Source organism: Pleurodeles waltl, chromosome 2_1 (assembly GCF_031143425.1).
Source record: "Pleurodeles waltl isolate 20211129_DDA chromosome 2_1, aPleWal1.hap1.20221129, whole genome shotgun sequence".
Taxonomy (NCBI): domain Eukaryota; kingdom Metazoa; phylum Chordata; class Amphibia; order Caudata; family Salamandridae; genus Pleurodeles; species Pleurodeles waltl.
Window position 1 is genome coordinate 199,644,980 of NC_090438.1, and position 144,179 is coordinate 199,789,158.

The 144,179-nt window shown below is 45.9% G+C and overlaps 1 protein-coding gene and 1 long non-coding RNA gene across 2 annotated transcripts; one reads left to right on the forward strand and one right to left on the reverse strand.

Annotated features, from left to right (window-relative positions):
• Window positions 1–14,466: 14,466 nt before the first annotated feature.
• VMA21 (vacuolar ATPase assembly factor VMA21) lies at window positions 14,467–77,461 on the reverse strand. Its single transcript, XM_069212397.1, has 3 exons — window positions 77,306–77,461; window positions 40,942–41,051; window positions 14,467–16,871 (listed from the first exon to the last, which is right to left on the reverse strand). Exons 1-3 carry the CDS (start codon window positions 77,362–77,364, stop codon window positions 16,729–16,731), a joined length of 312 nt encoding a protein of 103 aa, XP_069068498.1. The 5' UTR covers window positions 77,365–77,461; the 3' UTR covers window positions 14,467–16,728.
• Window positions 77,462–77,476: 15 nt separating this feature from the next.
• On the forward strand, window positions 77,477–120,958 carry LOC138262690 (uncharacterized). Its single transcript, XR_011199274.1, has 4 exons — window positions 77,477–77,556; window positions 81,849–81,898; window positions 120,038–120,112; window positions 120,838–120,958. It is a non-coding gene; the product is annotated as an uncharacterized lncRNA (long non-coding RNA).
• Window positions 120,959–144,179: the final 23,221 nt, after the last annotated feature.

The following is a 144,179-nucleotide window of genomic DNA, read 5'->3' on the forward strand; positions in this document are numbered from 1 at the left end:
TTGATCATCGGAATCCGAGGCTTTGGAAAACAACAAAGGGCTGGATAAAATCTTGTAGAGAGCCAGATGTGGCCCACGGGCCATAGGTTGGAGACCCCCAGGAAGATGCCAACTTCATAAAAGTGGCATTTTCAGAACTGAAATTTAAAATCTGACGTTACCATATGTTCGGATTTTAATTTGTGATCTCAGAGACTCCAAGGTTGAGGAAATAGCTCTTCCCATTTGGCAGTTACACTTGTAAAATGTAATATGGCAAGTTTAATGGTATCCTATGAGGAAACAGGCCTTGCAGTAGTAAAAATTAAGTTAAGAGTATTTCACTGCCAGATAAAACTAAAAAGGTACAAGTCCTACATTTAAATACATTGCATGCTGCCCTCTGTGCTGTCTGGGGCCTACCCTAGGGGTGACACATGTATTAAAAGGAAGTTTTGGGCCTGCAAAGGTTTTATTTTGCCAGGTCAAGATGGCAGGTTAAAACTGCACACACAGGCTCTGCAATGGCAGGCCTGAGACATATTTGAAGGCATACTTAAATGGGCAGCACAATAAGTGAATTGGGATGTGGTCCCAATGATTGCTAGTGGCTGAGATTAATTCAAGCATTCCATCATCACCTTGTTCTTTTGCATTTGTCACCCTAAGCCCCCGAGAATGCCCAGACATGGGTCCCATGCTCTCTAACACTGGATTCGAGCTAGCCTGGCTGATGAGGGGAGATACCCCGAAACGGGTCCCAGGATGTTGGTTTCAAGTCCAGAGGAGACCTGGCAGTTCGGGCTAGAGTGTTCCCATGGGGCACAGGGTCAAGACTGAGTTGCATGCGATTGTGAGCCCCATACCCAGGATGTCCTGTCAGTCAGCACGCGTCACGCTAGCGAGGAAGGACCTGCCCCGCAGACTGGCGCCAATACGTCGGAAAAGCACAGTGGAAGTGGAAAGAGGCACGCAAAATAATAGCTCTTGATTGGGACCGTGAGGGAACGTGAACTAAACACGAAGATACAACTTGATTTCAGAACTCCTTTTCAAATCGCATTGTTGCACTCCACACAGCGACGCTCTGGTGCATTATGGGAAGGCCTACAGAAAGAAAACTTTGGAAAACACGCTCACTGATAGTGCAGTGACTACCACAGGTGGCAAAGCTTGAAGACACGGCTGGCGGATGTGTACTGGAGCTGTATAGGACTGCAGTGGACATATGGATTGGGGAAGGTGCCTGGGTTCTGAAGGGCACCCCTCACTGCTCCTACTTAGGGTCCTTTGTTAAGGGGGCCTACTGATCAGCGTGTGCCACGCCAGGGGTTCGGATCCCCTTACAGGGGCTGGCTCCTGAGAACCGGGCCCAGGAGGGGAGCTTGAGAAGACGTCAACACAGTAATAGCTTCCTGATTGCACCAGTAAGACAAAGCGGGCCATCCGAAGGGGTGCGGTCTGATCCGGGTGCTTCTCCCCTCACCGCGAGCCTGTCTTCCACACAGCGTCGCATCAGGACAGCATGAAAAGTAATGCCAAGAAGGGAAAAATAGGAGTCATACTTACCACAGAAACAGAGATCCAGGAGGCTGACCGTAACCACAGGTGAGGCTGGAGGACTTCAAGAAAACACAGAACCCGATGTGGACAGTTGAGTGGTGAGAGGAACCATTCCCACAACATAGTTGCTGCGAAGGCTGGCTGTACAAATGCTGGGAGTGGGAACCATGCGAAAGAAATTATGGGTAAAACCAAAACCACCAGATTATCAGTGTGAGCAAGAAGACCCTCCTGAAATGTCGCTGAGAACATTGGCTCCAGTGACCTTGCAGAACTTGGACGCCACCCTACAAACACATTCGGGACAATTCGAGAAGATATTACAGGCTATCAAGGACACCAAGATGTCTCTGGAGAACAGGATAGATGCAGTTTCCTAGGATGTTAACCTGCTCAGGGCTGACCATCGTAACCTGGCGGTCATGGTAACAGCGATGGAATCAAGCTTGCAATCCATGGATCCTACTGTTTCGGAACTGTGGAATCAAGTGAAGCGGCTAGATTTGGAAGTGAAAACTTTACAACAATGAGCAGAAGACGCTGTAGGGAGATCACTTCATAACTATGTAAGATTCATAGGATTTCCGCAAAAAGTGGAAGGGAAAAATACAGAATTATTTCTACAGCAATGGATCACGAACACGGTGCTGAAAGGGACAATACTAACATTTTCTCTATAGAACGGGCTTATAGGATCCCAGGAAGACCACCAGCCCTAGGATTGCCTCCCCACCCACATATAGCACACTTTCTTAATTATAGAGATCGAGACATGATACTGCAACATTTTCAGAACAATGGTCCTGAACGATGCGAAGGGGCCTCCATAACGGCTTATCCAGACTTCACAGCAGAGGTGCAACACCAACGTTATTCCTACATGAAAATCAAACAATGTCTTCGGGAGCACAACATCAAATATGCTTTGATGTTTCCTGCCAAACTCAGAGTAACTATGGATGACTGCATTCATATCTTCCCTACACCAGCAGATGCCTGGACATGGATGCAGGCTAAAGGCATCGCCCAACCTTCAACTGAGGGCGAGGATCGAGAGGAATGGCTAACTATAGTTGACCGTAAAACCCACAAAAATGCAAGCAGCTGCAGAACATGTGAAAGCATTGCAGGACATGGCAATCCACACTGAAAGTTCTTTCACACAATTACAAAACAACTCACAGATCCACTCAGATACGGGAAGTTCTGGCTCGACGGTCACAGGTTTGACTACAGGCCCGGATGTCACTTCCTAAACAGCGGACAACTCATAGGAATAGGACATACATTTCTTAAACTCACCTGGGAAAGTGCACTTTTCACCCATGCAGACACGAGATGATGGCCTTTACCTGCTTGGGACAAAGGTGAATGTGGGGCTTCAGGAGACCGTGGGGCCCCCGGCTATGAACTGAAAGCAGGACAAAATGTATAGGCTGGTAACTAACAGTAAGCTATTCATACTGGATCGGCGTATGCTTTAGAACATGGAAGGAGCTGCGGATGGCTTTATCTTGGCTAACATTTCTCCTTTTCATAGAGCCATGGCACAGACTCCCAGTGGAAGCTGCCACATCTCCCCGGATGGTTTCCACATTGACAGCCCTTATTTGTAATTGTTGTATGCTTTTTCGTTTGTTAGTATTAGGGGTGATTAGAGGTGTGCCCATGTGCCATCAGTTCTGGGGTCTAAGGTTACTTTTGGGGAGGAGGGCGGCTACATATAGTATATGTCAACGGGTTGCACTATAATGATCACATATGTACGTTATAAAAAGCTGCAGATACATACCCCCAGCGATGGGAACATGCCAAAACACATTAGCAAAAACTATTATAAAAGCATGGGTACCTAAAAGCTGAACACTATATTGATCTATAACAATCTATCATGGAATGTGCAAGGGATGGCCACACCTGCCAAGAATGGAATTCTTGGAATGGAATTCACTCATTACTTAAGCATCTTGGTGTTCACTTCTCTATCCTACGGGAAACACACCTGCTGGACAGGGAACTGCAGAAATTAAGGAAGCGTTGGCAGGGTCAGCTATACGGCACCTCTTCCTCTGCATTCACGAGGGGTGTCCTAATATGGATTGCACAGGGGGTACTGTATGTGCAACAAGCCCAGAAAGCAGACAAAGGGGGACGTTATGTTGTATTGGAAGGGCAGTTGGATGGTAGACCATTAACGATCGTGGGGGTCTATGCCCCCAATTATGCACAGGGTGAATTCCTACAGACACTTACTTCTGCCCTGTTGGATGACCCTCTGGTTCCTAACATTTGGGGAGGGGACTTAAACTGTGTTCCTCATGTGATGCTGGACCGTTTATCCCCTCTGGTAGAAGGAGCAATAAGTATAAGAACTTCTAGTTCTTTGATATCTTGGGCCAAGGATAATGGATTGCATGATATGTGGCGTATGAGCCACCCGGCACACAGGGAGTACTCTTTTTATTTCCAGATACATGATCTCCATAACAGAATAGATCTGTTCTGGGGAACCTCCTCTATGTGCTCTACAATAATACATTCAAATTATCTTGCTAGAACGGTCTCCGACCATTCCCCGTTGCTGATCACCATACAATGGGGGAAATTGTGTTCCACCATCCCAAGCTGGCGACTGCAGAGTGAGGCACTAATGGATCCCCCGTTTAGAGAGGAATTAGCCAGTTGCATTATACAATATTTGAGACTAAATACTGGCTCCATTGCAATGATGGACACAGAATGGGATGCTCATAAGGTGGTGGTAAGGGGTCACTGTCTGTCGGCCACATGGGGTGTGCGTCGTTCACTACACAAGGAAGTTATCACACTAGAATGGGAAATGCGTGCACTGGAGATAGAAATCACATATCCCAAAGTGCCATACGAGCGCCTTTGTGATAAACACAAATTATATGATGAGGCGGACCAGCGCCTACATCGACATGATTACAATTATTATCTAACACGATTGCATGCAGAAGGCGACCGCCCTGGTTGGTTTAATTCACGAACAGCGACAACACACCCCAATTGGGGTGATAAAATTGACGGATGGGACAATGGTGTCCTCCCAGGACGGCATCAATGACGCATTCAGAGAATATTACAGTGTTATACCAAACGCAACGACATGCTATACACAACAATTGTAACTGTTCCTAAGCGAGACACCACTTGCAAAGCTCTCCTCACCTAATAAGGAGGCACTTGAGGAACCCCTGCGACTGGAGGAAATTAACTTGGCTATAGCGCAAATAGCCTGCAATAAAACACCTAGCACAGATGGTTTACCGATAGAATATTATGCCACATATTCAGTACACCTCTCACGACCCTTGCTATCTGTGTTCGAGGAGGCTTGGGCCCAAAGGATGCTCCCGACATCCAAAAGAGAGGCATCGATAGTAGTACTCCCATAACCTGGTTGTGAACCCACAGATGTAAGATCGTACAGACCGTTATCCCTCCTTAACCTCGACTGTAAGGTGCTGGGCAAGGTGCTAGCAGATAGACATGCCCCTATCATTCATACTTTGGTACATGAAGATCAAAATAGTTTCATACCAGGTCGTAATAAGTTTATGAATATACGTAGATTATTAAACATTCTCAGTGATACTCTATCTGAGGCATACAATAGTGTAGCTGTGTCTCTAAACATAGAGAATGCATTCAGATTTGTGAGATAGGTGCAGAGTTTATACGCCAATCCAACTGCTAGGGTAAAGACAGGCAGACTGATATCTGAGAGTTTTCCAATTGGCAGAGGGACTAGACAGGGTTGCCCATTATCACCTCTATTGTTCGCTCTCGCGATGGAGCCTCTTGCTGCCCAACTACGCATGAGAGCCGTACAATGGGGGGTCCGCAGGATGGGGACGTATCATATCATATCGCTTTACGCGGATGATGCACTGATTTACTTGGAAAAGGGAAGAGATACGCTACCTGAGGTGATGTCCTTATTGGACACTTTCGGAGCAGTGTCAGGCCTTCGGGTAAACTGGTCCAAATCTTCCTTATTTCCCCTGGTCAAACTACTAACCGCAGTCATAGAGGCAAGAGGCACTCCCTGTACACCGACTGGGATGGTGCTTAGATACTTTTAAATATCTGGGCATACAAGTCTATCATAAGGCAAATGCCTTGAGGGACAGCAACCTGGGACACGCGCTTTGTTCAATGAAAGGCTCGGTCCAATTCTGGAGCTCATTGCCTTTCTCCCTTTGGCAGAGTGGCAATAGCTAATATGTTGATTCTACCAAGGCTATTCTATTACTTCGCAGCATTGCCCATAATTGTTCCCAAGAGTTTCTTTTGTCAACTAAATAGCTTACTACTGGGGCTCATATGGGGACAAGATAGACACAGAGCTGCACTCACAACCCTGCAGCGTCCATTACAGGAGGGGGGTTTGGGGACCTCAAATTCTGAACTTTATTACGCTGCAGCACAATTACAGTGGCTGATACATTGGTTGAGAATGCCTGAGAATATGAGGCGTCATGGGTGGACACAATTGGGAGATATCCCCTTATATACATGGTTATCTGAATGTACACCAAAACGAATAGGGGACAACCTTTTACTGAAAGCAGCACACACCAGTTGGCGACGATATGTACAGGGTGGAAAATCTACCCCCCCCCCCCCCCTCTCCCCCCTCCCCATATTAACATATTCACATATTCATCCCCAATCCCGATCGGACAAATACTGGGTGGTACACATTCACTCATATCTCATTCCATTGTTACCTGGGTAAAAACGGGGATGGAGACAATAGGGGAATACTTTGAAGATGGTGTCTTGATGTCCTTTGAAGCTATCATGGACCTTACTTCGCTGGGACCTGAACACTTTATTACCTACCACGCTATCGGTCATTTAATTAAAACTGCCTGTGGATAAGGAACACATGAACTCTCCTGCCCTTCATACATTGTTGTCAGAGACTGGCTCGAAAAAAAGTAATAACCATCCTATATAGAGCACTATCGAGCAATGAAGGTCCGCATCCTGAGGCAGCACTCCACAGATGGAACTCAGACCTCCCTCAGCCTCTGACACCCAAAAAGTGGACTGAAGCTCTTCAGCAGGTACAGAAGGTATCCCGTAACCCTAGATTTTGATACACACAATTTAACTTTGTCCACCAGACGTATCTATCCTTCTATCGTATCCGACGCATGTACCCTACATCGTGCCCTGTATGTCCTCGATGTGGGCTTCATGCGGCCCAATTTTATCATATGGTATGGTAATGTAACCCGTTGCAAAGAGAATGGCAAATAATAGTGGCAGACGTTTTAGATATTACAGAACATATATTTTCCCCAACCCAGAGTCCTGTCTATTGGGAATACACCCTAGATCCAAACAGCACATACACATTCATAAGTTTGCTGATTTGGCATTCATTATGTACAAACTACTAACTGCTATGAGATGGAAAGCATCTCGACCACCATAGGTTTCCAGTTGGCGTACTAGGACATTAAAATGGGTGCGCACAGAAACATGCTGTAAGGAAATGCCTCCTTGGCATGGTTACCCCCTGACTTTTTGCCTTTGCTGATGCTATGTTTTGATTTGAAAGTGTGCTGAGGCCTGCTAACCAGGCCCCAGCACCAGTGTTCTTTCCCTAACCTGTACTTTTGTTTTCACAATTGGCACACCCTGGCATCCAGGTAAGTCCCTTGTAACTGGTACCCCTGGTACCAAGGGCCCTGATGCCAGGGAAGGTCTCTAAGGGCTGCAGCATATCTTATGCCACCCTGGGGACCCTTCACTCAGCACAGACACTGCTTGCCAGCTTGTGTGTGCTGTTGAGGACAAAACGAGTAAGTCGACATGGCACTCCCCTCAGGGTGCCATGCCAACCTCACACTGCCTGTGCAGTATAGATAAGTCACCCCTCTAGCAGGCCTTACAGCCCTAAGGCAGGGTGCACTATACCATAGGTGAGGGCACCAGTGCATGAGCACTGTGCCCCTACAGTGTCTAAGCAATACCTTAGATATTGTAAGTGCAGGGTAGCCATAAGAGTATGGGGTCTGGGAGTCTGTCAACCACAAACTCCACAGCACCATAATGGCTACACTGAAAACTGGGAAGTTTGGTATCAAACTTCTCAGCACAACAAATGCACACTGATGACAGTGTACATTTTATTGTAAACTACACCCCAGAGGGCACCTTAGAGGTGCCCCCTGAAACCTTAACCAACTACCCGTGTAGGCTGACTGGTTTTAGCAGCCTGCCACACTCAAGACATGTTGCTGGCCACATGGGAAGAGTGCCTTAGTCACTCTGTGGCTAGTAACAAAGCCTGCACTGGGTGGAGATGCTATCACCTCCCCCAGGCAGGAGCTGTAACACCTGGCGGTGAGCCTCAAAGGCTCACTCCCTTTGTTCCAGCACCACAGGGCACTCCAGCTAGTGGAGTTGCCCGCCCCCTCCGGCCACGGCCCCACTTTTGGCGGCAAGGCCGGAGGAAATAATGAGAATAACAAGGAGGAGTCACTGGCCAGTCAGGACAGCCCCTAAGGTGTCCTGAGCTGAGGTGACTAACTTTTAGAAATCCTCCAGATTCCCCCAATAGGGATAGGAATGTGACCCCCTCCCCTTGGGAGGAGGCACAAAGAGGGTGTACCCACCCTCAGGGCTAGTAGCCATTGGCTACTAATCCCCCAGACCTAAACACGCCCTTAAATTTAGTATTTAAGGGCTCCCCTGAACCTAGGAACTCAAATTCCTGCAACCTAAGAAGAAGAGGACTGCTGAGCTGAAAAACCCTGCAGAGAAGACGGACACACCAACTGCCTTGGCCCCAGCTCTACCGGCCTGTCTCCCCCCTTCGGAAGAAAACTGCTCCAGCGACGCTTTCCCCAGGACCAGCGACCCCTGAATCCTCAGAGGACTGCCCTGCTCTAAAAGGACCAAGAAACTCCCGAGAACAGCTGCCCTGTTCACCCAAGACTGCAACTTTGTTTCCAAAGGAGCAACTTAAAGACAACCGCGTTTCCCGCCAGAAGCGTGAGACTTGCAACCCTGCACCCGGCGACCCAGACTCGACTGGTGGAGAAAACACTTCAGGGAGGACCCCCCCCGGCGACTCGGAGACTGTGAATAACCAAAGTTGTCCCCCCTGAGCCCCCACAGCGACGCCTGCAGAGGGAATCCCGAGGCTCCCCCTGACCGCGACTGCCTGACTCTCAGATCCCAACGCCTGGAAAAGACCCTGCACCCGCAGCCCCCAGGACCTGAAGGATCGGAACTCCAGTGCAGGAATATGTACATACTAGTAGTAGTGGATCATGCTACTAGATACCCTGAAGCTATTCCCCTTAGGTCGACTACTGCCCCTGCAGTAGCCAAGGCCCTCATTGGTATCTTTATCAGAGTGGGCTTCCCTAAGGAGGTGGTGTCTGACAGAGGTACCAACTTCATGTCAGCATACCTGAAACACATGTGGAATGAGTGTGGAGTGACTTACAAATTCACTACACCCTATCATCCACAAACTAATGGCCTTGTTGAGAGATTCAACAAGACATTAAAAGGCATGATCATGGGGCTCCCTGAAAAACTCAAAAGGAGATGGGATGTCCTCTTGCCATGTCTGCTTTCCGCTTACAGAGAGGTGCCTCAGAAGGGAGTAGGGTTCTCACCCTTTGAACTTCTGTTTGGCCACCCTGTAAGGGGACCACTAGCTCTTGTGAAAGAAGGCTGGGAGAGACCTCTTCATGAGCCTAAACAAGACATAGTGGATTATGTACTTGGCATTCGTTCAAGGATGGCAGAGTACATGGAAAAGGCAAGTAAAAACCTTGAGGCCAACCAACAGCTCCAGAGGTTTTGGTATGACCAAAAGGCTGCAATGGTTGAATTTCAACCAGGGCAGAAAGTCTGGGTTTTGGAGCCTGTGGCTCCCAGGGCACTTCAGGACAGATGGAGTGGACCTTACCCAGTGCTAGAGAAGAAGAATCAGGTCACCTACCTGGTGGACCTAGGCACTAGCAGGAGCCCCAAGAGGGTGATCCATGTGAACCGCCTTAAGCTCTCCATGACAGGGCTGATGTGAATCTGTTGATGGTAACAGATGAGGACCAGGAAGCTGAGAGTGAACCTCTCCCTGATCTCCTCTCATCAAACCCTGAAGATGGTTCAGTAGATGGAGTGATCTATTCAGACACCCTCTCTGGCCAACAGCAATCTGACTGTAGGAAAGTCCTGCAGCAGTTTGCTGAGCTCTTTTCCCTAACCCCTGGTCAGACACACCTGTGTACCCATGATGTGGACACAGGAGACAGCATGCCTGTCAAAAACAAAATTTTCAGACAGTCTGACCAAGTTAAGGAAAGCATCAAGGTGGAAGTCCACAAGATGCTGGAATTGGGAGTAATTGAGCACTTTGACAGCCCCTGGGCTAGCCCAGTGGTCTTAGTCCCCAAACCTCACACCAAAGATGGAAAGAGAGAGATTAGGTTTTGTGTGGACTACAGGGGACTTAATTCTGTCACCAAGACAGATGCCCATCCCATTCCTAGGGCTGATGAACTGATTGACAAATTAGGTGCTGCCAAATTCTTAAGTACCTTTGACTTAACAGCAGGGTACTGGCAAATCAAAATGGCACCTGGAGCAAAAGAAAAGACAGCATTCTCCACACCTGATGGGCAGTATCAGTTTACTGTTATGCCCTTTGGTTTAAAGAATGCCCCTGCCACCTTCCAAAGGTTGGTGAATCAAGTCCTTGCTGGTTTGGAGTCCTTTAGTGCAGCTTATCTTGATGATATTGCCGTCTTAAGCTCCAGCTGGCAGGATCACCTGGTCCACCTGAAGAAGGTTTTGAAGGCTCTGCAATCAGCAGGCCTCTCTATCAAGGCATCCAAATGCCAGATAGGGCAGGGAACTGTGGTTTACTTGGGACACCTTGTAGGTGGAGGCCAAGTTCAGCCACTCCAGCCTAAGATCCAGACTATTCTGGACTGGGCAGCTCCAAAAACCCAGACTCAAGTCAGGGCATTCCTTGGCTTGACTGGGTATTACAGGAGGTTTGTGAAGGGATATGGATCCATAGTGACAGCCCTCACAGAACTCACCTCCAAGAAAATGCCCAAGAAGGTAAACTGGACTGTAGAATGCCAACAGGCCTTTGACACCCTGAAACAAGCAATGTGCATAGCACCAGTTCTAAAAGCTCCAGATTACTCCAAGCTGTTCACTGTGCAGACAGATGCCTCTGAACATGGGATAGGGGCAGTTTTGTCCCAAACAAATGATGATGGCCTTGACCAGCCTGTTGCTTTCATTAGCAGGAGGTTACTCCCCAGGGAGCAGCGTTGGAGTGCCATTGAGAGGGAGGCCTTTGCTGTGGTTTGGTCCCTGAAGAAGCTGAGACCATACCTCTTTGGTACTCACTTTGTAGTTCAAACTGACCACAGACCTCTCAGATGGCTGATGCAAATGAAAGGTGAAAATCCAAAACTGTTGAGGTGGTCCATCTCCCTACAGGGAATGGACTTTATAGTGGAAGACAGACCTGGGACTGCCCATGCCAATGCAGATGGCCTTTCCAGGTTCTTCCACTGAGAAAATGAAGACTCTCTTGGGAAAGGTTAGTCTCATCCTCTTTCATTTGGGGGGGGGGGTGGGGGTTGTGTAAGGAAATGCCTCATTGGCATGGTTACCCCCTGACTTTTTGCCTTTGCTGATGCTATGTTTTGATTTGAAAGTGTGCTGAGGCCTGCTAACCAGGCCCCAGCACCAGTGTTCTTTCCCTAACCTGTACTTTTGTTTTCACAATTGGCACACCCTGGCATCCAGGTAAGTCCCTTGTAACTGGTACCCCTGGTACCAAGGGCCCTGATGCCAGGGAAGGTCTCTAAGGGCTGCAGCATATCTTATGCCACCCTGGGGACCCCTCACTCAGCACAGATACACTGCTTGCCAGCTTGTGTGTGCTGGTGAGGACAAAACGAGTAAGTCAACATGGCACTCCCCTCAGGGTGCCATGCCAACCTCACACTGCCTGTGCAGTATAGATAAGTCACCCCTCTAGCAGGTCTTACAGCCCTAAGGCAGGATGCACTATACCATAGGTGAGAGCACCAGTGCATGAGCACTGTGCCCCTACAGTGTCTAATCAAAACCTTAGACATTGTAAGTGCAGGGTAGCCATAAGAGTATATGGTCTGGGAGTCTGTCAACCACAAACTCCACAGCACCATAATGGCTACACTGAAAACTGGGAAGTTTGGTATCAAACTTCTCAGCACAATAAATGCACTCTGATGACAGTGTACATTTTATTGTAAACTACACCCCAGAGGGCACCTTAGAGGTGCCCCCTGAAACCTTAAACAACTACCCGTGTAGGCTGACTGGTTTTAGCAGCCTGCCACACTCAAGACATGTTGCTGGCCACATGGGGAGAGTGCCTTTGTCACTCTCTGGCTAGTAACAAAGCCTGCACTGGGTGGAGATGCTATCACCTCCCCCAGGCAGGAGCTGTAACACCTGGCGGTGAGCCTCAAAGGCTCACCCCCTTTGTTCCAGCACCACAGGGCACTCCAGCTAGTGGAGTTGTCCGCCCCCTCCGGCCACGGCCCCACTTTTGGCGGCAAGGCCGGAGGAAATAATGAGAATAACAAGGAGGAGTCACTGGCCAGTCAGGACAGCCCCTAAGGTGTCCTGAGCTGAGGTGACTAACTTTTAGAAATCCTCCATCTTGCAGATGGAGGATTCCCCCAATAGGGATAGGAATGTGACCTCCTCCCCTTGGGAGGAGGCACAAATAGGGTGTACCCACCCTCAGGGCTAGTAGCCATTGGCTACTAATCCCCCAGACCTAAACACACCCTTAAATTTAGTATTTAAGGGCTCCCCTGAACCTAGGAACTCAAATTCCTGCAACCTAGGAAGAAGAGGACTGCTGAGCTGAAAAACCCTGCAGAGAAGACGGACACACCAACTGCCTTGGCCCCAGCTCTACCGGCCTGTCTCCCCCCTGCCCTGCTCTAAAAGGACCAAGAAACTCCCGAGAACAGCTGCCCTGTTCACCCAGACTGCAACTTTGTTTCCAAGGGAGCAACTTAAAGACAACAGCGTTTCCCGCCAGAAGCGTGAGACTTGCAACCCTGCGACCCAGACTCGACTGGTGGAGAAACAACACTTCAGGGAGGACCCCCCCGGTGACTCAGAGACTGTGAGTAACCAAAGCTGTCCCCCCTGAACCCCCACAGCGACGCCTGCAGAGGGAATCCCGAGGCTCCCCCTGACCGCGACTGCCTGACTCTCAGATCCCGACGCCTGGAAAAGACCCTGCACCCGCAGCCCCCAGGACCTGAAGGATCGGAACTCCAGTGCAGGAGTGACCCCCAGGAGGCCCTCTGCCTTGCCCAGGTGGTGGCTACCCAGAGGAGCTCCCCCCTTGCCTGCCTGCATCGCTGAAGAGACCCCTTGGTCTCCCATTGATTCCTATTACAAACCCGACGTGTGTTTGCACACTGCACCCGGCCGCCCCCGTGCTGCTGAGGGTGTACTTTCTGTGCTAACTTGTGTCCCCCCTGGTGCCCTACAAAACCCCCCTGGTCTGCCCTCTGAGGACGCGGGTACTTACCTGCTGGCAGACTGGAACCGGGGCACCCCCTTCTCCATTGAAGCCTATGCGTTTTGGGCACCACTTTGAACTCTGCACCTGACCGGCCCTGAGCTGCTGGTGTGGTAACTTTGGGGTTGCTCTGAACCCCCAATGGTGGGCTACCTTGGACCCAAACTTGAACCCCGTAGGTGGTTTACTTACCTGCAAGAACTAACAATTACTTACCTCCCCTAGGAACTGTGAAAATTGCACTGTGTCTAGTTTTAAAATAGCTATGTGTTTTATTTGAAAAGTATATATGCTATTGTGATTATTCAAAGTTCCTAAAGTACTTACCTGCAATACCTTTCATTTGAGATATTACATGCAAAATTTGAACCTGTGGTTCTTAAAATAAACTAAGAAAAGATATTTTTCTATACAAAAACCTATTGGCCTGGAATCGTCTCTGAGTGTGTGTTCCTCATTTATTGCCTGTGTGTGTACAACAAATGCTTAACACTACTCCTTTGATAAGCCTACTGCTCGACCACACTACCACAAAATAGAGCATTAGTATTATCTCTTTTTGCCACTATCTTACCTCTAAGGGGAACCCTTGGACTCTGTGCATACTATTCCTTACTTTGAAATAGTGCATACAGAGCCAACTTCCTACACATGCATACTACAATCCGTAAGTGATAAGGACCAGTTGCACACTGGCTATAACACATGGGAAACACTAGTGACAAAATTAGAGGCCAAAATTGATGATCGTTCACTGTGATTAAACAAATGGCAATCAGGATTACCGTACTACAAATAAATGTCCCCCACTTACTCAAGATAGTCTAGCTATAAATCAACCTAAGTTTGAGTCTGTACTAATAATCGGTGAAATCTCATAGTGTCCTACATTTAATGGATCGCACTGTGAGGACCTGAAACACACCATGGAACCGACAGGACTAGCTATCCAAAATGGGTTAAGTGGGAGTAATGCAGGAGAGATACTCCATTTGATTATCCGAGTACTATATTTGGTTGTAAGGACGAAGGTTGATGAATAATACAATTGTTAACAGAAGGGTTATCCAGAAATTAGGAGTGGCGAATATGGTACGTCACACATGTAATACACTAAATGTAATCAGGGTAATGCAACATAGTAATACATGCAAATTTAGTTTAACAACATATATCAGGATCAATGGACAATGATATTGGAATCTAATGCGTAGAAACCAGTTTCTTTAAATGCTGCAGGCAATATGTTTTGAAAATAATAAAATGGATTTAAAAAAAAAAAAAAAATAATAATTCAAGACATTAAGTAACCAAAGCAAAACATTTATTTATTAAAACCACAATTTGTTTTAACAATTAGGACCTGCTGGAGGGTCTTTAGGACCAAAAACATATTAAAAATAAACATACTGTCCAATTGATTGCTAGAATGTAACGTTGACACAAACGTTCAGCATCCAATTAGCCAGGCACAACATACCAAATGCTACAGATACTAACAATTTTTGTTTACGTAACCTAGTACAGCGTTGCCTTGCTGAAATCAAAACACATGCTCGTACAGAAAAACAGCAATGGTACCCATTAGAGTGGAATTGTTAATCACACTACTGCGAGAAAGAGTATGTATACTCGCATGTATCTTTTGACTTTTCATTAGTCTCACTCCAGAGGATGTCGTGGCATTGACAGTCACATATATGTTATGCATATTGACAATTTTGCACTCATCCAAAGTAAGGGGAAACAAGATTAGAAAAAAAATAAATAAAAAATAAAGATTCGATACTGCTGCTTATTCCTAAAATAAACACATTTTTATTCTTCTGCTTGTAAATCTTCATGGGCAGCTTTGGCTTGTTTTTATGACTTTCAAGGGAAGGCAAGACGTACCGTGAATCATTGTTTACACATTTATTTGGGGTTTCTTCTGATTTACGGTGGCACTAGCATCATTTTGTGGCCCATACACCAAACAACTTACACTGTGGTGTGTGTGAGGAGGTGGGCCGATTCTTAGCTCAAGTGACACATTGAACTTGAAGAGATCAAATGAGACAAAAAAAAATCCTTAGTTGTGAAAGACTGTTGACAATTTCTCTTATCACAATTTGAAAAAGAAACTCTTGGAACATGGTTTTAATTGGAAAGCTGGCCAACCATTTAAAATAGGATAGCTAGGGACTTTAATAACAGCAAAATATAATGTTACTGCGTGATCAATCTGAGAGAGGAACACAAACTTGACTACTGAAAACTTGAAATTTGCAATGCTAGTTACCATTTCTTCCAAGGGGAATTTTCATGAAACACATGAGGACCTAAGAACCCATGAAAGGCATAGGAACAAAAAGCACCACTGCCACACAGTCTGTCAATCTAACAATCTGTGTGAATCCCTTGTTGAGCACATTTAGACTGTACAATCATACTGAGTACAATATTGGTATCATAAATCAGCCCTAATAGCATCTTTGAAGTGTGCTAGACTGCAGCACAGTATGAAGCTCGAAGACCTGAAATCATTCATGGGCAATCAGTTTAAAACTAATTTTGCCACATTTCTAGGCTTTCTGAGTAACAATGGGTGGAGCTCAGTCAATCATCATTTTCTAAATATTTGCACAACAGCTGCAACAAAGGGCACGTTAACAAAAATGACTGTTAGCCTTGCTATATTTCATTGCTTATTTTTAAAGTACCCCCAACAATGAATGTGGAAGAAGCTAGATATTAATTTTTAAACATAATTTACAACATCACTAGAAAACATGCTATATTTAAAGAACTATATAAAAATATTTACAAATAATTCCCCTCTCTTCTATGGGATCTTTACAATTCTAGCAGAAACAAAAAGGCTTTGATATAGAAAGCAGTAGGATAGTGTCAGAAACCCACCGAAACTGATTTATTGCAGGAACTTTGGGACACAAACAGAATCATATCAGGTGTGGTTTGAAAATGAGCATCAAATACAGTTTCCAATTTTATGTTGTGAACGATGGTCACAACTCATGATTATTCTACACAATCAAAATAATTTTAAAAAGTGGATTACAACTTAATTCCACTGTACTAATGTTGTCCTGCAAACAGACACGTCAAAGTAAAATAATACAAAAAGCCAGTCAATTATGTAAGCCTCTTACTTACAAGCTTGTCAACCTTCCTAAGAAAATATGCCTGGGCGCAGAGTGTGTATTTCTAAGTGCTTGCTGTGTTTAGGAACACATTGTTTTTTGTAATATGAAGGCAGTTTTCCAAACACTGAGCAATTGTCAGCACTAATTAATGGTCAATGATTATTTCTAAAGAATTAACTTCGTTTGAAATACAAGCTTTAGAAACCAGATTGCTGCTTATACATCCCTCTGTGATACTCTTTCACAAACTGATATATACATGCAGATACAGTATTTTCAAAAGAATTTGACAACACATGGACAGGACATCACAGTTTACCTGACTACCATTATTGTGTCATTCATAAAGCCAGGACAGTTTTCAGTCCATAAATTTTCCCTTGTTCCAGCAACCTTTTCAAGTATGAATCCAAAAGTTCTTTTTTAATCCTGTTTTCCTTCATGCCACTGTCGTGAGCCTTCATTCCATGCTACGTAGACAAACATTGCAAGTACTACATGAACAGCAACTACAGCTACAATAGCAGCATAAAAGTAGCTGTCTCTGTTGGACATTCCAAAGGAAGCTGAAAAATAAAGATGACATAAGTTATATTAAAAAACAAAAAAAGCAACTTTTCAAGAATGAGAGGATACTACACAAAGAATTTAAAGGTGTGGGGTCACAACACCACCAGAACATTTCATTAACCCATTGTTAAGTTGTAGATCTACAAGCTGTATAATATTCTAGCTTTCAAGAAATGTGCTAAGGTATGTTAAGTAATTATTTTGCAACAGAACATAGGAAAGTCTGGTGTTTTCATAACACCTTCCAATCACAATTAAAGTAAAGTAATTAATTCTTACTATACAATGAGCAAAACCTTGTAATCTTCAGTTGCTTCTGGTGCTGTATAAGAATTTACTAACCATCTTAGTAAAAATCTTATTTCAAAATCTGAGGTGTTATTAATATTCTTAACAAGATGAATAACTTGCTTTCTTGGCATGCAGAGTCATATTCTTCAGACCTACTTGAATTCCTTTGCAGGATGCATTCTTTCACCCTCCCCAACTTTTCCCAATCTGCTTGTTCCTGGTAGTCTTTAGTTTTAGATGTAACCACTTTTTGATCTCACGGGGTTTGGATTTTGCCATCCTTAGATTTCCAGGAACCAGTATATGAAACGTAGGTTGAAATAATTATTAAAGAAGTTGGAGGGCGTGGCCTGAGCGTCAAGATGGCGGCTGCACCTTAAAGGTGCTCCGGACCCCTCCGTCATCCGCTCGGGAATCGCGCACGAATCGGCCCCACCCGGAGGAGGGACGAGACGGAGAAAGATCGGGGCAACCTCTGGAGCAGAGGAGTTGCGGTCCGGTGCTCGAGGGCCCGGGAGGAGCGAAGAACGGACGGAGCGGCTCGCACGCAAAATGGCGGGCGCTCAGACCGCATAACCGCCACCGGTGAAGCGACGGCGATCGGAGGCGACCGGCCTGAAGGGGGAAAAATCCAAAGACGGCGCATAGACCTGACGATAACGGGCAGGCTGGGGAGGAGAGAGGAGGTCCTCGGATTCGGATGCCCCACGCCCAACTGACAGGTACGGAGAAGACAGAAAGCAGTGAAGCCGGGAGGCCTCGGCTGGGGAGGGCCCGATCCCCCATGGACGGCGGGATGTGGCGCTGAATCAGAGGGACTGAAACAGGCCTGGAGATCCCGAGAGTGCCGGGAACACCCTGAAGGACAGGGGTGGATGGCGGGGACCTTTTCATCGCTTCCTCATCGCCCCCCCTTTTGTGTCTGGGGACAGGGGGAGAGTGAGTTATCGTTCCCTCGCGCCCCCCCTCCCCCCCCCCCCTTTCTCGTGATTAACAGTCCTCGACCACGAGGGAAAAAAGATCCGAGGTGGACAAGGTGATGAATGGAGCCTTTTGGCAAGGCTGACATAAAGAAAGGCTGAGGCCCATGGGACGAAAGGACGAACTTTGACACACCAGCAGAAGTGAGCACATGGGCAGAAACGGGAACTCCGGGAGAAACTGAAGAAGAAGCGGCAAGGAAATATCCCGTAAGCAGGTCCAACAAGGTAGTTAAATGGGCAAAGATAGGCAAACCCGCCCCGCCGCGGCGCAGACGCGCATTGATCAATTCGCCACGGGGCCCAACGGAGCCTCGAAAGAAGACCGAAAGACCAGCAGTAATGACGAGAAACAAACCGGGAACAGCGATCTGGCAACGATTCTTCAAGCAATACACTCCTCCCAAGAGGCGGTGGAGGGCAAAATTGGGGAAGTAAGGGTGGACGTGGCCCTGGTGCGCCAGGACCTTCGCAATGCGACAGCGAGGATTGCAGAAGCGGAGTCCAGGATTTCTACGGTGGAAGACGAGCTGACGACCCTTAAAGCACAGGTATCAACTTTAACAACCCGGACAGCGGAACTATATCGAAGGGCAGAGGATGCCGAGAATAGATCCCGCCGCAACAACCTCAGAATTGTGGGACTGCCCGAAAACACAGCCGCGTCCTCTCTGACCATATTCCTGGAGGACTGGTTTCGGTCTTGGCTGCCCCGGGATCTTCTGACACCCTGGTTTGCGATCGAACGTGCTCATCGGGCCCTACAAGCCAGACCCCCACCAGGCTCTCCACCGAGGCCAGTGATCCTTAGACTCTTCAACTTTAGAGACAGAGATGCGATTCTCCAGGCGGCAAGAACAAAAGGAGAGCTGTATTGTGATGGGTCCAAAGTTATGGTGTTTCCTGATTACACTAAAGACGTTCAAATGCAACGCCGTTCGTTTATAGAAATAAAACAAAAACTAAGGGCGGTGGAAGTTCCGTACCGTCTCCTCTTCCCGGCCAAACTAAGGGTGGTTCACAGCAACAAGACTCACTTCTTTGAATCCCCAGATCAGGCCTGGAGGTGGTTGACCGAAGAGGTCCCGATGGGCCCTAATGAGGGAGAACGACGACTGGCACTCTCGGGCCAGCAAGGGAGCAACCGGCAGCGACAGCCACGGAGGTCTCGCCAAAGAACTCGTTCCAGGAGGCGCAGGGAGGGGGGGGGGGGGGGGAGACGATCTCTGGCTCCCCTCGAGGATCCGCTGAGGAATCAACCCAAAGACAGGGGGTAGAAGTGAGACAGAGAGACATAGAAATGAACCAGACCCCCCCGGATCCTAGAGAACTGCTCCCCGGAACTGTAGATGACACGGATCTCTCACAGAGTCCAGTGATCCGAGTCCTCCTCCGGAGAGGGGGAGAAAGGAAAGATAGACTTGAAAGGCCAGAGACCAAGGAGAAGGTAGTCAGGCTTGGAGTCAAGCATTACACACTTAAGCACTTCTTAATCCGAAAAAATGGAGGGGTCCACCAAAGCTCAGACACAAGCAGTTAGCAGCTTGTTATGTTTGGGAACAGGCTGTTGGTATTGGGCGACAGATGCTTCTGGGAGGAAGTATGGGGTGGGTTGGGAGTTGGGGGGCATGTTTGGTTCTTTCCAGCCAGCAGGCTGTTGTTATTGTGCGAAATAGTCAATGTAGGTTTAGGGTCTCTAATACAGGCAGGGAACAATAGTGATAGGACACTCAGACACAGAAAGGCCTGGAAGGATCCAGGGGAGAGGCTGCGGGGGCTGGGGCGGGGATGGATGAGAGGGAAAGAATGGGGATGACTCACATAATATCGTGGAACGTCAACGGGCTCCTTGACAAGATTAAGAGATCAGCAGTACTCACCTACATTCATAGACACAAACCTAACATACTTCTGATGCAGGAAACACACCTCTTGGGGAACCAGTGCTCCTTCTTAGCCCGCAAGGGATTTGACAGGGTATTCCATGCAGGGTTTACAAGAGGCTCAAGGGGGGTTGCTGTACTGCTACATCACTCCCTACCCCTGGTGGTGAGACAAGAATGGAGAGACCCGTTGGGGAGGTACATGGCAATCTCAGGCTTGGTAGAAGGCCAGACAATGAATATCGTGAGCGCTTATGCTCCCCCGAACTTGGTGCGCAAAACTCTAGAAGATTTGACAAGGTTACTAGCAGAATTACCCCCCGGGAAAACGGTAATAGGGGGCGATTTCAACGCAGTCCCAAACCCAGATCTAGATACAAGCGGGGGACCTTCGGCACATAGACAGGCACTGTCCAATAGTCTGGAAGGATGGATGGCATCAACAGGGCTCTGCGATGCTGCGAGGGTGTGGCACCCGAGAAGCAAACAATTCATGCATAGGTCGGCAGCCCACAACACACAGTCCAGAATAGACTTGGTATTGGTATCAGTCAGGGATTGTGGACACCTCACTCACATCGAGATCCTACCGCGCGGGATCTCAGACCACGCGCCGGTTCGGCTTAAGATGGGCCTGGCTGAACCGCTGATCCGCCCCATATGGAGACTAAACGCATGGCATTTGCAAGATGAGGAAGTGGTAGATAGTTTAAAGGTGTCGTTGCGTGACTACTTCATCACTAATGAGGGCTCGGTGAGATCACCAGGAATCCTATGGGCTGCAAGTAAGGTAGTAATGAGAGGGATAGCCAAAGGTCTGATCCGTGCTCGGGAACACGCCCGCAACTCCAGAATCACACAACGGGAGGCCCGTGCCACTCTTCTGGAGAGAGAACAGGAATCTCACTCAGACGAACAAATAACCAGAAACCTCTTGTTGATTCAAGAAGAAATACGCAGCCTATCCCTAGAAACGGCAAAACACATGTGGCGGGCCTCTACGGCTCGAGTATACGGTTGGGGTAATAAAACAGGGAAATTACTGTATTGGTTGGTTTCCCAACAACAGGCTCCCCGAATCGTCCCTGAGATAGACAATGAACGGGGAGAACGAGTGGTGGAGCTCCAGGAGGTGGCCGAAACATTCGCCAAATACTATACGACCCTATACCGAGCCACAAGTTCAGAGGTTGGGGACTCTCCAGACGGATCCTTGGGGGTTGGGTCATTCCCGACTCTGCCTACGGTGGACATACGGGCTCTGGAGGAACAGTTCACGGAAGCGGAAATTAGCAAGGCCATAGCGGCAATGGGGGTGGGGAAAACTCCAGGACCAGATGGGTTTCCCCCAGAATACTATAAAAGATTTAGGGAAGAGCTGGTCCCCCATCTAATGAATCTCTATGCTGAGGTGGACCAAAAGGGCTTCTTTCCAGATGGTCTAGACATTGCCACCATTGTTGTGTTGCCTAAGACCCAGCCCCCCTCCCTCTCCTGCGCAGGCTACAGACCCATATCTCTTATAAATAGTGAAATAAAGATCTATGCCACAATGTTGGCCACCCGCCTTAAAAGGGTGATGCCCTTACTGGTGCACCCAGACCAATGCGGCTTCATGACCGGACGTAGCACACGCCATTGTATTCGAAGGCTCCAAGTGGCTCTTGCAGGACGTCACCGTTTACCCCAGCAACTAGCTCTCCTATTCATCGATTTTGAAAAGGCATTTGACTCAGTGAACTGGGAATTCCTTTTTGCGGTACTCCGGCGGGCAGGCTTTGGGCCACGATTTCGCAGACTGGTCCGGGCCCTGTACACCAGACCCATGGCGCGGGTGCGGGTCAATGGAGTTTTGTCCTCAGCCTTTCCGATACAACGGGGAACGAGACAGGGCTGCCCCCTCTCCCCTCTCCTCTTTGCTCTGGCCATTGAGCCTTTGGCGAGAGTGCTGAGAGAAGATCCGATTTACCAGGGTTGGAGATGGGGCCCCTCTTATGAAGATCGAGTGGCCTTATACGCGGATGATGTCCTGCTGTACATGGCGAACGCGGGAGTGACCGGACCCCGGAGCTTCCAGTTATTGCGAAACTTCGAAGAGATCTCGGGGCTCAAAATGAACCCGTCCAAATCGGTGCTGGTCCCACTGACGCAGTCGAGAGACTGCTTTGATTGGCAGGAGACGGTTCCTCTGCGTCGGCTAAGTTTTAAATACTTGGGGATATGGGTCGCACTGCTCCCTGAGTTGTCCTGGTCCCTGAATCTAAATCCACTGATGTCTCGTATACGGGAAGACCTTAGGCATTGGCAGTCTCTACCGCTGAATATTCTGGGCCGTATTGCCTTGTACAAGATGATGATCCTACCTCGCCTCTTATATGTGGTCCAGAACTTACCATTTAACATTCCACGCGCGTGGTTTAAAAAACTGGACGAAATCACCACCTCCTTTACATGGGGGGGGGGAGCGAGACAAAGTAGCAACCCAGAACTGCCAAAGAGACATATATGACGGGGGGTTGGGCATGGTTGACCCATACCTGTATTACCTGGCAACACAGCTCCTGGTGGTACATGATTGGTTCAACGGAGGCTGGTCAGATCCAGCATATCAGGTGGAATTAGACGCCTTGGGATTTCCCCATATCCTGGACGTGCTATATGGGGCTCCAATCCCCTTGAATCTAGAGCCCATCACCAGAGCGGTATTTTTGGCATGGAGAGCGGCTCTGAGACATACCGGTTGGAGCAAAGTGGTCACTCGGCAAACACCGCTGTGGCATGGCAGATGGTTGAGAGAGACGGCCGGGTTGGAGGGGTTCGGGAATTGGGACACATTGGGAATATCCTTAGTTGGGGACGTATGGAAAGGAAGCCTGATGAAATCCTTTGATGAAATGCAGCAAGAATTCCAACTATACCCGAAACAATTCTTTAAATATCTCCAGCTCCGACATGCCCTCACTAAGCACTTGAAAGAAATATCCCATATACCAAAGTTCAATCCGGAAGAAGCCAAAACAATAATGGGCAATCTGGGGAGGAAGGGGGTCTCTCAAATCTACAAAATGCTGATCTCAAACGCTCCAGGGGATCTGGGTCATCTTAAGAAAGGCTGGGAGAAATGGGTGGGTCCACTTGAAGAAGAAGACTGGGTGGAGGCACTGATGGCCCCCCGAATGCTGGTAATGTCGACGAGGTTAAGGGTGACACAATTCTTCTATCTACACAAAGCATACCTAACTCCAGACAGAATGTACAAAATGGGTGCCCTTGACTCTGGTCGATGCCCAAGATGCAAGGAAGACAAAGCTGACTTATCACATGATATGGTCCTGCCCAGTGATCCAGAGGTTCTGGAAGGGGATAAATCAAGAGCTGAATAAAGTCTTGGGATCACCACAGGTACTGACTCCCTAAACGACACTACTAGGGTTGATGAATGATATGGAGGGAACTAGAGCAGATAAAACATTGGTCGGTATAGCGACTGCGGTAGCAAAGAGAGATATAGCAGCCGCATGGAAGACTATCAAAGGTCCTTCTCTTCAGAAATGGAGGACGGGGGTGGACTGGTGTGCAGCCCAAGAAAAAGTGGTGTATGAATCAAGGGGATGCCCTCACAAGTATGAAAGAATATGGGGGAAATGGGTGGGACTCCTAAGCTAAGATATGGGGCTTAGAATATATGTGTACCCTCGTTCTTCCTTCCTTGTTTTTACCCTGGCAAAATGTGATGAAATGATTTCTTACAGTTGTCTGAAGCATTGAAAGATCAGATCAGAATTTATTGTCCAACCGGTGTGAAAGAGATCAAGTTTTGCTAGTTATTTGTTGGTCCTAATTTGTACCTTTTACAAAACAATAAAAATTTGATTATAAAAAACAAAACAAAAAAAAGAAGAAGTTAACCATATTGTCCTGTGAGCCGTACTATCTTGGATAAGTGTTCAACTATTAAACCTAAGAAAATATTAAGATAACAAAAGAAAAAAATCTATTTTCATATTACATTAAATTCTCAGCAGCAAGACTCGAACCAAAAATGTTACCATGAACGTTTTCAATGTTTCTATTTCAGAAAAAAAAAGATTTCCATTCAATCACACCAATGTTAAAGCTTCTTTGGCTGTAGCGTTTGTTAATTTCATAACATATTCTGATTACCCTTATTGCTAGGAGTCAAAATATAACTTAGTCATAGGATTCCAGCATCTCAGACACATGGAGTTAGGGTTACCATCTTTCTAGGAAAACAAGCTTCCTGTGTATAATGTTTTGGAGACAGCAGGGTGTTCCATCTGTTTGTTAAGGGTATCCACTTCTGGATGGTCTGCCACCTCAAATGTTAATGGCTAAAGATCATGCCACTAATAAGAACAATCATCTTTTGTTCCCCACTTTTACTTCATGCGGGTGAGGTATATCAGGTAACAGGATACAGAGTGCATAGAACACAGTTTCCAATAGTTTCAGAAATAAGAGCTACTTTTGTCCAAAGAATATTATTCAGAGCTATTAATATCACTGTACTGTAATAATGACCTCAGACAAGATTACATTATTGCCCCCCTTATGCAAGATTACTAGCAGTGTTCACCTGCCACCTGTGCATAAGTCATGGTTACCAGCAGTCGGTTTGTCAATATGGAATGCATCTTATGCAGGCAATACAACAACCATTGGTCAAATGCTCCTGATAAGATTACGAATACATTTCCTTAAACCCATGGGCGTCAATTCACCAAAACACCAGGGGCAGCTGAAGTGACATCACATGCCATTTGACTTTTACTGTGAATCACACACACATGCTTACATATACATTCAATACACACTCTCAAAAACACAAACTCACCAGCAAAAACGTTTTTGAAAGCATTTTTTACTTCTCTTAGCTGCCAGATAGGGTCATATTCCAGCAAACTGCTGCCAGATAGGGTCATATTCCAGCAAATTGTACTCCACTGACCTCCATTTTTTATGACAGAAAACCAGGGAAGTGGATCACTAACTGACATCCATTGTGACAAGTTACCCATTGTTCCAGGCACTGATTTTGCCACCTCTAAGGCAGGGGGGGCGGGGGTGCAAAGGCAGAGCCAAGGGTTGCAAGGGGCAAGCCAGGGGTTGCAACTGCAAATCCTGGTAACCCCCTAAAGGACATCCATGATTAAACGCACAGCTCTCAAGCATCATTTTAAATATATTTTGGAAATGTAAATATTTTTCTCCAAACATCAGCTTGTGAGTTCAGAAAATACATACACTGTCATATCAAATACATGCCTTTCAGTTTTAGCATGTACACATTAATTCAACCAAACAAAATCTTTAATTTCGTAGGCTGAGCTGCACACCGGAGCGCTACTTAAACGTTACTGGAGAACTGCCAATAGCTCACAAGCTGCTGCTGGAGAACCCTGGTCTACAAACATCCATGTGATATATAAATGTCATCAGCGCATGCCACTATTGCGGACAGAGCTTGAAATAAGACATCTATTACACTGAAAGCAGTTTGGCCTATTTCCTGACGATGAACATCTTGAGAGTATGTGAGAAGTGGGGCGAAAGGGTTGGATTATCAAAATGATGTACAACTTATACAACATAAGAGGCATGTCAGCAGCTCTTATACTACAATGAGTCAGTCATTTTTCCTATGTTAAGTTTATGCTGAGACCAATGTGACAAATGTAAAATCTCAAAGTAGTTAAATTTCAGTTGTGCCTCCCTCAATTATTATGCATCCACATCAAGTCATCCCAACCTTCTTGTGTATTCTCTATTAATTGTCTTTCATCCCACTAGTTCTTAATGTCTCGTGTTGTGGTGTTTGAAAATGTCTGATCTACTATTATTTTGTATAAGCTGGATGCCATACCCTTATAGGACCCCCTTTACTGTATGTATTTTATTTGGGGGGGGGGGAGGAGGGGTCAATATTCGTAAGTCTGACAGTGTACATCCCAATGAATGTGTTATGTAATTTGAACGCTGCAGGTATCTCCACCCTTGTGTTTGTGGTAAATGAAGTTCATAACAGTTGTGTTCAGGTTTTGTATTCAACCCCCTTCAGTGAAATCATTAAGGCTATGTATTCCTTTACCATAGTTCCTATGTTATTTGTACTCCATCAATCAGTATGCTTTATTTTTGACAGAATCGGGGCTGTATCATGTAGTCTGTTTACTCTTACAAGTTATGAGCCCTGTGCCATGCATGACTGTGTACTCGTTTAATATGGTTTGTCTTTTATTTTATTTTTTATTTTTTAACCTTTGCTGGTTTGCATGTATATCTTATTCAAGACACCTGTAGATGGGATCAATGTTTACTTGATACGCACCTACAGTGGTGTATTGGCATTTGTTGGTAGTGAGCATTTCAGTTCTAATAGTTGACATATCATCCAGTATCTCTCTAGCTGTGGTAGTCTCAGGTGTTTTAATTCCACGGAGGCATGTTATTGTAATATTTTAAGCCTTGATCTGGTCTTACCTCTTACAAAAGCTTTTATGCACTTTTCCAAGGCTTTCAGTATTGTGGCAGGTATTTTTAAGGGTATCATTGACCATATTTAGCTGCTTCTGACTGGTATAGTCATTTTAATTATTTGTATTTTGCACCATAAGGAAAATTGTAATTTGGCCCATCTAGCCATGTCTTTCCTAATTATGTGTATTAGTGTGCAGTCAGTGGTAGGGCTTCACATTTATCCAAATTAATCCTATACCCGGAAAAATCACACAGAGAGAAACAAAAAGAAAAATAACTGACATGAAAGGTGGAATAGCTATTCTGTGGACAGCAGTTTCTTCAGCTTCCCCAGCTGCCCCAGCTGCAGTTGTTACTCCATGTATGTCATTTTATTGTCCAGTTAATGCAGTCAATGGTTCCAGTGTTAATAAGAAAAATAATGGGTAATGCTAGTATCCAAACACTACTATAGTATGAACCCTGGCGTTGCTGCCATAATTTACCGCTGCACTACGTGTCACTAAAGACACAAGTAGATTTATGACGTAACTTGTCTAATGGACAAGTAAATATTTTATTAAATGCCACACCTGTGTTTCTTTATAGATTTTATGTAACAAGAGAACCTATTTTCAGTTTTGTAATCTTATAAAATTCAATGAATAGTCTGTCTCCCTGGGGATCTTACCTGTTGTCATCCAGTGTACAGCCTTTGCGAGTTCGTCTGATTTCTCCTTCTAGGAGCGGTCTTTGAACACAATTTAATATTGCTATTGTAGAACTCCTGTGCATTGCTTCCAGACAAAAATCTGGGTCGCTGCATTCAGATTTACACTAAAGATTTTTTTTTAATGTATTTGTAATGTCTACTGGATTAGTGATCAATCTACCTCTACTGACTTTTATGGCTAGGACTGTTTGACACTTTCCAATTGGTTTAATTGTAGCACTAGAAGTGGCTCACCTTCTACCTTAGTTCATAACTTTTTTGTTTTATGCGGAACAAGGCACATTCAGCTTTGGATTGTGTATATAATTCTTGTTTTTTCCGAACCAGTACTGTCAGTCTCAGGCTGTAGTAAACTATTACAGAACCATGGTGTTGTTCCTTGTGGGTCTGTAACTCCTTGGCTTTGTGGTTGATGAGGGCTGATGACATACGCTTTCCCTGCTGCTCTTGGAGTTTGTGCTGAGAATACTGATCCTCTGCTGTTTTGTAGGTAAGTCTCTAGAAAGGAGCCTAGTCATTTTATATCTGTGCATGTTCAGTCTCCAATGACCAGTCTATCGCCTGGTAAGTCCGATATCTAAATGTAATATCTTATGTCATGGTCTGATACACTGTTATGGAGAAAGTATTTGTCAATGTATTCAGAGTTCCACTCAATATCAGAAAAAAATAAAATATACAGGATCTTCCGCCTTGTATACATGATTTCAATGTGTAGTCTTGTTCTATCGGATAAACTACTTTTCAAGGTTCAGCAAGTGTGTGGTTGACCCTTACATCGTCACAGGTAACTGGGTCTTGATCAATCTAACTACATGCCAGTCTCAACCAATAACTGTCTTAGACTGCAGCATTAATAATAGGGTCGTAGAATGTTTGCACAGAATTTGGTTTTATCGCCTGTATGTGCATATGTTGATCCTAATGTAATCACTGCCTGTTGGATGAGACGCTTAACAAAGACAGTGTCCTCTAGGGTCTGACGAGATATGAAGAATTGTTGGTAAAAGCATTTGATTTAATCAAAATTGCCACTCTACTTTTCCCAGCTGATTCTACGATATTTAGAAATAATATCAGAAACAAATATCGTGGAGAAAAATATTGTGTCAAGAATATTTAGGACACAAATATTGTGACGGTAAGTTTCTATAGGTAAGCAAAATTTTACTATATATAACTCCACATATACGCCTTGAAGATAGATTTTTATATATATATATAAAAAATAAAAAAAACACACACACACACACACACACAAGATCAGTGACATTCCAATCATGACCTACAGGAAGGGTAGGTCATTGAGAGACTCTTTGGTGCACAGTGAATTCATTGAGGCACATGGTAGTAAAGATTGGATTTGAAGGGTTTTACCCATGCAAAACATGCACAGCATGTAAAAACAGTAATGTCAGAGTTTGTTTTGCACCATGGAAAAGGAGTACGAGGATCAACAAATTTATGATTATGTAATGTATGTGTCCCAGTGAAACGAAATATATTGGCAGTACTATTCACTCAGTTAAATAGTGAATCTTGGAACGCATAAGAGCGATTAACAACAAAGACAGACATTACCCTGTGGCATGCCATTTTGAAGAATTCCATTATAGCAATAGAGACCCGTTACAGTTTTTTGCTATTGATGAAATATAATGGAAACCTCAAGGAGGAAACCGGGAACTCAAACTTTGGAGAAGTGAATCCAGATATATTCTGGATTTGGATATTAAGTACCCAACAGGTTTGAATATGGAAGATGAATTGAGGGTACGCCTGGGAGACTAGTATATCAACTATGATAACTTTGCCATGCCTCATCTGTGTCGCTTTCTCTCTCTTTATATGAGTTGTTGATGGATCTAACATGTCGTTATATTTCTGGTTACCCTTTTAACCATCACATTTTGTCACTCTTTCACAGGCAGGGAACGGAGGGAGACATCATTGGGGTTTGGCACATGATAACTTCCTTCATTTTGGTGTTTTGATTTTATTTACTGCATGATTATTTGGTTGAGCCTGTACGCTGTTTCCATTTAAAAGTTACGAGATTAGTTAAAAGTAAGATTCTTGCATATTTACGGGGCATTATGTGGACTTATTTTGAGTCCCCCTGTGTCACCGTCATGCTTATTCATATACGTTGTTGGTGCTATTTTGAGTGCATGGTCTTACTTTAGCTTTTTCTTTGTGCTTTTTTTAGGCTGCATTATTATCAGGCTCATTGTTGTGTATAAGAAACATTTATGTTTTTTTATGAAATATTCTTGTCATGAGGAACATAGCAGTATCAATTTTTCTCATAGAAATGAATGATACATTACATTTCAACATGGCGCTGCTGCTCCCTCTCTTTCCTTTCACTTTTTGTAGTCTCTTTGTTGTTTATTACTGTTATGACACTGTCACAAAGTATTGCTGGTTTTGCTTTTTGTAAACAAGACTGTTAAGTCGAAACGTGTCTTTTTTGGCAATAAATATCTTTTCCACGTGCACTGTACGATATGGTATTGTTAGACTTGGCATCCTTGACGTGGTCTACCCTAACCTTTTGCCTCGATTTCCCAGGTTGTTGATGTGTGTAAGGGACTCGGTTTTTGCTGTTTTTGTCACTCTGGGCACTTTACCACAGCTATCCAGTGCTAAAGTGCAAGTGCTTCTATGTAAAATGTATGTGTGATTGGCATAGTTGTTTTACTGGTAAGTTCCTAGTACACTGCACTAGAGATGCCCAGGGCCTGTAAATCAAATGCTACCAGTGGGCCTGCAGTACTGGCTGTGCCACCCACATTAGTAGCCCTGTAAACATGGCTCAGACCTGCCACTGCAGTGTCTGCAGTTTTAAACTGCCAATTCGACTTGGCAAGTGTACCCACTTGCCAGGCTTAAACCTTCCTTTCTCTTACATGTAAGGCACCCCTAAGGTAGGCCCTAGGTAGTCCCACGGGCAGGGTGCAGTGTATGTTTAAGGTGGGACATATACAAATGCGTTTTATATGTCCTACCGTGAAATACTGCCAAATTTGTTTTTCACTGTTGCAAGGCCTATCTGTCTCATAGTGGGGGCTGCCTATAAATATTATTAAAGTGCAGAGTCCCTTTGGGAGGAGAAAGACATTTGGAGTTTGGGGTCTCTGAAATCACAATTTAAAAATACATATTTTAGTGAAGTTGGTTTTGAGACTGAGTTTGAAAATGCCACTTTTAGAAAGTAGGCATTTTCTTGCTTAAACCATTCTGTGACTCTGCCTGTTTGTGGATTCCCTGTCTGGGTTAGTTGGACAGTTGGGCTGTTTGCACCTCTCGCTAGACAGTGACACAAAGGGAGCTGGGGTGTAGCCTGCATATCCTTATGAGCCATCTGTGCTAGGAGTGAGGGGAGGAGTGGTCACTTACACCTGAAAGGGCTGTGCCTGCCCTCACACAATGCAGTCTCCAACCCCTTGATGTGTGTGTGGGGCTTGGCCTGGGCAAGGCAGGATCTCACAAACAAGAGAGACTTGCCTTTGAAGTAGGCCAGCTTCAAAGGCAGAAAGGGATATAAGAAGAACACCTAAAACCTCTGAAAATTTGATCACTACTACACTCAAGAAGAACCTCTACCAAGGAGAAGAGCTGAAGAGCTGAGGTGACATGCTGCCCTACCTGTGCTTTGTGGAGCTATCCTGCAGTTGCTTCTTCTGCCTGTGAAAGGGGACAAAGACTGGACTTTGTAGTGCATTCGTGTTTGTGAAGAGTCTCCAAGGGCTTGGTTTGAGCTTGCCTCCTTGTCGTTGAAGTCTCAGGGCCATCAAAGACTTCCCCTGCCAGCACCTGGACTCTCTGCTGAAACTGCTGCCTTGCCAAGTGGTGCCCTATCCAGTTCCTGGGCCCTTGAAAGGTGAAGCTGGCAGACGAATACTGAAAATCCATGCACAGACCTCAGTTCGGGGAAATTTGACGCACCTTCCATGACGCAGTTGATAAACGACCTGCCGCCGGCTTCGCAGCTGAAATCAACGCTTCACCTGCATCACGGCTGGAAGATCGACGCAACGCGGCTGGAGAAATGACACACAACACCCGCTAACGGAGTATGATAACAACGCAAACCCCACGCAGCACGGTTTTGTGATAGCATGCAACCGGATTTTCAACAACATAAGGCCTGCCCAGACCAGAGGCGCCTGTCCGGATCGACGTATCGCTCTCTTGTGGGAGAGAAGAAATGACACACGTTGACCCGCCAGAGGAGGAACAGCACGCAGTCTCGCTTGCGGGTGAGAAATCGACACATCAGACCTTTTTCAACACACACTCGCCCGTGCAGCTTTATTTTGACACTACCCAGGTACTTTTGTGAAATAACAGCATTTTCACTATTTTCTAAGGATTAAGACTCTTATTCTTTGAAAAGAGTAACGACTTGTGTGTGTTGGATTTTTGTCGGTTTGGCTTGAGTTCTTTAGATAAATTTCCCCTATTTTTCTAAATCTATGGTGTGTAATTTTGTATTGTTTTCACTTAGTTACTGCGTGTGTTGGTACAAATACTTCACACTTTGCTTCGGAAGTGAAGCCTGCTTGCTCATGCCAAGCTACCAAGGGGGTGAGCAGGGGTTAACTGAGCGCGGTTCTCCTTTATCCTGACTACAGTGAGGGTCCTTGCTTGAACAGGGGGGAACCTGACTGCCAACCAAAGACCCCATTTCTAACAGGTATGTTGCTGTTTTCTCCGGCATAGGACGCGCCACCCCTGTTAGGGTGCAGTTACAGAGATATTTGGAGGAGATATAAATATCCACATAAATACACACACACGTGTAGAAGAATTACTTTTAATTGCAGATAATTTACAATTAATTTGAAACATGATCATATAATAATCATGTAATAATGTAGTAAATTAAGAAGAATTTGTCATTGATTTTTTCTTCTTATAAAAAGGGATTGTGTTATTTTAAGACTTTCACATATAAATGAATTGAACTACGAGATCCATAATGCATTGGATCAAAAGAATGTATTTATTGCCAACATGAAATAGGACTAACAGTCATGAACAAGACCATTGTGTTGAAACGTGTTGACTGTTTATGAGTGAATAAACAGATATTTCGCTACGGAGTGTTTCTCGTCTTTTTTTAAATTGCTGGACTTGCTGCTTAGAAGGACTGCTGCCCAGCTGTTGTGGCCTGCTGCCCTTTTGCCTGGATGAGACAGACTGGACCTGCTTCTGTTGAACCCAGAGTGACTCAGAGGACTAGTTGGCTGGCCTCCTGACTAGCGCCTCAGGGACTGGACTCTGTCACCTTCGAGTCCTACCCTGCCAAGTGGTGCCACCACAGTCCTGAAAGTGGGCCTAAAAGATATCAAACAGTCCACCTGTGTAACCAGCAGAACCGGTGTACCCCTGTACCCCTGCCCCCTCCCCCACTGCACAACGCAATCCTGCATAGCCTCTGCTGCAAGGTTACACCATTTTTTATTTACACTGGTGCTAAGCAGGGAGGACCTGGGCTTGTGTTTCTCAGTGTCATTTAGTAATTCCTTGTTACACTACCATGCCATATAAATAAATTGAGATATTTTCAAGTTTATTTCTTTTATTTAAGTTCTCCTGGATTGTCTTCTTTTGCTTTCTCCCACTCAATGCAACAACTCTGCATTGAGTTCACAAACCTTATCAGAGCTTTCCTGACGCAGGGCCTTGCATCGCAAGTCTGTCACCGACAGCAGCTTCAATGGCAAAAGAGGTTCTCACATCACCGCCTCACAACCAAACCATCGCCTTGAATGTGTGACGCATCCTCGCCGCTAGACTTAGCATGGCAAACACTCATCAATGAGATCTTCAATGACACAGAATCTTGTATTGCAGCACTTTGGAATCAATGCCTCACAACTCTCCACAACAATGATTTGAGGTGCTCTTGTTCAACGGGTCTAACTGGGGCCCTGTAGCTGGCCTGCGCTCTAAATGCGGCCGGCCTGAACTTTTGACTTTGTCCCAGTCCTATGCAACCAGATATCCCCAGTGGACGCTCTGTGTTTTTTGCCACTATCTTTAAAATTGCATATCTATGGTTCTACTAATTGGATTTTTTCATTTTGCTCGTTTTATTTATTTTTTATTACTCAGTTTTTCTAGTCTGAAATGGGATCCTTTTGCACTGTGTATTCCCTATGTTACTGTTGGAAGTTGTGCACAAATACTTTATACATAGCTAAGTTAAGCTTGACATCTCTGTGCCAGGCTACCAGAGGGTTGAGTACAGGTTGATTTGGGGTTTCTTGTGACTTCACCCCGCAAGGAATGTGGTTGCTGCTTGAGTAGTTTCACTCCTCTCAACCAGTAACTTATTTTCTTACACTGGTTGTGTAAGAGAGACTCATGATTAGTTTTAGGGTTGAATATGTTTTGTAGTGACTGAGTTGGAGTTACTGTGTACAGTATTATGCAGATTATTCAAGTATGGGTAGCATCCATTAAGCCATCAGGGGACATACTGTACCCGTCCAATCATGGAGAGGCAAAGACTGTAAATGGAGGAGAAGTGGCCTTGTTGAGGCCCCAGCTCTTCATACAATTTAAAATGTCATTGCTTCCGGACTCCCATCGGTTAACATGTAAAAGGAGGATTTCTGCTTACTTATAGGGAGAGTAATGTGGTTAAGCTATTTAATTTGATTCATTTAGGGACACCGAATGGTATAGTAAACAATCTGATACTGTAACCCAAGAGTCCTAGATTATATGTGGTAATAATCATAATATTCACAAACTTGTAAATTACAATCTTATTCAGAAGCATCAGCAATTTAACAACTCAAGCAGAAAGTATATGATAGAAAGTTTCATCCCCCTCCCCCCCCCCCCCCCCACCACCACACCTTATGTGCCATGTACCAGGCTGCTCCATAGTCTCCATAGATCTTAATGACCACTGAGATGGTCCTTTCAGTTGTTGTTTTTTCTACTGTGTTTATCCACATTTTAATTGCAGTCAGTTTATTAACATCAGTATGTACTAGACTGGGTTTGTGAATCTTTCCAGCTACAGATTCCGTGAACAGTAGATGAAATTTTAAGGGATGGCAGGAACCTTGCATTGTGTTTCACGGTTATATAGTAATGGGATTCTTAATGCGTCCATTTAAGTATAGTTATACAATTTATTGTTCTAGATAAGACAGGTTCCAGCCTTCAGGCGCTCACCGAGTTCATACTGATTGCTACCATTCGCATCTAGTATAGCACTATTTCCAGAGTGAAATTTTCACCTCGGCTGACAGTCAAGTGTTTTCACAGCCCATCTAATTTTTGTAATTCTGCTTGTTTTGCAGCATAGCAAGGTCAGCGTTCTTAATTGTGGGTCTAGACTATAGGTAGACGCCTCCATAAATGCTTGGATTAGGCTGCTTCCTCTGGGTCTTGGTTGAACTTTAATGAACTAATTCCATTTGAGTTTTATTTGCCATTTGTCAAACACAGATATGCTGTTCAATACAGTCCGGTTTGGACTCCAGTGAGTTTAATCTAGAAGCCTCTGAGCAGTGTATGATTCACGTTTTAATTGTTAATATTGTACCTGTTGCCGATGCATAGTTCAAAATGTCGTATTTCCCCCTTCTCTGGGCTCACCTCCTCCATCCGTGCGAATGGTGCATCATTGCTGGAGTACTGTACACCACCGCCACCCGGGCTGCTACTGTAGCTTTGTTCACTATTGCTGTTTGGCTCACTACAATGCTATCTCTGTAGTGGGGCTCACAGCCACCTCTTTGATAGGAGAGTAGGTTTTAGAACGTACCTGGGCTGGATCCTGCCTCTGCGCATCAGCCGAGCTGCTGTGCATCTCTGCTGCTTAGTTTATGCAATGCAGGGGATGCACTAAGCAGAGGCCCTAAACAACCATCCAGGAGCTCAGGTCGCATACGGGGATCAATACGTTACCTTTGCTATGTTTATCATTTATCAAATTCCCCTTATACTTGGGTAGTCTGAATTATACTGTTAGCAGCCAAGACCGGTTGGAGATTCTCTAGAGCCACCATTATTGTCGGGCTCAAGCTCTCACTAGGGTATTGATCGCCTAAAGGCTGCCTTGCTACAATATGTCTGAATGTTGCATTTCTACCTCAAACTGAACCTCAGTATGTCAAACTTTGTGACAGTCATTATTTTAAATAAAAGTATATGGATGGCCCTCAAAATGATTTGTGGTGGTGTGAATCGTCAAGAGTGCCAGGTCACAAGGCTTCTACAATGACCAAGTTAAACATAAAGGTTTGTATTATTAAGAAAACTGCCAACCATTTACAGACTCGGTTCCAAAGAGCAAAGTCCAGCCTTCTCTAGAAGATTCCAGAACCACTGTAAAGGACCTAAGCCAGATGTAGGAAGCCTTTTGCATGTCGCAAACTGTGAAAAACGCAGTTTGCGGCATGCAAAAGGCCAAACGCGATGCACAACCTCAAATTGCGAGTCGGTACCGACTCGCAATTTGAGGATGCGACTCGCAAATAGGAAGGGGTGTTCCCTTCCTATTTGCGACCACATCGCCATGCTGAGTTGCTTTGTGACCGCAAATGCGGTTGCAAACCAACTCGCAGTTACCACCCACTTGAAGTGGGTGGTAACTCATTCGCAAAAGGGTAGGGGTCCCCATGGGACCCCTTCCCCTTTGTGAATGCCGAAAAAAAACCGAAACCAAATGGTTTTGGAAGTTTCTTTTTGCAACTCGTTTTCCTTTAAGGAAAACAGGCTGCAAACAGAAAAAAAAACTGCTTTATTAAAAAAGCAGTCACAGACATGGAGGTCTGCTGTCTCCAGCAGGCCACCATCCCTGTGAGTGCATGGACTCGCTATGGGGTCGCAAAATGCGACCCACCTCATAAATGTTCATGAGGTGGGTCTTTGTGACCCCATAGCGAGTCGCAGAAGGTGTCTGAGACACCTTTCTGCATAAAACATTGCGAGTTGCAAATTGCGAGTCGGTATGACTTGCAATTTGCAAGTCGCAAAATTTTACTTACCTACATCTGGCCCTAAGTCCTTTCCTACTTTGATGAGGGCAGCACTCTCCTGGGCAAAGTCCCCAAGAGTCAATCCAACTCCACTGAAGAGCTTCCAACAACACACCACATCAATAGTCTTCACAACTGTAGCTCAACTAAAGTTAAGTTCCTAGGTGGAGCACGCATGACATTCAGCATCAATACACTGAGTGTTAATCTGAAAATGAGGAAGATGATAATTCCCTAGGCAACATACTTCTTTATTCCTTGGATTTAGAACAGCATGCTAGGCCCCATCACCCTTATTAATCTGCAAGGAGATGAAAACGCATTTACACGAGTACATGGCTTGTCAAGCATAAGCACCTAGATGCTGAATCACTGATGAAGAGTTACATCTCCCAAATATGATATCCCAATTAAAAATTCTTTTAACTATTAGAAGAACAAGAGACATAAAGGAAGTCTTCAATTGAAAAGTGCATATGTTTAGTAAAATGTATTTTAGAAACCAAGCAACATTAAAGTGCAAAGACTGACATTTCAGAGATTCGCAGTCAAATATTTTGCCTTAATTGATCAAGAAGCGGTCGGGGATGTGGACGAAGAGACAGGGTCTAATGAGATGTGGATGTATGGAGCGTACAGCGTGTGAGATACAAGGGTAGGTGTACAGTGTGCAGAAAGATGAGTACACTTGCTCAAGAAGTGTGTTTAGATGGTATATGTGCAGGGTTAAGAAACGAGTTCACGTAAAACGAACATTTGACGTCTGCAGGCTTTGGGAACAAAGATACCCAAAAGAGGCGGGTCTAAGGAAAAAATTAAACAGTCAAACCGGAATAGGGATTCAAATACTACAATGATGTTTATCTTACGGAATATATTTTGAGTAATGTACTAGAGCTGCATTGAGGCCTCCATGAAGGAGATAGTTCACCCCTGCTTTTTTGTGGGAGCAGGCGATCGACTGGCGGCTTCTACATGCAAACCCCATCCAGAGATTTAGGCTATTGAAGGACCCAGTGGCAGGACCAGTCCCTGCAGGGGGAATTCTTACCATCCAATAAAGGCTGGGCCAAGGTTCTTTCAGGGGTCAATCTCATGGAAGTCAGTGAGGTGAGGGTTGGTCTTTGTTCCTGGCTAAAGGTGAGAGGTTGGCTGGCTTTATTCCTCCACTACTGGGAAAAACTAACCTCGGACACGTGGGTTCTTCAAACGGTTCAAGGGTTCCACATCAAGTTTCATGGCATCTCAATTCAACACTGCAGGCCACACCACTAACCTTTTCTGAGTCCCAGTGTGCTCTAATAGGCCCAGAGGCAGGGGACTTGTTACACAAAGGGGCTATCATCTAATCGTCCCTCCATCTGCAGGGCTTTTTAAGCAACATCTTTATGGTAGAAAAGCAGGATGGGGTCAATGCCCGGTGATCGATCTCCAGGAATTCTGGCCATTTCGAGATCGAGCACATGTTGCAGCTGGATGACTGGATGGTTCGCCTCGACCTTAAGTAGGTGTACCTTACGGTCCCCATTTTCACACCCCATCACAGATGTTTTACAATTCCAATGGTGCATCAAATCTTCGAGTTTCTGACTCTGCCTTTCGGGCTCTTATCAGCACGTGGTGTTTCACCAATATCCTCAAGCCCGTCATGAAACCGCGCCGAGGTTAAGGTTTCCACTTGATCATCTATTTGGACAATTTTCTTCTGTTGAAATCAGTGCCCGCTCCAACTTCAGGAGCAGTTGCACTCCATAATCTTTTGGGGTTTGTCATAGATGAGTAAAAGTCCCTCTTTACCCTGTCCACACAAACTACGTTCTTGGGGTTGGTCATCAATTCCATGGACAGGACCCTAAGCCTTCCTTCACGGAACATAACAAAAATCTGAAGGTAATTAAGGCGTACCCTCGCTCGTCCATCAACATCTCCACACAAGTTGGCCTGGATGGTCGGCCTACCATCATCCTCCATTCAGGCGATTTTCCCGGGCCCTCTATACTACAAGGCCCTTCAGAGGCTGAAAACATTTCAACTCAGCAGGGGCCTTTGGTACTGAAACCGGGTTCCTCAGAGTAAGTCCTGGAAGAGATGAGATGGTGGCTTACTCACATGGAAGCATGGAATCGCAGGGCCATTTTCGGTTACAGTCTAGATATCATAGAGTCAGACGCCAGCAAACCAGGCTGGGGGCCTCGTTGTGGGGTCTCTTCCACTGGAGGAAAATGGTCTGAGGCAGAACAGTAACTCTGCATCAGCTGCCTGGAATTAATGGCATAGTCTTTTGCAGTCTACTGCTGGACTGAGGAGAAGGTGAACTGCTGTGCACTCCTAAAGAGAGACAACAGGTCGGCAGGTAGTCCCGTATATCAATTACCTGGAGCATCCCTAGCCAGGGAGTTCTGGGAGTTTTGCCTATCTAGCAGCACATCTGCGACAGCGGAGTCTCTTCACAGGGCTTCCAACAGTGTGGCAGACTGGTGTTCCGGGGAATGGTCGGATACAAGTCTGTGGCAGTTGGGCCCGAAGTCTTCCATCAGATCAGCAATTGGTGAGGTCTGTTCACAGTAGATCTTTTTGCATCTCACCTAGATCATCAGGTGGATCACTTCTTCAGCTGGAAGCCAGATCCACTGGCGACAGTAACAGATGCGTTTCTACAAGATTGATCAGTGGAGACTGGGTATGCCTTGCCTCCATCCATGATGATCATGAGATTGTCAACTCAGGTGAGACGTCAGAAGGCACGGGTGGTCCTCGTCAACTTTATTGGAGATCATAAGTTTGGTTTCCAGTTCTTCTGGAACTTTCTGGGGATTTTCCAATCCGTCTACCACATGCTCCAGATCTCCTTTGGGATCTGCTGGGGAATCCTCACCCATTATTCCTGCAAGGCCATCTGCCTCACATGGCATGGAGGATTAGCAGGGAAAGATGGCGAATCCCTGGACTTTCAGGAGGAGCTGGAAGAATGCTGGCCATAGCATGGGCAGACAGTACCACCAAATGATATAAATTAGCATGGGTGAGATGGGTTCGTTGGTGTATACAATCGGGTTGCGATCCTTTGTGGTCGGACCTTGTCCAGGTCTTAAACTTTATAGCATCTTTGGCTTCGCAAGGACTGGCCTATAGGACAGTGAACACCATCGGTCAGCCATGTCTCCGGTTCATATTCTGATTCAATGGTATCAAGTCAGGAAACATCCTTTGGTTCGTAAAATGATAAGAGGTATCCACCTTTGCTTGCCACCAGAGCCAAGGTACTCCACTTCATGGGATGGTAACCAGGCCTTGCGTCTCTTCACATCCTGGCAGTGTAATGATTTCCTTTCTCATAAACAAATCTCTGGGAAGTTAGCTATGCTTTTATGCCTTATCTTCTACCGCAGAGTGACAGATGTGCAGGCACTTGATCTAACAGGTCAGGCGTTCACTCCGGATGCCGTAATGTTTCCTATTTCCCGATCGGGCTAAGTCAAACATTTTGGGTAATTTTAATATATGTGCTTTTGATGTGTCCCTTACAGCATGATGGAAGAGATTAAGGCATCCTAGGGAAAGACAGTTATTGATATTCCTTCAGAAATGTTTCAAAGCTGTGTCTTCCCAGACTATCGCCAAGTGGATCTGTGGGATCATGCAAGAGGCAGGCACTGATGTGTCGCAATTTGGGAGGCATTCAGGGAGAGGTGCCACGGCTTCCAAAGCATTTGATGTGTGTGCTTGTTTGGAAGATATTCTGAATGCAGCTGACTAGTCGTTGGATTCTATGTTGAAACAGTTTTATTTCAAATCTGTTTTGGAAATGGACTCTTTGGTGGTTGTCACGCTTTAAACCACCATAATCCTCCCCTCCGGTCCTGACATAGAATGTTAAATTTTCTATTGTTCGTAATGGAAAGTTTCAATTCCATGAAAGACACAGAGATGAGGATTATTCCCACCCAGGGTTTCTGTGGTTACTGCCCACCCATCCATGAATGCTTTCAGCACACAAGGCTCTCAATTCATAAGCAAAGATCATTGTAAGGTACGAGTATCATATTTGGCCTATTCATTAATACATTTGCAATTCTTGTGGAATTTGTGATTATTATTTCAACTTTCACTGATTATATTGAGATTGTGATTATGTTCTCTTTTATGTTGTTATTTTTTTTCTATGGGCTGGGGCATTCTTCTCGGTGTGTGTTTTGATTTCTCAGGTTCTCACATTAATAAAAGAGATTAGAAGTCCTCAGAGGAATGCTGCCTGTCACAGGAATGAAAGAGGAGGTTGTCAGGAGTAGCTCATTATAAATGACTAAAGGAGCTGTGATTGGTTCAAAGTTGTAGTTTTTTTCCCCCTGGGAATTACGGAAAAAGTAGTCTGATGTTATACTTGTTCAAGTCTGCTGGAGATAAATAAAGGATGGAAAGTTCAGCATAATCCTCGCCTCAGTGTCCTTAATAGAATTGAAACTTTCTGTTACGAATACTAGGCAATTTTATATTCTATGACCAAGGATACGGTGCTTACACCTACAGATGCCACTTTGTGCACACATAAATTTACTTAAACGTAATGTTGAGTGAATCTCCCCTTTTACACAAGATCATTCTTTGCTCTCACTTTTTTCCATCGCCTTTGATGTACATAACTTACTCAACCAAAGATTGGTACCAAAATTAGTTCTATGATCACTTACCTTCAAACACATACACCTTCGAAGCAAAGTAGAGTCCGATGGGTAAAATTATCATCAGCGCAGTGAAGAATAAAAGAGTTTTTAGTGTAGAGACCAAGGAGCCTTCATTTCTGAAAGAAGCAAAAAAAAAAGGCAATATTATAATTAAATTACTACACACAGTATAAACCACTGCAGAAAAGTATTTAAAGCATACAAACCACACACACACACAGCCCCCATCACCCCAACGGCTTTAAATTATCAGTGGCACCCTACCTACAAAAAAACCTTCACCATACTGATGTTAAGTATTTAAAAAAGTCACACTTGCCACATTATAATTTTACCATTTATACTGCCTCTAGGTATCTAAAGCATATGTACCGGCCTTTAACCTGAAGGTGGTGTGGGGAGGGTGAGGAGGAAGGGTGACATGATATTAACCTTATTACTTTATAGACAACAATATTGATGTTTAAGAAGGCTCAATATAGCCATTCCCTGAAACAGACTCTAGCTGTGGTTTGCTTGTGGTGAGGTAGTAATTAAGTTCACACTCATCTTACTTCACATGCATAGACTACCAAATTAATCAAATTCCCTACACTTCCTTGACTCAAAGAATGAGCTACAAAATTGCTATAAGTGCAATATGAGGACCCGAAGTCCGCAAGGGCTCAGTGCAGCTATAGTTTTACCTAATTACCTGGCGAAATCAGCAGGCTATTTACTGACAAAAGTTTTAGTCATACTTAGCATGTCAAGAGCTTTTAATTTTTTTTTTTACTTCACCGTCAAACCATAAATTATTCTTTCCTTGAGATCTACTGAATGATTGTGTGGTTGATGTGTAGCTAGTGACTATATTATAGCATTTTTTTAAAAAATATGTGAGAAGAATATTAGGCTCAATAGCAGGGAAAGAAGAGAATTCTAAATTCTCCAAGTCTTAGTTTGATCTAAATCTAGATCTATCAGCATCCTTTTTTTACATTTACTAACAGAATGACTGATAATCTTGGTGGATTACCGTCTGCTCTAATGGAGAACGCAAGGCACAGTATTACAGTTTTGGATTGGCGAAATACGATCTAAGCCAACAAACAGGGCTAGCCTGTTGCATAAATTATTCAAAAAAAAAAAAGAAGAGAACTCTGGGTAGTTCCGAAGTTTAGGTGGAGAACAGCTTCAGCAATGAACAACCTGCAACTTTGTCTGTTTTTCTAGCAAAGTTTTTAAGTATAGGGTTAGCACAGTACCATCCAAGCCAAGCTTGATAGAGACAAACTTTTGCCATTTGTACAGCAAAATCTTTAAGCATAGGATTATATATATATATATATACACATACACACGCACATATACATACACACACGCATAGATACACATGAATACACCTAACGTTAACAGCAAATGTTAATTAGAACAAATTAAGAAATTTGAAATGAGAATTTCCTACGCACATTTCCACAGTGACTATGAGCTCACACAGAAACTCCTCCAGTTGCTTCATGTGAAAAATGGCAGTCAGTCAGAATCATTTATTTTTTCCTAAGCTATTCAAAGAAAATGGGGTGTTGGAAGGGGATGTACTGACAAGCAATTTGAAATGTATTTGAAAAATGAAAAAACACACTGCTTTCCAGAGGCCATGAGAAGCCTACTCCACTCGCTATGGCAAGTCAAATTTTACCCGGGTGAGCTAGCTGGCAAAGAGCATGTGTTCTGTTCCTTGAGAATGTGAATGAGCAATAAAGATACATTTAAATCTTGTGTTTATCTGGTCACATTTGTGTGTTCAAAGAGAGGTTAAATGTTAGCTTATGCCTTCTTACAAATTTCTGCTTATTTTATCCTGGAGATTGATGTTTAGAAAATCCTCTAATTTTGCAGTCAAATAAAGAAAAGCAGTAAGGTTAACTGTCTTATACTCGTGCTGGGCACACAACATTTAAACAGCCTGTAAATTAACTGTAAATGTATTTTAAAATATATTTTAGTAGTTAAGATATCACGTTTTGTATTTATTAAGTCAGACAGAAACATTTTAATGCGATCAAAACAAATCAGAATACTTTATTTGATGAATGGATTGATTAATGTTTGCTGAAACATTTATCATTGCTTCTACGCTGTGTAGGTTTAAAAGGTAAAACTGCATGTCAGTGGGAAAGGTTGTGGCCATTTAAATGGAAAATGTCTATCAGTAAATGACAGTGTGCTACCACATCATGCTTTCGTAATATATTTATTAAAAGTGAGTTTTTAAAAACAAATATGAACTCAGAAACATTCCTGCCTCTGCCCAGATGACAATACTATTAGTAGAGGCAAGTCAGGGGCTCATGTGAACCCTATATGTGGGGTAGATTTTTATTCTACATGGAGCAAAATTTAGTCTATTCAATTGAACACAAGAGTTTTTTGCACAGAAGACATACTGAACTCAGATATTTAAAGGGGCTCTCGTATGTTATAAGGAAGAAACAGTTGACTCTGAAATTAAATATTTGCCTAAGATCACACACTTTTTGAATAGTTTATGGGTCAAGCGTGTTACAGTTAGGTCCAGTAGAGGATTCAATTCACTAGATCTGCAGGTCTGGTAACATTTTTCTGATTATTCAAGGCCCGAGTTCTAAATGGTATGTGAAACAGAACTGAGTGGCTGATATTTTGTTGCATGCCGCTTTTTGATGCAGTTGAAAAATCTTACAGCATCCTAGGATATCAGCATGCATTGCGAGTCATCAGTTATATGATGGGTGGTGATTTCGGCAGCATGGTGGTGATGGTCAAAGCTAACTTGCCACTGGCCCAGTAGGTTTTCATTAAGCAAGTGCTTCTAGCACTTGACAATAATTATTCTCCCTAAGAGAGGTCTGGAATGTGTTTCTAGTTTGAATAGAGGAATAGAGGGCTGCGTGTAGAACTGGTTGAAATATCTGTTAAGAATGATGTTTGGGTAAGGTTAATTTAGGTACATTGTGTAGGAAGCTGGCCTGGAGTGTGATGGACACCTATGGTGTTTGCACCTTATGCCAGGTCCAGGCAACCTCTATTAGTTAGTGAACAGGGTCTAGGAAGCGAAGGGCTCTCTAGTGATAGCTGTGATGAGCAGCCAAGACTTATCTAGGAGGAGTGTAAAGCACTTGCAATACCACAACAGTCACACAGCAACTTACCTCACAGGAAAGTAACCACACACTGTTACAAAAATAAAGGTACTTTATTACAGTAGCACTGAACTAGATCACTTGTATGCAGTGTCCCAACTGGAGGTAAGCGTGAACTATATATACATATTAAGTATTAGGAATTAGCGATGGTAAGAAAACAGCTAGGGCCCTATAGGGAGGGCCAAACTATATACTAGAATAGTGGAATGCAAAGTGAAGTCCCCCACCCAAGTATGTGGAATAGTTAGTAAAGAGCTAGGAGAACTCAGGACTCCCAAAGGTGAGTACCTAGATGGCCCCCAGCGACCAGGAGAGCAAAGCTACGTTACCTGGTCTTCCTAGACACTAGCAAGGGGACTTGGAAAAGGAAGATTGGAAGAACAAGACCAGGACCAGTCCAGTTGAACCCAATAGTGAATTCCAGACAAAGAAAACCTGCAAAATAATGGGACAGAGTCCAGTCCACATAGAAGTGTCCAGGTGGGGCAGGAGGCCTTCCTCACCCTTCTGCGGATGAAGATCCAGGTCAAAGATGGAAGATGAAGATCATCTGTGGAGCCCAGGAGCTGCAGAGAGGTCCTTGAAGTCATGCAGAAGATGCCCCACACCGATCGCCAGGACGCGGATGGTCAGTGGTCAGGGGGACCACCAACAAGCCTTGTCAAACACAACTCTGGGCAGGAGAGGATTAGCTGTGAGGAAAAGGACTAGCAAGGTCCAGAGGAGGTGACCCTTGGAGGGGAGTCCGGGCTGACCGTCAGCAGTCAGGAGAGCCAGCAAAAGCAGTTGCAGGTCCCACAGGCAACCAACTGGCAGCAGACACAGTAACTTGCAGTGAGGCCTAATCATCACACCTGGAGAAGAGTTCCACTTCGCTGGAGCAGCAGAGGAGAGACTGCCCTTGCAAGGATGAAGTGCTGATGGCCGGAGCTACTTGGAGCCTGAAGATCCCTCGGAGCAGGAGTCAACAAGCCTTGGTTGCTGCAACAGTCATGTTGCACAGGGACACTGTCCTGGAGAAAGGGGTGAGGGCTCACAGTCTTCCAAGTTAGACAGAGGGCTGAGGGGACCAAGAGGACAACTCAGGGCCACCACCTGTGTTGGAGGATCCATGCAGTTCCCTTGGAGAGCAGATCCCAGCAGCCGGACATAGTTGCCTTAGGTGCCGGCAGATGCAGGGGGAGTGACTCTTTCACTTCAAGGGAGATTCCTTCTTGCTTCTTTCGTGCAGCTGAAGTCTTGCCAACCCCAGAGGATGCACAGCCGTGGAAATGTTGCAATTACTGGAAGGGGCCAAAGAAACAATGTAGCAAGGTGAGGTGGCCTCAGGAGTTGCAGGCTTGTTTGGTTCCTGTGAAGTTCAGCAGCAGTTCCAGTGGCCAGGAGCAGAAGAGGTCGATGCAGAGGAGTTCTGGTGGAGTTTTGCATGCCGAATCGGAGGATGCTCCCGCAAGGGAGTCTGTAAGTAGCCCTAATAGGGGACTTGGTCACTCTGAAGGGTGACCACCTATCAGAGGGTGTCACTGAGGTCAGTCACCTGGCTTGACCAACCAAGTGCTCCCAGGTACCTCTGCACATCTAGTTTTTACGATGGCTGAATCAAGTGGCCACCTGGAGGAGTTCTAGGGTGGTGATGGATAGGGGAATGGTCACTCCCCTTTCCTTTGTGTGTTTGCACCACAGCAGGGTCTGGGGGGCCCTGGACTGGTGCAAACTGGATTATGCAAGGAGGGCGCCCTTCAAAGCAAGCTGTGCCATGGGGAGGCTACCCTATCTCCAAGGAAGAGGGTGTTGCATCCCCTCTCCCACTGGAAATCCTTTGTTCTGCCTTCCCGGCTTGAGCTGGTCAAGTAGCAGGAGGGCAGAAACCTGTCTGAGGGGCTGCAGCAGCGTGGGCTGCCCGTAAACCCTGAAAGACTGGTAGGAGCAATACAGGGGGTCCTCTAAGGACCCCCCCCAGAGTGCATAGAATCATGCCACCAATAATGGCATTAGTTTTGGGTTATGAATCCAACATGTTTGATACTATCAATCAAAAAATCAAAACATGTATTACGTGCGCTACTCACCTGGTAGGGTCTCAAGGTTCTGTGTGTGGGGGGAGGAGGGGGAGGGAGAACAAGGGGGTGGGGATGCCGATTTACTGTTCAAAAAGCCATGTCTTGAGGTGTTTTCTGAAGGTCAGGTGGTCCTGGGTCTTGCGTAGGTTGGTGGGGAGGGAGTTCCAGGTCTTGGAGGCAAGGTAGCAGAAGGATCTGCCTCCGGAGGTGGTGCGAAGGATGCAGGGGACTGTGGCGAGGGTGAGGTCAGCCAAGCGGAGGAGACGAGTGGGTGTGTGGAAGTTCACTCTTTCTTTGAGGTAGGCTGGTCCAGTGTTGTGGAGGGATTTGTGTGCGTGGATAAGGATTTTGAAAGTGATCCTTTTGCTGATGGGTAGCCAGTGAAGGAGTCTGAGGTGAGCGTAGATGTGTTCATGGTGTGGGAAGTTTAGGATGAGACGTGCGGCTGCGTTCTGGATCCGCTGGAGTTTCTGCTGAAGCTTGACTGTGGTACCAGCGAAGAGGGCACTTCCGTAGTCTAGTCTGCTGCTGATGAGTGCATGGGTGACGGTCTTCCTGGTTTCTATGGGGATCTATTTGAAGGTCTTACGCAGCATGCTGAGGGTGTTGAAACAGGAGGAAGTTATAGAGTTGATTTGCTGGATCATGGAGAGAGAGGAGTCTAGGCTGATGCCGAGATTGTGTCCGTAGGTGGAGGGTGTTGGGGGTGGTCCTAGGGCGGTGGGGCACCAGGAGTCATCCCATACTGTCTTGTTGGGGCCGAAGATGATGATTTCGGTTCTGTTGGAGTTGAGTTTGAGGTGGATTGCTGTCATCCATTTGGCAGGGGCGAGGAGTCTGGCGTGGAGGCTTGTCTTGGCGGTGGTGGGGTTCCTGGTGAGGGAGATGACGAGCTGGGTGTCGTCTGCGTAGGATATGATGGTGATTCCGTGAGGGCGGAGGATGTTGGCGAGCAGGGCCATGTAAATGTTGAAGAGGGTAGGGCTAAGGGAGGACCCTTGGGGGGCCCCACAGATGATCTTGGTTGCTGGGGACTGGAAGGGAGGGAGGCGAACTTTCTGGGTTCTTTCGGCGAGGAAGGAGGCGAGCCAGTCCAGGGCCTTGTGTCGGATTCCTGCGTCGAAGAGGCGTGTTTGGAGGATTTGGTGGCAGACAGTGTCAGAGGCTGCAGAGAGGTCCAGGAGGATGAGTGCGACGGTCTCGTCTTGTCAACTCTGGTTCTGATGTCGTCAGTGCAGGCAATGAGGGCGGTCTCACTGCTGTGGTTCTTGCGGAATCCAGACTGAGAGAGATGCCTAGGTTAGGAGTTACCATTATGTAGCTGGACAACAGGTAGGCCAGTACACGGGTAAAATGATTTCCCCGCACTTATGAAATCCAATGCACCTTTTCACGAAGGCTGCAATGGCAGACACTGTTTGCATGGGCTGCCATGGGTGGCATAATTCATGCTGCAACCCATAGGGGACCCCTTGCTGTATCAATGTCCTGGGTACCGTAGTACCATATACTAGGGACTTAGAGGGGTACACCTGTATGCCGGAGAGCACAATCACTGGGGTCCTGGTTAGCAGGATCCCAGTGAGAACAGTCTAAACACACTGATAGGCAGAAAGTGGGGGTAACATACCAAAAAGAGTGTATTTCCTACACACTGCACTATACCTGGCATATGGGGTTTAATAAGACAATGACATGGTTTCTATAGTTAGAGGGGTTTCATGATTTTCTGATCAATGGACACTTATGTTTGGGACTTTTTCTGATTGGGTGCATTTCTCAAAGTAGAGATTGTTCATTTGATCAGGGAGAATGACCATTTGGTGGGCACTTTGCTTAGACAGTTTGGCTCCAATCTAAGGAATGACGTTTTGGTTGGATGATTTAGGCTTACTGTGTGTTTTATGTATTAATGCTCAAAGAGCAGCAATGTGTTAAAGTTAACCATGCCTTTTATAGCTTACATGATTGTCGCTTTTTGATTACATTTTTTGGTATAAAGGAGTCGATAGGCAACACTGATTTTTAAATTATAAATGTGGAGCACTGTCATTTGTGAAAAGGGAGAGTCATTACAGTATTTAGAGAGTCCATGTTTTCTGGAGTGAGATCTTTAGGGCATCAAAGGCAGAATTAATGTGTGAGAAAACATCAATTAAGTCATTTTAATTTCCGCACTGAATTTTGGTATGTTTAAAAAATGATGAGATTTATTTAATTTGGAAGGACAAGAGACTCAAGGAATTTTTCAGATCATTCAACCCAAACTGTGCTATTGCATTTCAGGTTGGATATTATTGAGCCTACACTTTTTCCACTGTGATTATAGTACAGTGGTACGTGCAGAGGCTGCTTTGGAGAGTTGTTATGAGAGTGAAGATGGAATTTCCTCTAGCCCATTCTACATCTAGAAGAAAGTGGTCAATGCCAACTGAGCAAGATGAGCAAGGAAAAGTTTAGTACAGGGATCCAAAAAGGGATTTTGTCTTAAGGATGAAAGACAAGCTAGCATTCATTGATGGTTAGGTGCAAGACTGGTGAAAGGTGGATTGCATGTGATGCTGGGGTATGTGCATGATGTGTCAAGTGGAGATGTGTGTACCTCACTAAGCTTTTAAAGACAATAATTAATTACTTTTGTACTTAGTGGGTTGTCAATATAAATTATGGAGAACCCTCAAGCTGCAGAATAACATATAGTTTGAGAAATCATACCCCAAACACACTCCGGTAACAGTTCAAGGGTGTGTAGAGGATGAGACATCTGCAGAGGTTGTCTGAGTGCTCTGAGCTTAACAGTGAACCTAGAGTGACACTTTGGACGTTCTGCTTCGCTAAAAGGCACAGGCTCAACCCAAAGAAAGGAATGGCACATAAGGGTAGCTCAACGGATGGCAATTTTCCAGTAATCTAAATATGCAATGCGGGTGTCTGCAAAGAGGGGTTGGACATTTTGATACAAAAAGTAATGTATGACGAGACCACCATCCATGACAATTGTATATCAAATGCTTGATAACTGAGAACCTTGAAACAAAGAACAGGGCTCTCACCTGATGATTTCTTTTTTTTTTTTTTATCTGCCATGAACAGACAACAAAAGATACAGAATATTAAATATAAGCTTAGGGTGACCTTTCAAATTTAATGAACCTCAATGCTGCTGTAAGCACTAAACAACAGACCATGTTAGCTTGTACAGAGGTATGGGTTTATGCAGTGGCGAGAGCGAAACAAAAAATGAAAAGCATAAAAATTAAGTTCATGAATCATAACTAAAATAGAACTGTCCACCACTGTTCGGGTTTCTTGTAAGGAGCTTTGTAACAAACCCCTCCACCTTTGCTTATGGTCTAGATTTGAAGTGGATCCTGTTTAGTTTTACTGTGAACCAGCAGATAGCTTAGCCTTCTGGCTTGCAGGCCTGAGTCCCCGTCACCTAGTGACTTTTTAACCTACTTAGCCTGCTCTGTTTTAGCGCATTTACTTAATTATTTCTTCCAAAATGGCTGCTATGTTTACAGTTATGAAGATGTTTTGATTTCCCGTTATCAGTGCCACTCTGTGAAGGCGTCACTATCAGCATCAAAGACAAGTGATGTACGTAGCTATTCACATCATGTCCCTTTCCCACTTACAGGTGACAGGAACATAATGTACTTTGGAAAGAATGGTTTATATAGTTGCCGCCCCAAGCATGCCTTCTCATCTATTGTTTGGGAACATACCCGCGTCAACGGTCCTACAAGATCTGTATAAAGACAACTCACGCAGACAAGGTTATCAGAGGGATTCCTATTAGATGCCATCAAAGCTATCTATGCTACATGTCGCCTTGATGCAGACCCAGTCTTCGTATCCCCAGGAGGTTTGATCTAGAGACCTCATTCCAAGGTAACAAGGGTTGGGGGGCTCTTCTCGTGGACATGGTACTGGCAGATTAGGTTTACCACACCAGCCTCTCTTTAGGTTAGATATTACGTTAATAATTCTAGGGTCTTAGGGATATTCCCATCATGTTATTGCAAGATGGTGGGGGTCTTCATATTCACGACTCGTTTTTACAACTCTGTTTCTTGCAGTGTTCATTATCCTAATCATAGCAGCCCATGCATTTCACAGTATATTGCAGTCTTGTTAATAAAACCTTTTCAAAACTTTACTGGTTATCCTTCATTGCCTGTGAGTGAATGAGACTTGTTGCTCATGTGAGTAAAGGGTAATCTCCATTTAACCACGACTCCCCTGCGATGTCGCACTCGAGCCCATGTGTAAAGGCAGCCACAAATCACCTTTTACTATTTGTGTTTATGGTGAGGTACTGCTTGTGAGCCGAGAGGGTTGTGCCGACAGTTGTGACGTGTTGTAGGATTGACCTAGTCACTTACAAACAAAAGTGCTGTCAACCATAAAGCAGCAGTCTTGCCTAGAGCAAGAGTCTAACTACGACAGATTTTTCACGTTCAAACCTGTATTTCCACTGCTTAATCAGTTCATGGAAACCATGGAAGGTGACCAGTAAGTGAGTGGGATTTCAAGGTTAACCAGTCAGAGTATGAGCTACAAATATGCTTATCTAGTGACTGCAAAGGGTAACAAGTGTTGACTTTGTCAATGCTCATTTGCATTGGCAGAGGCAAAAATCAAATTCCAACTTGGTGGCTGCTTAATCACAATGTATGCGTACAACTGCTTTTGAGTTTCTTGCCTACAGGGCCCCTAAAGCAGCAAAATGTTTTGTGAATGTGGAAAGACAAATTTACTGTTTTATCTCCAGTCCTAGAATATCTGAGATTTTACCCAAAAAACAATACAGAGGGCTTCTTTATTGTTCTAACTCCAGTCCTAGAATATTTGGAGTAAGTTAAAAATCCCCTCCAAAAAAGTTGAAACGTTAGTTATGCATTGACAGAAAGGGCTGCCATGAAGGGAGATGGCATTTCCTAGACCGCTTGAGAGTCCCCTTCGCAGACTTTCTTCAACTCAGTTACATTCTGGGAAATACCTTCGATTTACTTTCACATTTATGCTGTTCTGAGACCTCTCTTTATGGGAAGGTTCTATTACAGCTTTAAGCTTTCCCCTCTCAAACTTTCTATGGTTTCTGTCAATACTAAGAGAGCTTACCAAAAACCAGTGTGTGTCTGTGCTGTTATGCTGCAAGTAGTAGTGACAGTAGGTCTTCTCAGACAACTAAGAAGTGAATGGTGGGCAGACCATCATGATAGCTGCCCAAAAGAGGCACTTTCAAATGTACTGTTAAGTAATAGAGTGGATGAAGCCAGATGGGTCTCCACAAAAAATTCCAGCAATACAGTGTTGTACAATGCAGCGGTGTCGTTTAGAGGGGTGTGTAGAGTGCAGTGGCACGGAGTGGCGCAAAGGAGAGTGGCGCAGGGTAGTGCTGAGTAAAGTTCAGTGATGTGGAGTGCAGAGTAGAGTTGAGTGGCAGAGTGCAGGGGCATGGAGTGTAGACTACATTTGATTGGCATAGAGTGGTGCAGCACAAAGTATACTGCTGGAGAGGGCAGTGGCCTAGAGTGGAATGCTGCAAAGAGCAGTGGCCTAGAGTGGAATGGTACAAAGCGCAGTGGCCTAGAGTGGAGTGATGCAGAGTAGTGACAGAGTGCAGTGGCGTAGAGTGCATTGCCATTTAATGCAGTAGTTCAGATTAGAGTGGTGTAGAATTCAGCGGGGGAGGGTGCAGTGTTGCAGGGTAGAGTGGCAGGGTGCAGGGGCGTAGAGTTCAATGGCGTAAAGTACAGTGATGCAGCAGAGAGTGCAGGGGCGAAGAGTAGAGTGGTGCAGATTAGTTCAGAGTAGAGTAAAGTGGAGTGGTGCAATGTAGAGGGCAGTAACGTACAGTGGCACAGAGTGTGCAGTGGTGCACAGTGTATTAGGCGGCGCACAGTCAATTGCATAGAGTCCAAGGGCAGAGAGTTCAGTGTTACTGTTCGATATGGGGTCTCTAGTTGGCAGATGTATACACCCTTGTCCAAGTAGGGACCACAATCTTAGTCATGGTAAGTCACACACAATCCAAATGTATCCTGTGCCCACCCTCTGTAGGTTGGCACTGAGCAGTCAGGCTTATCTTAAAAGGCAATGTGTAAAGTATATGTGCAATAAATCATGCAACAACAGTGAAAACACCACAAAGATAGACCTCACAGGTTTTGAAAAATATAAGCTATTCATCCGAGTGAATTAAGGTCAAATCGATCAAGATTTGATAAGTACAAGTTGAAATATCAGTTTTGTAATGATAAGAATAGTCTTAAGTCTATAAAAAGCAACAAGTGTCTCTTGCATGAACAAAGTGCCTGGTATGCGTCCAAATTACACGCACAGAGACAGCAGAGGAAGAGATGTGTGGAAAACTAAGGGTGTGCATCGGATTTCTGGGCGTACACAGACAATGCGTCAATTCTTTTCCACGCAGCAAGGACTTTGCGTCGAATTCCGGCGCACAGGCTTCAATCCTCTTTGCGATGTTAGGTCTTTTGACACCCAGGGATGGTGCGTGGAAATCCTAAGTGTGCAGGACAAAGTCCTAGGTGCTGTGTCGATCCGGTGGAGGATGCGTCGGAGTTTGTCACACGGCAGGCGATGTGTCGGTTTCTCCCGCAGGAAGTCGGGCTGTGTCATTCCAACTCCGCGATGCATCAATCTGGTGGGCTGTGCATCAAAGTTCCAGTTGCAACGCTGGTGCTGCTTCGATCTCCACTCAGGGAGGTGGGCTGCATTGTTCCGGTTTGATGATGCAGTGATTCTTTCACTGCTACACAGGCCGTGTCTCAATTCCGGCAGGCTGTGCGTCAGGGAGTTCCTTTGCAGAGATGAAGTCTTTTTGGCCCGAGACTTCGGAAACAGGAGGCAAGCTCAATCCAAGCCCTTGGAGAACACTTCTCAGCAGAGCCAGAGGCCAGCAAGGCAGCAGTCCTTCACAGCAAAGCACTCCAGGTGGGTCTTTTGGGCAGCCTGGCAGCTCCTCTTGGCAGGTTGCAGGATCTGGTTCAGATTATGTGTCCCAGGAGGTGTCTAAGTTGGTAGGTTGAGGGACCCAGTTTATATACCCAAAAGTGCCTTTGATGTGGGGGAGATTTCAAAGAGTGGTTTTGAAGTGCACAAGGTGCCCTCTCAGTACAACCCTGTCTGCCAGGGTCCCAGTAGGGGGTTTGGCAGTCCATTGTGTGAGGGCAGGCCACTGTCCTTTGAAATGTAAGTGTCAGGCCCTCCACCCTTCCAGCCCAGGAAGACCCATTCAGTATCCAGGTGTGACTGAGCATTCTTTGTTTGTGCTTGTCAGGGTGAAATGCACAGGGGTGCTGTCAACCAGCCCAGCCCAGACATAGATTGGAGTGAGTTTGTAAGGCACAGAAGTATTAAGTGCAGAGGAATGTTCACTTTGTAAGAGTGGCATTTCTCACCAGTCAGCTGTGTTTTGTATCACCATTCTGGCCATACTAAATATGACCGGTCTACCCCTTTCTGATCAGAACCTACCACTCAAACAGTATATGAGGGTATCCCCAAAGTTAGCCTAAGAAACGAGCAGGCCTCACTGCAGTGGAAAATTAATTTATGAGTTTTCCACTACCAGGACATACAAAACACACAGGTATACTTTCTGCCCTTTACCTACATAGCACCCTGCGCTGGGGGAAAAAAGGGGAGTTTCAGGCTTGGCAAGTACTTTTAAATGTCAAGTCGAAGTAGCAGTGAAACTGCACACACAGGCCTTGCAATGGCAGGCCTGAGACATGGTTAAGGGGCTACTTATGTGGGTGGCACAATCAGTGCTGCAGGCCCACTAGAAGCATTTCATTTACAGGCCCTGGGCACGTGCAGTGCACTTTACTAGGGACTTACAAGAAACTTAAATATGCCAATTGGGTAGGAACCAATGTTGCCATGTTTTAAGGGAGAGAGCATATGCACTTTAGCACTGGTTAGCAGTGGTAACGAGTGCAGAGTCCTAAAACCAGCAAAAACTGTGTCAAAAAGTGGAGGAAGGCAGGCACAAAGTTGGGGGTGACCACCCTAAGGCTGTCAGGACTAACAATTACAGAGTAAAGTGCATTGACATAGAGTGTAAAGGAGTAGAGTTCAGTGTTGCAGAGACACGTGGAGTTAGTGGCGTAAAGTGGAGTTGTGTAGAGTAATTGGTGTGGCCTAGAACGGAGTACTGTAAAGTCCAGTGGAGAAGAGTGCAGTGGAGAAGAGTGGCGAAGAGTGCACTGACACAGATTAGAGTGGTACAGAGTAGTGAGGCATAGCATGAAATGGCGTAGAGTGGAGTGCTGCAGAGTGGTGTGGCCTAGAGCGGAGTCTGCATGGTTTGGTAGAACACTGCAATAACAGACAACTCCTTTTCAAGTGAAATGACCATTACATTTGCACAGACAAACAGTTTTAATAAAACTATACAGTGCACAGATGATAATGTGTGGAAATGGCATCACATAGTGTCTTTATCATATTAAAGCATTTGTTTCTAATGCACTTCAGAAATAACAAAAACAAAATGGGCTTCATTTGTGTTCCTAATTCTGATATGTTGTGAAACATTTAGTTCATTTAAATATTGTCATGTACTAGAAAAAAAAAACTCTTTCCTACCTCCAGTATCTAGCAAGATTGTCACATAAACCCTCTTCCTTTGAAGTCCGAGAAAGAAAGGTAAACACCAAGAGGAAGACAGCGCCTCACATCTGACCTCAGTCTTAAAATGCACAGCAAATGTGACGAGATAAGAACACGGTTTACAGGCCTATTTACAGAAAGGGTGCACTCAGAAGCATGCTGTAAATTATGTGTGGGCACGGGCAGGTATGAACGAAAGCTGGACAGACTAAAACAAAGTCCGCAAATCAAAATCTAGAAAAAGTGAGTGACAAACCACAAAGCCAATGGCAAGCAACGGACGTAATGGAATCCCAGGCCAGCTTTCTGAATGTTCCCAAGATGTCTTTAGCAAACCAGACAGCTCTGACCTAAAAACTATAGGTTGTACGCAGCATCAAGGCTTACTATTTTAGATACAAAGTAGCTTGAGCGAATGTATATAAAGTGACATGGGCCTGAAGAATGTTATGTATAGTTCTATTTTGAGCTACACTGCCAACTGCTTTTAATCAAATGTACATATATTAAAAACACAACCAATCACAAATCAAAAGAATGTACTGTTTAATGCACAGTAAGCAAAACTTTAATTAACCTATAGCTATCAGTTTGTAACGTGTAACACTGTAGATTCGCATGCTTGGCACAATTGTGCCACTGAGTGTTAGCCACTTTTGTTTACAAGCTGTTCTTCAAAAAAAGGTCTTCGCTCTTGTGATGTATAGTGATTTCTCCCCGAGGCCCACAATGTACCACGACAAAGACTCCAACTTGGGGTGTTTTTCTTCCTAATGGGAGAGAGCCGTAACTGAGGTGTCCCTGAAAGGCAGAGACACAATGGAAAATGGAACCCTGCTCATCTTTTGCTAACAATGCTCTTGAAGATTAAAACCATTAGCTATATTTAAAATATAGGCTGCACTCACTGCAATATATTTACCCTTAATTACTTGTGTGAATGGCTTAAAGGGGTTCTGGGTACCTGCACTGCCCGAGTAGGCTTTTCAGTTTACTGACCGAGACCAAAATTGTTAACCATTAATTTCTAGAGTACAGAAAGTATGTTTCGAATCCCAGGATCTGAAAAGCTATCAGTGCTTTGTTGCTGTTGTCACTGAAATCAATTTTATATTTTGTTCAATGGAATCAAAAGATTTTTTTTTTTAAAAATGGAAAAAACACGCACACCTTTGGGAACACAAACCCCAAAAATACCTTAACAAGGCAACAAAAAAAATACAGTGCAGAAGACGTGAATGAGCAATGTGTACTAATATTTTAATTTAGTCATTCCACATATTCCAGCAGTTCCCACCTTCCCCCAAACTGTGCCTCTAATATGCTTGATGGGTAAGGTGACATCAACAAAACATTTGCACTGTCTGATATGGTCTAAAGTGCACAATGCTTTCCAGGTGTTTGCAAATGTTGCCGTCTCGTTTCTACCAGACGCTGTATAAATAAAGCACAACCCTCCCCCACAGGCACCACATCTTTCCTATCCTAAAGAATTTAAATGGGGTACTGGGGAAACATCAGTGTTATATTCACCACATCAACACAAATAACAGACTCACATTAAGGCAACATCACTAATCACCAGTGAAAAGGCTGAACCAGATGTATGATGGAACTATGGAAGGCTTGACCTTTCACCCTAACGAAGGCGGAGCCCGTCCCGGGCCAGTAAATCAGAGTTCAGATGCCTAAAATCGAAAAAGGATGGAAGTTATCCACTTTCTGAAAGAATGGACTGATCATCCCCAACAATGACTGAATACTTAGAATTGACCTTTCAGGCTCCAAACAAACACTCTTAATGAGTGCTTTCTTCTATTAAATCATGAGCTAGCGATTCGACTTCTGAGCCGGCTCCGCAATCGGAGTGAACAAAAATATTACCAGTTTAAAAATATGGGTACTTTCTGCAGCAGGAATCAACAGCAGAAAGAAAAAGAGCAAAAAAAAAAAAAAAAAGACAACCATGAATTACAAAAGGTGTTACGCACACCTAGGGCAAAAACAATATAATTTTAAAAGATACCAAAAGTCACTGGAGCAAGATGTTACATATCATTTGGAAAATGAAACAGTGAAAGCTGTAAGGGCATCGGGCACAATCAGGACAAGGGGTAAGCTGGATTTATTTTATTCAAGCAGTGCAAGTACCATGCTGTATGGCAAAAACCAACTTGATGCGTTCCGTCATAACACCTTGTTCACAAGTTCGTAAGTGTAGCCATTATACAACCTAACTTAACCCTTTGGGCACCTCGGACGTAGCAGTCACATCCTGTGCAGCACTGCTTGGGTGCCCAGGACGTAACCTCTACATCCAAGTAGGGGCCCTCTGGAGCCTCGCACCCCCATCCCCTGGGCAAGGAAGGAAGAGGAAATCGCTTCCCCTTCCGCCCCAGCCCCCCCCCCCCCTGACCCTTCTATGGCGTCTGATGACGTCAGTGCACGATCGCGCGCTGACCTCAGAGGCCTACCCCTCCACGCTGGAAGCTCAGCTTCCAACACGGACCTTTCTCCTCCGATCACATGGAGGGGCCGAGAGAGGCATCAAAGGAAAGGAAATGCCTTTCTTTTCCTTTGATGTCTCTCTCTGCATTTCTGTTGCTGATCGCGATGCAATCGGGCAGCAGAAATGGCACTAGACACCAGGGAATTCTTTTTTTTTTTTATTGAATAAGGGGAGCGGCACCTTGGGCAATTTATTTTTAGGCCATTTCTACCCCGGTCCCTCCCCCCCCACCCCCTGGGGGCAGATCAGCCTATTATGATTAGGCCGATCTGTCCCAATTGGGGGGGGGGGACCGCTAGACACCAGGGATATTTTTTTTTTGTTTCTTTTTATATGTGGGGAGCGACCCCTTAGGCAAGGGTCGCTCCTTGGGGGCAAAATTACTTTTAGGCCATTTTTGCCCCCATGGGGGCACATCGGCCTATTTTTTATTAGGCCAATCTTCCCCCAGGGGGGACAGAAACCACTAGACACCAGGGAATTTTGTTTTTTATTTAGATTTATACATAAGGGGAGCATCCCCTTGGGCAAGGGCCTCTTCCCAGGGGGACAAAATATTTTTAGGCCTTTTCTGTCCCCCCCGGGGGCAGATCGGCCTATTATGATTAGGCTGATCTGCCCGAGGAGAGGCAGAAACCCCTAGACACCAGGGATTTATATATATTTTTATGTTTACTTTATTTTTTTTTATATATGGTGAGCAACCCCTTCGGCAAGGGTCGCTCCCCTAGGAGGCAAATTGTATTTAGGCCATTTCTGCCCCCATTGGAGGCAGATCGGCTTATTTGTATTAGGCTGATCTGCCCGCAAGGGGGGCAGAAACCACTAGGCCCCAGGGATTTGTTTTTATGCCAAATTCATGCAAGGGGAGCGACCCCTTGGGCAAGGGCCGCTACCATGGAGGGCAAATTTATTTTAGGCCATTTCTGCTCCCATTGGGGGCAGATCGGCTTATTTACATTAGGCACCAGGGATTGGTGTGTGTATGTCTGTGTGTGTTTTGTTTGGCGGGGAAGCCCCCTGGCCAAGGGTCGCACCCCATGGGGGCACATTACTGTTCTCCTTATCTGTCCCCTTGAGGGCAGATCTGCCTATTTTTGGAAGGGGCAGAAAGCCCACCAGAGAAGATTTTTTCCCCAAAATAAGACAGTGGGGGTATGCCCATACCCCCACTCAAATAAATAGGGCCAAAGTCGTTCTGCCCACCAGCGGGCAGATGGGGCAATTACCCCGGATCTACACCCCGGGGGCAGAAAGTCTACTAGATGCCAGGGAATTTAAAAAAAAGAATTGTGGGGTGGGGGCTACCAACCAGTATGGGCCAGGTTATGCCACCACCCCAACTGACTTTACACTAAAACATCTTACCCCACAGGCAAACAGGAGGACATTTGATTATTTTGGGTTTTGGTTTTACATTTGGGCCGTGAGAGCTTGGCTAACTCTCAAAATCATCCCGCTTGGAATGGTGAGGGCTGCACTTTTTGGACGCTGCCATGTAGAAAAATCCGTTAGATACATCCGAAAACTAAACATCTGGGTGATTCCAGGGTGGTGTGCTTCACATGCACTGCGTACCATTTTCTTACCCACAATGCCCTGCAAACCTCCAACTTTGCTTGAAATCACAAATTTTCCCCACATTTTTGTGATGGAACCTTCCGGAAATTTGCAGGAATCCCAAAAATTCCTACACCCAGCATTGTCTCATCTATACCGATAAAAATTCTGCCCCACTTGTCAGCCTAAATATTTTTTTCTTCCAAACTGCCCTTTTGGACCCGCTTTGGTTCCCCCTCAATTTCAACATCTTTTTGTCTCTTCCCTTTCACAGGCACGTGGCCCACCTACAGAAGTGAGGTACCATTTTTACTGGGAGACTGAGGGGGGGGGGGGGGGGGGGAACGTTGGATGGTAGTAAATTTGTCCAAGTGCAGAGATCCCGCACAGAAATGTGGGTGAAATATGATAGATTTACCAAAAAAAAAAAAAGGTTTGTTAAGGAATCTGGGTAAGAAAACATTGGGGGATCCACGTAAGTCACACCTCTTTGGATTCCCTCGGGTGTCTAGTTTTCAGAAATGTTTGGGTTTGGTAGGTTTCAGCCCAGGACCAAAAACGCAGGTCCCCACCCCCGCAAAACAGGTAGTTTTGTATTTGATAATTTTGATGTGTCCACATAGTGTTTTGGGGCATTTCCTTTCGCGGGCCCTAAGCCCACCCACACAAGTGAGGTACCATTTTTATGGGGAGATTTGGAAGAATGCTGGGTGGAAGGAATGTTGTGGGTCCTCTCAGATTCCAGAACTTTCGGTCACCGAAATGTGAGGAAAAAGTGTTTTTTTGGGCCTAATTTTGAGGTTTGTAAAGGATTCTGGGTAACAGAACCTGTTGAGAGCCCCACAAGTCACCCCATCTTGGATTCCCTTAGGTGTCTAGTTTTCAAAAATGTGCAGGTTTGGCAGGTTTCTTTGAATGACGGCTCTACTAGAGGCCAAAATCCACAGCTGGGCACTTTCCAAAAAACAGCTCTGTTTTCTTTGGGAAAATGTGATGTGTCCATGTTGCATTTCCTGTCGTGGGCACTAGGCCTACCCACGCAAGTGAGGTACCATTTTTATTAGGAGACTTGCGGGAACACAATAGTGGAACAAGTGTTGTTGCTCATTGTGTTTCTCTACATTTTGTCCTTCCAAATGTAAGACAATGTGTAAAAAAAGACGTCTATTTGAGAAATGTCCTGTAATTCGCATGCTAGTATGGGGACCCAAGAATTCAGAGATGTGCAAATAACCACTGCTTTTCACCACCTTATCTTGTGCCCATTTTGGAAATACAAAGGTTTCCTTGATACCTATTTTTCACTCTTTATATTTTACCAATTGAATTGCTGTATGCCCGGTATAGATTGAAAACAAATTGCAAGGTGCAGCTCATTTATTGGCTCTTGGTACCTAGGGTTCTTGATGAACCTACAGGCCCTCAACCAGAAGTGTCCAGCGGATAGAACGGTATATTGCTTTCAAAAATCTGACATCACAGTAAAAAGTTACAGATTAAAACGTGAAGAAAAATGGCTGTTTTTTTCACCTCAATTTAAAAAAAAAAATCAGCTGTCATTTTCTGCAGGAACACCTTGAAGGATCTACACAAATGACCACTGGCTGAATTCAGAATGTTGTCTACTTTTCGGAAATGTTTAGCTTTCCGGGATCCAGCATTGGTTTCACACCCATTTTTGTCACTAACTGGATAGAGGCCAAAAGCATACAAAAAAAGTAAAAGTGGGTTATGTCCCAGTAAAATGTCAAAATTGTGTTGAAAAATGTGTTTTTCTGATTCAAGTTTGTCTGTTCTTGAAAGCTGGCGATTTTAGTAACGCAAACCTTCCGTTTATGCCATTTTCAGGGAAAAAAAAACACAAGCCTTCAGCAGCCCTTTTCCCCGATTTTTTTTTTTTTAAACAACGTTTTCGCTGTATTTTGGCTCATTTCTTGGTCTCTTTCAGGTGAGCCCACAAACTCTTGGTACCGCTAGAATCCCTAGGATGTTGGAAAAAAAGGACGTAAGTTTGGCATGGGTAGCTTATGTGGACAAAAGGTTATGAGGGCCTAAGCACAAACTGCCCCAAGAAGCCAAAAAAAAGGCCTGGCACCTGAGGGGGAAAAGGCCTGGCAGGGAAGGGGTTAAAAATGTACCCCAGTGTCACGAAAATAAACAAAGGCAATGGAAAAACCCATGTGTGGTGGAACCAAGCGGCTGCAGTGGGAATCTTCAAGAGAGGAAGCACCAGAGTTGGAAAGGAGAGGGGGGCAAAGTAATAGTACCTCAATTACGTTGCGGCCAGCGGACGGGCACTAAATAACTCCAATCTAACTGTGCTTGGTCTGTGCTCCACGGCAAGAAACAGAACTGATGTTTTATTCTGCGCTGGCCAATGAGGAAGCAAAAAAGAAGAGTGAGGGGAAAGACTACGAATTGTAAGCAACAGGCAGGCTCGAAGCCCCTTACTGTACACAAGAGTCTCTCAAGCGAGACGCGTGCGCATGCACTCGCTGGCTCCACCCTAAAATATCTTTATTTTACCTTACTCTCGCTCTTAAAATTCTCCACTTGTAAGCAGGTAATGGGAAAATTAATTTACGTTTTATTTTATGCTAGCTTCCCCTCTTCAGTTTCCAAATGTTAACATACGAGCAGAGGCATAAGCTAACATTTGGAACAGATAAGCAGTAGGTTTTGGGGGGGAAAAAAGTCTAACTGCCCTAATGAATCGGGAGACGTTGTATGCCCGGAGAAATTAAAAAGAAAGCAGATTCCAAACGGCCTTCTTACTTCAGGAGAGCAAAGGGCAGGGCCTAGTGTTTGTGCATAAATACGGTCATGGACAAAAGTACAGGGTATACAACTTGTGACTGAACGTCAGAAATGTTTCAATTTAACTTGCTTATAGAGAGAGGCTTGTTAGTTTTTAAGGATCCTCGGCTGCCATCTACAGACGTACAGAAAACTGTGGCTTTAACATTAGGTAGGTCATATGTTTTTCCCGAGATTCGCAGAAAACGTTACGCATGCACGGACGGTTCCCTACACTGTAGCTGGTATGATTCATAACCTGCGAGGTTTAGAAGACAAAAAAAAACATGTTAATCCAGTACGCCATACACAGGCCTACTTAGACAAAGGCAAATCGGACTGCTTTGTTCCCCATCAATCATCGGCAACACGCCAGGGGCCGAGTTGAGTAGTACTGAACAACCCATTCAGCCAATTTTAAAAAGTGTCTGAATAGGGCTGTCCAAAATCCCTTCTGCATGTATGGACAGGTGTGCTGGCGACATTGGGTCTCTCTCTCACCCTTAGCCTCTTTGGATCCTACAAGCCGGCCTAAAACATACTGCCATTCAAGAAAAAGAATGTGAAAGAAACAGAGATGGTGTCAGAGATGTTGGGCTAGAAGTCTTATCAGTCACTGAGAATCACAAACAATTCAACAATATAAACATATTGATTTCGCATCTTTGTCAAAAGCTATTCAAATTTTACGACTCATGCTTATAAAAAAAAAAAAAAGACAATTATAAAAAATAAACAAAATGGTATTTAAAGTCCTTCTGTAACGGGAAAAATAAGCTTGCTTTCAAAAAGAATAATGTAATGACCAAGTTCGATCCGAAGGCAAGTCCTGTACCTGGGCTATGCAAATGACTAACAGCCAGGACGGCTACGTTTCAGAAACTGCTAGGTAAAACTCGTTTATACGTGCTACTGACTGGATTACAACGGCCAGTGTGTTTATTGCAAAACAAAAGCAAACCTCCCCCTATAACAAACCCTCCCAGGGCCATTCATGCGTGTAAAAAGAATAAACAGAGTATGTGGTATCTTGGGCATGCATATACAACCAGCCTTTCCAAGATTACACTCCCCTCTGGCTGCATTGCCTTTCCACAGTTAGTAATGAATAGTAATATTTGCTGAACATTGAGATACACAGAAGGAAAAAATGATATACTGGGGTCCGTTTAATCAAGGTCTTTAGATCCAAGTTAAGAGGGAACAATATTTAAGGCTTTGGATCTAAACTGTTGGTTTCCATCCTGTGGACTGATTTCGCGGAGGTGAAATTGGTACTGCTACTGAAAGAAATCTGCCCTACTTTAAGTTTCGTAACCCTAAAATGAATGAGTGCATGGGAAAGCAGCCTTTGAAACAGCAGAATCCATTGCAGAAATCAGTAGAGACTCCACCGAAAATGCCTTGAATTTAGGATTTCTGGTGTACCATTTTCAGCAGCATCTATTTCAAGAAAGACTGGTAAGAAAACCGCAGAGCTCTTTGTGAAATGTCATTCAAGTGACGCTAACAAGCACAGAGAAAGCTTTCAGTACTTCAGGTGCACTTGAAATGTAATACAGGAAATCTTCTCCCACTTTAGTACTACATTTCCAGTAGTCACATTATGGTGGCAGCAATTCTGCTGAGACAAAGTGTTGCTACGGAAAAGTCCCTCACATGGTGACAGACCTGTATACCCAGCCCCTGAATTTCCCAGCTTTGATAATATCTGGATCCTTGGTAATGATTTTTTAGTCATGAGGGAACACGGATCAAGCATGTGCACTATGACCTAGACGTGTATTATGGACGGTCTGCTTAGACGGGGAGGGGTGCCAAAAGAATTACCCTCATGGGTGTAAGGTTACTTCCTTCACCTGGGCATAAGTAGCATAAGCATGGTGATGGCAGCATACTGTGTTTTAGTGATCAGTAGACTTACCGGGTCCATTTTACCAGTGTCACACTAGAGTGGTGTGTCATGCACCATCATGGTAATTTTTGCTGCTGTGTGCTTAACTCAACCCTTGGCCTGCACTGGGTTGTGAGCAGGGCAAGGATGTAAGTGTGTCGGCACGCTAAGATACAAGTGTACCTAGGAAGAGGTATAGTACGTTGAAGACTGTGCATGTTTGAATGCATGTGTGCACAGGAATACATGAGCTTGTGAAGGGCAAAATACATAATAGGCACTGGGTTCCGTTTTGGGAGTTCCAGGTCTTACTGGAAGAGCATGAAGAGGTGAAGGTTACCCTCAGACAGATTTGTGGATTGCTGCTTTTCTGAGAGCAGGTTGGGACACACATGAGAGGAAGGAAGATCTAGGCTTTTCGGTGCACTTCACTAGGAGCTCTTCAATATTGAAAGGAGGTTACTGGTCAAAGGGTACTGGGCACATCTGAGTGAGGAGATAGGGCAGATGAGAGAATCATAAAGAGTGAAGCATAGGTCAGTGTGGATGACTTCCAGGTGTGAAGCCCAAGTCACTCCCTTGGCTGAGGTTTGGGGCTATGAAGATACTGTCCTGCTTTCTGGAGGAGGAACACAGCACAGGAGTGGGTATTTCAAAGTGAGGTACCCCAAGAACACAAACTTCAAATACACTAAATCACATATGTAACTGGAAATGGATTATAAAAGTGGGAGCCTCAGACTCTCAAGATGTCAAACTGAAGCTGTACATTAGCATGGAGAAGCTCAGCATGAGTCATCCAGGAGGATCACAAATATTTGCTTGACCCAAGACTAGTGGGCCCTATGCAGTGAAAGGGATTGCTTGGATTTCAGTATCAGAGTGTGAGATCTGGTACATGGGGACTGATGCACCAATCAGACTGCTGGCCTGTGTGCCAAAGTCTGCACCCCCAATGCCAAGCAGGGACTACGGTGAAGAATAAGGTTTACTGCCCTTGTGCTGCACTGTTAGAGACAAAAGGCTGTTGCCTAATACAGCTCTGTGACTGGAAGGGGGCTTTCACCATATTCATGTTGGCCTATGCCCCTGTATGCTAGGTTAAGGCCACAGTGAAGAGAAAGAGCTGTCACGCTCTTTGTGCTGCTGCGGCCCTAACTGCACATCTGGGGAAGTGGCCGCAAGCAGAGAAGACACCACAGGTCATGACCCATGGACAGTGAGAGTAACAACTTTAACTCTCCCCGCCCTGAAGCACAGAAGACCTGCCCCGATCCTGGAACATACCTACTGCATCAGAGGAGCACCAAGGATGGCAGCTGTCAGCTGTCAGCACACCACCATGTCTCCAAAAGAGCAGGTAAGACTGACAAGAGGGCCACTGGGCCCTGGGAGAACTTGCTCTGAATAAATGTGCTCCAGTGCGAGGACTAGGGACTGTTGCCAGAGAGCACCCCCCTTAGATCTTCCAAGACGTGAACATGTTAGTGGGGCCTAGTTTGGATGGTGCCACACACGAATGTGGACTAACCATCAGCCATAAACAGGAAAGAGGGAGTGGAAAGCTGACCCATGTAACTCTACTGGGCTTATCTCAAGAAGGTTTGCAGTGTACTGTATTGTACTAAGTGTGTGGATAAATGCTCTTTTTACATAAAAGCAAGTATTTGACTGGACAATCATTTGCTAGGGTTGCTGGGTGTATTCCGAATTGAGCTTGTGTTCCAACTTACACTTACATCCTCCCAGAGAAGCCTTGGACTGCTCAATCTGTACTACCACAGAGTCAAATGCTGAAGGGATACTTGGCCCAGTAGCATGAAGCTCATAGTAGGCCGGGCCCCAGGACATCAGGAGTAAAAGGCCTCAGCCACCACTGTTGAGACTCAGTAACTCCTGCTTCTCCGTGGCCCGATGAATGAGATTCCAATACATGATGTAACTTGCCAGCAAACAGTTGATCCCACCAAGGTAGCTCCAAAATTGCATCAGAAGCAACTTTGGGGAAGTCCACGTAACATCAGAGCAGACATGTTTTATAATAGAGTGGCCTTCCCCCGTGAGGGTACAAAAGCTATACTTGCACCGTTCTGGCAGGTTGAACGTCTGCCAACAGATTTTAGGATTCCACATGGTGAAGTCAAATCTACAGAAAAAAAAAAAAAAAGGTCTTAGCTTTGAAAGGCAGAGCTAATAGCTTTGCCAATGTTTGTTGCCACTGAAAATTGTTAAGACATATATGCACTCTTAGCCGCAAAGCTCTGAATGGGTGGCTGACCCATTACATTGATGATGTGATAATTCAGGGCGAGACAAAAAAAAAACAGGTGCAGACTCAAGTGGAGAGGGTTGTGTAACTCTTGCAGAGTAAAGGGTGGATAATTAATCCAGACAAGACACAGGGACCCTGTAAAAATGTGAAGTTTTTAGGGATTAAGTGGAATCAGGGACATAGAGTGGTGCTGCTCGATGCAAAAGATTTTAGAGTTTGCCACTCTCTGCACTAAGCAGGAGACACAGCGATTAATGGGATTGTTTGGTTTTTGGAGACAGTATATTCCTCAGTGGAGGAAGATGCTAGCCCCTTTGTATAAAAGTGGCACAAAAGAATGAGTTTCAACGGGATTAACAGCAGCAAGGTGCGTTTGATTTGGCAAAGGGGGCAATTCAACTGGCATTAGACTTGTGGACAGGAAAAAGGAGACGCTGAGTTGCATGTAACCATTCAGGGGCAATATAGAAATTGGAGCATGTGGCAAAAACAGGGAAGAATGAGGGTGTCCCTGGGTTTCTGGACTAAAAAGCTACCTGATGCTGGGGAGCGATATACTCCCTTTGAGAAACAGTTACTTGCATGCTACTTGGCTCTAGTCGATACTGAGCAAATGACCTTAGGTCATAATGTAATTTTGAGAGCTTAGATTACAATAATGCAGTGGTTGATGAGTTCACCTAAACCTCACCGTACAGGACTTGCACACGAAGCTAGTATCATACATTGGAAGTGGTACATACAAGACAGGGCATGAGTGGGACCAGCAGGCACAGCAGCTCTACATGAGCAGGTGTCACAAGCCCCCGTGCAGGACGAGGAGAGGGTGCAGGAGGTACTGCAAATAGGGTCACCAGTGAGATGGGTAAGCCATTTGAATCCTTGTCCCCCAAGGATAGGAAGCATGTATGGTCTACTGATGGATCAGCCAAATATGTGGGGGCCGAAAGACATTGGAAAGCATTTTCATATGACCCAGTCACCAAAAAGTTAACTACTACGGGAGAAGGGAAGAGTAGTCAATATGCAGAATTGCAACTGTATATCAAGCACTGAAACAGTAATTACCTGGAACTTATCACATTTACACTGATTCTTGGTCCACTGCCAATGGGTTATCCACTTGGCTTCCCACATGGCATGCACATAACTGGCAAATTTATTCTAAGGAGGTGTAGGGCAAAGAATTGTGGCATGAAATTTAGGAAATGCTTGAGCAAAGTACCATTACTGTGTATCATGTAGATGCTCACTGTCCCACTGATTCACTAGAACGCTGGTTCAATTCACTTGCAGACGACAAAACCAAAATCTCAGAGGCAGAAGTGGCGACACAGGATTCTGACTTGGTGGAGGTGGCTAGATGGGCACACCAAAAATGTGGACACCTGGGAGAGAAAGCCACTTACAGGTGGGCAGAGATTAGAGGGATGCACATTCCCCTCGATTTTATAAAAATTTGGATCTTGCAATGTCCTATTTGTTAAGGGACACAACAGAGATCGGTCCCGCAAACTGTCAAAGGTCAGTTGGGAAGAGGAAAGTTACCAGGACAGATATGACAAATTGATTACATTGGGCCACTTCCAATTAGTCGCGGTGTCAATACGCTTGCACAGTAGTGGACACCTATTCTGGTTACGGGATTGCTGTCCCCTGTAAAGGTGCCTCTCAGTACAATACTGTCAAAACTCTGAACCTGTTAATATTATGGAGTACCACTTCAGGTCCAGTGTGACAATGGATCACACTTCAAAAGAAAATTGGTAAGAGATTACTGCATACAATACAACATTGAATGGATTTATTACATTCCATATTACCCACAAGCCTCAGGACTGATTGAGAGAATGAACGGCTTGCTGAAAGCTCAATTACGTATATTGTCATAAGGAACTTTGTAAAACTGGAGAGAGCATTTAAATGAAGCCCTCTAAATTTTGAATAACAGACCACTAACAAATGCTGAGACTCCCTTGATGAGGATGTTAACCCCAGCATTACAGATACAACCTTATGTAGTGACCAACACCATCATGTACTTAGAAATGAAACCTGGAGCCATAGCTCCTTACCGCACCACACCAGAATCTGAAGGTCTTGATCTACATACTTTAAAGCTTACACATAGCACTCTGTGAGACAGGCGTTGAAATACAGATTCTCCCAGAGCATTCCGGATTGATTGCTCCCAGATCTGGGTTGGCACTCAAAGGTATTCAGGATTTCGGGGGAGTGATTGATGTAGACTACCAAGGAGAAATTAAAATTATCCTCCTGAATAGTAGAGACACTGATTTGATGATACAAGGAGATAAAATTGCTCAAATGTTAATCATCCCAGAGTATGGAGGAATAGTGAGAAAGGAGACTGCCACAGCCATTCTTACAGTACGGGGGGGTGGGGTTTTGGTTCAACTGACAAAAATCCTGGTGCTAAGGTGTAGATAGAGTCCCCAAATCGTCGTCCTGAACCAGCTGAAATCATTGCAAAAACAATATCCTTTTAGTTATGAAGCCCAGTAAAGAGAAGTGGGAGCGCGTCCCAACTGACATTGTATTTGCAAGAATTATCATACTTGTCTCTTTTACAGATCATACTACAAGGTGTGTGAGATGACTGTGCGGTCCCCTTTGAGCGTGTGTGTGTGTGTGTGTGGGGTCAGGAGGGGCAAAAAAAAACAGCTCTGAAATGATTGATCACCCATGCCGATCGACACCATTACTGCACTTGACTGAAAATATTTGGACCCACCTGACACGAGTCATACTCAACATGTCGCATTTTTGCATGGGAGCCAAGCAAAGTACAGTGGATGTCCTATCTACATGTTTGACTGCAATACCCACCCCTGCAAGTGCCTTATTGGACATATTTAATGCCACTAACCAGGATGGAGATGTGCAGGAACGTGATGTGATATCCCACTTTGCCCCTTATGAATATTGTAGGTTTTGCCAAGAAACAACAGATGAAAAGTGGGATAATCTTACACAATTACCTACAACATTACCCACAGTGATGCGTGTTTTAATTTTACCTGCAATCCACATCAAACTGGAAAATGCACTCAACTGCAACTCGAGACAACATTGGGATCTCCACAAGATATACTGTGGAAACCACAAATACTCTGACATTACCGAACTGATAAGCATTGCAAAAGGATGGGTAGGTCGCTCCCCCTGCCGCTGCAGCTCCTCCAGCCCAGGTTCCTGAGACCTCCCAGCAAGCCCAGCTACCTCGCAGTAAGTACCCCCCACCTCCCAGCCCCTCGCCCTGCCCCGCGCTACTCACCCTCTCTCCTGCTTCTTTTCTTCTTCTCTGTTCTTCCTCTGCGCTCTCCTTCTGTAGTCTTCTTCTGTACTCTTCTTTCCCTCCTGCTCCCCGTCTTCTCTCTTCATCTGTGTGCTTCTCTCTCTCTCCTTTGCACCGCGACCCGCGTGTGCCCCTTCTTCTCTGTCCCTCTTCTTGGCTCCTTCCTCTGCTGCTCGCTGCCCCTCTTCTTCTTCACCTTCATCTGTATTCTTCTGTCTTCTGCGCTCCTCTTCTTCACCTTCACCTGTATTCTTCTGTCTTCTGCGCTCCTCTTCTTCACCTTCACCTGTATTCTTCTGTCTTCTGCGCTCCTCTTCTTCACCTTCATCTGTACTTTTCTGTCCTCTGCGCTCCTCTTCTTCTGTAGCCTTCTGTCTATTCGGCTCCTCTTCTTCTGTGGTCTTCTGTTCTTCGGCTCTTCTGTCTTCCGTTCTTCCTGTTCTCTTCTTTCCCTCCTGCTCCCCGCTCCTCTTCCTCTGTTAGCTCTGTTTCTCAACAGAGCTAACTGCTACCTACTCCCTGGTTCTTCCCGCTCCCGACTCGTCTCTCCCCCTCTCTATCACCCCTATCTACCCCCATCTCTATCTACCTATCTCTCTATCTCTCTCTCTCTCTGTCTCCCTCACTCACCACCTCCTCCTATCTACCTATCTCTCTATCTTCCCCCCCCCACTCGCCACCCCCTCTGTTACCACCCCTATCTTCCTATCCTTTCACTCTACCTCTCACCCTCACCCACCTCTACAACCCCCCCTCCCCTATCTTCCCAACCTTACTCCTATCTCTCTCCCTAAACTCCTAAACTTCCTAAAACTCACCCCCATCACCCTTAACCCCCCCTCCCCCAGCTCTTCTCCCCTCTACCTGTTCCCCCCTCCCTCCGCTTTGCCGCCGCCACCTCCTGCACGCCCCCGCCCCCCAGCTCCAATTCGCCCCCAGCTGACCCCTCCCTCCTCCCTCTTATGGCGGCCGCTGCGCGACTGCGCAGCGGGCGCGCCAGAGGCAAGCCCGTCTGCGCCCGTCCGCGCCTGGCCCGCGCCCAGCGCCACGACCCCTGGTCCTCAGCACTCCCAAGCCCCTCTGCTCCGCTACGACCCCACCACCCTCCACGCAATCAACCCAGGTCGCTCCAACACCTGCTTCCAAGCTAACCCAAAACGTACCCATGGACCTTTCGCCTGCCACTCCTGCAAACGTATCTTCCACCACGCAACTACCATGACCACCAGCCCACGCGCCATCAACCACCTCAAATGCATCCTAGTCAACGCTCGATCCGTCCACAAGCACGCCGTTGAACTCTGGGACCTCCTGGACTCCACAGCACCGGACGTCGCCTTCATCACGGAGACCTGGATGAACGCCTCTTCGGCCCCAGACATCGCCATAGCCATCCCCGAAGGCTATAAGATTTCCAGGAAAGACCGCACCAACCAAGTAGGAGGAGGAATCGCCATCGTCTTCAAAGACTCCATCAGCGTCACCACCTCCACCGAAGACACCCCCCACGCCGCAGAACACCTGCATTTCCAGATTCGCACCGACCCCAGGACCACCCTCAGAGGATCCCTCATCTACCGCCCCCCGGACCGTGCGCCCCTTTCAGCGACTCCATCACCGACTTCATCTCCCCGCACGCCCTCGCCGGACTACATCCTCCTAGGCAACCTCAACTTCCATCTGGAAAACAACAACGACCCCAACACCACCGCCCTGCTCGACAACCTCGGCCTCTAGCAACTGGTGAACACCCCCACCCACATCACCGGACACACGCTTGACCCCATCTTCTCCGCCAGCAAACACGTCTCCTTCAGCCACGCCTCCGCTCTACACTGGACCGACCACAGCTGTGTCCACTTCACATTCCGACGCGAGACCCGCCACCTCCGCACTCAACCCATCCCTCGTCGACAGTGGAACAAAATCCCCGAAGAACAGCTCTTCTCCGCGCTCACCGTCAACCAACCTACCCTCACCACCGACGACCCCAACGACGCAGCCCTCAGCCTCACGAACTGGATCACCAACTGCACAGACAACCTTGCTCCCCTCAGACGCACGCATCGACAGGCCAACACCAAAAAACCTCTCTGGTTCTCTGACACCCTTAAGGAATCGAAGAAGACCTGTCGCGCCCTCGAGAAAGCCTGGTGCAAGGACCACACCGCTGACAACATGACCGCCCTCAAGAACGCGACCCGCGAACACCACCACCTGATCCGCGCAGCCAAAGGGAATTTCTTCACCGACAGACTGGACAAAAACAGCCACAACAGCAGAGAACTCTTCAGCATCGTTAAAGAGTTCTCCAACCCCAACGCCATCACGCCCTTCCTTACAAGACCTGTGCAACTCCATCGCCACCTTCTTCCATCGCAAGATCACCGACCTCCACGTCAGCTTCGGACACCAGACCCAGCCAAGCAACACCGAACCCACACCCCCTGCCATCGCCCTCAACTCCTGGACCCACATCAACACTGAAGAGACCAAAACCACCATGAACTCTATCCACTCCGGCGCCCCCTCGGACCCCTACCCTCACTTCATCTTCAATAAAGCCGACGACATCATCGCCCCGCACCTCCAGACCATCATCAACTCCTCTTTTTCATCTGCTACCTTCCCCGAAAGCTGGAAACACGCCGAAGTCAACGCCCTACTAAAGAAACCTACGGCTGACCCAATCAACCTGAAGAACTTCCGCCCCATCTCGCTCCTCCCCTTCCCTGCCAAGGTAATAGAGAAGACCGTCAACAAACAGCTTACCAACTTCCTGGAAGACAACAACCTTCTCGACCCTTCACAATCTGGATTCCGTACCAACCACAGCACTGAAACCGCCCTCATCTCAGTCACAGACGACATCAGAACTCTGATGGACAACGGTGAAATCGCCCTCATCCTCCTTGACCTCTCGGCTGCCTTCGACACTGTCTGTCACCGCACCCTAATAACCCGCCTCCGCTCCACCGGGATCCAAGGCCAGGCCCTAGACTGGATCGCCTCCTTCCTCTCCAACCGCTCTCAAAGAGTCTACCTCCCACCTTTTCGCTCAGACCCCACCGAGATCATCTGCGGCGTCCCTCAAGGCTCCTCGCTCAGCCCGACACTCTTCAATGTCTACATGAGCCCCCTCGACGACATCGTACGCAAGCACAACATCATCATCACCTCCTACGCCGACGACACTCAACTTATACTTTCCCTCACCAAGGACCCCGCCAGCGCTAAGACCAACCTACAAGATGGCATGAAGGACGTCGCAGATTGGATGAGGCTCAGCCGGCTAAAACTGAACTCTGACAAAACGGAAGTCCTCATCCTCGGCAACACCCCGACCGCATGGGACGACTCCTGGTGGCCCACGGCCCTTAGCACCGCACCAACCCTCTCAGACCACGCCTGCAACCTCGGCTTCATCTTGGACCCTCTGCTCACCATGACCAAACAAGTCAACGCCGTGTCCTCCTCCTGCTTCCTCACCCTCCGCATGATCTTCCGCTGGATCCCCACCGACACCAGAAAAAACGTGACCCACGCCCTAGTCACTAGCCGCCTGGACTACGGCAACACCCTTTATGCTGGGACCACCGCAAAACTCCAAAAACGTCTGCAACGTATTCAAAACGCCTCCGCCCGCCTCATCCTCGACGTACCCCGCAACAGCCACATCTCCGCACACCTGAGACACCTGCATTGGCTCCCAGTCAGCAAAAGGATCACCTTCCGATTTCTCACCCACGCACACAAAGCCCTCCACGACAAGGGACCTGAATACCTCAACAGACGCCTCAGCTTCTACGCCCCCACCCGTCTCCTCCGTTCCACGGGCCTCGCGCTCGCTGCCGTCCCTCGCATCCGCCGCTCCACAGCGGGTGGGATGTCTTTCTCCTACCTGGCAGCCAAGACCTGGAACACCCTCCCCACCAGCCTCAGGACCACCCAGGACCACTCCGCATTCCGGAGACTCCTCAAGACCTGGCTCTTCGAGCAGCAGTAACCCCTAGCGCCTTGAGACCCGCACGGGTGAGTAGCGCGCTTTATAAATGTTAATGATTTGATTTGATAATTCAATGTCCTGTCTCCACATGGCGACTGCTGCCAGTCACATCAAGCATGTCAAACTTTCAGTGGAACGGTTGTTTTCCTGAGGAAATATCACCTTCATTACTGGTAATATAATTGGTGGAGCATGTACCTTTACACGATTAGGACTCATGATGTTTCCATTTCATTCTATACATACTCGCTATCCCAGAGAAGCGGTTCAATTAAATGAAGACTGTGATGCTGAAATGCAAGTATTATCGAAATCAGAATATATAAGCTTGAGTCTCACTATTGCAGACGTGGCCGGATTAGCCATTTATAATACTCGAATGATCAATAAGGGCGCATGTTTAATGGTTTGGAGTAATAATCATACTTTTATTGCTTTAGTTGAATTATTGCTAGATATACGAGGTAATAGAAAGGCTGCACTGAAAAACAGAGCCGCGATTAACTATTTACTGTTAAATCATGATAATGGTTGCTCCAAATTTGATTGCATGTGCTGTTTAAATTTGTCAGATCATTCTAAATCTATTCAATCCCATTTTGACCCTTTACATGAATTAGTGAAAGGAGTAAAACAAGATGTGGATAAAAGGTGGTGGAATTGGTTGTTCCAGTGGCTGCCCGATTTTTGGCAAGTTCCCCAGGTTTTTGGCGGGATACTTATGGCGATTTGTGCACTGAATCCGATATGTTGCTGTATACAATGCATACCTAATAATCTGCTTACAAGGTTTAGATCAAAGAGTTAATTTTACACCTGTATGTTGAGAGTCACTGGTCAAAGGGTGGATTGCAATGCTATCTGTATTTTACCCCAAGCTCCATCTTGACCATTGACTCAATTTTGTGCTCATCTTAAAACACCGTCATTTTGGAGGTGTAAGTATTTTTCCTCACACAACATGTTTTTCACTCCTCTTCTCTTTCTCACCAAGGAAGGGACATAATATGGAGGAGTGAGGGAGAGATAAGGATGTACCAGAGAACGTTTATGGTATGCCAGGGAACAGTTCGGTCTTGGGAGCGCACCTTGGGATGTGGCCAACCTCTAAATGTGCTCTTTCAACACTGACCTGGTACAGCCAGCATTTGAACAATAACTTACTGTATGGGAAGAGGAGTTTCTAGAATTCTCCTCTCCAGCTTCTTCAAAATATATAAGAGGGAAGCTTGACGACCATGGTTAGACACCTTGCTCGGATCCCATTGTGGGTAGTTCTCTCTTTTCACAGATGTTTGGGTTCACAACTTGAAGCTGGCAAAGAGATGATTTCCATGTCAAGCTCCATGGTGATCCATTTTTAATTCATTTTTTTCTTTGCGTTGTGCATTAATATATACTCACTATATGTAGATATATCCATGGTTGAAGTAGTGTATTGTCTGTTTGTTGCTATGATCATTATTATTCTACTGCTATGATTATTTTCAAAAGTGCACTTGTGTTGCTGCGTTTGACATAAACGTTCACACTATTCTTTCCCTGTGTGAATCTTTTGGAAGTGCCTTAATAAACCGATTACTCAGATTAAGAGGGTTGAATTCTTGACATTCCTTTAATTTCATATCATTTCAGTCTGAAGCAGGCAAAACAACTGCTCTGTGGCTTACTTAGATATGGTCCACACTAATTAAAATTAAAATAAATAAATAAATAAAATACAGACAGATTCCTATTAGAGAAGGATCAAGACTGGTTTGCAAATGGCTGGGTCCAAACTGAGGTGGCATGGTGTGCAAAATAACAATTGACTGTTAGGCAGATTAACGGTGGTCGAGATTAATTTAACTATTCCATCCATCACTTATTTGTATGCTTCCTCTCCTCTATATAGCATACTGATGTAGACATATTTAAATAAACTAAGTTGTAGAGAAGCTCAAGGGTCCAGACGGAAGACTTCCTGTAAAGAATGCCGTTTTATAAAACTGTGGGAACTTATCACCGGAGGGCCTGGGCCCCAGCCCTCCTAAAGTAAAGATACTGTACTAGAAGTTAGTGAGATCCCACTTGAACAATATCAAAATACAAGTTCATCAAGTAGTTTATTTAAGAATTGAAAAGCTGAAGAGTGAAACACACAAGTCGTTGTATAATCTTGGATTCAGAGTTCATAGGAGTATCAGCCTAAATCTACAAAATCAAAGGCTGTAGAATAATCATACGAATCGTGATTTGGTCTTAGTTTCAAAGTTCATTGAAAAGTCAGCCGACACGTGTTTCGCCCTTTGTTGCATGTACGCCAGGGCTTTTTTAAGGCAATTCTTATGAAGTGGAAAAATCCTCTGTTACAAATATCACATCTATTGAAGAAAAACGAACCATGAACTCGGAGGTTCCTGACAGTGCGTCCCGCGGTAGATCGCTGGACGCGCTGTCAGGAACCTCCGAGTGAACTCCTATGAACTCTGAATCCAAGATTATACGACGACTTGTGTGTTTCACTCTTCAGCTTTTCATATTTAAATAAACGTATGTATACAATTTGACGAGAAACAATGAACTATAGTGTGTCAAATTTTCGATAAAGCACTTATTTTTACAAAAAGGTGTCAGACTGTTAAAAATTATTTGCAACACTGTATAAACACACCATTGTAAACAATTATCAACTTTGAGATTTATAAGACTGCGTTCTATTCCATAAAATAAAAAAGATTAACACTACTTTAAACAATGTGTTTTTACAAGCCAATTTACAGTGTGTGTAAATGAAGATTACAAATCACAACATATTTGACCATTATGTGCCCTTAAGCAAAAACGCTGTATTAAAAGCCACGAGCAAAACAGCAAGCACGTGTCACGTCAGGGCACAACGAACATGACTAACGTGCAGCTGTGTTTTGAGGAGTTAAAACTGCGAGGTTTTAATGTCTATAATCTGACGCCCAGCAAGAAAAGCACTCTAATAGAGTTATGAAAATACGCTAAAACTCGAATGGATCTGTCCCCTGGCCTATGGCTCTATTACGCGTTTAAGAAACTCGATGACTTCAGATTTGATGTTATTAGAATATGGACTACTTTTTGTACTTGAACAAGGACAAGAGACTTGCAACAATGATTTCTACTTTGATAAAAATCGGTGATCCTATTTAGGCTTTCGTTTGTCTCAATTTTTCCGATGTTGTAAAATGTAGAGCTTTTATTGATATGTTAACAAGCACGACGTGCAATAAAAGTTATTGTAACCGTACTTTTGGAAATTCTGTTTGCTTGCTTTGAATGCTCAAGCCCGTGGGTCCGCTACGCCTCATGATCAAATACGATCATCTTTTCTGCAAGGCGCTTGTTAACAAAGCAACACCAAACCCAAGACATGTAGAAGTGAGTTGGGGTGCTAACCCTGCTAACTAGCAAAACAGGTGTACGGTGTAGCATCCTACCCATGTGAGTAAGCACTTCGGCGGGCCACAAAGATGTAGTAAGCGCTATATAAATGCTGCAACACAACTGACTACTCTCTCGGATCATAGACGTACAACAGACCGACAACATGGCGATCCTAAAACACAAAGGGAGAATAGCACGTCCCTTCAAATTTGTATCTTGAGCTGTAGGAAACAGTCTGCGAAGCCATTCTACCAACCAGCTTTATCTCAATTGCAACGCGTAATTCGATTCGACATGTGAGGTTGCCCTTCTCCAGGGGAATGGGGAAGTCTAGGGTGGTGACATTACGGCAAGTCATCACGAACACCGTCCCCAGTCCTGGGCTTGTCAGATATTAATAAGATGCTGGGTGTAGTAGTCGAATGTAATAGAAGCAAACGGAGACTACAACAGCCAGACTGCATTAGATTTGCACAGGGGACATCTTGTATGCCAATGGTGACAGAAAGGGTTGGCGACCCTGGGCGGGCCTTAAGCATGGAGAAGCCATTGGGCAATTACACCCTCTTCTCTCCAGCCATCCGCGGAAAAATGTATGCAACTTTTGCACGAGAAGCACAAGCAGTATCACCCCTTTTTTGGGGGGAAAGGGTTGGACATGGTTGGAAAGGGATGACGAATTAGAACCCATGGCCGCTGTTGCCAGCTTTCCGCCCCCGCGTGCACGTGCCATAACCAGTCTTACTGTCTGAAATCCGGAAAGGGGCCAGCAGCGTTCAGGGCAGTTTTATCCAACTTCTCCATTATAGCAGCTAGAACACACAGACTGTACTTTCAGCACTTGCCGTCACTTGAGCATAAGGACGTAACTTGGTCATGTGATTTCAAGGGCACGTGATACAAGAATCGTTACATCACTTCCGCTTCCTGCCGATTGGACGGCAGCACGTTACGTGTTTTGACGGTTACGCGGTACACGATAAGCGCGTCCATCCGGTGTGTGTTTTAAATTAGCCGCTCTCCGGTCCCCTCCTTTCCAGGCTCGCACTTATTTTGGTTTTGCGCACCTGCCTCCTCAGAAGGACATGTTGTGGGTTCCTTTCTTGACGAAAATGAATTCCCCCCAAACACTGCGCGCCTCCAACGGAATTAACATACATTGCTGCTGTACGCTGAACCAGTTAGGTTTTAGTGTTCGCCAGTCCCCGTTAAATGTGTTTCTTTTACCTTTAGGGCACGTTTTGGTTTATTCACCAGGCTATATACATCGGTCAAAATAAGAAGAAGCGTCTTTTTAATCCACCGTCAAGTATCTCTCTCTACCCGCGGTCCCAGAGTCATGAGGGGCCAGTGAACTCTGTTGCTTTATGTTGTTACGCAGTCAGGGGGCACATTTTCCTGTTAGCACTAGGGCGCTTGGCATCTTTGCAACGCCTCTGGGACGCGGATGAATAGCATATTAGGGTTCGTTTTTTATTAGCGTTTATTGATATATCCCCAGCTCATAGTATTGTAAAAGTGAGTGTGGCATACAATCTTGAAGTTGTTCAGTTCTGGTAGTAAGGCGCCATCTCGTGGTCTTAGTTTAAAAATGCTAATATAGTCAATGCTATCTGGTGATAGTGTTTAATGTAAGGCAGTTTTTAGACTTGCTTTAGACGACCTTATATTTAGCTAAAATTCAATACTTAGTAAAGAGACATTCAGCCAGTCTTATTCATCCATTGGTATATTTTTGGGTTAGCCAGATTCTTTGCTGCCCGCTGCAACACGAGTCAGTGGGTTAGCCCGTTGGCTAACATCACTATGATGAACATAGTTTTGCTATTTACAGTGCTGGAAAACAGTTCATGCATGTTTAAGGTCATCGCTTTGGGGTTTATATGAGCCAGTGAGTGCTACAATTCATGGAGGCAGCGTATGCATGTTTATCGGCATTGTGCCGGTATGTGCATGTGTCTGGGAGTGGTACAGTATGTAAAAGTCTACTCGCATGTTTGCTTGCAGTGCGAAGGATGCATGAGTGTCTTGAGTGGTGCAGTACATTGAGGCCACTGGGTCTCATGTTGGAGACCCCATAGCTTACTGGAGGAACTTATGGAGATGAAGGAGCCTCCTAGACAGGTTTGTGTATTGTTGTTGCTTTCCTTAGAGCTGTATGGGACACACAGTGGAGGAAGGAAGATCCAGGGCCTTCAGAAGTCTTTAAAAGGGCTCTTCCATGGCCTGTGTTTGGGGCTGTCAGATTTGGAGATGCTTCTTTTTTAATAGAATACTCTGTGAAGGAAGAGCAAGATAGAGGAATGGGCACTCGAAAGTGGGCAACGCCCAGAACACAAACTTCAAAGACAAACACTAAACCACGTTTGTGTTTAGAATCGGATTATAAAAAGGGAAGCTTAAGACGTTCAAATAATCAAACTAAAGCTGCACATAAGCTTGGAGAAGCTGAGCCCGAGTTCTGCTGGCGGTGACCAGGACTGGGGACTTAAGAGCCTGTCAGTCTCCCATGCTGGGTTAATGGACATCACACAGGAGAATCAAAACACTCCTGAAGCCTACACTAGCTTCTCCCTAACCTAAGACCGAGGACCCTGTGAGAAGAATGAGATTGCCTGGTGGGAGCAAGGTCCAGTGGGGATCCTGCCGAGAGGATCCCACAATTGCAGTGTGAGAAACTGGTCCATTTGTACTGACTCGCTGAGTGGACTATCTGCCCGTGTGTACACTTGCACCAGTCTGACTGTCTACCTATATGCAGAATTAACCCCACTTCCTGCCAGGAAGGGTGGGGGTTGCAGGGAAAAATAAGAATCATCACCTTTGCTTTGGAGCTGTGTCAAGGTAAGGGCTGGCCCCCCGTGCAGCGCCTCAACCGGGAGAGGGCAGCTGCATTGCAGCTCCTGTATGCCAGATGGGGCTCGCGGTGAAGCGTAAAGGCCATCGTCCTAAACCAGTGTGAAACTGCATGAAGAAGAATGAGGTCATCGCCTGCGAAGAAAAGAGCAAAAATTCAACTCCCTGAATTCGGGAGCACCAAGAACTGCTACCAGATGCAGAGAGAGATTTACCGCATGAACAGAGAAGTGCTATGAACATCTGCTGCCTCCACCACAGCATCTGGGCTTCTGCTCACTGCCTGGCTGCACACATGTGCCCAGGGAGTCTGAACTGCCACTCCACCAAGAGCAGGTAAAACTGACTACCGGGCTAATGACCTCTGGGAACTTGCTCTGACTAGTGTGCAATTTTTTGGGGACACATTGACTTTAGCAAAGTTATTGTAGAAATTCTAACCTAACCTATTTAAATCTAGATTGGATGTTACCATTCATAAATGGGAAATACCACAATCCCTAGAAGGAGAGTGGTACTCAAGCCGATAATGTAGCGTGCCTGCCTTATGAAGATTGTGTATGTTGTTTGTGATGTGCTCTATTGTACTTTGTGTTAGTAGATAAATAGTCTTTTTTCCATAAAAGCAAATCTTGGACATGATGATAATTTATTGGGTAGATGGACGTATTTTGAATTATGAGCCTGTATTCACCTTATCCCTGCTTCCTCCTTGAAACGCTTTGGACTGCTCGACCCAAGCTTCTACTGAGAGTCAGGTTCTGATGGGCTATTTGTCCCTGTTGCCCAGAACAGGTCATAGTAGGCTGCGTCTTGGGAAATCAGGGGCTTTAGGACTCTGTGCACTTTACCACTGCTAAGCAGTACTAGAGTCCCTATGATCTCTACTTAAGACATGGTAAAATGTGCTTATAATCAATTGACAGATTTAATTTACCTGTAGGCCTCTAGGAAAGTGCACTACATGTTCCCAGGGCGTATAAAATAAATGCTACTTGTGAGCCTGCAGCACAGATTGTGCTACCCACTCAACCCCTCGGCTGCCCAGGACGAGCTGGTCTTGCCCTTGGCAACGTTTGCCTGGTGCCGAGGACGAGACCAGCTTGTCCTGCTATGGGCACTCGGGTAAGGGCTAGCTCTCCCCGAGGGCCAAGCACCACCCCTCCCCTTGGCAGGGTTGGAAGGGGAATCGCTTCCCCTTCTACCCCGCCCTGACCCCCCGGCGTCTGGTGACATGAATTCTGCCAATTGTGGGTCTGTCCTGCCAAGTGGTGCCACCCCAGTCCTATACCCTTGGAAGTTGGCCTAGGGTGCTTGCTCCAGCAGGACAGACGCCTCCTCTACTGCGGGAGCTGAAACAACACATCACTGGTGTTGTGAGGAACAGAACTGACACATCACCTCTGCTGCCTGGGTCAGAACCGACGCATCGCCAATGCACCTCACATCTTGGAACCGGCACATCACCTTTGGAACAAACAGTGCAGCGCTTTTCTCGGCCCAAGGTCCTCACATCCTCGATCCCCGTAGACCGGAGTCTCAACGACAACGCTAAAACTCTGCATTGCATCCTCTGCACTTATTGGAACCATTGCATCGCCTCGACTGCACAACACATCCTAGACATAGGTCTCTGCATCACAAGCCCCAGTGCCTATTTCCTCGAAATCGATGCATCGGGAGCTCGCACTGCAGCCTCACCTGATGCATGTGTGGAGCAGAACCAGCACATCGCCTCTACTGCATGGTTCAGAGCTGACGCAACGCTCCACAACCGAGATTTTGCTACTGTGGTTCAGGGGACCTGCCTGGGTACCTGTAGCCTTTTGACCATGTCCCTGTACAGTGCAACCAGATCTCCTCGGTTAGCACTTCTTGCTTCTAAGCACTATTTTACAGTTTATTCTTTAAAAATGTATAACTCAAAGTCCACTTATTAGATTTTTGTCATTTTCGTCTTGTTTTATTTATTAAATTAAATTCTATATTTCTAACTTGGTGTGGGATCCTTTTGTGTGGTGCCTTCACTGTTTTTTTAAGTGCTGTATAAGTACTTTACACATTGCCTTCATGTTAAGCCTGACTTCTCTGTGCCAGGCTACCAGAGGGTGAGCACAGGTTAATTTGGGGTTTGCTTGTGTCTTACTCCGACAAGAATTGTGGTTGCTGCTTGACCAGGGATAATTCCCCAGTCAAACAACAACCCAATTTCTCACACATAGATTGTATGCATTAGCTTCCTTTAGGAGCGATGGGCGGATATGTGGACTTGGAGGCTGAGTCAGTTTTTGAATTTCGATGTTTAATTGATTTTCATGGAAATGAACTAAACAATAATTATAGATATAAGGATTTCAATAGGGTGGCAAGAACTTTGGATGCTGGTGAAGTTATTAAAAATGTCTCTGATTTCTTTTCCTGGTTTATCCTAGGTCCTTTCAAGGAGATGTTGCCACCAGTGGCCTCAGAAGAAGAAAGGGTGGTAAGTAAGTTGTTCTGTTTGTTTAGTATATTCTGTCACCAACATCCTTGAAGGTTGTTTGTTTATAGTGAGAAAAAAAATATCAAGGTGAGCCCTGTGCCTGGGGCAGCCCCGCTCAGTGATTTAGGGTTGTAATCTCTGCCGTGCTCTTGGGTTTAAAGTCCTGGGTTTTCCTGCTCACCCAGGAGCATGCACTGTTCCCACACACCAGGATAATATATTCTGCTCTGGCCCCACCACAGTGTTTTCAAAGAAACACTTCAGTGCTCAAGTTAACACCCCAAAAGAAAATAAACACTGTGTCTTAAAATCAAACGCTTGTGCTAAAATAATCCAGAAATTAACTTGAAGTTCGAGTAATGCAGCAGCTTTCTCCTGCTTGGCCCGTTCTCCTCCATCCCAGGCAAACAAAACCCAACCGTGTCTTTCTCTCCCTTTCCCGACACGCACCTGCAAAGTTGTGGTGGCCGAATCTGCGTCCACCACTCCTCGGACCACATTTCTGGAGGTTTGTTTGGGTTGGTAGAAAGGTCCTGGTGGTTTCCAATTCTATGTCAGGACCAGAGGCTTTGGATTATGCTTCTCTTTCTTTACTGACAATTAAACAGCAGCCAACAAACTTACAGAAAACAAAAAATTACATATCCCAATAGCACCTGTAGTCCAGCCTGTCCAATCCCATGCTTGCTCTCCTCTATAAGAGTCACCACAACTGAAGTCCTTCCTCTTTCTTTGCTGCAGCGCAGCCAAAGCTAAGTACTTTTCTCCTTACTTATTGTACTAAATTTTTCTAATCGGTGAGAGAGGCGCTGAGCGACGCTTGTCAGAAGGGATTGTATTATACTTGGACTCACGTTTGTGGTCCCTGCCCTTGTTACCGTGGTGACTACCAGCACGGTCAGAGGGTGTTTTCCTCCCTCTCCGATTTGCTCGAGGCGAGTCAACATAGTGTTTCCCATAATTACGGGTCTCCGTTGGAGATCCGACAAGTGCCGCAAAGAGAGCTTGTCCGCTCTCTATTTCCGTATTTTTGTTCACTCATGCGCACACAGTGAAATTTCTGATCCTTTGAATCAGACTTCGTTGTGTGCCTCACACAGATAAAAGAATCACTTTAGTGCCCCTGGAACGCCCAACGGGATTTCAGATCCTTTGAATCGGACTTCATCGTGTGCCTCACCCGACGGGATGTCAAAACAGATAAAGGCTTTGCCTGAGGAGGTTATGCAGGGGCTCCCTCCACATATATATTGGGAGACTGTGCCTCAAAAAGAAATTTGACAGGATTGTTTTTCCTTTTGACCTGTAAGGGTTTCTTCTCCCCACCCCTTGGACTCCTTCTGTACCTCTTATCATGGCTTATTTTGCTGAGGAGGATGAATATTACCAGGAAGAGGTGGAAGGACCCTTCCAAGATCAGATGGAGAAGAGATTAGTACAGGCCTTAGGCCATCATATACAAGATTCAGTGAATCAGGCTTTGATTAAGGCCTTTGCTTCGAGAACAAGGCGTTCGTCTCATTATTGACCTCAATGACATTTTAATCATGGCCCAAACAAAAGATTTAGCTTTAACTCATCTGGCCTGGGCAATTCAGCTCCTCAGGATCTGGGTTTCCTGATCAACAGCAAAAAGTTGGTAACGTCCCCCTCACAATGTATAGAATTCTTAGGTTTTCAGGTGGATTCTGTGCAGGCCCAGCTCAAGTTACCGTTGTCAAAACGGATATCGATCAAGAAAGAGTTACGGAAAGCCCTTGCCTTTCCGACTATATTATTACGGATCTTAGCCCGTCTGGTGGAGCTACTTGCCTCTTCAATTCATGCGATCTTTCCGGGCACGTTGCATTATCGAGCCCTTCAGCGTCTGAAGATCATGCATCTCTGCAAATGACTGGCTTATACAGAGCAGATTCTGTTTTCAGAGGAAGCCAGGATGGAGATTGCATGGTAGCTGGACCACATGGAAGCATGGAATGGCAGGGCCATTTTCGCGTCCTATTGGAGATAGTGATAGAGTCAGATGCCAGTCAGTGGGTATGGGGAGCTCGTTGTGGCGCTGTGGAGACGGGAGGACGGTGGTCCTCGGAGGAATTGAATCTTCACATCAATTGTTTGGAGTTGCTAGCGGGAGCCTTTGCGATTCGCTCACTCTCTCCAATCAAGGCCAGCTTCTGCATTCTGTTGCGGATGGACAACAGCTCAGCAGTAAAATATGTAAACCGTCTGGGCGGGACCAGATCTCGCATTTTGGCAGAGATTGCCAAGGAATTTTGGCATTCTTGTCTTCACCACCAAATTCATGTGATAGCAGAATACATTCTGGGTCGTTCCAATGTGGTAGCGGATTGGAACTCTCGTTTTCTGAGGGACGGCAGCGATTGGAAACTCCATCAATCGATTTTTCAGAATCTAACGGAGAGATGGGGTTCATGCTCCATGGACCTCTTTGCATCACAACTCAACTCCCAACTTCCAAGGTTTTTCAGTTGGAGGTCAGATCCATCAGCGATGCTTTCCTTCAGGACTGGTCCCAGGGTCTTCTTTATGCTTTTCCCCCATTCTCAATGATTCATAGAGTCCTTGCACAAGTCAAGAGACAGCTGGCCGAGATAATTTTAGTGACACCTCTCTGGAAAGCTCAGGCTTGGTTTCCAGTAGTGATGTCCCTATCATGTGCGGCCCCAGTTCTAATTCCATTATTTCCTTAGTTGCTCCTGGACCCTTTGAGTCTTCCCCATCCTCTGATAATAAAGAGTCAGATAGCTCTCATGGCATGGAGACTTTCACGAGACGTTGGCAAATGCCAGGGGTTTCAGGAGAAGCTATATTCTTCCTTTCCCAGTCTTGGGCTCCCTCCACCACATAAGCATTATAAAGCCTCTTGGAAACGGTGGGTAGGCTGGTGCAGTGAATGGAGTATTGATCCCTTGGGGGCCCAAATTTCCATTGATTGCAAATTTTCTCTCCGGATTAGCAACTCATGGTCTTGCCTATAGAACTATTAATAATTTCAGATCAGCTGTTTCAGCAGGTCACCCGCATTTAGACGGTAAACCTGTTGGGAAACATCCTTTAATCTCTAAGATCCTTCGGGGTATTCGGATGGTCAGATCTCCTCAAACCCGATATTCGGTTCTTTGGTATGTAGATGTCGTCCTGCGTTTTATCAGATCTTGGCTATGTAATGAAGATATGTTGTGTAAGCAATTGTCTGCTAAGCTTATGGTCCTCTTATGCCTTATTTCATGTAGACGTGTGTCAGATGTAAGAGCACTGGATTTGACAGGTAAAGTATTTACTCCCTCTAGAGTTTCATTTACTGTTTCTAGATGTACAAAGACTGCATCTAGATGTATTTCTTATCCTGATTTTCCCCCACAATTAAAAGTTGTTTGTTGTACAGTGCTTGAAGGCTTATGAAAGTTGTACGCTGGAGTTTTGCAGGGATGTAGGAGGTCAACTGTTGATTTCTCTGCAAAAGCCACATAATCCAGTGTCAACAGCTAGTTTAGCTAGATGGGTTAAATGGCTATTGGGGGAAGCTGGTATAGACACTTCTGTTTTTGGTGTTTATTCAGTTCGTGGAGCTATGGTCTCTAAATCTTTTGGAGCTGGCTCTAGTTTAGAGGAAATCATGGCAGCGGAAGATTGGTCTTCAGATAATATGTTTAAAGTGTTTTATCATAAGCCTATTGCTATAGCGTCAGAAGTGGTGGATCCGCTTTGAACTAGCATAATCCGAGGCCTCCCGTCCTGACATAGAATAAAAAAAATTCTACCTATTGCGTCAAGAATTTTCAATTCTATTAAGGACACGGAGGCGAGGATTACCCCACCCTTAATTGTGATGTTTCTGAATTTATTGTGTCAAACGTTTAAAGAATTGTACATTTTATGATGAGATATGTGACTATCAAGTTTTGCCCCCCCCCCCCCCTTTATGACTTACTACTATTTGGAAATGAATAAGTCATAAGTATTAGTGCGTTTCTTTCATCCATAGGTTCCACTAATAAAGGTGATTGATAGACCAGACAGATGATGATAAGAAGACTATGGCCCTCATTCTGACCCTGGCGGTCGGTGATAAAGCGGCGGCCAAACCGCCAACAGGCCGGCGGTCCAAAATATGCAATTCTGACCCTGGCGGGAACCGCCAACACAGCCCGCCGCATTAACACTCCGCCCGCCACGGCGGAACAAACAAACAGCGCGGCGGTCCCCGCCAACAGCCAGGCGGCAGACAATGTACCGCCCACCCTATCACGACCCACCAATCCGCCACCTTTTCCGGGGCGGGAGCACCGCCGATAAAAACACGGCGGAAGCAGACTACGAACGGGAAAACGCTCACCTCCACATACTCCACGCGAGATTCCGGCAGTATGGAACCCGAGTTGCAGGTCATCCCCGCACTCCTATACCTGCTCCTGTACCAGGAGCACGCCCGGCGGCGCGGAAGACATCGGTGAGTACTGCACCTACGACACAGGGGAGGGAAAAGATTACCGGCACACACCCACCCACCCACACCCACTACAACACACACATCAATGCATTCCCACAGATCACTGTCACAACCCACAAACCCCCCCTCCTAAATAATGCAAAGACCAAAAGAAGAGATCTCAAACGGGCAGATATATTGAAAAATGGACAGCAGTAATCCCAATAAATAAATAAACTATGTCCAAAATATATACATCTACTAAATGTAGTCCAACCACTGTCCGTGGACCACAGGGGTCCTGAGCAAAGGGGCAAGGCCCAGTCCCACGACAAGAACTCCACGGAGAGAACACTGCAGGGGCATCAGAAAGAAAAAAGGACAGGCACCTCAGGGGGAAGGGAAGGGGGGGCACCTCAGCCACTTGAGTACACGACGCCAGATCCACGAGGGGACTCCATGACCACTGGCCCATCCTGGGGAGAGCAAAGCCACAGTCCAAACAGTCCATACAGTGGGTGGCCTGCCCACTGGGCCATCCTGGGGAGAGCAAAGCCACAGTCCATACAGTCCATACAGTGGGTGGCCTGCCCACTGGGCCATCCTGGGGAGAGCAAAGCCACAGTCCATACAGTCCATACAGTGGGTGGCCTGCCCACTGGGCCATCCTGGGGAGAGCAAAGCCACAGTCAAAACAGTCCATAACAGACTCCACTGCCACTGGAGGAGGCATGTTGGCCAGAGGACATCCTGCAGCCCTGCCCGAGACAGATCCTGTCCTGCCACGTCTGCCAAAGGGCCAGCGGTTCCTGCCTTGAAGGGCCCAGTTCAGCGGTTCTTGAGACGGCGGTCCCCAGCGGAGCGGTGCTGGAGACGGCGGGGCCCAGTTCAGCGGTTCTTGCCTTGAAGGGCCCAGTTCAGCGGTCCTTACCTTGAAGGGCCCAGTTCAGTGGTTCTTGAGACGGCGGTCCCCAGCGGAGCGGTGCTGGAGACGGCGGGGCCCAGTTCAGCGGTCCTTGCCTTGAAGGGCCCAGTTCAGCGGTTCTTGAGACGGCGGTCCCCAGCGGAGCGGTGCTGGAGACGGCGGGGCCCAGTTCAGCGGTTCTTGCCTTGAAGGGCCCAGTTCAGCGGTCCTTGCCTTGAAGGGCCCAGTTCAGCGGTTCTTGCCTTGAAGGGCCCAGTTCAGCGGTCCTTGCCTTGAAGGGCCCAGTTCAGCGGTTCTTGAGACAGCGGTCCCCAGCAGAGCGGTGCTGGAGAAGGCGGGGCCCAGTTCAGCGGTCCTTGCCTTGAAGGGCCCAGTTCAGCGGTTCTTGAGACGGCGGTCCCCAGCGGAGCGGTGCTGGAGACGGCGGGGCCCAGTTCAGCGGTCCTTGCCTTGAAGGGCCCAGTTCAGCGGTTCTTGAGACGGCGGTCCCCAGCGGAGCGGTGCTGGAGACGGCGGGGCCCAGTTCAGCGGTTCTTGCCTTGAAGGGCCCAGTTCAGCGGTCCTTGCCTTGAAGGGCCCAGTTCAGCGGTTCTTGAGAAAGCGGTCCCCAGCGGAGCGGTGCTGGAGACGGCGGGGCCCAGTTCAGCGGTCCTTGCCTTGAAGGGCCCAGTTCAGCGGTTCTTGAGACGGCGGTCCCCAGCGGAGCGGTGCTGGAGACGGCGGGGCCCAGTTCAGCGGTTCTTGCCTTGAAGGGCCCAGTTCAGCGGTCCTTGCCTTGAAGGGCCCAGTTCAGCGGTTCTTGAGACGGCGGTCCCCAGCGGAGCGGTGCTGGAGACGGCGGGGCCCAGTTCAGCGGTCCTTGTCTTGAAGGGCCCAGTTCAGCGGTTCTTGAGACGGCGGTCCCCAGCGGAGCGGTGCTGGAGACGGCGGGGCCCAGTTCAGCGGTCCTTGCCTTGAAGGGCCCAGTTCAGCGGTTCTTGAGACGGCGGTCCCCAGCGGAGCGGTGCTGGAGACGGCGGGGCCCAGTTCAGCGGTTCTTGCCTTGAAGGGCCCAGTTCAGCGGTCCTTGCCTTGAAGGGCCCAGTTCAGCGGTTCTTGAGACGGCGGTCCCCAGCGGAGCGGTGCTGGAGACGGCGGACATTCAATGGCCAACTGCTCATTGCCTGGTGGTGCCCTCCTGGGCAGCGGGGATGGTGCTCCTTCAATGCCCACCTGGGCTGTGGGTGGTGGGGCCCTCCTGGCCAGCTGGGCTGGGTCCTCCCTGGGCAGCGGCTATGGGGGTGGTGGGCTCTCCCGGGGCAGCTGTGCCGGTTCCTCCCGGGGCAGCGGCTATGGGGGTTGCAGGCTCCTCCTGGGCAGCTGTGACGGGTCCTCCATGGGCAGCAGGCCTGCTGCCTGACTTCTCCGCCTTGCTGCCCTTGCCCTCCTTAGTCGGGAGTCTGTGGCCCTTTCCTCCCTTTGGAGCTGTGGCTGTTGACGGTGGCTGGCTAGTGTCCTGGGGGGATATAGAATCCGGGCTCCGGCGGCGGCCCTTCCGCCTTCTGCTCCTCTTCCCAGGGGGTGGGCTGGCTGTCCCCTTGCTGCTGGGCGAAGATCCAGACCTGCGGGCTGGTGGGCTCCAATACCCCTGCACCCTTGTCAAGGGGGCTGCAGGGCTGGTGGTGGCTGAGGTGCTCTTCTTACCCCGACGAGAAGGAGGGGGGGGCTCAGGGTCAGGAAAGAAGGTAGCAGTAGAGAGATAGATTTTCTTGGGACAATGGAGAGTGGTAGGTACAGCGGGTATGGGAGTGGAGGGAGAGGATGTGGTTGTAGGCGAGACAAGTTTGCTGTCTTTGGGTGCAGGTGCAGGAGCGGGAGGCTGTCGTGAGGTGGATGGCTGTTGGGTGGGTGGGTGGCTGCGTTTGTGTGGTGTGGAAGAGGGGGTGACAGACACAGTGGGAGAGGACACAGGGGACGTGTAAATGGCAGTGGGGGTGGTGACTGCACGTGTGCGGACTGTACTGGAGGGTGTGCTGGTGATGGAAACACTGGCTGATGGTGAGGTGAATGAAGGTGTGAGTGTAGACGTCACAGGGAGGGAGGAGGGAGACGAGGAGGTGGGGGTCACAGAGGTGGTAGTGACTGTTGGCATGTCTGCATCGGAATGTTGCTTGTGTGAATGTCTGCGTGATCTGTGGTGCTTATGTTTGGATGAGCTGCTCTTGGGTGTTGAGGTGTGTGCAGGCTGGTCTGATGGTGTGGGTGGGACAGGCAGAGGAACAGGAGACTGGGAGGAGGGAGTTAGTAGAGGGAGGCAGGAGACAGGGACAATGGCTGCCGTCAGTGCTGAGGCCAGAGCCTGGAACGATCGCTGATGGGCAGCCTGACCCGAATGAATGCCCTCCAGGTACGCATTGCTGCGATGAACCTCCCTCTCCACCCCCTGGATGGCATTCAGAAGGGTAGTCTGCCCAACAATGAGCGTTCGGAGGAGGTCAATGACCTCCTCACTGAGGGCAGCGGGGGTAACAGGGGCAGGGCCTGAGGTGCCTGGGGCGAAGGAGATGCCCGGCTTCCTGGCAGAGCGGGCACGGGGCGAACGCTGAGGGGCTGCTGGGAGGGCGGAGATGGTGCGCTGGGTGGCGGCTGTACCTGTAATGGCGGGGGGCACGGATGGTGCCACCCCCGCAAGGGAGCTCCCTTCCGAGGACGTGTCCGTGTCGCTGCAGGGTCCAGTCATCCCCGTTGTGGAGCTCCCCTCGCCCTCCGTCTCACTGGTCCAGTCAGACTCTGTGGCATGGCCCTCCTGGGCCATGTGAGATGCAGCTCCCTCCTGCCCCGATGCCACTTCTCCTCCGCCTGATGATGCTGATGCACACAAGCACAGAAAGACAAACAAAAAGGGGAGTGGGGGAGAGAGAAATAAAGAGATTTTGAGTACATGGATCACGGGTACAGTTAGCGGACATGACAGACACAGATGCCCCCTGCACTAAGTTGCGCACTTGGGGTCCGCTACGCATTCCGTGGAACATGCCCTACACGCCTAGAGTTGACAACTGCACCCATGGATGACACGGCCCAGGGATGGCTGTACTGACACACTACTGAGGGTGGTGGCTGGGGACACAGGGGCTTACGGGGGTGCCCAGCCTACAGATATCGCCCTGGCCTAGGGGGACCCCCAGCCCTCCTCCCCCACCCAGACACCTCCACTGCGCGACAACAGAGTAGATAATGCTTGTACTCACCCCCTTGTGTCTGCTGTGCTGCCCTCACGCGCCCATCCAAATCAGGGTAGGCCACCGCCAGGATCCGGAACATCAGGGGGGTCAGTTGACGGCAGGCACCCCGCCTACGTTGGGAGGCCATCCCCAGCAGAGACTCGGCGGTCTTCTTGGTCCCGCGGCGGATGTCCTCCCACCTCTTGCGGCAGTGGGTGCCCCGTCGATGGTGGACCCCCAGGGTCCGGACTTCCTTGGCGATGGCACGCCAAATCCCGATCTTCTCATGGGCGCGGACCTATGTGACACGTACAGGGAGGGAGAAATACCACGTTCAAGTTTGTCTGCATTTTTGTTGCCAGTGGCCCAACGCCCCCCATCCACGCCAGGCCCCCCTCCAGGCCCCCCGCCAGGCCCAACATGCCCCCCATCCCCGCCAGGCCCCCCGCCATGCCCTCCGCCAGCCCCAACATGCCCCCCATCCCCGCCAGGCCCCCCGCCATGCCCCCCGCCAGCCCCAACATGCCCCCCATCCCCGCCAGGCCCCCCTCCAGGCCCCCCGCCAGGCCCAACATGCCCCCCATCCCCGCCAGGCCCCCCGCCAGGTCCAACATGCCCCCCATCCCCGCCAGGCCCCCCGCCAGGCCCCCAAGCCAGCCAGTGGCCCCAAATCCATATTGAATTAAACTCACTTGTTGGTCTGGAGGACCGTAGAGTAGCGCATACTGGGGGAGGACCCCATCCACAAGTTTCTCCAACTCTTCTCCAGTGAAGGCAGGGGCCCTTTCCCCAGGCGCAGCAGCCATTGTCCCTTCCAGACCGAGGTCACAGCAACACTTGCAGTATAGGTCCTCTCCTGTGAAAGTTCAAGTCGCAAGTGAATAAGTAGATAGAAAATGGCGGTCACGTCCGCGGCGGTGCGTACCGCGGCGGTGCGTACCGCCACCGCCGGCGCCCTTCGCCATTGGCTCCTGAAACCCATAGGCTTCAATGTTAACCAATGCGGCTTCGCGCCGCGGTCTTCGACCGCTGCGGTGTGCCACGCCAGCGCATTGACCTCACATCCCATTGTCACACTTCACAGGTCAGGCAGCCGCCATTTCGAGGGTCCACATGGCTCAATTTCAACTGCGTCACACAGGCCTAGGCCTTGCATAGCCACTCAGACACGCCATTCACTGCATAGAGAATCGTTTACTGTGCAAGCTGTGAGTACGTACCTGTGGGTTGCTTGACTGTGTGCTCCATGTTGTCCTTCCTAGGCACCGTCCGCTGGGTTTGGCGAGGAGACGGATGAATCCTCCCGTGTACAGGCCGCTGGTGGACCTGTCGACAATGGAAGCACGCCACATTATCCTGACCTACCGGCTTGACCGTGCCACTATACAAGAACTGTGTGCCCAGCTGGAGCCCGACCTGATGTCCCCCATCCGCCAACCCACAGGGATTCCCCCTCTGGTGCAGGTCCTGTCAGTACTCCATTTCTTGGCAAGTGGGTCATTTCAGACAACAGTGGGAATTGCTTCTGGGATGTCTCAGCCCATGTTTTCGAAGGTGTTATCCAGAGTGTTGTCTGCCCTGATGAAATACGTGAGGAGCTACATCATTTTCCCTGAGGTGGGCGAATTGGCTACAGTGAAGGGTGATTTCTACGCCCTTGGACATATTCCCAACGTCATTGGTGCCATTGATGGGACCCATGTGGCTTTGGTTCCCCCAAGAGACAGGGAGCAGGTGTACAGGAACAGAAAAAGTTACCATTCCATGAACATCCAGGTGGTGTGTTTGGCTGACCAGTACATCTCGCATGTAAATGCCAAATTCCCAGGGTCAGTGCATGACGCCTACATCCTAAGGAATAGCAGCATCCCTTACGTGATGGAACAGCTAGAGAGACACCGTGTATGGCTATTGGGGGACTCTGGGTACCCCAACCTGTCGTGGCTACTGACCCCAGTAAGGAATCCCCGGACCAGGGCAGAGGAACGGTACAATGAGGCCCATGGGCGTACTAGGAGGGTGATCGAACGCACCTTCGGCCTCCTAAAGGCCAGGTTTCGGTGCCTGCATATGACAGGTGGATCCCTAATGTACTCACCTAAGAAGGTGTGTCACATCATCGTGGCCTGCTGCATGCTTCACAACCTGGCTTTGCGCCGCCAGGTGCCTTTCCTGCAGGAGGATGGTCGAGACGGTGGTGTTGTGGCAGCTGTGGAACCTGTGGAGAGTGACGAGGAGGAAGACGACGGGGCTGAAACAGACAACAGGGACAGAATCATTGAACAGTACTTCCAATAGGACACAGGTAACAATTCAAACATAATTTAGTAAATGTGAACTACTCTCCTGCATCTCTGCTGCCTGTCTATTTGCCCCAGTGTATGATGACTGAGTTGTGGCTTTTCCCTCCCTATTTCAGATCTGGGGTCCCCACTACGAGTCCTGTGCTTCGTTTCCCCATGGACTACAGCTTTGTGGCAGCTGTTTGTTGACTTCACTATGTACAAGGACATATTTGCACTGTCATGTCAATTACATTATTTTGAAATCACAGCCAGACTCCAGATAGTTTTGTGCAAAATAGGTGTTTATTTCAGTGCTCAAAATGGGATGGGTGGTTTCAAGTGGGTGGGGGCTATGGTGAAGGAATGTCCATGGCAGAGTCCAGAGTAACAGTCACACAGGTGCATTGTCCATAGGCCTGTGGAGAGATGGAGCATGGGCAGTTCAAGGATGGACAGGGTGACAATGTGGGACAGTGGGATGACATCAGGTGGTATCCTTTGCTGGCGGGGGTCTTGACATCCTACTCTGTCTTCTTGCGAGATCTCAGGGCCCTCTTGCGGGGTGGTTCTTCTCCTGCAGGAGGTGGGGGTCTGGTGGGCTGCTGTTGTGCGGGGGCCTCCTGTCCACTAGCGCCGGCGGAGGTGGTTGGCTGTTCTTGGTCCAGGCTAGTGGCAGGGGCCCTTTGTTGTTGTTGAGTGTCCGTCCTGGTGTTGATGAGGTCCTGCAGCAGCCCTACCATGGTAACCAGGGTGGAGGTGAGGGCTCTGATGTCCTCCCTGTACCCCCGATAGTGTTCCTCCTGCAGTACCTGGATCTCCTGGAACCGGGCCAGTACCGTCGCCATCGTCTCCTGGGAGCGGTTGTATGCTCCCATGATGGTGGTGAGGGCCTCGTGGAGAGTGGGTTCCCTGGGCCCGTCCCCCCCCTGTCGCACAGCTGCCCTCCGAGTTGCCCTGTTTCCCTGGGCCTCTGCCCCCTGGCCGGTGTGCCCACTACCACTGCCCCCAGGTCCCTGTTGTTGTTGGGGTGGTGGGTTATCCTGGGTGCCCTGTAGTGGTAGACACACCGCAGATTGACGCGCCCTGGAGACAGAGACATGGGCCCGCTGGGTGGGAGCTGTGCTGGTGTTCCCAGAGGGGTTTGGGTCTGTAGTGGCCTGTGCCTGTGTGAGGGGAACCGACTGTCCAGAGGTCCCCGATGGTCCGGGCTGGTCATCAGTGTCCAGGTCGACAGAGCTGCTGTCATCGCTGACGGCCTCCTGGGTGGGGGGTGTGGAGAATTCTGGGCCCTCCGTGGCGGTGTGTTGACGGTCGGGTCCTGCAGGGGTATAGAGGTATGGTTATAGTTTCAATGTGTGGCATATGGGTGTATCTGTGGGTTCCCGTGTCCCCAAGTGCTGGCATTCATGTGTGGGGGCTTTGGTGAGGGTGGCTTGTGGGGGGGATGTGTATATGCATTGGGCATGCTTTGGTGATGGGTGTCCATGCTTAGTGGACGCATGCAGGCCTAGGTTTTGGGATGTGTGGGTTGTGATGGTGAGACATTGGCAGGGAATAGGTGTGCTGGGGGTGGGGGTGAGGATGGTGGTGGGGGTGAGGATGGTGGTGGGGGTGAGGATGGTGGTGGGGGTGAGGGTGGGGGTGAGGATGGGGGTGGGGGTGAGGGTGGGGTTCGAGGATGGGGGTGAGGGTTGGGGTATGATTTGGCATGCAGGTGGGGGGGAAGCAGTATTGAAGCTTCAACTTACCAGAATCCATTCCTCCGGCGACTCCTGCGAGGCCGTCAGGATGCAGGATGTTCAAGACTTCCTCCTCCCATGTTGTAAATTGTGGGGGTTGAGGTGGGGGTCCTCCGCCAGTCTTCTGCACGGCGATGTTGTGCCTGGATACCATGGAACGCACCTTCCCCCGTAGGTCGTTCCATCGCTTCCTGATGTCTTCCCGATTTCTGGGGTGCTGTCCCACAGCGTTGACCCTGTCGACAATCCTCTGCCATAGCTCCGTCCTCCGGGCAATGCTGGTGTATTGGACCTGTGTGCCGAAGAGCTGGGGCTCTACCCGAACGATTTCCTCCACCATGACCCTGAGTTCTTCGTCTGAGAAGCGGGGGTGTCTTTGGGGTGCCATGGAGTGGTGTGTATGATGTGTGGGGTGGAGTATGTGTAGTTAAGTGTGTTGAGTGTGGTGGTGTGTGTTGTTTTGTGTGTGGATATTGTGTGGGTGATGGTGTAGTGTGCCTCTGTGTGATGGTATTCTGTGATCGCTGATGTGTCTCTCAGTGCTTCTTTCTGAATTTTTGGTCGTAGGGGTTTGTGGGTGATGTGGGTGTGTGTTTTATATTGTATTGTGTGTGTGGGAGTGGTGTGTGTATGTGTATCAGGTGTGTGGAATTCAAATCGTCCAATGTGGCTGAGTTTTGTTCGTTTGTGTGTATTCTGACCGCGGCGGTGTGTACCGCCAATGGAAAACCGCGTTTGAAAGACCGCCGCGTGGATTCGTGGGTCGTAATGGCATGGGCGTATTTCTGTTGGCGTGACGGTGGAGGTTTGGTCACCTCCACTTTTCCGCCGACCGCTGGTCTGGCGGTCTGTTGTGGCTGTCGGATTTTCGGAGGTTTGGCTGCTGCGGGTCAGAATGACCATGGCGGGTTACTGCGACCGCGGCGGAATTATGGAGGATTTCTGACCGGCGGTAGGCGCCTTTTACCGCCGAGGTCAGAATGACCACCTATGTCTCCGTTGGCTATCGTTGACAGTTCATTTTGTTGCAAGTTGCTGAATGTTGGGAAGAAGATTTCGACTTGGTGCAAAGAAAGAGGAAGGACTTTAGTTGTGGTGACTCTTATAGAGGAGAGCAAGCCTGGGATTGGACAGGCTGGACTACAGGTGCTATTGGGAAATGTAGTTTTTTGTTTTCTGTGTGTTTATTGGCTGCTGTTTAATTGTCAGAAAAGAAAAAGAAGCATAATCCTCACCTCCTTGTGCTTAACAGAATTGAAAATTCCTTACAGGATAGCCTGATTTTTAAAAATTCCTTTGTCTCTTTGTTCCCTCTTCACACCGGTCCGTCTCTCCTCTCCTTGGCAACGTCTTCCCTTGGCGTCTTCCGGGTGCTCCCTCTCTGTCTGTTGATTAGGATTGAATAGTCCTGGCCCTGCCCCTCTGTCCAGAGATATAGTAGTCAGTTTTTAATGTCTCCTGTTTCTCATATCCCTCCTCCTTCTCACAATTTGTTCCTCTTTCTCCTTACAGGTGTCTCAGCAGCCGTGGGCTAAGGGATAGCAATACCCAGTGTCTTTGATAGGTGATTGTGACCGTTCAGGGGCATCACCCCCACACTTTCATCATATCATTAAGGTCTACATTTAATTTAGTGCCAAAGTATTTAATTCCCTGTATCACCTATTGGGAGGATTGATCACCAGTTTCAGAACAGAGCTTGTATTTTTTAATGAGCATAACTGTACATCCCAAGCACCCAGTTCATCCTTTCAACAAAGAACATTGAAAAGTGGTCAGTTGTTTGCATTAATTCCTGTTGCAAGGTTTCCTTTTTCTTTAGGGTCATCAAAATGGCATTGACATAGATAATACCTTCAGCCTATCCATCCCAACAGCATACAAACTCCTTGATAACAACAGGCCTTATGTACAAAGTCTTTTGCAATTTTCAAAACCACAGAATTTGCAACCATAAAAGGGGTTTTCCTTATGTACAGAAACCCCTTTATGATTCAGAAAATTAGGTTTGACTTGCAAAAGGACTTTTGCAATCCTTTACAGATCGCAAAATGGAGGGAGCATGAAAGGGGCATCCCTCTACCATTTCCGATTCAGAAAGGAATGTATCATTGGTGTACAACAGCAGTTGTGAATGCAAACCATTGATTAGTTACTGGCCCATCTGTTCAGTGGGTAACTGATTCGCAAAGGGGAATGTTGTTGGCAGCCTCGGGTGAAGGCCCTGTGAAGTTTTCCAAAGCTGAAAACATTTTTTAAAAGCAGCCCTGTTTCTTTTAATGAACACAGACTACTTTTAATTTTTTTTTAAATCCCATTTTGGAATGCAATCATAGGTGGTTTGCTGTCCCTTGCGGGCAACCATCCTTTTGATCATAGTCAATCACAGGGTGTTGTATATTGCAACCTGCCTAATGAATATTAATTAGGCAGATAATTGTACAGCCTCTATGTGATTCAATATTTTGTGATTCAACCTGCTAGTGCATAAGTCAGTTTTCAAAATACTGTTCAATTTGCAACAACGTGCTGCACAATTTGCAACCACAAATTACAGATGGAAAAATAGTAAATCAAGGCCTACATTAGGTCTAATGGCAATCAGTAATGGCCAGTAGTATCATGTGACACAAAGAGGGATAGAGGGCATTTTTAATTAGTTCCTGGTTGGATTTAATACGTGTCCAAAAGGGAGCTTTCCGACATGACTGCAGGAACACGAATAGGACATAAAACCCCCTTGCATTGTTTAACAACGTCACTATATGTATGATTCGTTCATGATGCCTGTTCATGACATTTAATGTCCCTAAAAGCTGAGCAATGGATCTGGTAGTTGAGCCTCTAAATTATATCTAAGCTGATTGGTAGCTTTGTTGTCTAATGTTTGAGAGTGAGAGACCCTTCCATGAAGATAACTCATGTGGCAGGATGGAAAAGTAAAAAAACAAGTTTAAAGTAAAAGTAAAGGATGATTCTTCACACATTTAAAAAATGATGCAGGGCCTATGTCACATTACATACCCAGAGTATGTAAATTGCCTTTAAACCTTTGTTGTAATAGCCATTTTCTTATGTAAATGGTGCTGTATATTCCACTCTCATGTTGTATTTTTTCAAGATGTATTTGGGGCTTGAGAGGAGACTGTTTCAGGTTGACTTGGAAGACAACATGTTACAGGCCTATTTAATAAGCTCCTATCATAACCGCCCAAGAAATCCTAGCTTTGTAGCCAATTTATATGAATATTATGCAGTAAAAGACTGCCCCTTTATTTTATTTTTTTAATCTAGTAGGGTGAGTTTATGGGGGTGGTGAAAGACATGCTTGGACATAAACCCCACCACTTAAGATATATTCCAGCTATACCTGGCTTTTGTAACTGTAATTGGAGTAGATAATCATTTCAGACATAACTTGCATCTAGCGCTAAAGGAGTAAGTAGACAGCGACTGGACATCATTCATAGCCAACTTAAACGCTTTTCTCAACTTTATAAAATAATCAAACTTAAAGGCCTTCTTTTAAGGAAAAATCCTGAAAGAATATTGGCTCATTCATAGACAATGAGTTCACTACTGAAAGTTTGGAAACATTTTGAGCCCTTCCAAAAATGTTTGGTGGCCAGAGGAGGGGGGACTGTAGAAGAATCCTTGTAAAGATCAAGAATATTGAAACCATATATTGGTAATCATAAGAGTGGTAGATGGTGCACCCAATCATTAGTGAACTTTGGAGACTGACTCATGAGATAAGTACAAGTGGTGCCTGAGTATCTGAGTGCTGCCTAGCTGCTGAACATTCCTTGTATTTAGTGTACAACATGAACTGTCCCTCTTAAATGGCTACAGTCCCTGTCCATTGGACATAACAATCTTCCCAAAACACATAACCAGTGGACAAAGAGTCTAAAAACTACAAATCAGTTTACTATTGGGGGAATTACACCACATTATCGCTCAGTCTTTTAGGTGGTTGTAGGTGGCATGCTAGATTATATTATTAACACCTATAGCATGTTTGGAAAATATTTTATGGTCACTTTATTTGCTTGGGCTCCAAAGTTCTCTTACATGGGTGTTGTGTGCCTATGGTATTTCTTGGCACCAATATAGAAGCATGTTTTCTCACATAAAGTTCATCTACTGCATCATATTCTGTCAGGTTTCACACTCCTATACCAATATAGGGTAAATTCTCTTCTTTTTATCTTTGAACCTTTAGAACCTTTGAAATACAGAGTTTTTGCGGGTAATGATGGTGGTGTTTGTTCATTTCACTTACTGTTGGTGTTCGCGTCTCACAAAACATGCTGAACATTCTACCTGGATGCTGAAATCCCACCCAGAAGTAGTCACCTATAAATGTCAGAAGGAGGGCTACCTTATGGTTGGCTCAGTTTTCTATTGTTGTTTCTCATTCGGACCCCACTAGGCATGGAGACCACCAGGCTTTACAAATGATGGTGCTCACCACCATAGGACCCATCAAAAAAGCATCCAACAATAAAATGTGTTGACATCTGATGGGTAGTATAGATGCGCTCAGATAAAATAGAAAAGCTTCTTGTATGAAAGTTCTCTTTTTGGATGGCTACCCCACACATTGTGCTCTAGATGCTGTTGGTTATTACTCTGAAAGTGCACTGGAGCCTGCTAACTAGGCCCCAGGGCCAGTGCTCTCTCCCTAAATTGGTAACTGTGAATTAGTATCCCCTATTGGCAAGTACTTTAACCCCCTCACAAGTCCCGGGTATGTGGTACCAGTGGTACCCAGGGCATGGGTGTTATAGGGGTCACGAGGGCCTCAAGTACTGTTTGTGCCATCTTGCGTGACCCAGGTAAACTATTGACAGCAGGTCTGATGTTGCAGAGTGCAGGAGCAATACAAACTGCTCGAACACGACTGTGTCCTCACCATGTATGACACTGCAGAAGCACTATCTTTAATATGTCAGTCCCCTCCAAGGAAGGCCTCCTAAGACAGGGTGCATTATATTAAAGATGTGGACATATGAGTGCAAGCTTTTATGTTCCTTTGCCATTGAAGGCTGCTATTAATGAACAATGGTCCATAGGATAACATGGGCTGGCACCCGGGCAAACCCCAAGTGTCCAGCTCCATTAGGGTACCGCTGAAGTGGTTCATGTTTGGTATCAATGTGTCTTCTCACCCCTGACATGAATCTCATGTCAAGGGTGATGTGGCATGGACCCAGAAAGCAACCTTAGAGGTTGCCCACTGAGTTACCCCAGTTTTCCTGTGCTCTGGCTGCCAGCCCACAACTGCTGCAGCCAAAACAGGATTCTGACCCCTGGGCAGAGGAGCGAACACTCCAAAAGAGTCAGGACAATCTCCTGGATGGGACAGAGGTCATACTTTCCTTCCCCCCAGGAAGGCTAGTGAAGGGGCACAACAAGGCAGTGAGCTTCAAAGGGCACACCTCCTCTGATATGCAAGCAGTCTATCTTCCAGTGGAGTACAAAGTCGTCGCCCTGCCTCAGGCACATTTGCACCCGGGCAGGTGGAAAAAATTAGGTAGTCAGGAGGCGGTCACCCCCAGAAGGCTAGCCACACCTCTAGGGTGGACAGCCTGGCTGTACTGCAGAGGAAGACTTCTGCCATCATGGGAATAGGCTGAATAGAGGGTTGGAGGTAGAAAAGGTTTCACAACCCACCGAATGCGGTCACCTCAGGGGCGGATTAGTCACTGGGGTTAATAGCAGACCAGACCCGGTATATATATATACCCAAAAGTACCTTTGAAGTTGTGGAAACTTTAAAGTATGGTTTTGAAGTGCACAGGTTCCACTTTCAACTCAGCCCTGTCTGCCAGAAGCCCTGTCGGGGGTTATCAGTCCTTCGTGTGAGGGCAGGCCACTGGCCCTTGAAGTGTGAGGCTCTCCACCCTTCCTGCCCAGGAAGATGCAGATGAATGCAGATGCAGCGGAGTGTCCTGTGTTTACGGCTGTCTAGGTGGAATGAACATTGGGAGCTGTCAACCAGCACAGACCAGACACGGATTGGAGACAGGCAATCCAACTTCACAAGTAAGCAGGATTTCTCACTACCATTCCAACCATACTAAACATGACAACGCTTCTCCTCTCAGATCAGGAATTGCCACTTAAAAGTAGATAAGAGAATTTTCAGTGCTGGCCTATGAGAGGAGCAGGCTTCATAGTAGTGAAAAATGACTTTGGATGTTTTTCACTACCAGGACATGTAAAACTCATAAGTAAATGCCCTGTGTTTTACTTATATAGCACCCTGCCTTATGGGATACCTAGGGCCTACCTTAGGGGTGACGTATATGTAAGAAAAGGGAAATTTAAGGCTTGGCAAGTAGTTTTAAATGGCAAGTCAAAGTAGCAGTGAAACTGTAATGGCAGACCTGAGACATGGTTAAGGAGCTACTAATGTGGTTGGCACAATCAGTGCTGCAGGCCCACTAGGAACACTTAATTTACAGGCCCTGCACACATCTGGTGCACATTACTAGGGGCTTATACATAAATAAAATATGCCAATTGTGTATGAGACAATATTACCATGTTTTAGGGAGAGAGTACAGGCACTTCAGCACTGGTTAGCAGTGATAAAGTGCCCAAAGTTCTAAAGCCAACAAAAACGAGGTCAGAAAAAGGGGAAGAGGAAGGCAAAAAAGTTAGCGGTGATCCCTCAGAATGGGCCATTTCCTAACAGGTGGACACTTATGAAGGGCTTTTAATTTTATTATGAAAGACCACATTTCAACTAACTGTAACACAGAGAAGTTTCAAAAGCATCCAGTAGATTCTAAGTTGTCTCTTCCTAGTGAGCTGAGAAAGATAGCTGACACAGGTCAGAACCAGGGGGTCCAGGAAGACCCAACATGTGGGCGACCCCAAGAAGGGTGCTCAGGCTTCCCAGCAGGAGAAAGAGGTGAGCAGTACCAAGGATAAAGAGTTATCTAAATTCCCTAAAAGTTTTCTCAGGAGGGTGTGCCCCAGGACTGTTCCTAGTCCAAAGGAAAGGAATATCAAGGTAAAAACTGGGACCCCAAGAAGGCTTGGGTGTTATGACTTCTAGCAGTCAAGGCATAAGAAAGAGGATTCCTTATGCCCCAAGAAGTTTCCCAGTGGTAGACAATCCAAGTAATTGACTATATTATAGGCATGGGGTGTATGTGTACTCTGGAGAGGCCAGAGGTTACTCTGAGGCTACTTTAGTTTCCCTGGGTGAGGTGGATATTGAAGCCCTGGCAGTCTTACCTCCAAGCTTGGAGAAGTACAGACATAGGCGTAAAATCAATGGGATCTGAGTTAGAGGCTCTGAGGGATACAAGTGCCAATGTCACTCTTGTGGCTTCAAGACTGGGTTTCCCAGACCAAATGATACTTGGTGTCAGTCACCTGGTGACCAGTGCTGGCAATGAGGCTAAGCTCTATCCAATGGTCTTCGTAAGCTTGTAGTGGGAAGGGATTACTGGCCCAAACAAGGTTGTTGTTGTATCCCCTGCTGTCTGTTGGGAAATGATCTGGAAACGTCTCCATTGGTAGAGGTCGGAAGGAAGGTTTGTGCAGAAATGCTGGGCTCCCTCAGTGGGTGTGTATGACAATTAGAGCACAGGCAGCATGACGGAAGTCAAGAGGATGTAGAGCTTAAAATAATGACCCAAACCTCTAAGAGCAGGAGAAAGGGCAAGAAGACTTCGGAGGCAGCTTCAAAGAGGTCTCATGAGGGAGATGCCTGATGACAAAACTGCAGCTGATGGAGCCTGGCAGAGCTCTTAAGTGCAGGAGGACCATCCAGAGAGTGCCTATGCCAAGGCCAAAAGACATGCCCTATTCTTGAAGTCCTAAGACAGGAGTCTGCAAGGCAAGAAGTGGGAGATGTTGGTGGCACTCACAGGGTCTATTGGGAGGATGGGCTCTTGTACCTGAGGCCAGTGACCCCAAACCAGGGGCAACCAGAAGAGTTGTGGTCCCCCAAGTGTACAGTGATTTCATCCTAACTTTGGCCCATGATATCCCTCTCACTGGACATCAGGGACAGCCCAAAACCTGGGAGAGGTTGGTTGTCCATTTCTGTTGGCCACAGATGTCTGAGAAGAGGAAGAAGTTCCTACCCCACCTGTCAAGACAGGAGGACACCCAAGTGGTCCCTTAATTCCACTTCCACTGGTTAGGACTCCTTTTGAGAGGATAGGGATTGATATTGTTGACCCCTACTACTTCCCCTTGCAGTGGCAAAAGCCCTCTTTGGGATCTTTCCCAGGTTTGGGTTCCCTGAAGGATTTCCTAAAGAGGTGGTGTCTGCTAGAGGGACACATTTCATGTCTGCATACTTGAAGCTATATGGATTTAAGGTGGTGTAAGTTATAAGTTCACAGCCCTCTATTATCCCCAGACAGATGGTTTAATTGAGAGGTTCAACAAAACCATGAAAGGCATGATAATGGACCTCCCTGAAAAGCTCAGAAGGGGATGGTATGTCCTGTTACCCTGCTTCTAGTTTGCCTATAAAGAGGTGCCTCAGAAGGGGGTTGGCTTAAGTCCCTTTGAATGTCTTTTTGGCCATCCTGTAAGGGGTCCTCTGAGTCTAGTTAGGAAAGGTTGGGAGAAGTCAGCAATAGTTGAGTACCAACCAGTTGGTGTGGGTGTTGGAGTCTGTGACTCCCAGGGCCGTCTAGGACAAGTGGAATGGGCCCCACCCCATTGTGGAGAAGAAAGGGAATTTCACCTATTTGGTAGACTTAGGTACCCTTAGGAGCCCTCACAGGGTGCTTCATGTGAACCGTTTGAAGCCACACCAAGACAGGGATGATATGACTATGTTGATGCTCACTGATGGAGGATAGGAGGATAATGAACCCTCTCCCTGACCTGCTACCAACCAATCCACAAGATGGTTCAGTGGAAGTTGTTGCCTTGTCTAACACCCTCACTGCACAGCAACAAGCTGACTGCAGGCAAGTCCTCAGCCAGTTGGAGATCTCTTTTTATTGACCCCTGGTCAGACAACCTGGTGTGTCCATGATGGGAACACAGGTGACAGCCTCCCTGTCAAAAACAAGATCTATCAACTGCCTAATCAAGTCAAGGCCTGCAAGATGCTAGAGCTTGGGGAGATTGAAACCTCTGAAAGTCCCTGGGCTAGCCCAGTGGTACTGATGCCCAAGATTAACTCAAACGGTGGAATACCAGAGATGAGGTTTTGTATGGATTACAGGGGTTTAAATGCAGGCACAAAAAATGATGCACACCCCATACCAAGGGCTAATGAGCTTGTTGATAAGCTGAGTGTAGGGTACTGGCAAATTGAACTCACTCAAGGATAAAAGGAGAGATCTGGATGTTCTACTCCTGAAGGACACTTTCAGTTTAAAGTGAGGCTTTTTGAGGTGAAGAATGCACCTGCCACTTTTCAAATGCTATTATATAATACCAGGGCAAACCGACATAGTCCATAAAGTCCATATAAATTGTAAGGTGTGAGAAAAAGTCTGGTACGCGTTTTATAGTTGGTTAAGATTTATTCTTCCCAAAGCACGGTACATCCAGAAAAGACCGCCGACACATGTTTCGTCATCTAGACTTTCTCAATGCTTCAAGTATCAAATATACAAACAGAAGGGTACAATGAGATGCAAAAGCAATATCAGGGAATTGTAGCTGTTAAATTGGTTATATAGTGCCAAGTATTGAAGATATTTTAATATTGTTGTGCATTTACAAAAAATCAACAAACAACCCCTAAATGATGGCATTTGAAAAGAAAATTATTGTGTATTTACAAGTGTCCAGTGTTAAAAACCTAGATAATTGCAATTGAAAATTAAGATGAATTGCACCCTTGTATCCAGCAAATGCCGAACGATGAGGTGGGGAGTGAAAATCACAACATTGTGTGCATGCAGCTCACATGCCTAGTGTCCTAAAATCGTTAAACCAAAACACCCGTGAGTGCTTGGAAACACATAAGATATAAGAGTGAGGTTAGTATCAAACATCAACCACAATATTGTGTAGTGCATATAACAGGCAGTGGGAATACAAAAAAAGAAACATCCCATTTATCACTGACGGTGATGTCCATACGTATTAGGAAGTATGTATTGTCTCAAAATATTCAATGTAAAGAACAAGATATCTTTGTAGGGTCGTCTTACCAATACTGGAGATTTTCAAAGGAAAATTCTAAAGTAGATAGCCATGATAAGACTATGGTGACATAATTACCAATAAATAAAGTGTCCAAAAAGATATACCCAGAAGGATAAAGCACATGGCTATGCTAGAGTGGAGATAAAATTGAAGCTAGGGAAAAATACAAGTTTGATGGTCCTCATGGATTCAAAAGACAGCATATTACATAGCAAACACATTATATGGAAGGAAGAAAAAAGTAATACATGTGCAAATAGTTAAAGGGGCCATACAAAATATACCCAATATGTCAATAACCCTTTATTCTAAGTATATATCAATTCAAAAACAGCTTCGAAAATATACTTGGAATATAAGCATGCCTGCCATATATGGCGTGTATAACTGTGTAAACATTCCTACCAAATACGGGTGTTTTAATCGGGCCAGAGAAACTGAGCCAGGCAAACAGTGTGTCCTCGAAGGGGACATTCCTGTCTTTAGTTCCACCTGCGAGTTTCACCTGGTCCACCTGAGAGAACCTTTACAGGCTCTGCAGCAGACGGGCCTGACTATTAAGGCCGGTAAGTGCTAGATGGAGCAGGGTTCCTTGGTTTATCTGGGTTACATGGTAGGTGGGGGGAAGGTGCAGCCCCTCCAGGCCAAGATTGAGACTATCCTAGACTGGCAACCCCTTAAAGGACAGACAGAAGTTAGGGCCTTTCTGGGCCTCACAGGATACTATAGTAGGTTTGTTAAGGAATATGGCACCAGTGTTGCCCCCTTAACAGAGCTGACTTGGTAAAAGCAGCCCAGTCAGGTGATCTGGATGGAGGCCTACCAATAAACCTTTGATATCCTGAAGGAAGCCATGTGTGCAGCACCCGTACTCAAGGCTCCTGACTTCTTTAAGGAGTTTGTAGTGCAGACAGACGCTTCAGAGCATGTCATGGGGGTCTTTGCACAGTTGAATGAGGAGGGCTTAGACCAACCGGTTGCCTTCATTGGCAGGAGGCTACTTTCACATGGACCGAGGTAGAGTGTGATTGGGGAAAAAAGGTTTTACTGTGGTCTGGGCACTGAAGAAGCCAAGACCATACCTGTTTGGTACTGAATTCTGGGTTCAGACAGACTGCAGGCCCCTCAGAAGGCTCATGCAGATAAAGGGTAAAAATCCCAAACTCTTGGGGTGGTCCATCTCCCTACAGGAAATTGACTTTACGGTGGAACACCGCCCTGGGCCAGACCACACCAGTGCTGATGGTCTAGCCAGGTCATTTCCCCCTTAGTGAAGTGGACTCCCAAGGGGCTGGATAGTTCTCCGCAGTTTCAGCTGGGGGAACATGTTAGACTTGTCAGCTTTAGGGTGGTCTACGCTCCTACTTTTTGCCTTCCTCTTCTATTTTTCCAACTTAGTTTTTTCTGGTATTAGAACTCTGCACTCTTTACCATTGCTAATCAGTGCATGTTCTCTCTCCGCTAAACATAGTACTAGTGGCTTATTCCCAATTGACATATTTAATTTACTTATAAGTCCCTAGTAAAGTGCACTGCATATGCCCAGTGCCTATAAATTAAATGCTACTATTGGGCCTGCAGCACTGGTTGTGCCACCCATGTAAATAGCACTTTAAACATGTCTCATGATTGCCATTGCAGAGCATGTGTGCAGTATAAAAGAGTCATTTCTACTTGGGAAAATAAACCTTTTGCCAGCCCGAAACCTTCCTTTTTATTGTATATACAGCACTTATAGGACAGGCCCTGGACAGCCCTGAGGGCGGAATGCATTCTATTTAAAAGGTAGGGCATGTAAATTTTAGTTGTACATGTCCTGATAGTGAGAAACTCTTTAAATTTGTTTTTCACTACTGCAAGATGTATATGTCCCATGGGATAATATTTGTGTTTCCTTATGATCCTTTTTGAGCTGTATGTCCAATTGGAAGAGATAATTACTTGACATTTATTGTCTCTGGAATCACAGTTTAATATCTTACCTTATGGTGAATTTGGATTTTGAACTGCAGTTCTAAAAATGCCACTTTCAGAAAGTTGCCATTTTCTTGCCTTAACCATTTCGTGCCTGCACCCCATCTCTGCTCATATCCCTCAATGTAGGTGCCATTTGGGCTTTGTGTATTGCCTGTATACAGCTACACACAATAGGAGCTTAGATGTAACTTGATGGGCCATCTTGGCAGGATGGCGGAGAGGAGCTTGGCACACCCTCACTTATATAGGATGTGCCCTGTCCTCATACAAAAGGCTGCATACTCACTGTAGTTAGTCTGGAGCTAGGTCAGGGATGGCAGGTCATCTGTGAACCTCAAAGGCATATCTTTAGAGTCACTCACACTTCAAAGGCACCACTGGGTATAAGAGCTGGAACTCAGGTGCCACCACTTCAGTACACTTCTGGGCCTGTGGCTACTCTATTATTCGAACTCTGTTGTGGGATCCTTTTGTTGTGTGTTTTCACTGTTTCACTGTTTGAAGTGTTGCACAAATACTTTGCACATTGCCTCTAAATTAAGCCTGACTGCTCTGTGCCATGCCATCAGGGTTTGCTTGTGTCTTATCCTAACTAGGATTGTGGTTGCTGCTTGACCAGGGTTCACCTCCTAGTCAACCAACACCCAGTTACTTACAAGGACTAATTTGGAACATACCGAACCAAACCTTATAAAAGGTAAAACACTGTTCCCGCAATTTTTCAGTTGCTCAATTCATTGGCCCTACTACATAAGTTCTTTTAAATTCCATTGCACTTGAACACATAGCCATTTTTCATTTACCTCAATTTTTTGATAATAAAAAATGAATCTTTTATTCTTTGTTTTTCCATTCAGCTACAAATTCACAATAGGCCCTGGTTACATTTTAATTACACTAGAATAATCAGAGTAATTTAGTTAATTCTGCATTACGATTTGGCACAGAATTACCCATAATAAGGCAATTACTCCTGCTCACATAGTTAAGGGTTTTTTGGGGCAATACAAATGCATTTTCTGTTAAGAAATTAGCACTAGATGCTGGGAGTAAGTTGGTGAGAGAGAGTGCAAATGCTTGCACTTCCTGTTCTGTTCAGTTGCATTTAACACGGTTTCTTAGTGCTAAATGCATTCTTGTGCCCCTTTTGGACATGAAGGGGCATTTTTGTGTTAAGAAATAGTGCTAAACATAGAATTACTCTTCTTGCGTAATTATGCATAATGTGGCCGATTTTTTTAAAAAAAACTTTTAAAAAAAAATTTTTTTTTTAGGTAATTCTGCATGTTTACACCACACTGAATTGCACAAGTTATGCTCACCCCTAATTCAGATGCCTCAAGTGTAACTTTGTCGTGATGATGACCCCTTGACTTACTGTGCAGGCTGAAATGTCATTTATACACAAGGGACTCACCAAATTTTCTCGTACTATCTCTTCTGAAGCCAGCCACTTGTCTATGCACTGTTTTGGCGATAAAGACACAGGCCCTGATTTATGAAGGTTTTGCATTGCCCTTGCTCCACTCAAGACTATGCAGGGTGACGGAAACCTAGATTAAGATTTACCATGCCACTCATAGGCACCCTGCATGGCTTTCACTGAGCTGAAAAAGCTTCACATGGGTGGATTATTGGTGTCCCCATGCATCCATCCATGCATTGTGGCATATTCTCTGATTTACCAACACTGGCAGACCTGGGAATGCGCCAGAATTGTGCACCTTCCTGATAGAGGCACAACAAGGAGAAATATCCCTACTTCTCTGTGTTGTTTCTTTTTTCTAAGAGTGCTTCATTTTGCTGCTCACTTGAAGAAGGAAAAAGCCTCTAATTGTTTTTGCGCCGGAAGTTGCCCATACCGGCACAAAACCAATCCTGCCTGTAAAGCAGGCACCCTGGCCCCACAGCGCAGGGATGACTGCGTTGGAGCTAGGCTACACTGAGTTCGCCATTGCAAGAAGAGGACAGGAATGCACCTTGTCTTGGTAAATATGGTGCATTCCTAACTAAAATAATCCCTCCTGGTAACACTGACAACACTTCAGCCTTGGACCATAAAACCAATGTATTAAGAATTTCATGAATATTAAGTATTCAATTAACACAACAACACAAGCAACACAAGAATGAGAGATCACAAAATGAGGCAAACACGCTACAAAACAAAGTTTATCAAAATAAAGGGTCACAAGTCCACGTGATTACTGGAAATATCAAGAAATATGTCTACCAAAGGCATCCATCAGTAACGATTATCACAAAACAAGCTGAGGGTGACTAAAATATACTCCTCACCACAGCAGCAGGAATTTTTTTCGAGACCGGAAGTTGGGACAATATAGGAACAACAAATCTGGTCAAAACCATTTAACCAGCAGCATTACGAAAAATGGACAGGCCCACTAACATTCAATACATTAACTCATGCAACACTTAAAGATGGCAGTGATGATGTGAGAACTTCTGGAAAAAAAGCCCTGCTCACAGTACCCTGCCCTGTCCACAGTCATATGAAGTAGATGCTGGAAAAGAAACACTGACGCTTTGTGTCCCAAACATAGCCAAAGTTGATGGCACAAAACAACTGAAGAGTCAGGATTAGAGGTGAAGACACTTTGGTGCTGCCACCTACAAATGAGAGTACCTTGTGCATGTCTAGGCAAGACATATTGAGCAAAATTATGGCCATTGCTGACAATGAAATCATTGGGTTAAAAAAGTGGTCCAATGCAAAACCCAAGCTACACTTACAGGGGGAAGGCCCCTCAACCGACGGCACAAACCACATAAGTCTAACACTTTACTCTATGGCCACTCTTATGAATGCCACAGTAGAAGGCTCCCAATTATCATTCCCCATAAATTGAGGTGCAATAGACATATTCCAAAGTATATCAACTCAACTTACTGACATGAAATGACCTAGAGCCTGATTACGAGTTTGGTGGTTGGACCACCAGACCTCGGTGTTAGCAATGTTGAAAAAACACCACGCCAGCGGTCTTCCACACCGCCCTACTAAAAGGTACACAGGCAGGACTGCTGACCGCCAAGCAAAAAAGGCAGACCGCCAGTGGCGCAGCAGCCTATATATAAGCTGTCCGACCTCCAACGCCGTCAGAGCTGTGGCCAACAACCAAGCATATTAAAATCACACAGGATCCTTGTGGCAGTCAGAACCACTGCAGTTCAGGGTCAGCAAAGTAACAGACAACTGCACATTGGATGAATTCAAAAACCACTCCTGACACACATTGGCCAGGTGGACACACCTGCAAAGGACATTATAAAACACACTCCTTCACATACCACAATCCTTTGCATTTCCACTGCAAGACAACAAAGTCAGAGCACTTTTTTTTTGTAAATTACATGGATTAGGCACCCCTTTTTTCAGCATCCCATAGAAGACTCTGCAAACTATTTTCTCCATTCACACCCTATTGCCCTGTCACGCTTTTTCTTTCATTTCCACTATGTCATACTAAAAAAATCCTTGTTTTTCTAACGATGAGTTAAGAGTCATGGTGGATAAAATCATAAGAGTAGAGCTACAATTGTTTGGAGCATTCTTCCCTAAGTAGGAAAATTTAAATGTGGGACAGGATTGTTAACAGAGTGAATGCTGTAGGCACCACCCTGTGCACAAAGAAGCACATTCAGAAGTGGCCGAATGACCTCAGGGGCAAGAAGCGCTCCCTTGCCTCCATTCTCCAGCTGCAGGCCAAGAAGACTGGCAGTGGCCCTCGCAGTGCCCCATTAATACTCTTTCCCTGGGAGGAGAAGGTCTTGGACATCTTGATGGCTGGACAGGAATACCTGGGGAAGTGGAGTCTGGTAAGTCACAACACAACAACTGTCATAAAAATACAATATCATGCATGCCCACAGCTCACATTTTGCCACTGTCTTGTTCATATACTTCACCAACATTCAATACCCAGAGTATTTGAGTGTGAACCCTGTCAATGTGTATTGTTAGACCGAACATTACAGCTACCAAGGCCCATCACATGCCTTATGTACAAATGCTGCATGTAAGTATTTATATCAAAAAATATTTCCAGGACTCATGGTATGTCTCAACATATGAATGTATGCCCAAACCTAAATGCAGTCTGCATACAGATATGTAATACCTAATATTTGTATAGTGTGTGTAATAGAGAGTGTGCCAATGACTGCATCTCACAGGATGCCTTGCTTCTGTTACTCCAACAACCAGCCCAGTATTCACTTATCTAAATACCCTTGTTTGTCAATTCCCAAATGAAGCATACTCACCTGGGAGGGTACCATTTGTCAAGTGTTGGGAGGTAGAGGGACTGACCTGACTCAAAGCCCAATAGGCCCTGTTTCTCCAACTCGAACCATCAGCCCAGTGTTCACTCTCCCAAATACACCTGTAACTCACAAATGACATTTATTTTCCTGGGGGGTGTGGGGGGTTTAAACATTTGTCAAGCATTTGGGAGTACAGAGAGTGACCTGACAGCAAATCCCTGCAGGCCCTGTTCCTGTAAGTCCAAACACCATCAGTGTTAACTTGTACAAAACCCCCTGTTTGTCAAATCACAAATTAAGTGTGCTCACGTGGGAGTGATCAAGCACAGATCATGCTCAAATCAGAGACATGTCTGTCTACATAGCTCCATCTTTACTTGCTATGCCAAGATGAAACTATTGAAGACAGGAAGGACACCTTACCCAGTGTGTACAACAAGTATTGTAATGTTCAGGCCATCCTGAAAAGTGCAGCAGAGCTGCTTGAGTCAAATTGGTTGGCATGCTTCACACATGTTATGTCATATCACCCAGTACCATAGTTACTTGCCACAGTTGGATTAACTAGAACTTAACTTGGTCCAAGGTCTCTGTTTCTGTAACACTAAACCGTTGGAGGTAGATTTCAGTATATAACCAGTAACAATGTACGTTTTACATCAATAGGTGGATCTGCCGCTGGGCACACAGAGGCCATGGAACGGACTGCCACTACCCCTCTGGATTAAGTCGTCAGAAAAGATTACACTCCTGGACGTCTGGATGTGGAGGGCGGTTCTGGCCCATCTGGGAAACCTAGGCAGACATCAACAGTGAGTCCCACTGTGTCCACAACATCACCTCCCAGCCCTGTTGCTTCAACATCCCAGGCAGCCATTTCCCCCTCTCCCCACAACCTGTGTCCCTAGCACATTGTCTACCATCTTGTGCCCCCAGTTCTGGATCCTGAGTTGCAGTGTAACACTTTGGACAATGAGGGTCTAGGAAAAAGGTTGAGATGGCACCCTGTGGCAAGGACACAGGCCCGAGTGGGTAGGGTGTGTGGGAGGTATGCTGTGGGCCAGCAGGCTGAGGCCACTGGGGCTGCTCTTGGCCAGGACACCATCAGCCACGTCTTGGGGGTCTATCAGGAGCCCCAAGACATGATGGGCCAGGTGTTGATCAAACTCTGGGTAATCAAGCAGCTGCAGAGGGACATGCGGGAACAGATAGAGTCCTACAGTATCAATATGGCCTCCCTAACATGGGTGTTGAGGGACATACACACCAACGTGAGCAGGGCTTTTCAACTCCAGTCTACCCTTTCCTCCTTTCCTTCAGTTCGTCCACAGCAGGACCATCAACATCAATGCCAGCCACTGGAAGGGAGGCCCTGCCAGAGGAACAACAAGCCCCGAACACCCCTGCCTCTGTAGCAGCAGATCACCCCCCACGCAAGCAGGGACATCCAGCAAAGGATCCAGCAGATGCAGATGGCAAGACACCCACCACTGCCAGTAATAACCCTCTTCCTTAACGACCTACTTTGTGTGTTAGGCATTCACTCTGAACCACCCACCATTTCCAATGGGATGTGTACTCTGGACTTTGGACTACCAGTGGTGTGGCATCTACTCCAGTGATTTCATTCACCATGACTGACACCTTCACATTGAATTTTTGTTGAGTCATGTCACTTATATTTTATGTTAATCATAGCTGCGCTATAAGTTCACCCTTCACTGACTTATTCTCTGCTGATTTTGATTTTATATCTGGCCATGAAGTTATGTAAGACCATGTGAACCATACAATGGTGATCCAAGCCAAGGTACTTGTTCAAGGTGGGATATGTTGCATGTACAGTGTCCAGCTCAGGATTACAACCCTCCCAAACACATACATGCAAGTGTTTGCCCAAAGTAAACATTGTATTACAGTGTTCAGCACATAAGCTGTCAATATGTCTGAACTATTGGAAATCATAAATGATTGACTCATACTGAGTAAAAACATATTTACAGGTACAGACCTCCAGTAGAATAGACAAACATTCATGTAATTGATTTAATCAGCTTGGCCTTATCAGATATCACACTAAAGTAATTTAACATCACATAATCCAAGATACAGAGAGATGACAGTACAATAGTCCCTGATCACAGAACCATCATTATCTAAAGGCCATACATCTGGTGGTATGTCAGTGTTGTGGCACAGGCAGCGTGGCCTACAGTGATGAACCACATTTACAGCTACATACAGGTCATACAAAAATAATGGTTGTTCAATGTGAAGTAAAAATGACTTGATCGTGGTCTAGGACTACATATTTTATGCCCACATAATGACACACATGATGCATCGGGCCTACCACAGCACACAAAACAAGTCCAAAGGGCACTTCTGATCTTCCACCCGAACACTGTGCAAGCTGTCTTGGTACAGGTCTCATACCCCTATACTCAATGACCTACATTACCTGTAACAATCCATGTCCACTTCGTATGTCAGAACAGTATCACATACCTGCCAATGTCACCACTCTGAAATGCTCACACAAAGATGTAATGGTGAAGGTACCCGTATGATGAACAAAACAAGAAGTATAGGCTTGAAACCATACGTATGACCCAAGTCACACAGCACGCATCTGAAAAACAAAGTACATTGCATGGAAACTGACACAAAGCAATATCATCAAAGTGTGGATGTATCAAAAGCTTTCTTATCAAGTATCCTTTGGCTGATTATTGCAAAGTATCAGCTCCCTAGCTGTATCCAAAACACTTATCTCAACACATTCTCACAACTACAGTTCAGTGTACAGTCACGACATCACAGGGAAACATCCTGAACAGCGAGGTCTAAACCACTACTTGCCTGAACCACTACTGCTAAACAACTAAAAAGTCTCTACAATGAAGTACTGAACAACTACTGTCTAAACAACGATTTCTCCTGAATAACAATTGCCTGAACAACGAATTTTAAGGTAACTTTTTTTTTTTTTTTTACGGTTTATTAGTTGTTTAGAATTTATATATATATATATATATATATATATATATATATGTGTGTGTTTGGGTGTGTGTATATATGTGTATATATAAATGTGTATATATATATGTGTGTGTATATATATATATATATATATATAAAAATGTATAAATTGTTTAGAATTTATATATATATATTTTTTTATATGTATATATAATAATATATACATAAGTTGTTTAGAATTTATATATATATATATATATATGTATATATTTATATAAATTCTAAACAACTAATAAACCATAACAAAAGAAAAATGTACCTTAAAATTCGTTGTTCAGGCAATTGTTATTCAGGCAAAATCGTTGAATGGATGGTTTGAATATGCTGAGTCTCCTGCTAAGGAATGGGACATAAGAGAAACAATGAGTCACTCACTCACTTCATGATTCTAGAGTCTGACATTGCTTACACACAGTTGTTGCATTGGCATTCATTGTACCAAGGAGGCTGCTGGATTTGGGTAGCAGGATCACCTGAATTGTGAGGAACTGAGTCCAATCCCACACCATGTGACAACTGTCGGCCTGATCCGTTTCCAGCCAACTAGCAGCGCCTCATCTCTGCCCAAGAGCAGGGAGGATTTGTGGCAACCAGGCACATGACATTGTGACTTCTCAGGGAAATCATGGTGGATCAGATCTCATCTTTTTCTCTCAGTTACATTTGTCTCACACATGCAAAGACAGACAGAGGCAGGAAATGGTTCAATAAGATTTATTGAATCAGCTGTGTTTTAGATAGAATAACATGAAACATACTAGAAGCAAAATTGTGACAAGAAAGTGAAAGACAAGAAAAGTCCCACTATGCACGATGTTCGATTCTTACCTACGCTAGGTTAGAGCACAGCAAGATATGCCCTAATCCGCCTTTAATGTTTCTGTGAAATGTTAGAGATGCAGTGTACCACTTGTGCCGACATTCCAATCTCACTGCAACCTTGAAGAAAGCACAGTGAAAGAATGTTGTGTTAAGAAATTTAATGCTTTCCTAGGCAAAAGGACAACAAGATAAAGGAAAATAAAACATCACCACAAATGTGGCAGATTCTGAAAAGAATAAAATGAAATAAAACATTATTGGGCTAAAGGGCACAGGCAGCAGGCCTAGGTGCTAAAATAATGTGCACAGAGGCATCACTAAAATGGCTCCACAACACCCTCCCCTTGTCGGTTCAGAAGTGATAGAGCAGCATAGTCCCTAAATTAGAGCAACTAAAATGCAATACTTTAAAATATACATACATAAATGTTAACTGTGAGGGCGTAGGAGCACACTGCCTCACATCCACACGCCATACCCCCTTTACATGCTGGTCAATGTAGTACATAATTTCACGCTAATTTCAAAGTTCATCAAAAAATGTTTCCTCAAAATTGATGCAGCCATTGTTATATCTCTAGACATGTGTTTCCAGATTATTCCATCATCAGTAGAGAATTATTCTGGGGTGGCAGGACATAATGGCACAAATTTCTTCAGGTACCGTTACCACTCTGGGCACGCAGGTGCTCCAAAGCTCGTCAGCTTGTAGACTTGTGGGAGCCTTTTTAAACAGTAAGAAGGGGTAGGAGAACACTGCCTGACATCCACACAACACTACCCCTTTGCATGCTGGTCAATGTAAAACACAATTTCACGCTAATTTCAAAGTTCATCAAAAAATGTTTCCCAAAATGAATGCAGCCATTGCTATATCTCTAGAAACAAATTTCTTCAGGTACCGATACCACTCCAGGCATGCAGGAGCTCCAACTGTGTTAACTGTGACAAGTCAAAACACACTTGAGCATGTGAATTAAACATTTTTGAAGTGGACAATTTAAAAATTTATCAGTGGTGCCAATGAAGCCAAATTGAAAAGTCAGTGTCATTTAAAAAAATCCCCAATTACAGCTAAGACAATTGACTTAAGGAAATGTTCCACTTTGGAAGGTAGTAATATGACCAAATCGGTGCCAAGAACAACCATAGAGCACTTATGTTCCAAAGCCTGAGCTCCAGCTGAGGCAGCAGTATTCTGTGTTGTGCCAGATGTTGAACCAAGAGCTACATGATCCACAAAGGGCAGCTCATAGATGGCTTCCTGTAGCAAACGCACTCTCAATGCGCATGTCTGGTAATGAGCCCTCAGCGAGAACATCAACAGACCAACATCCAATGAAAGTAAGCACCGCATACAAAGACAAACTTTTAGTGCACATTCGAAAAGGCACCAGAGGCATTGTAACACGGGCTGCACACAATCCAAAACCGGTCTAAATGACAGAGAACAGTTACACTCCAGTTCTTCCAGGAGTGGTGCTCCGAAATACTGTCATGCGTTCACTACACAGCTGTGCTGGTGGAAGCGTCATCAGTCCTCCTTGTTACGATGGGACAGCCATTGGAAATAAAAAAAACAGCAACAGCAAGATGCCACCTATCATAGCCCGAAAATTCTAGAAAATATTGAGTGTATGGCTGAAGGTATTATGTCAAATCTAGAGGAGAAAGTACTGATAAAACCACAACGAATAGCCTTAAAAAAATGTACAATCCCTGTAGTACTGGACGCGTTAAAAATCTGTCCCACAAGTCCACTTAAGTGTCTCAGAAAGTTGGTATTTAAAAGGGAATGTATGGTGATCTCGCCACTTGCAGATGTCAGTGCCACATGTTTTTGAAACAATAAAGGTTTTAGTCTGTCCAACTTGCCAAAATTCACATTTGAAGTAGCAATATGAGGCCAAATATCAGCTACTTTTGTCTGTTGCATGGGGTGGGGGAAAGAACATTACCCCAACAGGTGACAATTTGGGAGACCGAAACTACATAAGCAATTCCAGCTTGCATTCCACAAAAGCTCTCACTATTAAGAAGCACATCGCTTCCATTAGAAAGCTCCTGGAACTCTGGTTTAATCAAGGGGATTGGAACTCCCTTCAGATAGCAAGCTAAATTTGCTGCGAAAGCATTGCATGCCCCATGCAAGGACAGCTGCTTACAAATCATCAAATGGCTCACAGAAGTCTTGCATTTGCTGCAGCTAAGAAAGACCTCTTTCATGCCATTAAGACATTTCTGCGAAAAGGGTAGCTCCCACACCTCGTGGGTGTAACTATCTTCCAGCTGTTCATATCTGCCTACTGAAATGTGTTTTAAGCAGGATGTGAATTGCAGTGTTGAAATAGGTAGATTGATAACCCAGTGTATTACCCATTCAGCGGATGGTATTTCAGCCACAGTAAAAGGCAACTTTTCTAACTTTTCAGTGTTTGGCATAACATAAGTCACTTCCTTCTTAGCTTCTATTTGTTGCTGTTACGTCAAATTAAATGGTGAAAAAATGTCCCTCGCGCTAACGTGTTGCCAGGGAAAGCGACCAGATTTCAGTGTTTGTAGTGTCCAACCTAACTGCATAATGGATCTAAGCTGGCTCTGTCCATGTTGTAAAAATGACATGTCACTTTGTACAATGTCTATTGCAAATGAACAATGTTGTTTAAAGTGTATATATGGTGGGGGGCGTGGCCTGGACAACTAAGATGGCGGACGCGTGATTGCACTGTTCTGCTGGGCCCAACATAACTCCTGTTAATTTCAGCCTTGCCGGGGGTCGGGGACCACGTCGTGAAGCATAGGGGCGATTTCTGAAGCGGCGGAGGCGGACTGTGGGGAAACTGCAGTGCCGGGGATGCTGGTGGTGCCTACCGCAGCATGACTCGCAGAGGAAGTGCGCCTCGGAATTGGTGGCGCGGCGGAGGCCGCAAAACAAAGGTGAGGCAGGCCTGGGGCCACTCTATAAGACACGGAGGAACCGTGAGAGACAGTGAGACATGGGGACGCTGGTACTCCCCGGACTTGGCAGTGCCTTACCGAGGGGGCGCGGTGTCCCCCCCAACTATGACCGGAGGACGACAAGGGCGTTGGAGGTGGTTTAGGCCGGACGTGAGGCCAGACTGCTTTGCTCAACACCGGCAGACTGAGTCAAGGAACAGAGGGGGGCACCCCTGGAGCATTATCTGACTGGCGGCAGAGAGCCGGAGCCGGCCAAGTTAACGAGGAGTGCAGTGAATACAGCGGGACGCCGGTTGGGTATCCCTTGTCCAGAACAGGGCCCTTCTGGTCCCTGCCTATGGCCCCAGCTTCGGACAGCCTTGCATTGGTGCCGCGGCTCTCTGGGAGTGACAGTGGCTACTGTCCGGCAGGAAACCAGCAGACGCTACCCGCCACGGGTTGCGGTGGACCGAGCCTTCGCCTCATCGCGTTGGTAAGCCACATAGGACTGGAGCAGGAAGCACGGCGGAGAGGGACCCCAACGGCGGGAGGCTGAGCTGCGGGACCGAATTCTTGTTATCTCACTCACTCCAGGGGAATAACTGCACGACCTTGGTCGGGACGCAGGAGCTGCCAGTGGACACCCTCCAAATACACTGTCAAGCGCGCCGGATGACCTCCAAGGGTCGGAACCGGGTTAAGTCGCAGGGCCAAAATCGAGCGGTTGACTTAGCTCACGTGGATATGGCAGATTCCGTGCCGCCCCACCTGCAGGCCACATTGGACAAGATCATGGGGGCCATAGAGGATTCCAAGACAACGCTCCAACGAGAAATCAGTCAGGTGTCGGTGGAATTGGGCCTACTGAGGCAGATAGGGTCCTGGAGACCGAGACTGCGCTCACAGAACTTTCACTAGCGCAGCAGGAACTCAAAGCCACCGTTCAGCTGAACGACCGAGTCCAGCGACTGGAATGCCGGGCCGAGGATGCAGAAGGCCACAACCGAAGGAACAATGTGCAAATCATTTGCCTCCCTGAGGGTGCTGAGGGTACAGATATGGTGGCCTTCTTGGAAAAATGGCTGTGATCAGATGTTGCACCGGGGGTGAAGCTTACCCCCTTCTTTGCACTGGAACAAGCGCACTGGGTGCCATCGAGAGCGCTTGCCCCGGGCCGGCCCCCACGAGTGGTTGTGGCTAAGCTTTTGCACTACAGGGACAGGGATGTGCTGCTAAGGGGAGCCAGAGAGGCCGGGCCCTTCCGCATCGACAATGGAACGGTAACCCTGTTCCCGGACTTGGAGGTGCAGAGCAAGCTGGCCTCCTGTATGGTGGTGAAGAAAGCACTCCGGGACAAAGGCATTCAGTATTCCCTCCTGTTCCCAGCTAGACTGATGGTGATCACCGAGGGCCACACTACCTTCCTCCAGACTCCTGACGAGGCATGGGAAGTCGCACAAATCAGGCCAGACCGAGACACCTGGGTCACCATGGCCGTTGGAGACCAAGGTGGCAACAAAGCAAGCTCCGTTCAGGCGTTGGACCGACCCTGGCTCAGAAGGAATCAGACAGAAAGGCAGCCCTGGAGGTGGTGGCGTTGATGCGGAACGTAGACTCCCCTGTGGAGGTCAGCGGGGGGACTCTGACCATGCCACTAATTCATCAGAGGCGGGTTCCTGTCATTCCGATGGAGCTCCCAGACCGCTGATGATTTGGGTTGACCTTGACTGGGCTGTCCTGGCCCTGCGGCGAGGGACTACGCTTGAATATGGGGCCATGTCGGCCACGGACCCCCCTAAGTTTCTCTGCCGCTGCAGTACGAATAGCGAGAACACTGAATGAGTCAGTGTTATGGTTATGCTTGTTTTTATATCTACTGGGCAACCAACAATTAGAGCATTGCCCTGGGGATGGGGAGTTGGGATTCGCAGTTACATGTTTTTGTTGTGGGCAGATGGCCGCGATAATGTTAAAGCTAGTTAAACTGGTGTGCCGCTTCCATAGGTGTACTATGGGTAATTGGTAATGAAGTTTAAAAATCGGTCATCCTTAGCCTTTGGGTTTCTCATTCTTGCCCTGATGACTGCGAGAGCGAGGCTCGCTATCATTTCGCTGGTTACCAATGAAGTGAGTAAGAAGTAAGTGGACAGCCTTGTTATCAAGACACTGTTTTGTTTTGGGAGATTGGGAGCATTTTGGTTTATCCTTCGCTTTGGAATGAATTTCATTTCAGGATAATATGGTCATGTGATGATTTTTGATGATTTCATTAATCTGGTTGCAATTTAATGCAGCTTAATTTTGTTTTTTCGTTTTATAATAGGTGCTGGTAGTGGAGGCGTTAGTCAGTGTTATTGGATGGATCATAGTGGTTGGACATGATGAACTGAAACTATAGGTATGCGTATGAATTCATACTCAGGAGGAGTAGTATCCCTTGTTATAGGATATACCATTTAAAATGATGGTTATTATTTGAAAATATAGTAGGGAATAATGTGTTAACCCATTTAAGAAATGATTGCAGGTCAATTAATTTGGTCACTGATATTGGCAACTGGTGTGAATATTTGAAATATTTAATATTTTATTTATTAATTATTGAAGATAGCTGGCATTGTTACCATACATTATACATTACGATTGATGATGATTGGAACTGTTCTCACAATCAGTAGTTCCTTCAAGATGGTTGCAAACTGACTAAATAAAAAATAATTAATATTATATAAAAAATAAAAAAATATAAAAAAATAAATAATAAAAAAGAATATAAAAAGTGACATAAAATATATAAAATAATGTGTAAATAATGTCAAAATAAATTTGATGTGTAGTCACATCGTTGTTTTTATGATGCTTTGTATTGATGACTATTGGTGCAATGTTTTTTGTATATTGATGAATATTTTAAATATATTAAATTTTTCTCTTTTCTAACTTTCTTTTTCTTTTTTATTGGTTGTAATTTGTTGTTTAGTTCTTTTCCTTGCTTTTTTCTTTTTCTTCTTTTTTCTTCTTTTTTTGATGTTTTTTGATTCTTGGTTGCCTTGGTTATTGTCTGTAAAGATATATGTTTATGCGTGTATACATTTTAAGATGTGGTTGTTTGTTCTATTACAGCCCTGAAGAAGTCCTCTTTTAAAGGACGAAACGCATTGGCTGTGCTATACTATGAAAATGGGCTGTGTTTAAAAAGAATAAAAAGAAAATAAGAAGAAGATTGCTATGGACTCATGTTATAAATTGGACTCTTGAATTTAGTGCTCTGTGGTGCATCATCATTCGTATGTTTTCAATGTTTTCCTTTCTAGGAGTGCACCTTTGCAGCAGGTGCGGTATGAGTGAACACATTTCTTACTTTTATATACTTACTTACTTTGATATAAAGGAGAAGTAGGGGTTAGGTGCATTAACTAATAGCTCTCTGCCACTTGATGGAACCAGGATGCGTCTGCTGTTGTGGGGGGGGGGGAGCAGACGTTCTTCTTTGATACTATCCCCATGGACTCGTGGACTATAAGCTGTTAACTTGGAATATCAGGGGGATGGGGACAATGATCAAACATCATAGGGTCCTGACTTATTTGAAGAGGAGGGGAGTACATGTGGCACTGTTCCAAGAGACCCACCTTACTTCCAGCGAAGTCGACAAACTGAAACATAGATGGAGGGGACAGGTGTTTGCCACCACCTACTCAGCATTTGCACGGGGTGCACTCGTATAGGTAGGGGCGGGAGTCCCGTTCGAGGCTACATCTGTTGGCATAGACCAGGACGGTATGTTTGTGATAGTAGAGGGCAGATTGCACGGAAGACATGTAGTGCTGAGTTGTTTATATGCCCCTAATCAGGACCAGATCCCTTTCCTGCAACACCTCTCGGGCCGCCTAACTAAACAGCTGGGAGGGCAGTTACTAGTTTGGGGGCATTTTAATTGTGTACTAGATACAGAGATGAGTCTATAAGTACTGAAAATGAGAAACTACTCAAAGTTTTGTAAAGGTTATTATACTATTACAGGCAGCAGGGAAGAATTCTTTGAAAGTTGCAAGAAGAGACATCCGACATGTGTTTCGCCCCGTGTGTTGTGTTCACTTAGGGCTTTCTCAAGGCTGTAAGTGATGAGGAAAGAACTAATCAGACAGTATGAACATTCAAGATTATATAGAATAAATTCAAGGTGAAAATTACGCAGCAAAAACACCCATATGTGCTGAGTTTCAAATAAACTGTGAAGGAAAAAGAGCAAGAAAAGAGAACAAATAAGCAGTAATAATCCCTTGAAGAGAGTGATCCTGTTGTGTAATCTCACAAGTTATGTAGTAGGAAGAAAAATAATATGAGGGTTAGCTAAAACTGCTTTCTATGTTAATCTAATGAGAAAATTGTCAAAAAGTCTGTAACAAGAAGAAATGTGATAGACCCAAGATACTGTTGTAAAGATGAAAAGCTGAGAACGGTGCTGGCGTTATACGTTGGAGGTAAGTAAAATCATGTTAGTATGTCCAGGTGATCATGATAGGTTAGTCAGTCATGCAGACCTTAGTTACCATAATCAGCAGGAAAATCATACCATTACTTTATTCATCAGAATATGTTCGAATTTTTAAATGTGGATAATCTAAGTGCACAAATATAATGAAAATACATTTACTAATGACAAGGAAAATTATATATAGCATGATTAATAGCACAACTTGATGGTAATTAGGTTAATAGTCCATGTTTTAGAACATATCTAATAGTGGTACAGGGAATTTATGCAAACAAATTTCACATTAAGTTCATTTCCATAAGTCAAGTGGAGTAATGTTAGACGTTTTGAGCAGTTATGTCAGGTGATACTACATAAAATGTAAAGATCATATTATTGAAGTAGCCATAATCACTAAGGGACTACATGTTATAGGAATATTCACACCCGATTGAAGAGTCAAAAGAAACAGATATACTTAAATAGAAGGTATACACCATATACAAAGTTTTACAGACATCAATTTACAAATATATATGGGTCTCTTGTGCCCTTACCAAAATTCTAGAATCTGAGGTCCTCATATTGGACAGAGAGATTGGATAGCGGCGTACTGCTTAGGCGCCATATTGAGTGTAACAAAAGGCACATGTGAGCATTTTTGCTATTTAAATGTGGTGTGTGATCAAGTCCATTTTCATTTTTCATTCTATTGTTAGGAGAGGGATAAATTAGTATGAGGATCCCTGCGTCCTCTACATTGTCAAGCGGCTCACACGCCGAGTCCTTCTTTTATGTAAGCGGTGCTAAAATAGAATGCGAGAACGGAACAAAGAAAAATAGTGTCGGCCATGTTGGATAGAGTCGGGAGCATTATGAGGCTGCTTGTAGTCTAAAGAAGATGTATATTATTAAAGATGACTGCTAGCCTACGTCAGGAATGAATTTGATTGTAATCCTGCGTCAGAAGTGAAAATTGCTTAATTTCACCCAGTAGTCAAATATGATAAAGTATTTACAGTGTGATCACAGTCACCCGTTATCTTTGTTCATACTGGTGTTGCACGAAGGGTAAGATTTTTTTAGGACTCCCTGCATTCTGATACATTATTAAAAGATTCTCACTTCATTTCCTATCTATATATTGGTGATAATTAAATAAAGTGATAGAGCAGAACTGAAGAGAAAGATGAAACATATGAAAATATATATATTTTTAGAGGGTAAATAGAGAACATCGGTCATATTAGAGATATTTGGAGGAGATCGAGAGTGAAAATTTGTGTAATTTTTTGCATAAGGGACCTTCTTTAAGCTAAAAAAATATGGGCACTTATATGTGGTCCTATGGGAGTAAGATTATTCTCGCATTTTATATGCCTTAAATATTTAATGGGTATGAGGGAAAACAAACTCAATTACAATATGAATAATATAATGTACACATGATTCTGAAAAAGCATATTAAAGGTACAGACGGAACAAAACATGTATATATATGGGTCCCTAAGGACATGTTGTCAACAGAAATCTAGACAATAAGATGTATTGTAAACCTAATGCAAAACTGACAATGTAAAGCGATATTAGTAAAACTCAAAACTGATTTCGTCCGAAAGTATGAGTGGGACTCATCAATGAAGCCAGTAATGCCATTCAGGATCCTTGTTGAGACCTTACCATACCGTATTAAAACGAATAGTGAGTCGGCTTTCATTCCATCGTAGACGTAGTTCTAAATTACCTCCTCGAGGATGTATATTAAGATGCATGAATGTAAAGGATTGTGTATGAGGATGGCATTATACAAAATGTTCAACTAAAGGGAGTTTAATGTCATCCTTTTGTATATTTCGCCAATGTTCTTGAATTCGAATTTTGAGTGCTCTGGTTGTACTGCCTATGTAGGATTTGTTACAAGGGCAATTAATGAGGTAAACTGTGTTGGTACTTTCACAGTTAATGAAGTCACGTATCAGAAAAAGTTGGTTTTTAATTAAAATAGATTTTGTTTTTAGTTAAACCAAGTTTACAGATGGAGCATTTTGTGCACATATAAAAACCTTTTGGGGGTTGTATGTAGCTTGAAGTTGGAGTTCTTTCAAAATAGAAAGGGGAACAAAGTTTGTCTCTGAGGTTTGGAGCTCTTTTGAAACCAATCTGAGGAAAAAGAGAAATATGTTGATTGATTGATGAGTTGTTATAGAGTAGGTGTAAGGAAATGCCTCCTTGGCATGGTTACCCCCTGTTTGTTTTGTCATTGCTGATGCCAAGTTATGATTTGAAAGTGTGCTGAGGCCTGCTAACCAGGCCCCAGCACCAGTGTTCTTTCCCTAACCTGTACCTTTGTTTCCACAATTGGCACACCCTGGCATCCAGGTAAGTCCCTTGAAACTGGTACCCCTGGTACCAAGGGCCCTGATGTCAGGGAAGGTCTCTAAGGGCTGCAGCATGTCTTATGCCACCCTGGGGACCCCTCACTCAGCACAGACACACTGCTTGCCAGCTTGTGTGTGCTGGTGGGGAGAAAATGACTAAGTCGACATGGCACTCCCCTCAGGGTGCCATGCCAACCTCACACTGCCTATGGCATAGATAAGTCACCCCTCTAGCAGGCCTTACAGCCCTAAGGCAGGGTGCACGATACCATAGGTGAGGGCATAGGTGCATGAGCACTATGCCCCTACAGTGTCTAAGCAAAACCTTAGACATTGTAAGTGCAGGGTAGCCATAAGAATATATGGTCTGGGAGTCTGTCAAACACGAACTCCACAGCACCATAATGGCTACACTGAAAACTGGAAAGTTTGGTATCAAACTTCTCAGGACAATAAATGCACACTGATGCCAGTGTACATTTTATTGTGAAATACACCCAGAGGGCATCTTAGAGATGCCCCCTGAAAACATACCCGACTTCTAGTGTGGGCTGACTAGTTTTACCAGCCTGCCACACACCAGACATGTTGCTGGCCACATGGGGAGAGTGCCTTTGTCACTCTGTGGCCATGAACAAAGCCTGTACTGGGTAGAGGTGCTTCTCACCCCCCCCTGCAGGAACTGTAACACCTGGTGGTGAGCCTCAAAGGCTCACCCCCTTTGTTACAGCGCCACAGGGCATCCCAGCTAGTGGAGATGCCCGCCCCCTCCAGCCACGGCCCCACTTTTGGCGGCAAGGCCGGAGGAGATAATGAGAAAAACAAGGAGGAGTCCCTGGCCAGTCAGGACAACCCCTAAGGTGTCCTGAGGTGACTCTGACTTTTAGAAATTCTCCATCTTGCAGATGGAGGATTCCCCCAATAGGATTAGGGATGTGACCCCCTCCCCACCGGGAGGCGGCACAAAGAGGGTGTAGCCACCCTCAGGGCTAGTAGCCATTGGCTAATAACCTCCCAGACCTAAACACACCCCTAAATTGAGTGTTTAGGGGTGCCCAGAACCGAGGAAGATAGATTCCTGCAACCTGAAGACGAAGAAGGACTGCTGACCTGAAGCCCTGCAGAGAAGACGGAGACACCAACTGCTTGGGCCCCAGCCCTACCGGCCTGTATCCCCACTTCGAGAAAAACTGCAACAGCAACGCGTCCCCCAGGGTCCAGCGACCGCTGAAGCCTCAGAGGACTACCCTGCATCTTAAAGGACCAAGAACTCCCGAGGACAGCGGCCCTGTTCCAAAGAAACTGCAACTTTGCAACAAAGAAGCAAATTTAAAAACCACACGTTTCCCGCCGGAAGCGTGAGACTTTCCACTCTGCACCCGACGCCCCCGGCTCAACCTGCAGAGAACCAACACTACATGGAGGACTCCCCAGCGACTACGACCCTGTGAGTAGCCAGAGTTGACCCCCCTGATTACCCTCAATGACGCCTGCAGAGCGAATCCCGAGGCTCCCCCTGACCGCGACTGCCTGCTTCAAAGAACCCGACGCCTGGGAAACACACTGCACCGCAGCCCCCAGGACCTGAAGAATCCGACCTCCAGTGCAGGAGCGACCCCCAGGTGACCCTCTCCCTTGCCCAGGTGGTGGCTACCCCGAGGAGCCCCCCCCCCTTGCCTGCCTGCATCGCTGAAGAGACTCCTGGGTCTCCCATTGAAATCTATTGCAAACCCGACACCTGTTTGCACTCTGCACCGGGCCGCCCCTGTGCTGCTGAGGGTGTACTTTTTGTGCTGACTTGTGTCCCCCCCCCCCCCGGTGCACTACAAAACCCCCCTGGTATGCCCTCCGAAGTCGCGGGTACTTACCTGCTGGCAGACTGGAACCGGGGCACCCCCTTCTCCATTGAAGCCTATGCGTTTTGGGCACCACTTTGACCTCTGCACCTGACCGGCCCTGAGCTGCTGGTGTGGTAACTTTGGGGTTGCCCTAAACCCCCAACGGTGGGCTACCGTGGACCCAACTTTGAGCCCTGTAAGTGCTTTACTTACCTGCAAAACTAACCAATACTTACCTCCCCCAGGAACTGTTGAATTTTGCACTGTCCAATTTTAAAATAGCTTGTTGCAATTTTTACCAAAACTGTACATGCTATTGTGATGATTCAAAGTTCCTAAGATACCTGAGTGAAATACCTTTCATTTAAAGTATTGTTTGTAAATCGTGAACCTGTGGTTCTTAAAATAAACTAAGAAAACATATTTTTCTATATAAAAACCTATTGGCCTGGAATTGTCTTTGGAGTGTGTGTTCCTCATTTATTGCCTGTGTGTGTTCAACAAATGCTTAACACTACTGTTGTACCTGGCTTTTTGACAGGGTCATCCCCAAACTTTTTGCCTCCTTCCTCCTATTTTTTCTGACCTGTTGTTGGCTTTTGACCTCTGGGCACTTTTACCACTGCTAACCAGTGCTAAAGTGCATATGCTCTCTGTGTAAATTGTACTATTGATTGGGTTATCCATGATTGGCTATTTAGTTTACTTGTAAGTCCCTAGTAGAGTGCACTACATGTGCCTAGGGCATGTAGATTAAATGCTACTAGTGGGCCTGCAGCAAAATCCTAAATTCGTTTTTACACTACTGTGAGACCTGCTCCCTTCATAGGCTAACATTGGGGCTGCCCTCATACACTGTTGAAGTGGCAGCTGCTGATCTGAAAGGAGCAGGAAGGTCATATTTAGTATGGCCAGAATGGTAATATAAAGTCCTGCTGACTGGTGAAGTCGGATTTAATATTACTATTCTAGAAATGCCACTTTTAGAAAGTGAGCATTTATTTGCACTAAAATCTTGTTGTGCCCTTCAATCCACGTCTGGCTAGGTTTAGTTGACAGCTCCCTGTGCATTCACTCAGACACACCCCAAACACAGGGTACTCAGCCTCACTTGCATACATCTGCATTTTGAATGGGTCTTCCTGGGCTGGGAGGGTGGAGGGCCTGCCCTCACACAAAGGACTGCCACACCCCCTACTGGGACTCTGGCAGACATGATTGAACTGAAAGGGGGCTTGGTACATTTCTTAGACACTCTTTGAAGTCACCCCCACTTCAAAGGCACAACTTAGTATAAAACAGGGCCTCTGCCCTACCTTATCAGACACTTGCTGGAGAAGAAACCTGAACCAGAAACTACATCCTGCCAAGAAGAACTGCCTGGCTGCTCAAAGGACTCACCTGTCTGCTTTTCTACAAAGGACTGCTGCCTTGCTGTTGGCCTGCTGCCTTGCTGAACTCTTGTCTGGCTGTAAAAGTGCTCTCCAAGGGCTTGGATAGAGCTTGCCTCCTGTTCCCAGAAGTCTCAGGACCAAAAAGACTTCTCTCTTTCACTTGGACGCTTCGTGCGCCGAAATTTTCGACGCACAGCTTGTTCCGCGGCGAGAAAAACGCCGCACACCGACGCTGATCGACGCGACGCCTTCGGGACGACCGGATCTTCGACGCACGGCCTCACAAGGACAACGCCGCCCGACTTCCAGAGGAGAAATCGACGCAACGCCTGCCGTGAGATCTAAACTTTGACGCACAGCCCCGCCGAACGACGCGCAGCCTGAAAACAAGCAGGAGAATCCACGCACAGACCCGGGACATCTGGTAATCCCCGCGAACCATAGAAGGAGACTGTCCGCGTGCCGGAAAACGACGCACGTCTTCCCCGAGTGAAAAATAACGACGCAAGTCCGTGTGTGAAGGGGCGCAACCGACGCACACACCATTTTTCCTCCCGTAGAACGACGCACGTCTCCCCGCGTGAAAAATAACGACGCAAGTCCGTGTGTGAAGGGGCGTAACCGACGCACACACCATTTTTCCACGCATCTCCTCTTCTGCGGCCCTCTGCGGAGATTTTCCACCAGAAACCAGGTACTTTGTGCTTGAAAGAGACTTTGTTTGCTTTTTAAAGACTTAAGACACTTTATATCACTTTTCAGTGATATCTTTACAAATTCATATTGCATCTTTAATCGTTTTGACCTGCAAATACCCAGATAAATATTATATATTTTTCTAAACACTGTGTGGTGTATTTTTGTGGTGTTATATTATGGTATTGTATGATTTATTGCACAAATGCTTTACACATTGCCTTCTAAGTTAAGCCTGACTGCTCGTGCCAAGCTACCAGAGGGTGGGCACAGGCTGATTTTGGATTGTGTGTGACTTACCCTGACTAGAGTGAGGGTTCTTGCTTGGACAGAGGGCAACCTGACTGCCAACCAAAAACCCCATTTCTAACAACTACCTTCTGATAAGCCTACTGCTCGACCACACTACCACAAAATAGAGCATTAGAATTATCTCTTTTTGCCACTATCTTACCTCTAAGGGGAAACCTTGGACTCTGTGCACACTATTTCTTACTTTGAAATAGTACATACAGAGCCAACTTCCTACATTGGTGGATCATCGGTGGGGTACAAGATTTTGCATTTGCTGGACTACTCAGCCAATACCTGATCACACAACTAAGTTCCAAAACTTGTCATTAGAAACTGATTTTTTAAATTTGAGCTATTTTTCTAAATGTTTAAAAGTCCTGCTAGGGCCTTGTGTTAGTCCCTGTTAGCATTTCTTTTAGAGTTTAAAAGTTTTGTAAAAGTTTGAATTAAGTTTCAGAGATAGTTTTAGATTCTTAAAAAGTATTCCAACTTTTAGAAACAAAATGTCTACTACAGAAGAGATTGTGATGGAACTCAACCTCACCCCTTACCTGCATCTTAGGATGTCAGAGTTAAGGTCTCTCTGTAAAATCAAAAAGATAAAGACTGGTTCAAACTCTAGCAAAGTACAGTCCAGGAGCTCTTGGCAGAGTTTGCTAAAAACAACCCCTCTGATGATGGCCTCACAGAGGGGGACACTAGTGAGTTGGAGGAACTCCCACCTCCAGTCCTAGATAGGGAGACCAGGGTTTCTCCAACCCTGACTCCACATGTGATGGTCAGAGATGCTGCTCCTCTCACAGGAGAGTCCAACAACTCTGGAAGCATTGAGGACAGACTCAATGAAGATGACCTCCTGTTAGCCAGGATGGCCAGAAGATTGGCTTTGCAAAAACAGATCCTAGCCATAGAAAAGGAAAGACAAGAGATGGGCTTAGGACCCATCAATGGTGGCAGCAATTTAAATAGGGTCAGAGATTCTCCTGACATGCTAAAATCCCTAAAGGGATTGTAACTAAATATGAAGATGGTGATGACATCACCAAATGGTTCACAGCTTTTGAGAGGGCGTGTGCAACCAGAAACGTAAACAGATCTCACTTGGGTGCTCTCCTTTGGGAAATGTTCACTGGAAAGTGTAGGGATAGACTCCTCACACTCTTTGGAAAAGATGCAGAATCCTATGACCTCATGAAGGGTACCCTGATTGTGGACTTTGGATTCTCAACTGAGGAGTACAGGATTAGGTTCAGGGGGGGCTCAAAAATCCTCAAGCCAGACCTGGGTTGATTTTGTTGACTTCTCAGTCAAAACAGTGGATGGTTGGATTCATGGCAGTGGTGTAAATGATTATGATGGGCTGTACAATCTGTTTGTGAAAGAACACCTTTTAAGTAATTGTTTCAATGATAAACTGCATCAGCATCTGGTAGACCTAGGACCAATTTCTCCCAAAGAATTGGGAAAGAAGGCAGACCATTGGGTCAAGACTAGGGTGACCAAGACTTCCACAGGGGGTGCCCAAAAGAAAGGGGTCACAAAGACTCCCCAGGGGAAGAGTGTTGAGACATCCAAGGGAAAAAGTAAAGATTCTTCTACAGGGCCTAACAATCTGCTCAGGAGGGAGGGTCCAAAGCCTCTTCACAACCCAATTTTGGGTACAAGGGTAAAAACTTTGATCCCAAGAAGGCCTGGTGTCGTAGCTGTAATCAGCAGGGACACCAAACTGGAGACAAGGCCTGTCCCAAGAAAGGTTCCACTTCAAACTCTACTCCAGTTAGCACTGGAATAGTCAGTCTCCAGGTGGGATCAACAGTGTGCCCAGAGCAAATCAGGGTTCACACTGAAGCTACATTAGTTTCTGAGGGTGGGGTGGACTTAGCCACACTGGCTCCCTGGCCCCCTAATATGCAAAAATACAAGCAGCAACTCTTAAATAATGGGACTAGTGTAGAAGGCCTGAGGGATACAGGTGCCAGTGTCACCATGGTGACAGAGAAACTGGTTTCCCCAGGACAATACCTGACTGGACAAACTTATCCAGTCACCAGCGCTGACAATCAGACTAAAGTACATCCCATGGCTATGGTAACTTTAGAGTGGGGAGGGGTCAATGGCCTGAAACAGGTAGTGGTCTCCTCAAATATCCCTGTAGACTGTTTGTTTGGAAATGACCTGGAGTCCTCAGCATGGGCTGAGGTAGAACTCAAGACCCATGCAGCCATGCTGGGTATCCCTGAACTGGTGTGTGTCAAGACAAGGGCACAGTGCAAAGCTCAGGGTGAAAAAGTGGTGTTGGAGCCTGGAATAATGGCCCAACCCTCCAGGAGGAAAGGAAAGAAGACTGGGGAACCAGCTTCAACACAACAAAAGAAAGGGAACCTCCCTTCTCATGAAGAAGTTCTGCCCTCTGAGGGAACTGAGCCCATGGAGTTGGAACCTTATCAGGTTGAACTCTTAGGCCCAGGGGGACCCACAAGGGAACAGTTGTGTAAGGGGCAAGAAACATGTCCCTCTCTTGAAGGCCTTAGGCAGCAAGCTGCTGAAGAGACCAAAGGAAAAATCACTGGAGCACATAGAGTCTATTGGGAAGATGGACTCCTCTACACTGAGGCAAGAGATCCCAAACCTGGTGCCACTAGGAGAGTGGTAGTGCCTCAGGAGTTTAGGAAGTTCATTCTGACCTTAGCTCATGATATTCCACTTGCTCTGCATTTGGGACAAGCCAAGACTTGGGAGAGGTCAGACAACCATTTCTGTTGGCCCAATGTGTCCCAGAAAGTAAAGAAGTTTTGTGTCTCCTGTGCCACCTGTCAAGCCAGTGGTAAGACAGGTGGACACCCAAAGGCCCCCCTCTTTCCATTTCCAGTGGTGGGGGTCCCCTTTGAAAGAGTGGGTGTGGAAATAGTGGGTCCACTTGAACCTCCCACAGCCTCAGGGAACCAGTATATCCTAGTGGTAGTGGATCATGCCACTAGGTACCCTGAAGCAATTCCCCTTAGGTCCACTACTGCCCCTGCAGTAGCTAAAGCACTCATTGGTATCTTTACCAGAGTGGGATTTCCTAAGGAGGTGGTGTCTGACAGGGGTACCAACTTCATGTCAGCATACCTGAAACACATGTGGAATGAGTGTGGGGTGACTTACAAATTCACCACACCTTACCATCCACAAACCAATGATCTTGTGGAGAGATTCAACAAGACATTGAAGGGCATGATCATGGGGCTCCCTGAAAAACTCAAAAGGAGATGGGATGTCCTCTTGCCATGTCTGCCTTTCGCCTATGGAGAGGTGCTTCAGAAGGGAGTAGGGTTTTCCCCATTTGAACATCTGTTTGGTCATCCTGCAAGGGGACCACTAGCTCTTGTAAAAGAAGGCTGGGAGAGACCTCTTCATGAGCCTAAACAAGATATAGTAGACTATGTACTAGGCCTACGTTCCAGGATGGCAGAGTACATGGAAAAGGCAAGCAAAAACCTTGAGGCCAGCCAACAGCTCCAGAAGATGTGGTATGACCAAAAGGCTGCTATGATTGAATTTCAGCCAGGGCAGAAAGTCTGGGTTCTGGAGCCTGTGGCTCCCAGGGCTCTCCAGGACAGATGGAGCGGCCCTTACCCAGTGCTAGAGAGAAAGAGTCAGGTCATCTACCTGGTAGACCTAGGCACTAGCAGGACCCCCAAAAGGGTGATCCATGTGAACCGCCTCAAACTCTTTCATGACAGGGCAGATGTGAATCTGTTGATGGTGACAGATGAGGACCAGGAAGCTGAGAGTGAACCTCTCCCTGATCTCCTCTCCACTGACCCTAAAGATGGCTCAGTAGATGGAGTGATCTATTCAGACACCCTCTCTGGCCAACAGCAATCTGACTGTAGGAAAGTCTTACAACAGTTTGCTGAGCTATTTTCCCTAACCCCTGGTCAGACACACCTGTGTACCATTGATGTGGACACATGAGACAGCATGCCTGTCAAAAACAAAATATTCAGATAGTCTGACCAAGTTAAGGAAAGCATCAAAGTGGAAGTCCACAAGATGCTGAAATTGGGAGTCATTGAGCACTCTGACTGCTAGCCCAGTGTTCTTAGTCCCCAAACCTCACACCAGGGATGGAAAGAGAGAGATGAGGTTTTGTGTGGACTACAAAGGACTCAATTCTGTCACCAAGACAAATGCCCATCCCATTCCAAGGGCAGATGAATTGATTGACAAACTAGGTGCTGCCAGATACTTAAGTACCTTTGACTTGACAGCAGGGTACTGGCAAATCAAAATGGCACCAGGAGCAAAAGAAAAGACAGCATTCTCCACACCTGATGGGCATTATCAGTTTACTGTAACGCCCTTTGGCTTAAAGAATGCCCCTGCCACCTTCCAAAGGTTGGTGAATCAAGTCCTTGCTGACTTGGAGTCCTTTAGTGCAGCTTATCTTGACCATATTGCTGTCTTTAGCTCCAGCTGGCAGGATCACCTGGTCCACCTGAAGAAGGTTTTGAAGGCCCTGCAAGCAGCAGGCCTCTCTATCAAGGCATCCAAATGCCAGATAGGGCAGGGAACTGTGGTTTACTTGGGACACCTTGTAGGTGGAGGCCAAGTTCTGCCACTCCAGCCCAAGATCCAGACTATTCTGGACTGGGTAGCTCCAAAAACCCAGACCCAAGTCAGGGCATTCCTTGGCTTGACTGGCTACTACAGGAGGTTTGTGAAGGGATATGGATCAATAGTGACACCCCTCACAGAACTTACCTCCAAGAAAATGCCTAAAAAGGTGAACTGGACTATAGAATGCCAACAGGCCTTTGACACCCTGAAACAAGCTATGTGCACAGCACCAGTTCTAAAAGCTCCAAATTACTCCAAGCATTTCATTGTGCAGACTGATGCCTCTGAACATGGGATAGGGGCAGTTTTGTCCCAAACAAATGATGATGGCCTTGACCATCCTGTTGCTTTCATTAGAAGGAGGTTACTCCCCAAGGAGCAGCGTTGGAGTGCCATTGAGAGGGAGGCCTTTGCTGTGGTTTGGTCCCTGAAGAAGCTGAGACATACCTCTTTGGTACTCACTTTGTAGTTCAAACTGACCACAGACCTCTCAGATGGCTAATGCAAATGAAAGGTGAAAATCCAACACTGTTGAGGTGGTCCATCTCCCTACAAGGAATGGACTTTATAGTGGAAGACAGACGACCTGGGACTGCCCATGCCAATGCAGATGGCCTTTCCAGGTTCTTCCACTTAGAAAATGAAGACTCTCTCGGGAAAGGTTAGTCTCATCCTCTTTTGTTTGGGGGGGGGGTTGTGTAAGGAAATGCCTCCTTGGCATGGTTACCCCCTGTTTTTTTTGCCTTTGCTGATGCCAAGTTATGATTTGAAAGTGTGCTGAGGCCTGCTAACCAGGCCCCAGCACCAGTGTTCTTTCCCTAACCTGTACCTTTGTTTCCACAATTGGCACACCCTGGCATCCAGGTAAGTCCCTTGTAACTGGTACCCCTGGTGCCAAGGGCCCTGATGCCAGGGAAGGTCTCTAAGGGCTGTAGCATGTCTTATGCCACCCTGGGGACCCCTCAATCAGCACAGACACACTGCTTGCCAGCTTGTGTGTGCTGGTGGGGAGAAAATGACTAAGTCGACATGGCACTCCCCTCAGGGTGCCATGCTAACCTCACACTGCCTATGGCATAGATAAGTCACCCCTCTAGCAGGCCTTACATCCCTAAGGCAGGGTGCACTATACCATAGGTGAGGGCATAGGTGCATGAGCACTATGCCCCTACAGTGTCTAAGCAAAACCTTAGACATTGTAAGTGCAGGGTAGCCATAAGAGTATATGGTCTGGGAGTCTGTCAAACACGAACTCCACAGCACTATAATGGCTACACTGAAAACTGGGAAGTTTGGTATCAAACTTCTCAGCACAATATATGCACACTGATGCCAGTGTACATTTTATTGTGAAATACACCCAGAGGGCATCTTAGAGATGCCCCCTGAAAACATACCCGACTTCCAGTGTGGGCTGACTAGTTTTACCAGCCTGCCAAACACCAGACATGTTGCTGGCCACATGGACAGAGTGCCTTTGTCACTCTGTGGCCAGGAACAAAGCCTGTACTGGGTGGAGGTGCTTCTCACCTCCCCCTGCAGGAACTGTAACACCTGGTGGTGAGCCTCAAAGGCTCACCCCCTTTGTTACAGCGCCACAGGGCATCCCAGCTAGTGGAGATGCCCGCCCCCTCCGGCCATGGCCCCACTTTTGGCTGCAAGGCCGGATGAGATAATGAGAAAAACAAGGAGTCGTCACTGGCCAGTCAGGACAACCCCTAAGGTGTCCTGAGCTGAGGTGACTCTGACTTTTAGAAATCCTCCATCTTGCAGATGGAGGATTCCCCCAATAAGATTAGGGATGTGACCCCCTCCCCACCGGGAGGAGGCACAAAGAGGGTGTAGCCACCCTCAGGGCTAGTAGCCATTGGCTACTAACCTCCCAGACCTAAACACAACCCTAAATTGAGTATTTACGGGCGCCCAGAACCGAGGAAGATAGATTCCTGCAACCTGAAGACGAAGAAGGACTGCTGACCTGAAGCCCTGCAGAGAAGACGGAGACACCAACTGCTTTGGCCCCAGCCCTACCGGTCTGTCTCCCCACTTCGAGAAAAACTGCAACAGCGACGCGTCCCCCAGGATCCAGCGACCTCTGAAGCCTCAGAGGACTACCCTTCATCTAAAAGGACCAAGAACTCCTGAGGACAGCTGCCCTGCAGAAACTGCAACTTTGCAACAAAGAAGCAACTTTTAAAAACCACACGTTTCCCGCCGGAAGCGTGAGACTCTCCACTCTGCACCCGATGCCCCCGGCTTGACCTGCGGAGAACCAACACTACAGGGAGGACTCCCCGGCGACTACGACTCTGTGAGTAGCCAGAGTTGAGCCCCACCAGCGACGCCTGCAGAGGGAATCCCGAAGCTCCCCTTGACCGCGACTGCCTGCTTCAAAAGAACAGACGCCTGGAAAACACACTGCACCCGCAGCCCCCAGGACCTGAAGGATCCAACCTCCAGTGCAGGAGCTACCCCCAGGTGACCCTCTCCCATGCCCAGGTGGTGGCTACCCCGAGGAGCCCCTCCTTGCCTGCCTGCATCGCTGAAGAGACCCCTGGGTCTCCCATTGAAACCTATTGCAAACCCGACGCCTGTTTGCACTCTGCACCCAGCCGCCCCTGTGCCGCTGAGGGTGTACTTTTTGTGCTGACTTGTCCCCCCCCCCGATTCCCTACAAAACCCCCCTGGTCTGCCCTCCGAAGTCGCGGGTACTTACCTGCTGGCAGACTGGAACCTGGTCACCCCCTTCTCTATTGAAGCCTATGCGTTTTGGGCACCACTTTGACCTCTGCACCTGACCGTCCCTGAGCTGCTGGTGTGGTAACCTTGGGGTTGCCCTGAACCCCCAACAGTGGGCTACCATGGACCCAACTTTGAACCCTGTAAGTGCTTTACTTACCTGCAAAACTAACCAATACTTACCTCCCCCAGGAACTGTTGAATTTTGCACAGTGTCCAATTTTGAAATAGCTTATTGCCATTTTTACCACAACTTTACATGCTATTGTGATTGTATTGTTTGTAAATCTTGAACCTGTGGTTCTTAAAATAAACTAAGAAAATATATTTTTCTAAATAAAAACCTATTGGCCTGGAATTGTCTTTTGAATGTGTGTTCCTCATTTATTGCCTGTGTGTGTACAACAAATGCTTAATACTACCCTCTGATAAGCCTACTGCTCGACCACACTACCACAAAATAGAGCATTAGAATTATCTCTTTTTGCCACTATCTTACCTCTAAGGGGAACCCTTGGACTCTGTGCACACTATTTCTTACTTTGAAATAGTACATACAGAGCCAACTTCCTACAGTAGGTACCAGTGTTTACGCAGTAATTTGCGAATGGATTGGTGACCTTTGTGAAAATGTGTGATGAAGCTAATAGAAGTCTGCTCGGAAATGATTTTTGACTTTTTTTAAATTGTAGTTCGATCCATTTTGGCGAAATGTTCTTTGGTGTTCTTTAAACTTAAGATGCTATATCCTCAGGTGGAAAGACGTTCAACAATTTCAGAGGATACTATCTCATAGTCAGTAATATTGCTGCAGTTGAGTCTGGCCTTTCTAAATTCACCTGCTGGATTATTACGAATTGTACTAGTAGGATGACAACTAGATGCATGCAAAATGGAATTGGCTGCCGTGCTTTTTCTGTGAAAACGAGTATGTAGTTTGTTGTTCTCAATGTACAGTGTGAGGTCCTGGTAGTCTATTGAGGTTCTAGAGAACTGATACGTGATTTCAATGTTCCATCTGTTGGGCGTAATAGATTTAAGAAAGAATTGGAGTAGTGATTCTGGCCCTTGCCAAAATAAGAAGAATGTCATCTATGTAGCGGCCCCAGAAAATAATATGTTGTGAGAGATGTTCCAGATCTTCATTCCAGAGCCAATGTTGTTCAACTGCTCCCATGAGAATGCAAGCGTAGGGCGGCGCAAATTTTGCTCCCATCGCTGTACCTTGCAATTGGAGGAAATATTGTCCTTTGAAAAGGAAAAAGTTGTTCGTAAGGCAAAAAGATAACATTTTAATGATCATCTGGTTTCGTTCAAGTAAATGTGCAGAACGTGTTGAAAGGCAGCTCTTAACCGCTTCAATCCCATCTTGATGTTTGATGGAAGTATATAGGCTGACTACATCTATAGTAGCTAGTATGTAGTCTGGTTGCCAATCAACATTTTGTAATTTTTGTAAAATGTCTTTAATATCTTTAATGAAGGAAGGTAAAGTTTGCATAAACGGTTGTAGTTCTGAGTCAATGAGAATGCCTAAGTTAGAATGGATAGAGTTGATACCTGAAATAATTGGTCTACCTTTGAGAGGATGACCACCTTTGTGTACTTTAGGTAATAAATAAAGAGTTGGTGTAGTAGGTTGTTGTATGTAAAGAAAATTCCTTTCTTCTGGGGTGAGAATTTGTCTTGTAACTGCTTATAATAAGCATTTTTCACATTGTCTTCTGGGGCCTCCTGCAAGTCTGTGTTGTTTGACAGGAGACTGAGGTGGGCTTTAACAGCATTTAGTGAGGAACTTTTTAACCATTGCTGGCATAATTTCCCTAGATTGTATGTTTTTACTATACCGAAATGTTCTGATGACACATAGAAAGGGTCCGGTCTATTCGTTCTGAAACCCCCTGTGGAGTTTACAAAACGTGCATGATAATCAATTGTGTCCACTGGCCACAATAACCACCCACCAGGATGTGAAAGTGATGTGTTAAAGGTCACATTTTGGTCTGACCCATCAAGCTGTTCTTTAGTTGTATTAATGTATTTTTTCCATTTGTAGAATTTGGCAGGGGCAAGGATACTGGGCGAATTCAATTCCGTAATTTTTGCAAGGCTTAAATAACTTGTCTGTTTTACAGTTTCATTTAAAAATATCACTTGAACAGGTATCAGACATGCTGTAAATGAAGCTACCTTTCCCCTTATTTGCCAATTTTTGGTTCCGCATGCACTCTTTAAGTCAATCGATTTCAGCCAATATTCGTAGCCTTCTATAGCCAACCGGGAAACAAAGGAATCAGAATAAATTAATTTGGGATCAGTCAATAAAACATTGTGCATGTCCATTTTAGGCAATTTAAAATAATATAACTCAGCATTTTTAACATTGTGCCCAGAAAAATATGCAAACTTTTCAGAATATCGTTTTAGAACTCCCCACTGGCGGAGTTGGACAATGTTCTAATTGTGTGTCATTAAAAATAGTATTTGGGGTACTTGCTCTATGAATGAAATGATGTCCATAATAATTATAACAGAACATATCACCATAATTTTCTTTTGATTGATAAACATCTTCACTTTCAAATACAGTAACATATTCTAGTTCAGATAACATAGAATCAACTATTTTGACAACCCAATCATCAGCAACAACTCCAGGTGTTATTACAAAATTTATTTAAAGTTTGAAAACATATGGAATTTGAATAACCTCCATCGGGTCATAGATATCAAAAGATACGTTATCCCAAACAATCCCATCAGGAATTGGTATAGCTGAAATGTTCACTAGGGACAAATCACGACAGACCTTAGGGGAGGAAAAATGTGGTTTTAGGACCTCATCCACCAGTTTAACTGCAGAGCGTTCAGGAAGGTAATGACCATGTATTAATAAGACAAAGACGATGACAAACCAATCCAAAGAAGGAAGGCAAGTACAGTTAATAAGAGCCACAGAGAGATCCATGGACAAATGAAATAGTTAGTTTTGAGCCAATTTATCAGCTTCGGTGCTCTTGACAGTCTTGTTGCAGAAGAGGCAGATGAGTCAGTGAAAGAGTCATTGACATCAGCAAAATATCCAGAAGCAGTTTGTGCAAAAACTGGATCCGTGATTGAAAGAGGAGAACTGGCAGAAGTGTCCCTTGGTGGTTCATAGTAAAAGATTCCATCCATTTAAGTTGAATTTGAGAACAGTTGCTCATTGTTGTGGACATTACTTGTCGCAAAAAAAGTTAATGGAACTAATGAAAGATCGTTTTCCACCCTCCCCAAGCTCAGAGAGGTGATGCTCAAAACATGTAGAGGAACATTCTGGTCTGTGGTCAGAGGGCGTCAGGGACTACCCAGGAGTCCTCTAGGTCTGCTGTGCAGGATCAGCCATATGGTATAACTTTACATTGTCGATAGAGACAAAGCGGTTTTCTTTAGAACCAGGCAGCGGTGGTAGAGTAACAGTTCTGGTACCGTGTATTGCCAGGACTGGAACCATTGCACGATAAAAAGGACCAAACTCCTTTTTCACAGCAATCTTTTCATACACTAGATCCCCAACTTTTGGAATCCAGCCAGTAGGTGTTATTGGTGCATCCCTTATTCCCAAGGAGGCAGCACTGGCAGATGTGTTGTCAACACGGACTGTTGTAAGTCCTGCAATAAAGTGACACGCTCATTTATGCCAAACGGTGTATCGGCCACCTCTGCACCAGGAACATCAAGATCTCGAACATACATTTTTGTTCCAAACAGGCATTCTTATGGGGTACCCTCTCCCAGGGACCTTCTGGGCAGATTATTAAGTACTCTCTGCACTCCATACAAGTGATTCAGCCAACTATGACCTGTGCCTAATACTCTGGCTGTTAAGGATTGCTTTAAGTCCTGCTTCCTTCGCTCCACAATACTGTTTCCCTCAGGATGATACGGAGATGAATAATACAGTTGGATTTCTAACAAAGCCATTGTGTCCCTGAATGCCCATGAGGCAAAAGCAGAGCCCTGGTCGAATGGTCCAGTGGAAAGCCACAACTGCATATGTGCTGATAAAGACTTGCAAATCTTTAATAACAGTTTGGGCATCAGCTGAGCATTGTGGCCATACCCATAGAAATCTATAGAATGAGTCGACAATGACTAAGATGTATTTGTATGCACCATCAGGTGTCAATGGACCACAGTCGTCCAGGTAAACACAATGTAGAGGTTTGTTTGAAATTAGGAGGGGTGTCTGCAGTGGGCGTTTGACTGTGGACCCTTTTATTTGCTGACAGATGTCACAGCAAAGGACATACTGTTTGGTCTATTTGTATAGACCTGGCCACCAATAATGTTCGTGTAGCAGAGAAATAGTAGCCGCCACACCAGCATGGGCAGAAGCAACTCCCTCATTTTGCTGCTTTAATTAACCGAGGTCTTTGATCTTGGTTGGGGATCACACGATCACCCACCCCTGGTATTGTTCAAAGGGCAGTATTTAGGATAGATATGCGTTAGGAATATTTGGCAGGTAATGCCTTTGGCATAGGCTTGCTTTCAGCTGAAGCTTTCGCAGTAGCCAATGTTTAATCATCCACCCTCGTCCGTGAACGAGTTATGCAGCAATAGAAGCCATAGGTACTGCTGACTTGGCTGCTTCATCAGTCAAGGTATTGCCTGTAACGTGTATTCCAACATGGTGATGTCCCAATATATGAACTACATGGACATTGGGTAGTGTTTCTTTCAGATCCGCTGCTTTCTCCCACAGTATTCTGTGTTTGATGGTGTTACCTTTTAAATCTCTGAACCCATTCTGGCTCCAGTAATGCAGATATTCAGTGAAGGACTGGACACAGTAGTACAAATCACAGACAATTAGTGTTAACTGTCTTGGATCCGTGTGTTCCAGTGCCATCAACAGAGCCTTTAGCTCTGCTAGTTGTGCAGTGCAGTCCCCTAAGGTCTGCGTGTAGGTATGTTGTGGATGGAGTTCACCATCCCACATGTAGCCACTCACAACAGCATAGGCAGGGGAGTATTGATGTTTGGTGCCTACTGCTGGTTGGGCTGAGCCATCAGTGTACATAATTGTTCAGTAGTCAAAGTATTTGCTGGAACTAGGTATTCTAGTTTATATTGAAGAAATTCTTGAATTTGTAATTTAGGGTCAAAAACGTAATCAACATCAGTGGCCTCAGAGATGTTGCCCATTGAATCCAATGTGGATGTAGTGCCTTGGCGTTAGGAACGCTGGCTTTTGTGACAGCCTCGAGGGCTGGGTTTGGAGATACGAGAATAATGTGTTTCCTCTGGGCCAGAGGTAACTCGCTAATGACAGCTATCTGAACAGCAGTCTGATTTTTTTCTGTGGGAGCAAAGCGTTGTTCAGCTGTGGACCCTCAATGAACATTTCATATTTGAAACCACTGGCACTAGCAATTACTCTGATGACCAAATTAATTTTGTTGTCTCTTGTCTGTAAGTGTTTAGCTGCAAGCATGTCTTGTTGCAGTGCTCTTAGAATGCATGTGTGTTTGACTGTACAATATTTGCTTGAAACGTCAGGACGTATTAAGTCATATAATGATTTGATACATTGTGCATAATTTGGAATGTAAGTTCTGCCAAAGTTTAAAAAGCCCAAGAATGACTGGAGCTTTTTGATAGTGTTTAGTGGTTGCATTAATGCACCTTTTTCCAGAAATTCAGGCGCTAGGTTCTTGCCTTCGTCTGATAATTCATATCCCAAGAATAGGACACTAAGGAAGGCTATTTTTGTTTTTCTGAAAGTGAATTTGCAGCCTAATTTGGCAAATCCCACAAAAATGCGGCTCACCTTTCTTTTATGTTGAACAAGATCATCATCTGTTAGGTAGATATCTTCTACATACGACAATGCCTCAGGGTCAATGTTGTGTAAAATCAAAGGAACACGAGCTGAAAACAATCCTGTACTGTTTTTATACCCCTGTGGGAGTCTGCAAAACTTTTTTGTGAGCCTGGAGCGCTAAAACTTGTTAAATCTCTACTTTCAGGTGCTATATTTTGGCAGAAAAATGGTTGGAAATATCCAAGGTTGTTTTGTATTTTTACTCACTATATTGTTAATAAGTGCTTGTGTGCATTTTGAATGGCAAATGTGCTTGTATGGCTATTTAAATGTCTGTAATCTACGGCTATTCTATATGAATGGTCTTGTTCAGCTACGGGAAACAACGGGTTGTTTATTGGTGAGACGCACAGTTAAATTACACCCTGGTGCTCTAGCTTCATGTTTTAATGGATATTATGGTTGAGGTTATGGTTGTGACCTAATTGGTATTATATGATAGGGAGAATCTTTATCCCACCCTACACGGTTTCAATATAATGCGGTTGCCTGCGACTTCCCCCAATTGTAGTAATATGTATGTTTGACCACTGACTTTGTGTTGCACCACTTTGCATATTAGTTGTTCAGTGTTCACCAGTTGCAGATTACATTTTGTATTCAGTTTAGCTGCCTATTGACTTTATTGTGCTGTGTCTATTTTTAAACGTGTGCTTTCGACCTACTAATCTCATTTTTTAGGAACCTCGTGGTGAAGTAATAATAAATGTCTTCTTTCAACTGAGAAGTGCATTCCAGAGATTTTTGTCAGCTTGGTCATTAGTGAAAGCAAAACACCAATCAAGGGGCAAACCTCCCTGAACTGTCTTGGAACATGGTGCAAGAAAGAGAGTGCAATTACCTTTTCCCCATATGTGAGATTAAGGACAAATTCTGGTGACTAATCTTTTTCAGCCAATAAAATATCATAAATGGTAGTTATGGAATCCCAAAAGATAACGTCTATTGTGCGCTCACTGTCTCCTTCTTATTGTATTTTCAGCTTATACACCCTGTTGGGTGTGGAGACGTGCATGTCCGCAGTCTCAACTTGTAGAAAGTCGTTAGTTGCTTTCAACTCCAGATGCTCTTGAAAATTCAGGCGAACTGTTGTGACCTCTGCTGTGCTGTCGAGCAGGGCCAGTGCCCACATCCTGTTCTTCAGCATAGTTCTTATCCGGAATGGCATTTCATATAGAAATCAATGCCACCTTCTTCTTTTTGAATTGAGGTTTTTGTTGGGGAATTTTCTCTTTTTCTTAACAGAAACTTCTAATGAGCATTGTGACTCCTTTCTTAGTTTCACATACTCAGTTCGCTGTTCGACTGCCCACCTCTCTCACTGCATTTATCCGGTGAGTCCTGAAAGGAACAAGATTGGCTTGTATCAGTTTATTAATATCTATCAGGCATTTTTATATTATCTCTATTTCTAAGATTGTAGCTGTTTCGAGGGGTCTCCAAACTCCGAGATTCTCCTCTTTCTTTTTTAGATGTTTATTTTTGTGTAACCCAGTGTTTTCTAGAACCCTTGAGGTTTGCTTGGTATAATCCTTATGGGATTTACCCTGTAATTGTGGCTTACTAGGTCTGGCTCCTGGACTATCTCTACCAATACTAGAGTAGGTCTCAGCAATTATCTTTGGCAGCTCACATTCTTGATCTTGTACCGGAACATCCCAGAGCCGCATGTACATTGCTAGTGCTACTGCTTCCTCTTTAAAATTGCTTAATATTATTGAAGACACAGTGGCAAAATAGCCCATTAATTTGCATCCCCAAATCTTATTAATCTTGGATTTGTTTTTAACAGTTCTGGAAGATTGGCAAGTGTTGGTATACCGTGTGCATTGGTATAGTACATGGCAAATACCGTGTCCCAAATAGTGTAGTTTTCTACTGCGTTAACATAGGTTGGGCTATACCAACAGATAGGGCCGTTGTATGTTGGAAGTAGCCTGTGGCCAGGAAGTGCAATACTGACATGACATGTACAATGGGTGTTATGTAGGTTGGATTACTGTTATCTGGCATTAGATCTGGCTCCAACTGACGGCATAAATCCACTGTTGTTTGTCTATCTAGGCGGTATAGCTGGATTATGTGGCATTGCTCCATGGTCTGAAGGTCTGTAAGTGGACGGTAATCAGGAGGTTGTTGCAACCTTCCTCTCCCAGGGTACCTATGTGTGGCAAG

Bases quoted from the DNA above. Each gene is read 5' to 3' on its own strand.
- VMA21 (XM_069212397.1), bottom strand. From the start codon at position 77,364: ATGGAGAAGTTGGATAAAACTGCCCTGAACGCTGCTGGCCCCTTTCCG. The intron at 41,052-77,305 runs GTAAGACTGGTT...TGCTTCTTTCAG, and splicing joins CCCTTTCCGGATTTCAGACA to AAATGAAGGCTCCTTGGTCT. The intron at 16,872-40,941 runs GTAAGTGATCAT...TTTATTTTTCAG, and splicing joins GAAGGTGTATGTGTTTGAAG to CTTCCTTTGGAATGTCCAAC.